Source organism: Arvicola amphibius, chromosome 5 (genome assembly GCF_903992535.2).
Source record: "Arvicola amphibius chromosome 5, mArvAmp1.2, whole genome shotgun sequence".
Lineage (NCBI taxonomy): Eukaryota > Metazoa > Chordata > Mammalia > Rodentia > Cricetidae > Arvicola > Arvicola amphibius.
The window spans coordinates 22,407,229-22,549,846 of record NC_052051.1 but is presented as its reverse complement, the minus strand read 5'-3'; the positions used below and the strand labels follow the sequence as shown (position 1 = coordinate 22,549,846).

Below are 142,618 nucleotides of genomic sequence, written 5' to 3'. Positions count from 1 at the left end.
TTTAAGGGCGAATCTCTGCCGTGTGGAGCGGCGCCTCCTCCAGCCAATGCATCGTTTTCTCTCACGTGTCTTTCAGAACTGGTTAAAATCCTATGGCTATCTGCTTCCCTATGAGTCGCGGGCGTCTGGGCTGCACTCGGGGAAGGCCTTGCAGTCAGCAGTCTCCACTATGCAGCAGTTTTACGGGATCCCAGTCACCGGAGTGTTGGATCAAACAACAATCGAGTAAGATTCCACAGGGCATTGTGCCTTTGAACTCTCTGGACTCTGCGTTCCCATTTGTCCTTCTCGTACCACGCCCATCCTTCCTGCCTATCTGTCTCCATTTGCTGTCTCCTTGGGAGAGAATATACCAAAGGTCACTCTGGAACTCTGGTTCCAGTTCATTCTCCACCCCCACCCCCATCTCTCTGATATTAATTTTATGCTGTGTGGCTGGAGACAAGTTGCTTAACCCTTCTGAGCCTCGGTTTTCTTGTCTGCACAGTGAGGGGTGGGTTACTGAAGGTCTCTCTAGTCTCATCAGGTTCCAATAACAAAGAGCTCTCTCAGTAGTCCTCTGGGCACCCTGAGATTTGTGCACAGGGCTCACTTGATACAGAGAACTGTGGAGCTGTCACAGGCTGGCAGTTCTTGTCCCACTTTCCCATTTTCCAAACACCTGCTGGGTGCCTGCATGTGCCAGGCACAGTGCTTAGCCCCAGCCTCCTACTTAGCTGCTTTGTGAAAAACACAGTCATCTGGCCATGCCTTCCTAGGGCTCAAAAACATACCAACCCCAGGGAGATGCTGAGGAGGCAGTAACATCAATCCAGCCAGGAGAATAGTTCTCACCACTAAGGGACATGGCAAAGAGGATGGGTCACAAAGCCTGCCTCGAAGGAGGGGCCCGAGGGGTGGAGGTGACATGGGGGAAGTGACCTCCCAGCAGTGGAGGTGGCATGGCCAGCTAGGTTAGCCGCAGAGTGGTCAAAGGAGGACTCAAGAGATTGTGGATAAATTCAGGGGAACCGTGGAAACCACATCAGTGAGCGATGAGGGGAAGAGACATGAGCAGCTGAGATGGCAAATGGGAAGACTTTTGAGAAGCTGAAAACAAAGGAAAGAGGAAGAAAAGGGTGGTAGCCCGAAAAGGACATGTTTTTGTTTCTCACTGGAAAAAAGTTGGGCGGGCGGAGTGGCTCACTGGGTACAGGTGCTTGTACCAGCCATTTGTTAGATTCCCAGAATCCATGTAAAGGTGGAAGGAGAGTACCAACTCCACAGAGTTGTTCCCTATGTTCTACATGCATGTGTACACACACACACACACACACACACACACACAAGTAAGAGGCTGGAAGAATGGCTCCGCGTTTAAGAGCACCTACTACTCTTGCATAAGACCCAAGTTCAATTCCTAGTACCCACATGATAGCTCACAACCTCCTGTGACTCCAGTTCCAGGGTCTGGTACCCTCTGACTTCTGCATGCACAAACATACACAAGCACATACATACCCATAAAAATAACGCAAATATTTAAAATAGAAATAAATAGAAATTTTAAAAGATGAGAGCAGTTGACCACATTTTGGTTTGGTTTTGCTTTAAGACAGAATCTCTCTACATATTTCTAGCTGTCCTGGACCTCATGAGGTAAACCAGGAAGCCTTGAACTCACAGATATTCTCCTGCCTCCCAAGTACTGGGATTAAAGATGGGCCCAACAGGTAAAAAGTACTTGCCACACAACCTAACGACCTCAGTTCAATCCCTAGATCCCATATTGAAAGGAGAGAACCATCTCCTAAAAGTTCTCTAATCTTGTGTGTGGACACATTAATAATAATAATAATAATAATAATAATAATAATAAGTAAAATAATTTTAAAAACTAAAAAGAAATCTCCATGAAAGCCACCCGAACTGTTTCAGAAGAGACATTCAGGCCAGAAAGGCCTAGAAAGAGCAGAAGTGAATTTCCAAAGGGGGAGATGGGAGCCCACGTGAGGGTGGAAGCAGATGGCAGGGCTGCCTGAGGACACGGGGGAACTGGCAGGAGGCAGAATGGGAAATGCACACAATTGTGCCTCGAGAATCAGTTCACCCTCAGACAGGTTACTCTGGTATGGAATCAGTCATCTCTGGGGGACTGAGTGCTGGGCTTGGGTACCAGATCCTTGAAGCCATTATTCCAAGCCGCAAATTCTCAAACCCTGGTGGTCTGTTATTCTATCCAAACATTTCCTGGCCCTTCCTCCTCTTACTGTGATATTGTGAAATCTGGAGACAGTACATTCGAAGGCTCCTAGGAGGCTGTGAGCAGAATTCTTGGTCCTTGGCCTTACGGGTGAGTGGCTTATAGATCCTCACCTCCTTCCTAGGCCGGTGTTTTTCTGAGGCATTTGTGCAGGCTTCGTGGCAGTACATCCTGGGCCAGGATCACTGGTGTCTCCACTGAGGCACCACCTGGCCTTGGGTTTTACTGTGCTCCAGAAAGCCCCGGGCCTGCTGGACAGGGTTCAAACCACAGCAAGATGGGAGAGGAGGAGAGAAAGGGGAGGAGCTGAGGGAAGAGGTAGCATTGCCTACCCACAGTTCTGCTCTAACACACACTCCAGCCCAAGACTGGAGTGGGGTAGGAAGAGCTCAGAGGGTTCCACCTTAGCTCTGTGACTTGGGGCAATCGCTGCCTATCACTACCCATTTCCTGCCAGCCGGCTTTCAGGTCTCGCTCTTCCCAGGGTGTGTTAGTAAAAGGAAGTTTGATTCACAATTCTGAGTACTATTTTCGAGTGTTTACCTTGGGAAATGTCACACGCTTATTCCTTCACTCGTTCATCCAGCCACGTAGCTCCTCTAAGTCAGCTTTACACTAAGGGCCGAGAGGAGGAAATAAAAGCCCTGGTCTTCCTTCACTAAACTGCGTCCGTAGTTCACCAAGTCAGAGAAGTAGCAGTCCTGCCTCGCTGACTTCTGTGTTCCAAACAATCCGATTCAAATCCTGACAACCTGAGTTCAATCCCTGGAGCCCATGTCAAGGGAGAAAAGAACAGATTCCATGTGCCATCCTCCGGGCTCCATGTATGCCACTATCTACAGCAGTCCCAAACACATCGTGTACACACAAAAATAGCAAAGAAATAATTAAAACTTTTAAACTGAAAATCCTACAAGCGATCCAGGTGTAGTTGGGTCTGCTTATAATCCTAACACACAGGATATGAAGACGGAAGGGTCATGAATTTGAAGGTAGCCTGGGCTGCCTAGCAAGATTCCACCTCAAATCCAAGCATTCTTAGAGCGTCTGAATATGTGAGAACCACAAATGTTTACATGGATGTGTGCTGTTGCTGTCATGGTGATCCGGTACTGCCGTGAGAGCGGGTCACCCTCTGAGTGAGTGGAACACATCAAGATGAGGAAGACCAAGTTCGTTCCCTCCAGGGGCTTTTCATATGTGGTTAAAACGGTCTGTCTTCTTCTCTCCACTGCCAATGGCAACTGCTTTTAACAGCTGTGAATGAGGTCAGACATTTTCCTTTCCAGCAATGCCAAGCTATAGTTCAGTGGGTCGGTTGTTAGGCCAGTGCAGAACATAAAATACAGGGCAGTCTGGCCCTAGTCAGTTGTGGCTTTTTAAATCTCCTACCTGGACCCTCCTTAAATCCCCAGTGATGTCTCAGGCTTGCTCCCTGGTGTGCCTTTACCTAATAACGAACAAGTGTATCAAGACTTCCTGAGTCCCAAGCACTCGGCTAGCATTGGGACAATGGCAAATGTAACATGATTCCTGTCCTCCCAGACTCTGCTGTTACTAGAAGCAACAAATTAACATCTAAAGCCACAATACAATGTAATAAGTGCTACAGAAAATTACATTCTACAGACATCCTTTATCTGCTCATAGACGTCTCTTCTTTTGAGTCACGGTCTCACTGTATAGACTGGGCTGGCCTGGAATTTTTGATCCTCCTGCCTCCCAAGTCCTGGCTTTACAGGATACCTGGGTATTGAGCCATTTCTTACACACCTGTGGCAAAGGGGCACTGACTATCGTTCATGCTCTTCTGCTGTGGTGTTGAAGAGTTCCGATGCACTCATTTCTTCAGTCGTCGGTTAAGAAATCATTATTAACCCCCCTCCCATGTGAGGCACTGTGCCAACCCTAAGGATACAGGCAACTCTCCTACCCTCATGCCGCTCAGAATCTGGCGAGAAAAGCCCAGAGTAAACCAGAAAGCAGATGTATACATTTCGGGTACTGAGAACCACTAGGGGAAACATTAGGCAAGTGTGCAGGGATCACGTCGCTTTAGATGAGGTCATCGGTGAAGCTCTCTCCCAAGGGCATCGACCGGAATGAAGGGAAGGGACAAACTGCATGAAGACAGAGGGCTACAAGCAAAGCAGACAGCAGATGCAAAGTCTCTAGAGCAGGAATGGTTACCACAGTCAGAGAACAGCAGGCCCCGCTGCGGCTGGACACGTGGGCAGGGGCTAGACCACATGGAGCATCGCAGACTGAGTTGGGGGGGAAGGGGGAGTAGGAGTTTATCGCAGTTATGCTGATGAGGAAACGGGTTCATGTTGAGTTCATCCCCTGCCTGGGGTCCTCGCTTGGTAGAACGAGGACTTACAAATGTCTCCTGCCTCCAGGGTTTTAAATGTTTCTTGAACTCAGGTGTTTCTCCTTGGGAGTGAATGAATTACTGAATCAGTCAGTCTATCAAATTCCTTCTGAGGGCATGCAGAGCGAAGGTTCCAGAATCTAAGCTGAGAATGTGCACTGCCGTTCAGACGGGAGTTGTGGACTGAGCAAATGACTTCGTAGAGTGTTCAGTGACCATGATACACGTGTGTATGTGTGCGCATGTGTCTGTGCCTTCTCTCTGTCCAGGTGGATGAAGAAGCCCCGATGCGGTGTCCCTGATCACCCACACTTGAGCAGGAGGCGGAGAAACAAGCGCTATGCCCTGACGGGACAGAAGTGGAGGCAGAAACACATCACCTACAGGTGATGTGGCCCCCTTGCTTCCTCCCTGGTTTTGCCCCCCATGCTCATTCTGTTTTTCCTGCCCAAGTTTCTGAGGTTCACATGGTAGGTATGTCAGTGGGGAGTGTCAGGACAAGGCCAAGTGTGTGGCCATCAGGACCAGAGGCTGAGAGCCTGTGACCCTGTCTTCCTTGTGGTCTCCACAGGTGACTCTGGCTTCAGGTTTTCTGGTTTGCCTGGTCCTTTGTTGAGACGCCTGCAGTTGTTAGCACTGAACATGGGGTAGGAATTGTTTAGTAGGATTCTGCTGTGTAAAGACCCAAGGCAGAGTTCTCTGTTCATGCTTAAATGCTACCCTGCCTCTGCTGGATTCCCAGCTTCAGCTGGACAGACTTCACCCAAGACGCTAATGCAGAGTCTCTGCTGTTTCTTAAGGAGAGTAAGGGATGAGGACATGGCTCACAATGGTGTCATGCCATGACTGTGAAAGTCAGGGTACAGCAGATTTTCTCTCCAAGCCCCACAGTGGCTGAAACAAGGAAAATGAAACCCAGTACAGCAGGGCCAGACACCAGGGTTCACAGGTGCTTGGGCAAGAACCAGGCTAAGAAAGGCTCCAATGGGCTCTGCTTGGCACCTCTCAAAACTGTGATTACATCTTAGATCAATTCCCAAAGTACAGTATAAGAGCCTAAGATATCCATCTAATAAATTTAATGTGTGATCACAAAGGAAAAAAAAGAGCCTAAGATAGAGGTTACTGGGTTAAAGTAAGGGCTTTCCTTATTGGCAAGATGTAGATATCAGAACAGGATTTTTTTTTTTCAAAAAGAGAAGGAAACTTAAGAGGAATCCAGGTTAGGAGACTCTTGGGTCTTTCAAAGATGAGGAATGGGTCAAGAGGAGGGAGAAATGTTTCTAGCCCAACTCTGACCTTACCTCCCATTCCCCAACCCCTCTAGACTTTGGCTTCCTTCCCAGGGGATGGGTAAGATGATCCATGCCCTGGGTATTCATGGGGCAGAGAACACATAAGTAGTAGTGTTCCACTGTGGAGAACCGTGCACCACAGATACAGTTAGAGCTAAGTCAGGCGCTGGATTAAGTTATGTGTTGACCTACACTAGCTGCTGATAGAGCAGCCTTAGCTAGTACTTTTCCACCTTAAAGCCTCTGTACTATCTGAGTAGGTGTGTGACCTTTACAAATGTATTTGTTTTATGTATTGGGAGAGATAGAGTTAAATTAAAGGAGTCTGCCTATGAATATTTTACTAGACATTGGATGGAATCCCTTATGCAACACAAACCTTGTCAAGAATAAAAACGCTGATGAAAACAAAGCTATTCTGATGGGGGCGCTGATGCACTTCCTATTCAGCCTGTCCTTCAGCCCCCAGGGCGTCTCAGTAGAATTCTAGGGCTCAAAATGTGAAGACCACTGAACCATGCTGGCTCTGACATCCTTTCAGCTCCACTAGTCTCTGATTCTGTATTTCTTTCTAATGATCCTTCTCTCTCTCTCTCTCACCAGCATTCACAACTATACCCCAAAGGTGGGTGAGCTGGACACACGGAAAGCCATTCGGCAGGCTTTCGATGTGTGGCAGAAGGTAACCCCTCTGACTTTTGAAGAGGTGCCATACCATGAGATCAAAAGTGATCGGAAGGAGGCGGACATCATGATCTTCTTTGCTTCTGGTTTCCATGGTGACAGCTCCCCATTTGATGGGGAAGGGGGATTTCTCGCCCATGCCTACTTTCCCGGCCCAGGGATCGGAGGAGACACTCACTTCGATTCAGATGAGCCCTGGACACTAGGAAATGCCAACCATGATGGTAAGAACATGAGAGGCTGGGTGGAGGAGCCAGGGCTGGGCTGTTCAGCTGTCAGAGAAAGATGTAGCAAGGTTGTATTTGGAGATCCCACTGATGACCTGCTTCCCAGAGCTTCTTATCTAAGAACTAAGGACTTGAGAGGGTGAGAACTGTGATCTCTGTTAATATTCAACACCTGCTCCTGATCCCCCAGGACCAGGGCCATAAAAGAGGGTGAAACCACCTAGAAGTCAGTCTAATTGGGCAGAGCCAGGATTGCACCATGAATAAGGAAACGATGTGTCAGAGGCTGAAGAAAGAGGTTAGGGGGCTTTAAAGTAGAACTGGAGATCTGACGGGTTCTGGTCCCAAAGTTGCTCTAAGCTGTGACCTAGCCTCTCTAGCATCCTCAGATAACTTGCCCTGCACCGCTGTGACTCTGCAGATCCCTGCAGAGCGCAGTCAATACAGCAGTGATCACCACTTGTCTTTAAAGAGTTCATCCACACGAACTAAGACACTTGCTTAGCAAATGGGAATGGACACAATGTTGTGCCCACTGAAAATTACTTTATATTATATTCATTTCATTGTATGTGTGTACGTTGTACGTTGTGCTGGTGTACACATGCCATAGCTCTCATGTGAAGGTCAGAGGACAGCTTGGAGAGGTCAGGTTTCTCCTTCTGTTATGTAGGTTTCCAGGAATCAAACTCAGGTGATCATGTCTGGTGGCAGGTACTTCTTTACCTAGCACCATCTCACTGGCCCAATAACCTCTTTCATTTGTGTAGTTATTTGTGGGGTGAGTGTGTACTATGGAGAGTTCAGAGGACAACTTGTGGGAGTCCTTTCACTCCTTTCCAGGTAGAGCCCAAGGCTTGAACCTGGGCCATTGGGCTTGGTAGCAAGTGTCTCTATCCACTGAACCATCGAGGCCGACTGCTATGTCCATTTTTAAGATGAAGAGCTCAGGGCTCGAATGGCATAACTGGTGGGTGGCAGTGCCGGAGCTCAAACCCTAGTTCAACAACACCCTATGAAAGCGCTAAGGGTGTAGCTCAATTGGTAGGGTCTTTGTCTAGCATTCATAAAGCCCCAGGTTCAATCCCCAGCATAAGCAAGGAGTGGTAGGTACATATCTGTAATCCCAGAATACAGGAAGTGGAGACAAATTAAGTAATCTCTAAGGTCTCTGTCAATGCTGGTGTGACATGGTACAAAGTCCCACAAAGACCAAGGGGTACGCGGACATTTAATTAAGGGAGTAGGCAGAATCTGCCCTCTGAAACCCAGTCAGGTGTCTACCATAAGGCAGGCTCTAGTGATGGCTGCAGCACAGGTGCCAAGAAAATGCAACAAGAGTCAGGAGAAAGGAGGGATACAGGATTCAGCCTTTAGATTATAGCAGACAGTAGTTAATGGAGGTTAAGGCTCTGAGGCCCATACCAAGTGCCTCCCACGCATCGTGCCATAAGTAGGTATGACAGATAGGCAAACAGAAGCATAGAGAACCATTAGTGAGTAGTTGAACAAAGCTTTGAATTTGGTATTATAACCCTGGAGCCCACACCCTCAGCTAGCATGCTGAGCTTCCGTGGTTCTCAAACTACAGGCATCATGACAATCACCTAGAAACTTAAGAATGCAGAGTCCAGTTTTGAGAGACATCCTTGAAGTTTCCCTACCCAGCCTGGTCATAAGAACCACCAAGGGTCTTTTTAGAAACATGGATTCCTCAGATGGAGAGATGGCTCAGTGGTTCAGAGCACTGGTTGCTCTTCCAGAGGACCCGGATTCAATTCCAAGCACCCACATGGCAGCTCACAACTGTCTGTAACTCCGGTTCTAGGGGATCTGACACCTACACACCAATGCACATAAAATAAAGTCAAATAAATCATTAAAAAATTCTCAAAAAGAAAGACAGAGAGAGAGTGTGTGTGTGTGTCCTGTCCCTGGAGATCCTGATTCTCTAGTGGTATCAAGCTGGGAAAACACAGGACCTGTTCCTGCCTTGGTGCCACTTGGTACAGGCAGGCTCTTCGCAGTCCCTGCCCTCAGAAGCCATGTCTGGCGTAGAACATGGGCTGCTCCCTTGGGACTCTCCAGACCACCGTGTGAGTGGGGGGCTCGTTCCTCTCATCAGTCCAACACTGGTCCAGGAGATGCTTTGGCCAAGGTGCAGTCAGGGTGATATGAGACTGTTCAGTTTCTTCATCCTCTTCCCTCTTCAGATTTTTGTTCTGTTTCCTACAAAGCTCTGTTTCCTCGGGTTTGGCGTCATCTCTCCGACATCCTGGATAACTTTCCTGCCCTTTTGTGTACCTTTTCGTTATCTTATTCTTGTTTTTGGACTGCTGTCAACAAATGACCATGACAACTGATAAGACGTCAGGGAAACCATCTATCATTTTCAGGCCCTGTTGTGTGCCAGGCACCGTAAGCTGGAAGGGTTTTGGTTTTAATTCTGGTAAACACAACTGAACTTTCAAAGGGCTATTTTCCCATGGAGGTGCTAGGAAGAAACCCTCTACCTCCCTTTCTGCCAGACCCCAGGGTCTCAGCCTCCAGTCCTAAGAACTGGCGTGGGGGCGTGGGGGAAGGGCTGGAGCCCATAAAGGACAGCATTGCAGCTCCCTCCTGACTGACCAGCACATTTTAACAACTCCAGCTCTGATAGGAATCCCAGAGAGCTAATGCCTGCTCTGGACAGGCGTCAGGATGTTGCTCTGTAAAGCCAGAGGTGAGCTGAGAAGTACAGCAATAGATTCCTGGCTGGAGGCACCGGGGTGAGCAGGTGAGCGCCTCCCCAAGACAGGTTTCAGCGAGAGGGAAGGAAGCACAGTTTGTTGAGCACCTGGATAATGGTGGCATTTGATGTCCACAGAGACTCAATGAGGCTCTCCTGGGTACTTTGGTCTGATTATCGACTTTCTTCGTTCACTATGGGACATTTTCAAACTCTCTAAAAGAGGGAGACCAGGAAGGACCCTAGAGCACAGTGCTCTGTTCCGGTGATCAACACCGTTTTCCTCCTATGCCCACTCCTTCCACTTTTATTTCGGGACGGAGGTTTTATTTTGTCTTTATTTTATGTGTATGGGTGTTTTGCCTACATCTGAGTGTACTACAAGCAGAAGAGGGTGTCAGATCTTCTGGAACTAGCGTCACAGATGGTTGTGGACTGCCATGTGGGTGTTGGAAAATGAACCCTGGTCCTCTACAAGAGCAACAAGTGCTCTTAACCACTGAGTTATCACTCCAGCCCCACGGCTGATGTATTTTAAAGAAAGAAAGGCACAGGCATAATCTCATTTTATATATGACTACTTTAGGGTGACACTCTAACAAAGACCGAATTTTAATAAAACCACAAAATCAGTATCAAACTCAACAAAGTTAACAACTGTTTAGAATTTAATGCCCAGAGCACTGGTAAAGTGCTTGCCATGCAAGCATGAAGACCTGAGTTCGATTCCCAGAACCCATGTGGAAAAGCCAGGTGTGGTGTCATACACTTATAATCCCAACACTGGAGAGGCAGAGACAGGGGAATGCCTAGGGCTTGCTGGCTAAGCAGCCTAGCCTGATCAGGAAGCTCCAGGTCCAAGGAGAGACCCTGCCCCAAAACACAAGATACAACAATACTCAGGGTTGACTTCTGGCCTCCACATACCCACGCACGCTTGTAGGCACACATGCAAACATACACACACACATACCCACGCACGCTTGTGGGCACACATACAAACATACACACACACACACACACACTTGTAGGCACACATACAAACATACGCACACACACACACACGTAGACACACATACAGACATACACACACACTCACATACCCACACACACTTGTAGGCACACATACAAACATACACACACACACTTGTAGGCACACATACACACATACACACACATACACATACTCACAATATCTTATCCAGTGATAATGTCCCCAATTACCTCAAAAGTGTCTTTTACAGTTGTTGTCTTGCAATTTAAAAATACCCCCGCCCCCACATTTCCCTGTCTTGTATGGAAGAAACTGTCCTGAGTGTAGGCATTTCACTTGATGTGACTATGACTCAGACTCACCTTTAACCTGTCTCCCTCCTCATGGTTACTGAGTATTATAGAGTAGAGCAGGCCTGACTAGGCTTAGGTTCACTTTTGGGCAGGATCTTTCCTTGGTAGAATTGATGTGTTCTGTTCACTACATCAGGAAATACATATGATTCAAGCTGTACTGTTTAAAAGGAGAGAGAGAGAGAGAGAGAGAGAGAGAGAGAGAGGAGGGAAGGGGGAAGGAAGGAATCAGTGTAGTCTATATCTGAACCCAAACCTCCTGAATCACAATCTTCACTGGCCCAGTGTTGAAAAAATTTCTTATTCACGCCTATAGTTCTAGCACTCGGGGATGAGGCAGGAAGACTGTTACAGTTCTGACGCCAGCCTAGGCTACACAGTAAGTTCCAGAGCACCATGGGATGCAGAGACCCTGTCTGGAGGGTGGAGTGGGGAAGGTGAGACAGGGAAGTTGGCTCAGTGGGCCAAGAGCTTGCTGTGCAAGCATGAGGACCTGAGTTCGATCCCCAGCACCCACATAAAAGCCAGCTGTGGCAATGTGCGTCTGTAACCCCAAGCTAGGGGACAGAATCACGCAGATACTATGGGCTCACTGGCCAGCCTGTCTAACCAAAGCAGCAAGCACCGCGTTTACTGAGAGATACTGTTCCCAAATAAATAAATGGAAGTGTAGAGCAATAGAGAATTCTTGACAGCAATCTCTGGTTTCTACATGCATGCCCCACAGGTAAGCATGCCTGTGCACATGCATACAACATACACACACTGCTCTCCAGAGTGCCACTGATCTGTGCATGTGACTCTCATTCCACTGAAGTGTACAAAGGAGCAAGCTAGCCCACCACACCTCAAAGCCATTTTCATTGAACTTTCTCCAAATGAGTCAGCCAGTGAAGTCAGCTCTTCCAGGAGGGGACCCAGCCCTCGGCGTTCCTTCCTAGAGGAAGGTGCAAGTCAGAGAGCGCCTTCGTGACCACACCCTGCATCACAGGACAGCGCCTTTCCACACTTAGCTCACAACTCATCCCTGGTAGGGGAGGCAGGGATTATAATCTGCAGTTTACAGATGACAGAAGTGAAGCTCTGCTGGGGGAACTGAGAAAGTCACACCGTTGGAAGGCAGCAGGGCCAGATGTGAAAGCAGCAGAGCCAGATGTGAAAGCGAGATGCCATATCTTTAACCGTCCCCACAGGGGTCTGCAGCGGGTGGTCCAGGGACAGTACTTGGCAAACTACAGTCGTTTTGGCATTGTCCGCTCTTGGGTCCTGTCACCTTACTGTGCTAGACTCAGGAACTTTCAGCCATTTTTCTGGGGCTACTGCCCCCAAGAAGCTGAGTCTTGGGGCAGGATACATACCCATGGCTGTAATTAATGAAGGCTGGAAAGTGGCCAGTACCTAAAGCTGCCTGAGATTAAAATGCTGGCAGAGTGGAGAAGGCAGCATTCTAGGCCAGCTGGGAGAGCCAGGCTGGTTTCCTGGGAGATGATCACTGGGGTGAACTTTCATGGAAGGTGGAAGGGACACCGCTGAGGAGAACTGCCTCGGGGTGGGTGCTACTGGAGTCAGGAAGATGGGGATCCCCAACAAAGAGGCAAGGTCTAGCAGAGAAGCCAAGCAGACTGCCATGCTCCGAGGTCCAGAGACCTCCAGAACACACATGCTTGGTGACATCGGTCCTCTCACGGCTCAACATGGCAGTGGCAATGAGTAATGACCCATCTGTGCCAGGACCTGGGGTGGCACTTGGTTTACCTTGACTCATTAGTCCCTGTTCTTAGGAGGAAGGCAGCCATTATTGGCTTTGCCGCAGAGAAAGGGCTCTTCAAATGCCACACCACTAGGACATGGCAGAGTCGCAGAAACCATATTCTAATCACCCTGCTCCCTGCCTTCCTCCCTTGGGGGAGTGAAGACCCCAAGAGCCTCCTCTCCATGAGGCACTAGGTTCTTCTCCACAGCTGACCCTGGCCCCATCCTTCTATGTCCCCTCACAAGCTCAAGGTGGCTGTCCTCCCCACCTTCTCCCCCCGCCCCCAAAGCTTCCCTGGTTCTGTGTAGTAGGATGCTGGCTTCTCAGTTCTTCTCTTCCTTTTGGTTCTGGGAAGAAACTTACATGCCTCTTTCCTTCAAGGGATTTCACCAGTCACAGAATGGGCACAACTAAAGACAATGATTGAGAGAACCATTGGCTCCCTGGCTCCCTGCTGAGGTCCCCATGGATGGTCCTATGAGAGACCTGGTCAGGAGAGAGACCCTGAACAGCGTGTCCAGGTGGAGCAGCAGGCTGGGAGCAGAGCCAGGCCAGGCCAGGCCACAGGGAGCTGAGCTGCCTTCTGCCAGCTCCAGCAGCCACCTTTGTTTGGAATGAAGCTAAAAGATGAGCTCACTGCTTCCCTGCTGCTGGAGGGACCAGGACCTGAGGAAGGAGCTGGGGGCAACCTGGCTTTCTCCTGTCAGCCTGCCTTTCTCAGCAGAAGGCCAGCCCAGGCTTTTGGCCAACCTTGCAGTGATCTTGCCCATCCCCCATTCCTCTCCACTGTTCGAAGGTGGCATCATGGATGACACTGTTGGTGTCAGTGGAGAATCAGTCTGAGTCCTCTTTTCCCAAGCCCTTACTCAAAAGGCCAGAGGGCTCCCATCCTCATCTGCCTCTCCTGGGGCCTTGGTGGGCTGGGGGAGGGCAATTCTGCCAGGGATATTAGATCCAGAGTGGGCAGCAAGGTTCTTGGCTCCTGGTGCCCTCCCTGGACTTCAGAGTAGCAGAGAGGGACTGAGACATGCCTAGAACTAGGAGATAAGAGGCATGCCAGGCCTGCATGGCCTGGAACTGAAACCGAGCGAAGGACGTCAGGATTGAACTCGCATACACCTCTCTAGTTGCTAGTAGAAGAAGCCCTTTATTGAACAGCACCATGGAGGGTTTTTTGTTTTTTTTTTTTTTTTTTTTTGGTTTTTCGAGACAGGGTTTCCCTGTAGTTTCTAGAGCCTGTCCTGGAGCTAGCTCTTGTAGACCAGGCTGGCCTCGAACTCAGAGATCCGCCTGCCTCTGCCTCCCGAGTGCTGGGATTAAAGGCGTGCGCCACCACCGCCCGGCCGGAGGTTTTTTTTAAAAATATATATATTTATTTATTTATTATGTATACAATATTCTGTCTGTGTGTATGCCTGCAGGCCAGAAGAGGGCGCCAGACCTCATTACAGATGGTTGTGAGCCACCATGTGGTTGCTGGGAATTGAACTCAGGACCTTTGGAAGAGCGGGCAATGCTCTTAACCGCTAAGCCATCTCTCCAGCCCCAACCATGGCGGTTTTATACCTAACACAGCCAGGTGGGCCAACAGGTGTTCATACCTAACCCAGTCAGGTGGGTCAACAGGTGAAGACCTCATCGCCTGATCCTCAGTCAAGGCCAGGGCAATGCATGCTCAGGAAGCAGGGTTGGTAAACAACTTTGACACAGCTCTCAAAAGCGCAAATCAAAAGGTCACTAGCGGGGAAGAACAGCTGGAGGTCAGGACTCCAAATGGTCCCTACAGAGGCAGATCTCAGGGGTGAACAAATCTCAGACATATAAGAAGGAATTTATAACTGAGCAGAAAGGAGGCAAATATAATGCCCTGCCCAACTCCTTGGCCAATTTCTTTCCCAATACTATGGTTACTTAATGCCTACAAATTCAGGCCTTGACCTACCTAAGGATTAAGATGGAAACTGAAGGGATCCAGCTTTAAGAGATCTGGTTACTGAAACCCAGCCTTTCTGGCTAGTGGACTTGTTCAGGTCCAGTTCATGTGTTTTATGCCATAGCAACAGAGCAACCATCCCTGGCTATGCCATGCATTTTACACGTTTTTGTTACTCAGTCCTTGCCCAATGAATTAGGTCCAGCTTCTCTGTTCTACAAATGAGGACACTGAGCTTGAAGTGCTTGCCTGAGTTCACAAAGGTTGTAGGTATGGAACTGGAAGTGAAGGTGATCTGTCCCAGCACAGGGTGCTCAAAGCCACCACACATCGCTGCCCCCCAGTTTCATGTTCAGGATCCTCTCTCCCTCTTCCAGCACCAGGCTCCCACCTGTTCTCAACTCTGCACCTTGACTTTGGCTCTAGGACTAGGGCCCTGCTGCCCCACACCGGGCCCTGGGCACATCAGGCCTCTTGAAGATGACTACCCACCAATAACCCAGGAATTTCCTCTTCTTGTCTTGCCATGGCTTTCTTGATTCTGCCAACCAGTGCTCCAGTACCTGCACCCCACCTTCTGAACTGATTCCATTGATCTACTTGCCTAAGGTCTACTTTGCTTCTAGTCCTCTCTCTGGTGGTAACCAGGGTGACTTCACTGTGCCCCATCTCCTCTCCCGCTATCCCTTCCCCCTCACTGCTCCCCCCATGGTCAAGAAACTGATCCAAATTCCTTTGTAGGGCATCACAGAGCCCTGCTTGCCAGCCTGGCTGACCTCATCTCTCCCTGGCCCTCCCTTTGTGCTTTGTTCTAGAGCCAAGTGGAATGAACTGCTTGTCCCTGGACCTGGTTTATAGCACTAACTCTGCCAGGAAGGACACTCCACCCTCTTCCTCCCTAACCCTAATCCATCCTGCAGACCCGTGTCTCACCTGTCAAGACAGCCGCACCCTTACCGTGTCCTCCCTGAGCGTCTTCCTCCAATGCAATTGGGACTTAGCAGCACAGACATGCAGTCCCAGATACTTGGAGGCTGAGGCAGGAGAGTTGCAAGTTCAAGGCCTCAAAATGAAAAGAAAAAGAGGTCTGGGGACATTGCCCAGTGGTTTATGCAAGGCCCAAAGGTTTCTTTAAAAGAAAGTTCTCAATCTTTACACACGTTTATTGTTAAAGCACCCGAGTGCTGAGATACTGTGTAGCCTTTGTAATTTCTGCATGTACCCCTCTGTACCAGGAGGTACATAGGCAAAGATGGTATTTGATTTCTCTATGTCCCCAGTGTCCAAATGAAGGGCAGGGGCAGGGGATATGCTAAGTGTTGGGCATGCTAAGTAACAGACTGACTAATACTAAGTAGGCGCCCTGGGCACCTCCTATGTTCCTCTCTCCAGGCAACGACCTCTTCCTGGTGGCTGTGCATGAACTGGGCCACGCACTGGGACTGGAGCACTCCAATGACCCCAGTGCCATCATGGCACCCTTCTACCAATACATGGAGACGCACAACTTCAAGCTACCCCAGGATGACCTCCAGGGTATCCAGAAGATTTACGGTGTGTGTAGTGGGGAAGAGGGGGGCACTGTTGTTAACGTGAGCATGTTGTGGCAGGTGTGGGGTCAGGAGCTTTGCCATTATCGGCGTGCTGTTGTGTCTCTGTGATGACTTAGATGAAGTCCCCCAGCACACTGGGAAACCTAGGAGAGGGGATTCAGCTGTGACTGGGAAGGGCAAAGCGAGGGGAGGCCTACTAGCTCCCTCTTTTCTACCCTTTTCCACTCATCTCCCTGTCACCTCCCGTCCTCTATGACCTCCTTTTACCAGGTGGGGACCGGGCACACTCTGGGTGCCTCTAACCTAGGAAAGTCACACATCTGCCTGAGTTATGGCGATAAGTATTCTGACCGGAGCTGTGATCTTAGGGGAAATGAGACACTAGCGTGCTGTCCTCAGAAGCTATGAAAGCCTCCCATGTACAAGTCACGGGGGCATGGAGGGTCTAGTCGGGTTAGTTGAAATGGGAGACCAGTTCAGATGAGCAAATGCTGGCCAACATAGCACAGGAGTGGGGGCTTCCTCCGGAGGAGGTACAGTAGCCAGGATCACAGCCAGTGAAGCAGCAGGGGGGCAGGGTGGGTAGCCAGTACTAGAAGTTCCTTCAAAGGTGGAATGGGCAGGATCTGCTGACAGATCAGATGTGGGAAGCTAACACCAAGACTTCTGACTTTGCTATGGGTGTGGTTCAGCTTGTAGGGTGCTCACCTAGCATACATGAAGCCCTACATTTGATTCGCAGACAACATGGACCAGGCATGGTAGCCTTCTAGAGTGTGTCAAGAAGATCAGAAGTTCAAATTCATCCCCTTTGCTACATAAGGTGTTTTAGGCCAGACAGTGGTACATGAGACCCTGTCTCTCGGTCTGTAGCCCACAGGCCAAGGCTGGGATATTATTCACTTGGGGGCCTCAGTGTACAATACATAGTTACTAGTTACAAATAGCTACTGAAATTGAGATGCATAATAGTTAAACTGGTTTCAGTTCCTCGGCTGTTAAGGACTGGTCCCTCGCTTCAGGTCCTCAATAGCCACACGTGCATGTGGCCAGAGGCAACCGTTTGACAGTACGGAACATTTCTGTCACCACAGAATGTCAGAGGACAGCTCTGAGGGTCTTTAAAGCCAGAAACCCGAATGAGCCCTTAGAGCAGTGACTCTCAACTGGGTTGCCCTTGGGAAGCACCTTAGGATTCTTATTTAAAAAAAATACTGACATCCAGCCCTCACCCCAAAGATCTAAGTAAGCCCAGCTGGGAGTTCCCTGAAGATCAGGAGTTGTAGAACTCCCCTAGGTGACCCCCATCAGCTGCCCAAGTTGAGAGACATACAAAAGGAAGAAAAGAGACCCTCGGGAGTACCCCATCTTTGGAGCAAGGTGCACTCTCTAACAAGGTAGTAGAGCAGCCCCAAAGCTAAGAGTTCAGGGCCCTGGAAAAGGGGGAACATGGTTCAAGGCAAATGTTTCCAAAATCTTGCTATCCAATGTGTGGGCCTCAGACCCGTGATGTGGGCTTCACCTGAGACCTTGAAGACATACTGTCTCTGGCTCCACCCCAGGCCTCTGAGCCACAGCCTGCATTGCGGACATGATTCATTCAGTCAACAAAGCTGGGGCTGATAACCGCTGGTTTCCGAACAGAGATCACTGGTGATCTTGGCAAGTGGTTTGGGCGGAGGAGGGAGCCGAAGTGCTATTGAAGTTGCTGAAGACTGAAAGCGGTTAGAGTCGAGCCTGTGTGGAAGAGAGCAGCAAAGGGGGGGGGGGGTGGGATGTTGGCCCTCAGTTAGGACAGGTTTCTTCTTAAAACGGGAAAGACACCAGACTTGGGGATGGGAAAGTAAAGGTCCCTACTGAGTGGTTGCTTCCATCTATTTTCTCAAAGACTGGGGAGTTAAATCAGGGAGAGGGGACAGGAAGTCAGAAGAGACAGACTTGACGTGGAACTGCTTACGGAGTGATGGGGCAGTGGTAGATGACAGCAAGGAAGAGCTGGGCCTTCTCTAAGACGCAGCCCCTCTCTCCAGGACCCCCAGCTGAGCCCCTGGAGCCCACGAGGCCCCTTCCTACACTCCCGGTCCGCAGGATCCACTCACCGTCTGAGAGAAAACATGAGCGGCAGCCCAGGCCCCCTCGGCCACCTCTGGGGGACCGACCATCCACTCCAGGTGCCAAGCCCAACATCTGTGATGGCAACTTCAACACGGTGGCCCTCTTCCGGGGCGAGATGTTTGTGTTTAAGGTACGGCCGGTGGACCAGTGCCACCCAGGATGTCCCATCCCTTCTTCCACAATGGAGATTCCTGCTAGTGGCCAGGACCCAGAGTCTCTTTCTGGTGCTGATAGGTTAATCAGCTTGGTTCTACAGGGTGACAAGGAAAGACTGGTGAGCTGACAGCTTCCAAGGAGCCAACCAATGCTCAAGAAAAGTCTGGAAAAGCCGGTTGGTGGTGGCGCACGCCTTTAATCCCAGCACTTGGGAGAGGCAGAGGCAGGTGGATCTCTGTGAGTTCGAGACCAGCCTGGTCTACAAGAGCTAGCTCCAGGACAGGCTCTAAAAGCTGCAGAGAAACCCTGTCTCGAAAAACTTAAAAAAAAAAAAAAAAAAAGAAAGAAAGAAAGAAAGAAAGAAAGAAAGAAAGAAAGAAAGAAAGAAAGAAAAGTCTGGAGATGGCTTCTGGTCCATGACCTTGACTAAGCCACCTTCTTTCTCCAGACTTCAGCTACCCAACCTGGGTAGCCATTCCTCTGACAGAGGAGGTGTAACGATTAATGGCTAGGAAGATGCAGAACAGGGCCTGGTCAGGGGTGACAGAGTCTACAGCTCCTGCCAGGGCACGAGTAACGGGTACTGGCCAGGCTACCTCATGTTCCCTGTCCTGAACCTGTCACATGAGACAGGGACTGTCTGAGCATAGTGCATGACAGGCTTGGTCCTTGAGGAAACAGACTCTGAGCTAGAATCTGGAGTGAGGGATTCTGGTTAAGGACCCTTAGAGCCAACAGCTGTGGGCAGCAGGAGCAGAAGGCCAGTCAGGACAGAGGAAGAAGCTGAGGAGACACGGACCTGGTGCCACTGTCCCTCATGGAAAGTTCTGGAGCTAGAATGGCCCATCTGAATCATTTCATGTTGAATGCAAAATGAAGCTGAAGCCACTGCAAAAGAACTGAGAACCTAGGGCTGGAGAGGTGGCTCAGTGGTTAAGAGCACTCACTGCTCTTCCAGAGGTCCTGAGTTCAATTCCCAGCAACCACATGGTGGCTCACAGCCATCTGTAATGAGATCTGGTGCCCTCTTCTGGCCTGCAGGGATACATGGAGGCAGAATATTGTATACATAATAAATAAATAAATCTTTAAAAAAAAACTAAGAGCCTAAAGCTGCCTGCTGGTACACTTCCAGCCACTGGGAAAATACCCTTCACCAAACAGGACAATAGGTTTCCATAACACTGGGTGGCAGAGGAAGACTTCCCCATTTCCCTTCTAAGGTCTCCCCCAGGAAGCTTTAAGCACTAAGTAAAAACCAGCCTAGTTCTGCCTGTCACTGAGGCCTTTGGTCTTCTTTAAGACTCTGTGTAGGACCTGTGTTCAGTTCCAGTACCCCACATGGTGGCTCATAACTGCCTCTGACTTCAGTTCCAGAGAATCCAGTGCCCTCTTTCTGATGTCTGCAGGCTCGTGCACACATGTAATGTGCCCTACATACACTCAAGCACACACCCAAATACATAAATGAATTTTGAAAAATATCCTAGGTCTATGCTATCTTCTGTGAGCCATACTCCTACTACAGCACACGTATTTCCTCGAGCCTCCCAGGAAGGTATTCACAGGCAAGTGTGGGTTTTATCCTCCCATTTACCAACCTGGATCCCACAGACCGAGTCCCTGCCCAGCTGCTATCAGCGACCTTCTGCTGCCCTCCCGTGGCCACTCCAGGCCTTGGCAGTTGACTTTCTAGCCTTTCCACACCTCTCCCACACCCATCTGCTGGGTGTCTCCTAGTCCTTGGACAGCAGGAGTTTTAAATGAAGAGTTACATCCTGTCTTCTTTTGAGAGCTGGAAGCAGCATTTGGGAGACTGAGCCTGAGCCCCAGGCTTGGGGTTGGGTTGCTGGGCCTAAGCCCTGGGGCTGAGATCACTGGATTCAGAGGTAAGACCTGTCACCCGCCTTTCTTGTCTTCCTCCCCTCCCCCCACCCAGGATCGCTGGTTCTGGCGCCTGCGTAATAACCGGGTGCAGGAGGGCTACCCCATGCAGATTGAGCAGTTCTGGAAGGGCCTGCCCGCCCGCATAGATGCAGCCTACGAAAGGGCTGATGGAAGATTTGTCTTCTTCAAAGGTAACATAGGGCATTTCTGTGCCCTTTTGGAAGCTTCCTGTTTCCCATCTAAACCAGAAGAGGTGGGGCGGGAAGCATGGGAAGTAGATGCCCTCCACGGGCAGACACTGACTTCTGAAGAGTCAGATCCCCACAGATAGGAAGTGGATCATCTGGGAAAGCCAAGTCAAGAAAGTGCCAGCGTTAATGGGGTAAAAAATTCCACACTCATGAAGTACAGGATAAGGCAAAGAAGACCACCCACCCAGCACTTGAAGGTCATTCTCGCAGGTCTGTAAGCACCCAGAGCAGGCCACACAGGGCAGAGATGAGCAGGAGGGGAAGGGAGGCTAACCTGCCCAGCCTAGGCTAGCCCACTTCTGAGTTGTTTTACAGTGGTAACCTTGACTTCGCCCCACCTAAGCTGGGTGGAAGGCAAGGCAAACACACAGGGAACTGGAGAGCATGGCTGAATGTAGCCGAGTGTTGGAAGACAGTCCAAGGGCTCAGCAGCTCACCCTACAGCCAATGAGGCCCCACCTTGGAGAGCTACAAGGGGCCTAGGAGAGCGATTCCTGAAGAGTTGTGTTTGCCAACCCAGAATTCAGTCTGGCCCAGCTGGCCAAGTCTGGAAACTTGCTACAGGTTTCTGAGTAGCACCTTTGGAGAGGTGGCAGGCAATGAGGCAGGAAGGGTATTTCAGAGGACAACATTGTCCATGAGGCCCAAGCCAGAGAAGAGCCACAGCTAGAGAGCCAGGGAGGGCTGTGAGAAGACTTGGGGCCTTGTGAATAGCTGAGTGCTGAGAGAGGAAGGGAAGAAGCTCGGAGATTAAACCCGCACTTCTTAGGGACACTGGAAGGTAGAAAGGTGATCAAAAGGAGCCTGTCTGGTAGGATGAGGAGCCCTGAAAACCCAATTCTGAGGAGCCAGGGACCATGGCAGAGCACAGGATATGAGGGGGTGGGGCTTAGGTCAAAAGTATATTGAGCTATAGCCTCAGAGTTAGGTTCATGGAGAGTAGACGGGCATATGAAGCTCTGAGAGAGCCCCGAGTGGGTGTGTAAAGAGTGGCTGAGGTCCTGAGTGGGTATGTATTGTTTATTATGAGCCAGCTATGTCAAGGACCAAGGAACCAGGATCGTGGGAAACTAGCAACCTTCCCCATATGGGTCAGGCTTAGAATTGGTAAAGCCTTGTTGTGTTCCAGGTGAGAACGTTTGTGAACAGCTGACCAATGTGTGCAAAAACTATTAACTGTGTCTTCCTCCATCCTGAGACTGCTCGCCCATAGACACCTGCACCGACACTAACTCCTTCCCCGTTCCAAACATAATAAACCCACTGAGGTTCCAGGTTGTTCAGCAGTAGGTTCGCTTCCATTAGAGCACACACACACACACACACACACACACACACACACCCCTGACCCCAGCTGCAGGAAGTAGTCGTGTGTGATGCCACAGGAGTGATCACCAAAAGTGAAAGAGGATGAAGACAAGTGGGTGGCCATGTATGGTGGCTCCACCTGTAGCCCCAGCACTTGGGAGACAAATCACTGGAAGTCCGAGATCAGCCTGATCTACAGAATGAATTCCAGCCTAGCTAGGGATAAAAAACAAGACTCTGTCTTAAAAAGGAATAACAAACCAAGATGAAGGATCAGAGAGCCTGAGCAGCATGGCACACATTGCCCAAAATCTATGATTGACTTCTCACTATACAAATCTGTTGGGCCAGGAGCTAAAAAGACATACATTCTGACTTTATGAATGAAGATGGGCCACAACTCCCGGCTCTGGGTGGCCCCTGAAGGCTGATTCCAGACTCTTCCTGCAGGTGACAAGTACTGGGTGTTCAAAGAGGTGACAGTGGAACCTGGGTACCCCCACAGCTTGGGAGAGTTGGGCAGCTGCCTGCCCCGTGAAGGAATCGACACGGCTCTGCGCTGGGAACCTGTGGGAAAAACCTACTTCTTCAAAGGCGAACGGTACTGGCGCTACAGCGAGGAGCGGCGAGCCACAGACCCTGGCTACCCCAAGCCCATCACCGTGTGGAAGGGCATCCCACAGGCTCCACAAGGGGCCTTCATCAGCAAGGAAGGATGTAAGAGCCAAACTGAGGTGGGAATGGGGAGATAATTTTAGTGCTTCTCAAGGCCCAGATAAAGTCCCTGGGTATCCAAGTTTGAGTAATGTAACTTGATAACACACAACTGGCCCACATGGACATGTTCGCATAGTAAATTAACCTGCAGTGATGGACAGGGGCGGGTCAAGATGCTTTTTTCATGGGGTTTGAAGACTAGGCTGGCAATTGCTTCCATGTGCCATCAGGGAGTGCCTAGTCTGTCTCCCTACCAGATTAGAAGCTTCTCGAAGGAGGTTCAGGCTTTACCAGGTGCAGAGCAAGCACCATGGCTGCCTTGTTGATCTGGCTAAAGCAGTGACTCCTGAACAGGGCTGGCTGGGTTCACAGATCCCCTCCACCACGCGTAAGGTTAGGCCAAGTCATTAAACTTTTCACAATCTGCCATCATGAAATGGGAATGATCCCGGGACTGACCTGTGGGCTGGGAGATAAAAGGGAAATCACAGAGAACACAGCGCAATGCCACCACCTAGTCTGGGCCATGTGGAGGTTGCAGCTGTCCTATGATCTCATTAGTGCTTCCGTTTGTGTAAGAAGACAGGTCATTCGCGGCACGGTGATTACTGAGAGCCAGTTTGTGTGGGAGCCTCAGGCCAGAAGCTGCAAGCCTTGGAGAGTTCTCAGCCCAGTGACAGAAAATAGCATCTCTGACATAAACAAGGCAGAGAGCGCCACTCCTTTGTGGCTTTAAAATGTGCTGCCTTCTGGGGAGCCTCAGAGACAGGTGACATCAAAGACCTTGACCAATGAAAGTCCCGGGGAGCCAGCCAATGGGGAGAGTCTAAGTGAGCTGCTTTGCTGTCTATAGATGGCTGGGTTGCTAAGGCTGTTGCTGGGAGCCTTGAGGGAGCTGCCTAAGGAGTAATTGGAGAGTTGCCTGGCCTGCTGCCTGCCTCCTTTCCTTCCAGCCATCAAAGTTGCGAGAAGTGCCCTAAGAATTTGTATCTATGTTACAAAGTGATGTCAGCTCCCCCCCCCCCAAAAAAAACCCTGTAATTGTGGAGTCATGGTGTCTGTGGCTAACAGACCAAATTTTGCTCCTCAACTCTCATTAGCTTGGGGCGAGAGTTAGACTGAGGGCCCAGAGCTATGGAGATTGCACTGTACAAGCCTTAAACTGGGGGCTTGATCTGCCCCTTATAGTAAGCCTGGGGCACAGTATGACAGAGCTGTTTCCAGACTAAGAATGATCCAGCCTGGGCAGTATAAATGAAAGCCTTTGCCAGCTCTACTCAAAACCCCTTAGTGGTTTCCCAGAACCCTTGAGCCAACAGGTGGGCTGCTCCAGGTCCCGGGGGCCCTCCCTGCTGTGTTAGTTACTGTGCACGGTCACTGCACTCACACAACCCCCTGGGTTCCAGCAGGCCACTCCCTCCACCTACCGTGCCACCTGGAGCTTCTCTCTCGCACCCCAGGTCCACCCTAGTCCAGAACAGGTGCTAGGGAGTGTCTGGGAGCGGTGGTGCTGAGTCCTTCCCTTTCCTGCAGATTACACCTACTTCTACAAAGGCCGGGACTACTGGAAGTTTGACAACCAAAAACTGAGTGTGGAGCCAGGCTACCCACGCAACATCCTGCGTGACTGGATGGGCTGCAAGCAGAAGGAAGTGGAGCGGCGTAAGGAGCGGAGGCTGCCCCAGGATGATGTGGACATCATGGTGACCATCGATGATGTGCCAGGCTCCGTGAATGCCGTGGCTGTGGTCGTCCCCTGCACCCTGTCCCTCTGCCTCCTGGTGCTGCTCTACACTATCTTCCAGTTCAAGAACAAGGCGGGTCCTCAGCCCGTCACCTACTATAAGCGGCCAGTCCAGGAGTGGGTATGAGCAGCCCAGAGCCCTCTCTGTCTACCCAGTCTGGCCAGCCAGGCCCTTCCTCACCAGGGTCTGAGGGGCAGCTCTAGCCACTGCCCACCGGGGCCAGCAGGGCCCTAGGCCAGGTTCGTGTGTAGCTGAAGTGGTGGGTGCATTGGTCTAGGCTGAGTATGGGGCAGGGAATGAGGGTGGCTATGCCCCAGGTTGGGTAGCTGGCACCCAGTTGCCAACCTTCTGGCCTGGGTAGATCACTCTCTACCCAAGGGAATAAGCCAGGCCCTGTCAGGAAGCAAGAATCATGCCAGGAGGTGCCCCTGAGGTCACTATGGTATCTGCAGGGTACCAAAGCTCCAGGCCTGGCTGGGACCCAGCCCTCTGAGGCAAGCCAGCACTAGCTCTCACCCTCCCCTCCTTCCCTGAGATGCCACCAATCCCAGTCCCCTCTGCCAACACCTGCTGGTCAGATGTCCCCTCATCCCTACCCCCACTATCCTCCAAGGCTGCAGCGCCCCTGCTGCCAACACAGTGGGTAAAGCCTGGGTTTCCCCTGCTAGCCAATAGCAGATTCCTCAGGAAACCTGCCCCACTCATCAGGTCTCCTCTGAGACCCAGGATTTAGGGCCACATGCTGCAGGCAAGGCTGTGGCCCAGCTGGGTCTCACAAGGACCCCAGCTGTCATGTCGTGAATATTCAAATGTCCTGTCACTACTGTTTAAAGTCCCATTTTGCAAAGGCTACTTGAGGCTTTAGGTCAATTAGAGGTGACTGTCTCGGTGATGAGGCCAGTGTGGTGGCCCTTTCCCAGGCATTAAGGACCACGGTGCTGCAAAGGCCACTCTCGGATCCTGATACTAGCAGGGGTCCTGTTCAGGAGGCTCAACTAGGGGTGGGAACTGACCCTAGTTCTGGAGGCGGATCCAAGTTCGTGAGCATCTTCTACCCCCCTTCCATTAATGTTGTCCCCAGCCCTGCTCCATCCTGTCTTTGGTGGCATGGGCGCTCAGTCTGACTAGTTAGGAGAAGCAGAGATGGCTCTAGAGCCACCAGTCATAGCCTCAGAGTAAAGGACCAGGACAGCCTTTTAAGTACTCCATCCACACCCCAGTGACCCCGAGGCAACTCAATCTCTCAGCCTGGAGGCAGTGTTTGTGCTCCAGTCTTGACCCTGGCAGCCCAGCTCACTGGGCCCATCTTCCTGCACTGCTCTTAGGAAAAGGGTACTCCTCGCTGGCAGCGGCCCCAAGCTTAGGGGCTTCCCCTCACTCTCTACCCCACCCCACTCTTCTTTTCTTTTCCCTTTTTTCTTATTAACCCGAGGCCCTTCTTCACATCTGATAGGAGCTCCTAGGTTTAGGCTGGACTTGCTCCAGTCTGGCAGCCATGCTTGTCATCAGGCAAGACCAATGGGTGCGGTGATGCTTGCTGGCTCTCTGCCGAAGTCCAAAAGCAGTTAGGGGGCAGCCTTCAGGGTTCTAGAGGGGTGCCAACACTAACCCTGCCCTCTGAGCCTGCATGGGCCTTGCCCTGTGGCCTCTAGGATTTGGGTTAGCTTACCCTATAGCGCAGACAGGGACTCCTGCTGCCCTGGGAGCTATTGAGTAAAGTCTCTCGTCCCAGAAGCATCTGTATGGGTGCACTGTGCCCCATCATCACCATTCTGGTTTTTTTCTCATTTCGGCCAAGGGCAGGCTCCCTGGGGCAGGCGGGGAACGGTTGCGAGATTTAGTGATTCATAGGTTTGTATGGTGTTTTATACTTTGCCAAGCACTTTATTAGCTCACACCTGTCCACTCACACGAAGGCCCTGAGAGGCTGAGGGCAGCGCTCATCTTGCCCTCAAATGAAGCCCAGGGAGGTCTTGTTATCTGCCTCTGCCATAGTGGCTCTGGCTGGGTCTGTGTTCCCATCTGTGGGCCCTTCTAGGATCTGAGATCAATGTCTTTTCTAGTCCTCTCTTCTGGGCCTCCCTCCCCCAACTTCCTGGTCCCTCTCCTCAGGTTGGTGCTCTCACTTCTTGAAAGCTCTAGGCCCCGCATGCTCCCTGTTGGCTCCTGGTACTCCAAGACCAGTTGAGAAAGAACAGGAGATGGAGGCAGGCAGCCCAGGCTGCAGATGAGAAGGATGCAGGGCCGGGCCCAGAGGGCTCAGCCTAGAGGCTTCCAATCTTGGATTCTTCTGCCTGCAGTCATCTGTTTGTCCATCACCCCAGGCCAGAGCAGTCAGAGGGGCAAAGCACCAGGGCCCCCAGAGCTCGGCTTCCCCTCAGCCTGGGTGACATCACAGCATCTCAGTGTCGGTCACATTTTAAACTGATCAGCCTTTGTATGATGTTTTTTAAATCATTTCTAAATAAAACAGAAATACAGCGTCTTTTCCCTGGGGTGTGGGAACAAAGACGAGGGCCTGAGTGTGCCCTTAAATAGCTACTGAGAGAAGGGTACACGGGGGCCTTCTGCAGCCAGCAATCAGACGTCCTCCCTCCAGGTACCTCAGGAGTATGGGAGGGTCACTGTGGCAAGGTTTCTCTGGAGACAGGGCACAGGGGCTGTGGCCTGGGACACGTGCAGCAGCTCAGTTCTAGCGAGGGAAAACCAGAGTTCAACAGCATCAGATCCTGCTAGGAGGCCAGCATCTGGTCCTGGTTCTTCTGCTTCAGGGAGGCTGCCCCAGGACGGAGCGGCAAAGGGGCTTGGGAATGATCTGGCTTAGGGGCTGGTGAGGAAGGAACAAATCTGAGGTTGGGGAGCAGTACCCCGAGGTCGCCCTGTGGGACTTCCAGTCTCTAGGATCTTTCCTGAATCTCTGCCCAGAGGAAGTAAAACAGGAAATCATGAGGGTGAGGAGACACAGCCAGGCCAGACCCAAGAGGGCACGTAGGCCAGGGGTAACCGGGTCAGTACCAGGATGTGCAGGCGATAAGAAAGCGCACATCATCCAGCGGTCCCCACGGGCCGGGCTCGGGCTGAGGCTGCTGCGGACCCTCTGGCGCCGGAGGCTGGGGCTGCGCGGGCTCCGGGCCATCTTGGCCACCACTCAGGAAAGCGCCCATGGTCTGTAACAGAAGTCCATTAGGCACCAGGCCAGAGCAGGTGACACCCCACCCACCACCAACACCCTATCCCACCCTCACCTCAGGGAGCGAAGTGAAAGCGGCTTTGCAGGAAACGCAGCTTTAGCGGCCTGGCCTGGGCGGAGCAGCGTTATGACGTAGTTGAGCCCTAGAAAGGATTTCGCACGCCAGGGGCGGGCTCACTGAGCTCGGGAGAGGCCCGGGACTTGCCAGCCACGCCCAGGACCCCAGGCTCCGCCCCACGAACCGGCTGGAACCAATCAGAGGGGACGGCTGGCACCCAAGGCTACTCCATCTTCCTCAAGGTCGGACAGGGTTAGAATATGCTGAAGCTGTGTCTTGTGGCCTCACAGGGTGCTTTCCCTGGCAGAGAGAAGAGCAGTGACTCTCATTCTGCGGCCAGGAAAGCAGAGGCAGAAGATGGGTTTACATGGGGAATCTCAGAGGGCACACTAAATTTCTCTTGTTCATCTTTACTTAGTTGGGGTCTCACTATGTGTATCTGGTTGTCCTAGAACTTGCTATGTAGCCAGGCAGGCCTCAATTTACATATCCACTTTCCTAGGCACTAAAGGTGTGCCTCCACACTCTCAGGTCTCCCATCTTCTTGAGGGAAAGCACTGCACGACAACCCCACCCAACCTCCCCATGACCCAGGAAGAGCTGGGAAAGCACTGCCAACGGAGGCTGTCCACAAACAGCACACTGAGCACGGTGGGACGCAGTCCTTTAATGGGGTGGGGCACAAGACAGCAGAAGTTTCATCCAGGGGCCAAAAGAACTGAAAGCTGGCATGACAAGGCAGGTTTTTCTGCAACAATAGTCGAGAGATGGCACAGGTGAAGAATTGGGCATCAACCATTCAGCTCTGATGAGCTCTCTGCCATGGCCTGCTGCCAGCACTTGGTTGACTAGCTCAGGCATGGAAAAGGAGCTAAAGTCCAGAGGCAGGAGCCACACAACAGCAGGAAGGGGACTCAGGTGAGGCTGCAGAGAGAAAGCGTGGATCAGTAGCTGTTTACAGGGCACACACTGCCCCACCCCAGACCTCTCTGCTCATTGAAAAGCCACTCAACCCCACCTGTCCCAAGGTTTCAGATTTGACTAATCTTGTACATGAAGGGCTGGCCTAAAACTCTGTTTGAAAAGTAAAATCTATTCTTTCCTCATTAGGTCACCTTTCTCCAATTTATTCGGTTATTGATCATAAACTTGAGCTTCAGAACGTAAGATATAGAAGCAAGGAAGGTCAGTAAGGACAGATGTGCCCAGACCAGCCCTAAGAGGCCAGGCCTCCTTTTCCAGAACTGCTGATACAAAAGTGCACAAACTGGAAAACAGGTCAAGTGAAATCACTCTTACCGGAGGTGTTAATCACTGTCTGAGAGAGAAACTGGAATGCTTAATGTGTATGCAGGCACATATAGAGGTTGATGTCATATGTCTTTCTCAGTGCTTCTCCAATTTATTTTTTCAGAAAGGGTTTCTCGCTGAAACTGGAACCCATCACTTCTGCAAGTGGCCAGTGAGCTCCCAGCACGTGGCAGAGCCCACCTTTTATGTGGGTGCTGGGAATACTGCCTGCACAGCAAGCACTTTACCCCATGCCAAGCTGGCATCTTCACTGAGAAGTCTTATGGGCACCTCTAAACATGTCCAAAAGCTGAAGGAAACTGACTAATGAGGCTTCCCTTCCTTACTAAGACCCTTTCCTTTCTATTGTCTAATAGCATAGGCAAGGACTACCAGGAACACACTGACCAGTGGCTAGCAGTTCTGCTTAACTTTAAAATAGTCTCTATAATTCAATATTTTGCTATAGTTTTTTTGATAGTTACCAATTATTAGGTTATATAATTATAAATTTCTTTGCAGTTATTACTTAAGAAGTTTTTTGGTTTTTTTACTTATTTACTTATAAACTTATTTTTTTACTTATTTATTATGTATTTACTTATTTTTTTTACTTATTTATTACATATACAATGTTGTCTGCACATATCACTGCAGGCCAGGAGACAGCACCAGATCTCATTATGGATGGATGTAGTTGCTGGGAATTGAACTCAGAACCTCTGGAAGAACAGCGTGCTCTTATCCTCTGAGCCATCTCTCTAGCCTCAAAATTTTTGTTTCTTGGTTAAATTATTGGCACTACCTCCTTACAAAATTCCATTGTTCCAAAGGCCAGGGTGTGTTCTGATCATCACATTAATACTGTCTGGCACATAAACGCTGTTGAACAACTTCTCAGGCTGGGGTGTAGCTCGATGGCACAGCACTTGCCTAGAGTGCATAAGTTCTCAATTGTTCACCAGTTCTGACAGCAAAGTTAGTCAGAGTGAGTGCAAAATGTCCTCATCAAAACTTCTCCGAGCAGCTTATTAAGACACGCACACAGCCAGGTGTGGTGGCACACAGATCTACCTCAGCACCTCACCGGCTTGGGTCACGGAGCTCAACTGTATTCTGAGAATCTACACAAACAAGCAACCCAACATCCATTAAAGCTCAAAATCTCAGGCTAACAACCCAAACTTCCTGATACTGGAATGTGAAGCCCTCAGCCTCTGGGAAATGTTCATCCTTCCCACACCCAGCATTTCCCATCTATCTGTATGAGGCTCTCCCTCACGCTTTTCTCCATATTTAAACACCTCATCCCCTGAAGCAGACTAATATCACCCATGAAACTTCTATAATCCCAGAAAATTTCCCACCAGTTCCATATGGGAACAATTAAGGGACCATTTGTTGCTTGTTTAACAGCCAAAAGTTAAATGTAGCAACTCTACTGCCCATATACACTGAACCCTTTAGGGACAGGATACAGAACTACACTACCTGATTACCCCATGCAGCCTTATCCACGGGCATCAGTGCAAACAAATGCAGTATGATATAGGGAAAGTCCTTCCATGGTAAACAAAGGATCTGTTTCTTGCCACTTTGGGGTTTCTAGCCTCAGAGAGGTATCTGTTAGTTGGGTATGGCATGCCTTAAGAAAGGTCCCTGGCAGGCTGAGGAAAAGGAGGCCAAACTACCCAGCATCTGCTCCCGCTGCTCTTCCAGATGAGAGTCAAAGTCCTGCCTCCCAAGTGAGACAGTGAGTAACCAAGGGAGCAACCATGCCCAGCTCAGCTTGGTTGGCTTTTTTTCTTTTTTGTTTTTTTCGGGACAGGGTTTCTCTGTGGCTTTGGAGCCTGTACCCTAGGCTGGCCTCAAACTCAGAGATCCGCCTGCCTCTGCCTCCCAAGTGCTGGGATTAAAGGCATGCGCCACCACTGCCTGGCCTTGGTTGAAGCCTAGACTCTCAACCTCCCTAATGCTGTTACCCTTTAATCCTTTTTTTTTTCTTTTTTTTGGTTTTTCGAGACAGGGTTTCTCTGTAACTTTGGAGCCTATCCTGGAACTAGCTCTTATAGACAGGCTGGCCTCAAACTCTCAGAGATCTGCCTGCCTCTGCCTCCCGAGTGCTCGCATTAAAGGCGTGCGCCACCACTGCCCGGCTAATCCTCATGTTCTAAGGATCCCCAACTATAAAATTATTTTCGTTCCTACTTCAGAACTGTAATCTTGTTGGTGTTATAAATCATAATGTAAATATCTGATATGCAAGATACCCAGTATGCAATCCTGAGAAAGGGCCAATCAATCTCCACAGGGGTTGAAATCCACAGGTTAAGAACCACTGGTCTAAATTCTGATTTCAATATAAAATCCACCTGCAACCTGTTTAAGAGTGCCCTTAGCAATCTGGGGTCTCCTTGGTGATTAAGAGGAGCATTCTCACCTTCCCTAGCTAACAGCTCTTTTCTATCTCAGGGTTTAGACCACTAGCTAGAGACAGTGGACAGACACATAGGCAAATACAAACTGCAGAACATGGTCAGTGATCGAGTAAGATGGATCACAGGAAAGGTCTGCCTAGAGAGCCCCATCTTCAAGGAAGGCTGAGTCTGAGCAGATGCCCAGGGACATTTGGGGGCTCTAAGTCGTATGCATGCTCACATTGGCTCTGGTTCAATGACATAGCTTCCTCCCCTCTCAAAGACAATGTAAACCAGGCCTGGTGGCACACGCTTTTAATCCCAGCATTAAGAAGGCATAGGCAGGCGGATCTCAGAGTTCCAGGACAGTCAGGGTTACACAGAAAAACCCTGTCTCAAGATCTTCTGAGTAAATTGGAAGTATGTGGACCTTGGGGGAGGACTGAAGAGGGGAGGGGAGTGTCAAGGAGGGGAGCAGAGAAAAATGTAGAGCTCAATAAATATCAATAAAAAAAGTACACACACACACACACACACACACAAAAGAAAAACCCTGTCTCGAAAAACAAAACAAAAAAAGGGCAAAGTTACCTGTCAATAAGGGAATCCCGCATGCTGGTGGCAATGGTACTAGGCTTGGCCTCATTTAGCTTGAAGACGCTCTCCACCACTGACAGCTCTGTGCTGGTTGTGTCCAGACCACAGAATGCACACCAATCGTTCACTACCATCCCAGCAGCAATCACCTCACTCCCTCGGTTCACAGTGCCGGCCTGCAGAGGGTGAGCTCAACATAAGTCATGGCTCTTAACTGCAAGGGAGGACTCTTCTCCCAAGCCTGTTCGTGTGTCAAACCAGGAAAGGTAATGACTGACAAAAGGGATTGCCTCTAGTAGACAGGGGTCAGAAAGCAGGAATGCTTACCACAAGGGGAACCTGAAGAAGGGAGGACAGCTCGTCCTGGTCCTCGATTGAAGTTTTAGGGTGCACCAGACCCCCTTGATTACTGAAGACACAGTAGCTCCCTACTAACACCTGGTCAGCAACTGTCTGTCTGAAGACTTCCACCTTGAGCACATCAGCCAGGATTTCTTCTGTCTCCTGCTGACAAAGGTTCTGTGACCAAACATCCAGGGGCTCTCCACACAACCCAGACGTTGCTCCCTGAGTCCCTTTTTACTACACATCTGCACATGGAAGCCTCACTGAGCAAGACCTGGGGATGGCTAAGACTCTAGGCCCAGCCTAGAGCCCCTAAAACCTAAGCAAGCCCTGAAAAACGTGAGTCTTGGCCCCATGTCACCCTTTCAATACATACTTACCCTAGTTCAACTGTCAACCAACTATCATGGCCATGGCCCAAGACTGAATAGGCCAATCCCAACCCTGAAGGATGCCCTACCAGCTTGATACTTACTGACCCACAAAGGTCTTATTTTCCTACAGGAGTAAGAAACTTTGAGTGCTGAGATAACTTAGAAAGTACGCAAATGGGGTCTGGAGAGATGGCTCAGAGGTTAAGAGCACTGACTGCTCTTCCAGAGGTCCTGAGTTCAATTCCCAGCAACCACATGGTGGATCACAGCCATCTGTAATGAGATCTGGTGCCCTCTTCTGGCATACAAGCATACATGGAAGGAATGTTGTATACATAATAAATAAATAAATCTTAAAAAAAAAAAAAGAAAAGAAAGTACGCAAATGGAACCCTCAGTTCCTGCCTTGGGGGATTAATGGCTATCTACTAGCTAGGCTAGTCCTGTAACTTCCAGCCCAAGCTGCCATCTCACCCTGTCCAAGTCTGGGTGGACCAAGGCCACATAGTCATTGCAGGTGGTAACGTTGCCAAGGGCTGAGAGTCGCTCCTCCACCCGCCGTATCTGCACTGAATCTGGAAGGCTGTTGCGGATATGCTGCAGCTCCTGGTCCGTGGTGTTGTTGGGGACCAGGAGCCCATGCCTGTTCCCTGGAGAGAACAAAATTGTAAGGTAGGATATAAAGATAAACCATGAGCATAAGAGATACTCCCTGGGATATCTCCTGTTCTAGCCCGATTAGCTTTCCTAAGAGAGCTCTAAACTCAAATCCTACAGATCCATGCATGAACCATGGATCCCCTGGACAGGCCTCAGATGGCTAAGAATCTATCCCCACACACATCATCCACTTCATCGTTATCAACTGGAGGTTGGGGGGAGTTCAGGACTGGCACGGAAGGCTCTTGCATTACATTTTGCTAACATTACATACCTACCTGAATAGCTAAAATTTCCCAAAGATCATCAAGTGGCAGCAGTAATACACAGAACAACTAAAACTCTGCGCTCTGACTCGAGTGCACAAAGGCTGTCTGTCTTGGCCAATCACTGGTCAATCTACTACCCTAACCTGTCACACACCCTGTGGCCACTTCAATCCACTCGTCTGTGTATGTCCACTAGAAATATGTACATAAGCTCATATCTACATAGACACCAAAGTGAAAATTGTCTAAATACTTGTAATCATTAGAATATTAATACAAAGCATTCAACAGTGTGAAAGAACAAACCACATTACATTATGACAACAGCTATACTTCTGCCTAGCCTTAGGAGCCACAGTTCTGAACTTCTGAAGTTCAAGTTACTTTCATTAAAACAGACCAAAGACCAGGCTAAAATCTCCCATATCCTGTCAGAATTTGTTTCATATCCTAAGGACACAGTTAAAGGCCAGGATTTTTTTATTATTTAAAGATCAGAGCACTGCAGTAAATAAGAAACTATGTATAGTCATCATCCATGCTCAACACCTAAAAAAAATTTTTTTAATGTAAATAAAAGTCTGAATAACCCCAACATGCAGAACCAAAAAAAAAAGGAGGGGGGTGGCCGGTGGTGGTGGAGCACGCCTTTAATTCCAGCACCTGGGAGGCAGAGGCAGGTGGATCTCAGTGAGTTTGTGGCCAGCTTGGTCTACAGTGCAAGCTCCAGGACAGCCGGGACTGTCACACAGAAAAACGCTGTCTCACAAAACCAAAAAAGGGGTGGCAGCAATGTACAAAGAGCCAAGTAAACTGCTTAGGCAGGATGGCACACACATACTAATCCCAAAACTCGGGAAGTGGATGCGGGAGCATCAGGAGGTCATTTTTAGCTATAGGGACAGTGTGGCTGACGCCAACGTGGAAGGAGAAAAAAAGAAAAGAGAAAAAGAACTGAAAGTTGGAGGCTATTCAGCGGTGCTTAGAGGTCAAAGTGTAAAGGCTGCCATTCAATAGATGTATTTAGAGAATGTACGATTTAAATGTAGTTGAACAGGATGACCTGGGACTCTTAGTTTCTTTGTTGAGGCAGAAATTAATGCTTAAAAGCATGAAGCAACTTGTCCATAATCAGAGAAAAAAAAAAAGAAGAGGTGAGCCTCAAATCCTCCTCCACCCTAGTAGTGGAACTTGGTGAGTCACACAGCTCTAAGAGTCAGTTTCCTCAAAAGTCCAAGGAGGGCAATCCCTACTTTCCAGCGTCGCTGTGAAGGAACAGAGATCAAGAATCAAAGTACTTAATACAAGTTTGCTAGGACTACTCTCGGGAAGTCTGTGCTAGCAGGCTTTCGATCTGCAGTTAAACTGAGTCCCACCAACCCCTGACAGGTTCCTGAGTCCAGCGAGCCTGAAAGCCTGGAAATCCCCAGATCACTGGGGTAGGCTCCAGGAGTTAATGATTGGTTCAGGGCTTCAAGGCTCCATTCGTCCCTCGGCGTCTTCCACCTGCCTTACCCACACACATGCGCCCGATGATTCGGCAGCCCGCGATGGATGCATGCACCACAGGAATGGTTTCGGAGAGCTCGCCCTCGAACACACTGTAGAGAGACGGAGTCGCTGGTTCCTGGGGTCCCTCTCGCTCCCGGCATCCCCCTCCCTGCCCGGTGCCCCAGGGCCAGAAGCTCTCACCTGTAGAAGTTCTCTGATCCCCCGATGGCCACCAGGCAGTAAGTGTTGGTGAGCTTGGCGAAACAACCGATCTCACAGTTGTTCTCGAACGACGCTCTGACCGCCATGAAAGAAGCCGGGGGGCTGCGCGACTGCGGGCTCTGGGCCGACAGATCCTCTCAGGAGCCGGGTCAACCCACCTCTCTTCCTCTGACCCGCCCTCTCAGGCCCCTCAGACCTCGGGTCGCACCCACCCACAGGATCCCTCCTGACTCTCCTGCCCCTAATTCTCCCGCCGCGGAGCCCGGAACTGACCCTCGTCGTCCCGCGTCCCACCAACTCACCAAACGACTCCAATCTCCACACGCTACAACTTCTCCCGTAACTAGCTTTCCGTTTCCGCCTCCTCCCAGCCCGACTTCCGGGAGCACGCGTGAGCCAAGCCAAACTTGCGCCTCTCTAGCCCCGCCCTTTGGGAGGACTCTATGGTTGCTAGCGATGCGGTTTGGCCCCGCCCAACCCCGCCTCCGGATCGTTTTCTCGCTTTAGGCCTTTGGTTCCTCGCCCTATGGGGTCTTTTTAGGACTAATTAACCAGACCTGAGGCTGGGCGGATGAGAAGGAACCAGTGTTGTCTGACTGAAGATGGAGTGATGAGGGATGTATTTACCGAATAAGGCCGGAGAAAGGCAGGTTTGGGAAAGGGTATGATCCCAGCCTGGCTATGCGGACAGAAATGCGAATCTGGAGCGGAAGCAAGAGTCAAAAGGCTGAAGATTGAAATTGGGGGCAAGGGTCACCCAGGAGAGTGTCCAGTAGGGAGAAACGAGCCCAGAATAAAGTGGTTGGAGGAGACATGCCCAGAACCGTAGGAAACAGGCTGAAGAAGATACTGGAGAGACGGGGGCGATGTGTGAAGCTGGGTGTTGGGGAGACTGGAGAAGAGGTCTTGGGTGGGCAAAGATGTGAGTTCTGGCTTGCTTCCTCGAAGTGTCCTTACGCACGCACAGTTTAATACACACACGTGCCAGCAGTCACCACCTGCCCTGAGGATAGTGGTGTGGCCCGTTTTCATAGACAGAATAAACTTATCTGTTGTAGAATCTACAAAAGCACTCAGGTGTCTCAGAATGCCACAGCAAGAAAGGAAGAAGAAACCCTTCCCTCAGACCCTCTTTATGCTTGCTTTCTTCTTCAAGGAACCCTGTTAATCTGAAAAGGGCCTGAACATTGCCGCTTCCCCAACTCTATCCTGTAACCCCACAGTTTAGAACACATCAGGTTGCTACTGGGTCTCACCATATTTGCCTTTATTGATTTGCACCATGTCCTCTCTCAGGCAGGCGGTGACTTCAGGAGAGGGTCCATGACCAGCTGCAGCCTGAGCTTCACGAGACACTGAGCAAGGTGGCCTGTTTTTGTGTCCAGTGTCCACCCACATGCTCTGATTATCTTCCATTCACCCCAGACTTGCTCCCTGGGCCCTCTTTCCATCTGGCTTACTCTACCAAGAATTCTAGCTCTCCCCGATCTGCCTCTGTCCCTACCCTATCCTTCATGACCTGCCTCAGAGTCAGCTTCTCTCTGATAGACTTTCCTGATGGCCCCGCCACCTCCGGGCCCCTCTTCCATAGTACACTTTTCATTTACCACAGCTCTGCCTTGTTTTCCGTGCTTTATGCATTTAAGCTGCAGCCCTCTGGATCTGCATGTTAGCAATCGTTCAGCTCTCTGGCATGTTCAGGGCAGGGCTTTACAAGCAGAGTTAGGATGGGGGTCATATGTGTATTTATAGTCTGTGAATCCCAAGGGGTTCTGTAGTGTGTACTGACTGCATGTATTCTCTGTGGCCGTTCATTTAGGCAGACAAGACTAAGTACCTGCAGCTAAAATTCTATGTGAGTTCATCACATGGAGCTATGTGTACTCACCGTATGCATCTATGGGTACCTGGTCACTGTTCTGTGTGTACTGTCTGGGCGTCTTGGGCATCCTTGTAGTGTCTGTATTTTATGTACATAGCGACTCGGGAACTACAGATGCTGTGTGTTGGGTCTGTGCAAACAAAATACATGTTTAAAGCCAGGGGCTTCCAGCCTGGCGGGGTTCCCTAACCTGTTGTTTACTTGGATCTGCCTCCACATTACCCATCTAAACTCTGAACTTATCAAACAAGAAGACCATCTTCTGGACTCTTTGGCCTCTGCGGCAGAAAGGTGAGGAAAGGAGTGTCTTCCTTTGGAAAGTGTCGCACTAAGACACATGCGCTTTGCTGCTGCTGTGGCTCTGCTGCCACCGCTTTCAGAAGCTGGCCTGTGGTGAGCACGGCTCTGCAGCCAAGTGCAAGAGAAAGTACAACCGGAGTGCCGAGGCCAAGCAGTGACACACTACTGGGACTAAGTGGATGAGGCCTCTAAAAGTTGTCTGTCACAGATTCAGACATGGATTCCGTGAAAGAACAAAACCTAAACCCAAGAGGGCAGCTGTTGCAGCATCCAGTTATTCTCGAGGATTTCAATCAGTCAGAAAATAATGTTCTGGCTTCAAAAACTAAAAATAAACAAACACAAACAAAAAAAAACGGGGTGGAAGAGAATAATACTTAATATACTATATGCCAACAAGAGGTCCATCTTGAGGCTATGAAGAATGGGAATAACGGATGTGAAGTGTCAGGCTCCAGGACATACAGAAAACACTCAATAACTGGCTTCTGTTTGTATGTGTGCCTGTGCGTGTGTATATAAGAGTCTTGAGCCCAGGGAGTGTCTGACCTGGACTGCTAGATGCCTCCCCTCCTTATGCAGCATCCCAGCTTTATACTCTCACACTGCAGTCTTGAACCAGAACATGTCAAATCTATGGATGGAGGGAGGGGCTGACCCTGCCAAGACCAGAGTTAGGACTCAAAGCGACTTCGGAGCTGCTTGAATTTGGACTTGTTGTACTTAGTGATGAGGTCCAGTTTGCTGTGGCCCAAGGTCAGCCGTTTCTCGGGTGCAAATAGGTCATTGTTACTGCCATTTTGATGGCCACTTAGTGGAGCTCCTGGGAGGCCTGGCTCAGGCCTCTGTCGGGCACCCTGTAGTTGATGATACTTGGTGATGAGGTCCAATTTGCTGTGGCCCAGAGTCAGTCGCTTCTCATCTGCAGAGCCTACTCCAGCCATGCAAACTGGGTTTGGCTCTGGGGGACCACTGGGTCCAGGCCCCTCGTTCCGGAATGGGCCAAACTTGGTGATGAGGTCCAGCTGACTGTGACCTAGGGTCTGCCGTCGTTCATCTAGACTCTGATTGTCATGCCTGGCTGAAGAATTGGCATCAGGAGGTATTTTAGAAGCCTGGACCTTGGAGTTTTGTGGTAGGAGGTCCAATTGGCCATGGTTGTGGTTTAAGGAGAGCTTCCTATCTTCTAGACCCAGATCACCAGGTCTGAGAGAACCTGACTCCAGGGCACCCTGACCCTGGGACAGGAGATCCAGCTGGCTGTAGCTGTGGCTCAGGGATAATCTCCTATCATCTAGGGCCAGCTCACCATGCTGAAGGGAACCTGAATTGGGGGTGACTCTAGAATTTGGGCCTCCTGCTTTAGGGAAGGGGACAATTCGATCCAGGTGATCATGGCTCTGACTCAGAGATACCTTTTTTTCTTCCACTGTCTCCAGAGCTGGGCCAGGTACCCAGCGACCTCGTGGAAGGATGGGCTCTTGACTTGCTGGGAGCCCATTCTCTGGAAGTCGGGACAGTGCTGGGACCCCCCTCGTGAAGTGGAGGAGGGGGCGGGAACATGGGAGCAGAGGTGACCCCACTGTCAGGGTCAAGGGACTGGCACTACAGTGGTTGAGGGCAGGAGAGGACTGGGACCATGGAGATGCCCCCAGCTTGCTCAGATTGGCCCGGTAGGGTCCAGGAGTTGAGCTGTGGTTAGGATCTGAAAGCTGACGGTACAAGGATGGTGGGCCACCAGCTTCGTGGTGCGCAGGACCTGGGGAAGAGGACCCCATGCCCATATCACTGCAGCCACCGCCGCCGGGTAGAGCGAGATAGGAAGACCGGCCCAGAAGAGGCGAATGCTTGATGCTGCCCAGGCTGTTGCTGGAGGGGGAGGAGCCTGTAGCACTTGGAATTCCAGGTCCAAAGGCCAGCGTCACAGGAGGAGGACGAGGTACCCGGGAAGACAGTGGATCCTCATTGCCGCAGAAGCCTTCCACAGGCTGTGACTCAGCGTACAGACACCGGAACTCCCGATCAAAGTCTTCCACAATGTGGCCCCTCAGCTGCAGCACCATGCTAGTGTGGGCCTGGCTGCAAAGCCAGGTGAAGCTAGAGACAGAGGGACAGAGTCAGGAGTCAAAGCACAGAGTCCCGGGCTCAGCAGGAGAAGTCATTACTAGAATTGGGTCGGGGATGAGGGTCTCCGAAGTCCCTCTATTTCCCACGTGCAGTAATTTCTTTCTATACCAAGGCATTAAGTAGATTGGGCTCCCATCTATCAATCGCCGGCATGGTCCCTCCCACACAGCAGGTGCCTAGTATGTAAGGACGGGTGGAAGAAATTCAAAGCAGGCAGATCTGAGATGCCCTCGCTAGATCGTGGCGCCCCTCTCCCTTTAACCGTCTCACCTGTAACTGCCTGCCACCACCTGCTCACAGTCGATGATGACAAACTTCTCCAGGGCCTGCCCCGTGAATCGGCGCCCCGCCTTGCTGCAGTAGGTGTCCCCGCATGTGCTCCGCACCCGCATATTCTGGACCAAGAGCAAAGGGAGATGGTGGGAAGGTGACCTTCAGGAAGTGGCGCCCAGGCTGGAGAGATGGCTCAGTAGTTCAGAGCACTCTTTCAGAGGACTTGAGTTCTATTCCCAGCCCTCACTGTGAGGTGGCTGGCTGCTCCCTGTGACTCCCGCAGGAGGGCAGTCTGATTCCTGGGGCTTCCAGGAGCACCTTCACATACCCATAATTTAAAATAATAAAAATAAATTGGGAAAAAGAAGAAAGTGGCTCTTAGGCTGTCTGTGACCTAAGGGGTGTCTGGTCCCCCACAGCTAACAGAACCACGTGTCCCACTCCCAGTGCTTCCCCCAGTGTTCACTGATTACCAGCTGGCCCTCCTCCCAACTCCCTCCTCTTCCCACCGTTGAAGCTCTCAGCCCATACTGACCACCAGGTGCCCCCCGTTGAGGTCCATCTTATAGCACATCTCCAGGAAGTACTTCAGGTGCTCCTGAGCCAGAAGGAGGTAGACGGGGACACCACGTCGGCTGGAGGCCTCCATGAGGTCACACAGAAGTTCCATGTCCGTAAATATGTCCATCACCACAGCCACCACCTAAAGGAGGCGGGGCAAGTTCAGTCCCAGGAAAAGTATGGTTGAAAGGACACAGACACGGAATTGGATTTTTTTTCTTGACAGGGTCTCATTCTGTATAACCCAGTAATCCAAGTTGGCCTTGAGCTCACTCCTATCTCAGCCCTGTGATTATTGGGGTTACAGAAGTGTGTCACTATGCCTGCCTTAACCTGGCGTTCTTAGCTTGGGCACAGGGAGAACTGACTATCTTGAAGCTCTGGTTGTTTGAAAGCCTTTGAGGAATTGTTCTATGGACAGTGTCTGGTAGCAGATTCTCAAAGATGTCTGTAGATCAGCTATGTTAGTCTAAAGTTCTGCTCTTTGGAGAATTAGAGAAGGCAGGAGTCAGAAGCAGAGCTCAGCTTCCAGACTGGTTCCCATGTTTGCCGTTGGCACCAGCTCTGCTGTAGTCTAGGGATTGTCTGAGGCTAATAGGGGGGAAGCTGTGATCCAGTGCTAGGACTTCTGTCTTTTACCAAACCTCAGATGCTCTTGAAGCTGCAGAGGTCTGGTATGACAGCTTATATTCACAGCCCTCCTTTCCTTATGCACCTGTGCTAAGTGGGCCCAAGCTTCCTGCTCAGTTGAGGGCTGAGGCGTGTGCTTCTAACATAACTTATTCCCTAAGCCTCCAGCTGCTCCTCCTTCCCATTGAATGTCTCTACTGTGAGAGTCTTCTGTCCTCTGCAGGGCCTGGGAGCAGGAGGGATGGAGCCTACTGCTGCAGCTTGGAGCCAAAAGAAGTGGGTTTGAATCCACATTCCTCCACTTCCTGGAAGTACAGTCCTGGGGTCACCTAGGGAGCCTCAGCTTCCTTGTCTGCTAAATGGAGTGGCTCTTATAGTTACAAAGGATACATGTGAAAATGCTGGCCAGAACACACAACAGAAGCTCAATAACCATGCCCCTCCCCTTTCCTGCTGCCTTCTTAGCAAATGGAGAACACTGGACTATGGGAAAACAAAACACCTCTGGGAATGAGTGACAGCTCAGCCCAGTAGCCCGACTCTTAGCCCAGGGGCAGAAAAGTCTAATTGAGGTGAGCAGGCAAGGCACTGGGGAATTCTCCACTACGCAGCACAGGTCTGGCCAGTGTGTGTGGGGGGGGGGGCGGGGAGCAGGCACTGAAAGATCAAAGGGGGACAGTGATGACAACAGCAATAACCTCACTAATTACCCGGTTCTCCACGCCAATCAAGCTCAGCCCTCCCGTGCCTACGGCACAGGCAAGCTTGCTAACAAGGCTTTGGAGGTGCTGGTGGGCTCCTGGCTCCCTGCAGCAGGAGTCTACCCCTATCTCAAACCCTACCAGGGGTTTTCATATCTATTCCCTCATCTGAGTGGGAGCCAGGGCTCCACCAGTGAAGCTACACTGCTGTGAGGCTAGGGGCTTCCCAGGTGTGGCTGCCCCTTCCTAATGTCCCCAAGCCCAGTGGCTTCCACTCTTCAGTCCTCCTTGGTGCCAAACTAAAAGCTTAGCCCATGCCAAAACCCATGGCCAGTGCCCATGGCCCTGCTTCAGGCCCTGCTGTTGATGCAGCCCAGGGGGTTGCTAGGCAGCTGGGGATGAGCTGAGCTGAGCCATGCTGGGGTTAGAGTCAGAAACCTCCTCCCACCCAGACCTAGACAACCTCTCTAGGCAACTGCCTTCTTGTCCCCCTCTGGCCTCGGTCTCTTCCTTTGGGAGTCAAGGTTATAGCTCAGCTGTTCACCGTGGTTGAGTCCTTAGTCTGGGGGTGAAGGGTGCATAAACTTTCCTGAGGACCTGAGAAATAGTTCAATGGTTAAGAACAAGCACTGACTGCTCCTCCATGGGACCTGGTTTGATTCCCAGCACCCATGGTGGCTCACAACTGTCTGTAGTTCTAGTTCCAGGGGACCTGACACCCTTCTCTGGCCTTCACTGACACCAGGCATGTACATGGTGCACACACATGCAGGCAAACACTCATGAACATAACATGAGAACAAGGCTTAAGCCTGGCAGTGGTGATTCACATCTTTAATCCTAGCACTTGAGAGGCAGAAGCAGGTAGGCTTCTGTGAGTTCAAGGTTCAAGGCCTGGTCTACAAAAAACGAGTTCCAGGACAGCCAGGGCTGTAACCCTGTCTCTCAAATAAATAGATAGACAGATAGATAAATTTTTTTTAAAAAGTTTTTTTTTTTTTTTTGGTAAATCTGATCAAAGCAATAGACTCCCATGAAAGAGAAGGACCCCTTCCAATAATTTCAATGTGCTTGCAGGAGTGAAATTATACTTAATTAATGTTCATGAGTGCCAGCAGAAAATAAAGTACCCACCCATCCTCTGGCAGCTGGGCAATCTTACAGAGGTCAGAGACTCTTCCCCCTGTGATCCACATCTGTATCCACATCTGTGAAACGAGACCCTTACCGTGTGGGCCTGGCTGAAGAGGAATCGCAGCAGGTCCTTGATGCTCTTGCCCTTGTCCCTCTGGAAATGAACCACGGCCTGGGTGGGACTGAAACCTGTGGACTGTGGCACTTCGGGCCAGCCCAGGTCCAGGTCTGGGGGATCTAAGTCAGAAGCCATGGGGAAGTAGGTGCCTGAGGTAACTTCAGAGAGCATGCTGAGGCGGTCCTGCCCTAGGGTCTCTGAGCCCTGGGCCTCGCTGAGCTCGGGAACCCCACGCACATGGCTGATCATATAGTCCACATCCAGGGCACTGAGGAAGGGCAGTTCCCGCTCCTCGGAGATGACCTGAAGGTAGGCAGCTTCACCCCTCTCCAAGAGGGCGTCCGCAGCAAGCCTTGCAGCCTCGCTGTGCTGGAGCACCAGGGGTGAGCTCTCCCTCCACCAAGGCCGCTTCAGCTCCTCCACCCGGCTCCGCAGGGGTCCTGCCATGCCCTGGGTCCCTCCAGGCACTAGGCCGCTGAATGTATGCGTCCGCCTCGTGCCCTACCCACCCGAGGCTCCATGGCTTGCACCTGGGTTGGCTGCTCTAGGATGAAGACACTGCCTCCAGTTCGCCAGCCCTGCATGTGTGGCCGGGCCCCCAAACTGTTGCCACCCTAAGTCTGAACCATGCTCCGCCCTGTTGCCCCTGGCCTTGGGAACCTGTTGGGTCAGCCCCACCTGTCTGTCTGCTGTTGGGACTCGCCTGCTCAGGGAAGTGGCGGTGCCAGGCCCCTAGAGCACGCTGCTGGCTCTGCTCCAAGTACTCCCTACAGGAATATACAGCCACAACCTGCAACAACGCTTACCCTCAGCAACCCGCAGAGATTGGGTCGCGCTTTCTCTCTTCTGTCTCTCTGTCTCTCTGTCTCTCTCTCTCTGTCTCTCTCTCTTTCTGTCTCTGTCTCTGTCTCTCTCTCTCTCTCACACACACACACACTCAGACAGACACACACCATGGTAGATGAATGACTCAGGACACACAAACAAATCTACCACACGGACAACTGACCAGCATGCAGATGTATGCATTTTGACCAAACACATGTAAACGAACCCAACACTAACATAGAGACTGGCCATAGCCCCTAAACATACCACAGTAGGTAGTGTATGCGCCTTAGTCCACAGACATATAAGACCCCAGTGAGGGTGGAACAACATGTAAGAACTCCAGGATCATCAGCACCCATCTGTCTCCCACCTGGGCCTCTGCCATAACCACGGTGCTCATAGCATCCTCAATCCAATTCTGAACCCATCCACCAAGGACTTGGATTAGGAATTCTCACTCGGACCCCCAAGAAGAGCCAGGAACTGTTAAGATATACACCTTGAATATGCCAGAAGTTCTGAGACTCTGGCAGAGTCTGGAGCTTGCCTTTTTTTTCTATTTTATTAATATTATTTTTTAATTGGCACATAGTCAATGTACATGGTATCAGGTTTTGTAAAGACATTTTCATTTAAGTTGGAGTGATTTTTTTTTGTTTTTTTTTTGTTTTGTTTTGTTTTGTTTTTTGTTAAGACAGAGTCTTGGACCTGGAGGGTTGGCTCAGAGGTTAAGAACACTTGTTACTCTTGCAGAAGGTAAGGGTTAACTTCCAGGCACCCATGGTTCGTGACCATCTATCTGTAACTCTCAGTTCCAGGAGATCTAACATCTTCTTATGACCTCTGTGGGAACAAGGCATGCAGATACACTGGCAACACAAACACACACACACACACACACCACAAGACAGAGTCTCATGTGACCCAGGCTAGCCTTGAATTCACTATGTAGCCAAGGATGACCATGGACATCTGGTCCTCCAGCCTCCATCTCCCCAGTGCCGGGATTACAGTGTGCATCACCATCCCCAGTTTACCACAGTGCTGAGGTTCGAATCCAGGGCTTCATTAGACAAACCCTCGACCCCCTGAACCACATCAACTGCCATGCTTGGAACTTGCCTGTTTAGCCAGTGTCTTAACAGCTACGCCTGTGTGCCAAGCGTGGTGAACTAAGGTAGAGAGCTGCATTTCCAGCACACTGAGCTCCAGAGAGGCTCTCAGCCTGGTAGGAGCCATGTTCCCCTCCACTGGGGCTGAGCCTTCCAAGGCTGTCTCAGAGAAAGGGCAGACAGCAAGGTCAGAAGAAAAACGGAGCAGGTATCTGCCCCAACGAGAGTCACGGATCATGTTTCCGGGACTTGTGGGTTGTCCTCAGAGGATAGGGAAGTGGTTTCTCCATCAGTTGGCAACTTCACATGGCGGCAGAACGGGGGTGGGGTAGGGATAGAATGTTTATTGCCCTCCTGTAGAGGGGTGAGATCTGACGAGGGTGTTGGGAACCCCCTAAAGCCTTATTGTATATATCCAGTCCAGTACGGCTGAATTGGGTTCATCTGTTCTGTGGTCAGATCTAGAATACAGGTGCCTGTAAAAGAGAACTCAGGGTGGAGAGGGATGGAAGGAAAGACTGGATAGGAGACGGGGAAGAGAGATAAGGGGAGCAGGGTCTGAGGGAGGCATTGTCTAAGACCTGAAAAGCTCCCGTTTCAGCCTAGGTGTGCAGCAGAAACCAGAGCACAGGGAGGTCCTTTAAGGGTTCTTTCCCTTGGGGGTGATAGGCTACTTACTAGAGTATTAAGAAGCTGGGTAAACAAAATCACTCTGTGGGAGGGTGATGAGCTGCTGCGGGGGCAGCAAGAGTAAGAGAGCCCTCATTAGGACCTTATCTCCAGATTCATTGGAGGGGAGATTTGTTCAGGGCTCCCAGAGGCAGGCAGGTAGTCCCTGAGCTGCTGGGTTCCGTTTATCTCTGGCACATCTTTTCAGTGCTGGATCTTGTTTTCCACTTTTTAAATTTATTTATTATATATTTATTTACTTATTGTGTGCACTTGCATGCATGCACAGGCATGTGCATACACCATAGAGCATGAGTGAAGGCCAGAGGGAGACTTTCAGGAGCTGGTTCTCTCTTTCTACCATGTGGATCCGGGGATTTGAACTCAGGTCATCAGGTTTGACAGCAGGCACCTTCACCTGCTGAGCCATCTCACTGGCCCCTTGATTACTACATTTATTTATTTATTCATGTTTTTCAAGACAGGGTTTATCTCTGTAACTCACTTTGTTGACCAGGCTGGCCTCAAACTCACAGAGATCTGCCTGCCTCTGCCTCCCAAGTGCTGGGATTAAAGGAGTGCACCACCACCACCTGACTTGTTTACTACTTTTAATTGTGGTAAAAATACACGCTGAATTTAGCCTTTCCATCCGCGCTCTTCAGTGGGGTTAAGTATGCCCACCTCTACATCTGTCTCAGGGCTCATTGTCTGGCAAACCCAAGAGTCTACCCACAAACAGCACTGGCATTTCTCCCTCTCCACCAAGCCCCTGGCAGCCACTCTACCCTCCATTTCCATGAACTACCCCGGGGACTTCTTTCAGGGGAATCACGGCACATCTGTCTTGCAAACAGCTTCTGTTCACTTAGCACATCTGTCTTGCTAATAGCTTCTGTTCACTTAGCGCAACATGCTCATTTCATCCCCGTGGCAGCATGCAGGCTGAAGGTCTCGTGTATCATAAGTGAACATCCACTCATTCACTGATGGATAATTCGGTCTGTTTATGCTTTTGGTTTCGAGACAGGTCTCATGTAGCCCAGGCTTGCCTCAAAACTTATTATGTATCTTCCATTCCTGATCCTCCTGCCTCTGCTCCCTAAGGTCTGGTATCACAGGTATGTATCACCATGCCAGACTAGATTCTATTTTTATAAGATAAAAAGGTTATCGAATGCTGGCAACTTCATATTATTTAAATGAATATATACGCATACCCATGCATGCAGGACTGCACCTGTACATGACTGTATGTGTGCACGCTGTAGGTCCATGGGCTTGTGTGTTTGTCTTGAAGGGCATGGTGGTGTACCTAACTTTGCATATCTGTGTAAAGAATAGTTTGGTTACTCAGTGTTTGGCTAAGTGGGGTAGCCCTTGACTCCAATTTTGGACTATGTGGCTTGTTTTTGTCGTTGTGTTGTTATGCTGTTGTTGTTGTGTGTGTGTGTAGCTGCAAAGGGCAGGGCGAGAGGGTGAGGTGAAAGGAAAAGGGTCACAAGAATCCCTGACATTCTAGCAATTATAGGGTGCACATCAAACCTAGGTGCCCAAGGCTGAAAGACAGCTGTTCCTCCCTTTGGCCTGGGTGGGTGAAGGGCAATGGGAGGGTAGACAGGTGGACTCTGGCCTTGGGGCTGGGCCTCAGGTGCTGGGAGCCACTTGACTGACCAAAGCTCAGCCTGTGGCTGCAGTGTGTGTGGCACAGGCCCCTTAATGACTGTCATTAGGAGAATGAAAATATTTTCCTGTCCAGAGGGAGTGTCCGGCGCCTTCCTGGCAATGCTTGGCCTTCCTGGGGGCCACTTAGTCTTGTCTGTCGTCTATCTCAAGCTGAGTGGCGCCTGGGCAGGTGCCTGCCCTGTGGAGGGAGGGACAGAAGTCCGCTGTAGTCTTCCAGCTGCAGGATGTTCCGGTGTTTGCCACACACTATCACTGCGGAGCTTCTGGGTCAGGGGAGACAGGGTTCTGGAGGAGGGGCAGTCAGAGTGCACCCCGTCCTTTAAGCCAAGGCAAAGAAGCCTGAAGAGCTGGCGAGGCAAGGGAGCAATGCGGAAGAGTCCTAGAGAGCTGGCTAGTAAAGATGAAGAGGCTGCTGCCAGGCCTAGTGTGGTGGCGCACACCTTTAATTCCAGCATTTGGGGAGGCAGAGGCAGGTGGATCTCTGTGAGTTCCAGACCAGCCTGATCTACAGAGGGAGTTCTAGGACAGGCTCCGAAGTAACAGAAAAACCCTGTCTCAAAAAAAAAAAAAGAAAGAAAGAAAAAGAAAAAGGTCATATAGCAATAATAATAAGAAATACTAATAACCCAAGCACTTAGGAGGCTAAGTCAAGAAGGCTGAAACTGAGATCTGTTGAACTACATAGTGACGCTTTGTCCCAAAAAGCCTAAATAAATAAATAAAACCAAAACAAACCTGGGTGTGGTGGCGCACACCTGTAGTCCCAGTACTTGGGAGGCAGAGTCAGGCGGATCTCAGCCTGGTTTATATAGCCAGTTCCATGTGAGTTACAAGGCAGCCAGGGCTACATAGTGAGACTATCTCAAAACCAAACAAACATATAAATATGCCTCCAGCCAATACAGAATGGTAAGCACAGCTTTCCTAGCTGGGGGAAGAAGGCCAGGATGTCCTGGAAGGTGGGGTCTGAGGAGCCTAGCAAGAGACTGCTGGGAAAATCCCCAGAGCCACACCACACCCTGGGGTTGGGAAGATATTAGAGCCAAGTCTCAGGATGCTTAGGAAGTCACCCAGTGTGTAAGAGGGGCCCAAAGCAGCCCAGCTAAGTGTGACTGGTTCACTGAGTGCCACATGGGTCTCCAGAAGGTCACCAACTTTTCTATTGTCCCATCCTGAAACCCCCAGGGGTTGAGACCCAGGGCTAGCCTACAAGGGGCTATGGGTGTGCCAATGAGCTGAGTCAGATCCCCTGGTGGTTGGAACAATGGCTCTGCCTCTTAATGGGTGAGGTCACCTTTTGAGTCACAGGTGGTAAATCTAAAATGAGGCCAGGGGCACAGCCTTCACTGGGAAACCTAAGGAGTAAATCTGTGGCAAGGGCCTAACAGAGTGGTCCTGGTCTCTCTGGACCTGAGCTTCTCAGGCTGCGGGAGAGCCGGAGTCGGGTGTAGGTCTGAAGAGAGAATAATAGCAGGGCCCAAAAGATCTCTTTCTAGCCAGTCTCTTGTAGACCCAAAACTGGCCCTGAAGGCCAAGATGGCTGCCAGCATGTCAGTGGTCTGTGACTGGTGGCCCACCAATGCCTCAAAGATCTGGCCTATCACAGGGGGCAAGATCATCCCCTCCTCTGCACACGTGTGTGTGTGTGTGTGTGTGTGTGTGTGTGTGTGTGTGTGTGTGTGTACATGCGAATATTCATGAACCTCCCCAGCCAGCTGGACATTTTGGCTTTTTTTTTTTCCCTGAAAAGTGACTGGGAGATGTTAGGGCCCGTCTTACTTCCCACATCCCCTACCAGTCTCTGCCCCCGTCCAGCAATGGGAGGGCTGTCCTCACTCATGTTTCCGGAAGAGGAAAGGAGGGACTTCCCACTCCACTCTGTTGGAGGAGACGTCTGAGAGGGCCAACCTCTCTTCAGCACCCTCAACACCTCTCCCTCTCCTTCCCAAGAAAGAGGAATCTGCTTGTGTGCTGAGGGCTGGGGAGGAGCTGAGCTCAGCGAGGAGCTGGGCTCGGGAAAGGAGGGAAGGAGGAAAGGAGGGACTTCCCATTCCACTCTGTAAAGGAGGAGAGGCCAATCCCTCTTCAGCACCCTCAACACCTCTCCCTCTCCTTCCCAAGGAAGAGGAATAGGTTTGTGTGCTGAGGGCTGGGGGAGAAGCTGGGCTGGGGAGGAGCTGGGTTTCAGGAGGAGGCTGGGCTGGGTTAGGGGGAGCTGGGGGGGGGGGAAGAAGTGGGACTCCAGGAGGAGACTGGGCTGGGGGTGGGAGCTGGGCTAGGGAGGAGCTGGGCTGGGGAGAAGCTGGAGTCCATCCTTTTGATTCATTCTCACTCTCTTCCTCCTTCTCCTCTCCCCTCCCTCCCCCACCCCCTTCCGCCTCAGGGAAAGTTAGAATGTTCCTTGTATACTTAACTCAGTATAAACTCACAAAGGAATCCGGCCTCTGCAAGGAGGAAGTCCATCTTGTTGCGGAAGGGCAGGACGCCTAGTTCTGTGGGAATGTTGGCGAATCTGATGTTCTCTGAGCAGTCTTATCCCTAACACCAGTTCATCTGTCTGGTGTCTCATGTCTCATCCATTCTGCACTTGAGAGGAGGAAGAAACTATTTACTGAGCCTTTCAGTCCCTCGTTACAAACGCAGTCACCTCTCCCTGCCCACTCCTTCCCTTTTCCCTCGGGCCAGTCTCCCCAACATGGATTTAGTGTTTACTTTCAGCTACTACGGGGTGGGGGGTTCCCAAAGATGGGTAAGAGCTGGTGTCTGCCCTGGAAAAGCTCACAGTTGGGTGAGGAAGATAGACTCATAAATAATTATAAACCGTGGATTAAACCAAGGTATAAACCAGGTGCTTGGGGCTTAGCACCATGATCCATTCTGGAGCTCTAGAGAAAGCAGGCTCTCTGGGGCACCTCTCCTTATCTTCCCCTCCACATTCTGGAAAGGGGCTTTCGTTCTGGATAGATTCTGGGTCCTAGGCTCACCAACAATGGCTCAGGGAGGTCCCCAGAAAGCCTCTGCTGGGTGGTTAGCACAAGGACAGGTGTGACTAGGGAGAACCACGGCTGTGAGTCTGAGGTCTGATCTACCCCTCTCTAAGACCAAATGCTGTAGATGAAGTAGGCAAGGCATGATGGCCATAGTGGGGTGGGAGAGGCTGGTGGTGGGCGGGGACAGGGAAGCAGGAGCAGGAGCCCGACTTCCAAGGGAAGAGTTGAAACCACTCACAGTTGTCCCATCTGTTCCCAGTAGATCCATTAGCTCCCTTCCCAACTACCCGCAATGATGGACACACTCTGGGTTTCCTGGGCTAACAGCCAGCCTCCTCCTCCTTCTCCCAGGTTTCCCTCCAGGAATCCCTCGTCTCCCTTCTGTTCCTGCAATCTTTCGTCTCAAAAAGGGGTTCAAGCCGATGTGATGGTGCATGTAATAAATCCCTGCACTCCGGAGGCAGACACAGGTTGATCTCTGTGAGTTTGAGGCCAGCCTGGTCCACATAGCAAATCCCAAGCCATTCTGGGCTACACAGTGAAACCTTACTGAAAAAGGGGGCTGGAGATGGGCTAAAGAGATGGTTTAATGGTTAAGAGCACTGGCTGCTCTTTCAGAGGGCTCGGATTTGGTGCAGCAACTTCATGGTGGCTCACGACCATCTGTAACACCAGTTCCAAGAGATCCAACACCTCTGGTTTCTTCAGGCCCTTGGCACACACATGGTTCACAGACATACACACAGGCAAAAGGCCATGATTGTGCCTATTCACACCTGTCCTTGGGGACCTCACTGAGCCATTGTTGGCGAGCCTAGCACCCAGAATCTTCCCAGAACTCACCTTGAACTCACACACACACACATAAAAGCAATAAAAAAATTTTTTTTAAAGAAAGGGTTCTTTCCACCTCTACAGGGCCAGGTCTTGTTCTTGAAGGCAGACTTCAGTTTTTGAGAGGGATTAATGACCATAGTCCCTATATTCAAGGGAAATCCTTACTACTCAACTAAGCAGGATTTCTTCTCAGCTCACATCTCCAAAGACTCAAACGATGTTCCCACGTGCTGTCGTGACCTCTTGCAATCTGCAAAGGTCAGTCATGTTCCTAGAATATTCTGAAGCCCCTAAATCTCCCTGGCTTACACTCTGGCCCCTATGCTGCAGCAAGGCCACATGGGAAGTCCTTCCAGAAGCTCTCCTTGTTAAGAAGGGGCAGCTCCACAGGTGCAAAGGAATCCAATTAGGTCAAATCAAACCAAATCAAAATGCCCATCGTTTTATTAAGTATGGCACTCTCAGGTGGCCGAGCGCATGGGTGGGGGAGACAGAACAGCAGGGAGCACATGCAAACCTGGAACCATGTGTTTCTCCTCTAGGAGCCCACTTAAATACCCTGGCATGCTGGGATTTGGAGTCCAGGGAGGCTGGGATTTATGCCAGGAGCTGGGGGCTACGCTCCAGACTTAACACTCCCCACCCCCTCAGTTTCCTCTCTAGACCCCACCTCCTGTGTCCATCCTTGCTCTTCCTACCACCTCTTCTGAGGGCTGCCACCTCCCTGCCCTGGGCACTCTATTCACTTTCATGATTACGTGTCTTCTCCATACTCAAAACAGACTTGGTATCTTCATCCATTTGTTTGTATTGTAGACCAGGCTGGCTTCAGACTCAGAGATCCACCTGCCTCTGCCTCCCACGTGCTGGGATAAAAAGTGTGCATCACCACACCTGGCAGTCCCCACTCATCTTGATGTCCAGTCCTGCCTTCTCCAGAGCATCTCTACTGCCTGTGTCTGCTTCCCACCATCCTGGGACAGACAGGTACCCCAAACTGCATAGAGAGCAATTAGGTAGGGCACAGAAGGCATGTCACTGTCCAGTCTGCTACAGGGTCACCTTGCACAGTGAGTGCTTTCTTCTCAGTGGAACTTTCCCCCTACTGCATGGTGGGGTGGTTGTTCCTGCCACACCTCACTCAAGCGCTGTAATTATCATGTGGATAAAGCTCAACCAAGAGGATGCTTTTCCAGCTTGTCTGTGGCCAGACAGCAGCAGAGCAGCTTCCTAATGGCTATGGCTTTTCTACTTCAGTACAAAGCAGTTCCAGCATCAGGTTCTGATGCGCATTCTCTGAAGTGTCCCTTTGAATTTGCTCTGCCATTCCTAGGACCAGAGCCTTGATGGGTAGATTCCTTTCTTCGCAAGGCTAATGCATCCTGGCCCTGTTCTGCCTGTCTGTCCCTGTCAAGCTGTAATCTTTAAAACAGGAAAAGGGGTAGCTCACTGCTGTCTGTCAAATGGTGCATTATCCAGACCCTCCCTCAGGCACCCCTTCTTCTCTTTCCTGAGAGGCCATGAGTCTGCTCCAGTCTCAGGAATTTCCTGTCCCATGCCTTCACCTGAGCAGACCTTCACCTCCCGGTTACTCATTCTTTCTATCGTAACTGTCCCGACCCCTGCTTTTCTGATTTTGAATCCCTACTCCAGTTGTGCATATGTACATTCAAGCTCAGGAGGCTCAAAATCTTTCTCTTCCTTCCTTCCTTCCTTCCTTCCTTCCTTCCTTCCTTCCTTTCTTTCTTTCTTTCTTTCTTTTTCTTTCTTCTTTCTTTCTTTCTCTTTCTTCCTTCCTTCCTTCCTTCCTTTTTCTTTCTTTCTTGCTTGCTTGCTTGCTTTTTTTCTTTTTTCTGGTGTTTTGAGACAGGGTTTCTCTGTGTGACTTTGGAACTCACTCTGTAGATCAGAACTCACAGAGATCTGCCTGCCTCTGTCTCCTGAGTGCTGGGATTAAAGGCATGTGCCACCACCACCTGGCAAATGCTTTACATTTTAAGTAGGATTTGTGTGTGTGTGTGTGTGTGTGTGTGTGTGTGAATGCCATGTGTGTGCAAGTGTTCCCTCATAGGCCAGAAGATAGCATCAACTTCCCTGGAGCTGGGGTTAGCTTCCCAGTGTAGATGTGAGGAGCTAAACCTGTGTCCTCTGAAAGAGCGGCAAGGGCTCTGAACTGATGTGGCATCTTTCTAGCCGATTCCATGTGTCTGTGTGTGACTTTTGTTTGAGACAGGGTTTCCCTATATAAGATCTAGCTGACCTGGAATTCTCTAAGTAGATGCACCTGCCTCTCTGCCCTTGGAATGCTGCAACCTAAAGACGTGCACCACCCCGCCTGCTGCTCCTACAGTTCTCTATGACTAAAGCGGATGGCTGCCGTCTGTCAAGTGAGCCTGTAGGAAGGGTAAACAGGCCTTTTCAAGCCTCCACCTTCCTCAGCTGTAGCGTGAACTGACACCTCTCAGGGCTGTCGAAATTTAGATGAAACAGCAGGTGGAAAGTGTTAGGAACAACCGTAAGACCAGCCTCTCCGCCGAGGCAAATAATTCCAACCAGACTGGATTAGCCCGAATCAATGCCCATGTTCACTGCAGCGCTCCCAGGTGGCCGAGAAAGCGTGGCGGGAAAGAGAGAGACTGGGTGTAGGGGGGCACTCAAGACCCAAAGACCATGGTCCTGACCTTCCCTGGGGAGGGGTTAGCACTTGGCGGATTTTTCTGGAGGTGGAGACTGGACGAAGGCAACTCCCAGGGGGAGGGGATTTGAAATGGAGCTTTCTGCTCTATTGGTGCTCCATTGGCTCCCCAAGGATGAATGCCAGGGGCTGGGGTGACACTTCCAATCATCCCAGAATCCTTGGATATAGGAGTGTCAGTGGGCTGGGGTCTCACTTTTACAAACAGAAAGAGGTGACAAATGTGTCATAGGGCAGAAATTTGATATCAGTTATTTTGAATTTTTATTATCCACCTCATTGCTCAATGCTTCTCATTTGGACACCCCTAGGAAAAACGCTGTCTCCTGAAGCACTAGTGGACGTTTTCCTGCGATGGGGACAGCACAATCTTGAGGCAGTCTCTTTCCCACCTTTGACCGTGGGGAAGCTCCTGGCCAGACCTGAGGGAGGCAGTGTGGTCCAGGGAGAGGGCTGAGTCCTATGCTGAGGACGATGCCTACCACAGAACTGCCGAGAACACACTTAAAAAACCAAACGCCCACCAACCAGAACCAGGTGGGTGCTGGTGATGAGCCGTCTTGGTTTTTTTTTTTTTTTTTTTTTTTTTTTACTTTTTTGGCAGGAATGGCATGGTCTTGTGATGTGACGAAGGCTGCCTGGCCCCCAATTTGTTATCCTCCTGTCTCAACCTCCCAAATACTCCAAAAGCAGGACTTTACAAAAAAAACAAAAACAAAACAAAAACATGATTTTATACATGTATGTAGTAGGACTTTTTTTAAAACATGAATTCATACACATATGTAGTATATTTTCACCCATTACTCTCACCCCCTTACTTGTGCTGAACCTTCTTTCCAACAAGCCCCCCTCTACTTTCATGACTTTTGTTTGAGAGCCAGTGGGGTTTAATTAGGGTCGCTGGCAAGAGCCTGGGCATGGAGTTATTCCCTGGGGCATGGGCATGGGCAACTCACCAGTGGCTGCAGTGCTGAGGGAAAGCTTTTCTTCCCCTCGGCTGGGCCTGACAAGCCCCTCCTCCACCCAGGCTGGGATGTTCCCCCCCCCCCCCCCCCCCGTCCTGTTTGGCGAGGCCATGTCTAGAAGACAGAGTTCCACAGCGATCCTCCCCGTCCTCCAGCTCTTCTGCCCACTTCCATATTCCCTGACCCCTGACACAGATGTTCCATGACATGCCTGGTGTTTGCAACAACCAGAGAGGCATTGGATCTCCTGGAACTGGAGTTCAGACAGTTGTGAGCTGCTATGTGGGTGCTGGGAATCGAACCCAGGTCTTCCGGAAGAGCAGCCGGTGCTCTTAACCACTGCGGCGTCTTTCTAGCCCTTACATGTTCCATTGAAAACTGATTACCCAGCAGTTAACTTGCTCTGCATTTGACCAGTTACGATCCCCGGCACCAGCCACCAATCCCGGCAAACAGTGGCTCTGTGACCAGGGTTGAGAGCAGTACTACTCTATGGGGTAAACTAAGTATTCTGAGGGCAGTTTGAGAGCATGTCCATTTAGCAAAACAGCACAAGGTTTCACCCTACGGCCCATGACCTCCTCTGTCAGACATGGATTCACTCTTATGGAGTGGATCTCAAATCCAATCAGAAAGCAGTTGGCGGGGGCTGGAGAGATGGCTCAGTGGTTAAGAGCATTGCCTGCTCTTCCAAAGGTCCTGAGTTCAATTCCCAGCAACCACATGGTGGCTCACAACCATCTGTAATGAGGTCTGGTGCCCTCTTCTAGCCTTCAGGCATACATGCAGAAAGAATATTGTATAAATAAATAAATCTTTAAAAAAAAAAAAAAAAAGAAAGCAGTTGGCTACCCTTGGTTACCCGTGAACAGTCATGCCACGATTGCACAAGTGGGCACAGCTTGCCCAGCACTGCAGCTCACAGGGTTCACCTCTGGGTCTGCGGGCATCTTCCATACTATGAAAGCTGACCAGGAGGGAGGACACTTGCAGCTCAGCTAACTTGATTTCTCGGTGTCCTGCACTGGACTTTGTGTCTCTGGCAACAGGGTCTTCCATCTAGTTCTAATGGACAGTGAAGAGTAATAGCAATTGCCTGTACTGTCCTGGGAGCCTTGGCAGATTTCTGTTTGTTTAAATTTTTATGTCTGTACAAGGATGTCAGATCCCCTGTAGTTCAGACAGTTGTGAGCTGCCATGTGGCTGCTGGAACTTGAACTCAGGTCCTCTGGAAGAGAAGACAGTGATTTTAACCACTGGGCTATCTCTCCAGCCCATGAAAGTCATGGGGTTTTATTTTTTCTGGGTAGGACTTCTAGTATATTTACTTCCCATCTTTCCTTTTCATACTCCCATTTTATCTTCTGAACTTTACTTTGCTTCATGGTTTCCTTATTTTTATATTATGTGTGCGCATGCATGTGTGTGCGTGAGGGGTCACCTATGCCATGGAGAGCGGAAGTCAGGAGACAACTTGCAGGACTCAGTTCTCCTCTAACATGTAGGGGCCCGGAAATCAAACTCAGGTCATTGGGGTCAGCAGCAAGCCACCTTTACCCACTGAACTGTCTTGATGGCCTTTTAGTGAGACAGGGTCTCAGCTGTAGCTCAGGCTAGCCTCAAGACAACCAAGCCTCAGCCAGGCTCAGCTTTTTTATAACTGCCTCTTAAAAGTTCTGCCCCTTTCTGGAAGTGGAAGTATACCAAAAGGTGACAAAAATAATTCCCGAAGAGCAGTCTTCCGGGGATCGGAAATAATGCCTTCCTCTTGTTTTGGCTACATGTTTTTCTTCTAATTAGAAAAGTGTTTAAATGGAGCTTCTGGGTTTGGAGCTGCTTGATTATTTCAGCGTCGATGCTAAACTGAGATGGGCTGAGGCTGGCCCAATGGCTCTTTTTGTTGGGCTTGCAGACGGTGAGTGACTAACTGTTCACTCTCCCTCGCTTATTCACCAGGTGCACACAGATGTTGTAAGACAGTGCACAGAAAGTGACCTCCCAACATGACGGCCACTCTGTGTGCTTGCAGCTGACAGTGCAGTATGGGGAAGGGTTACCTCTGCTTTTAGAGGGGTGCTAAGTGAGCAGAGGACACCATTAGGTGCACCCCAGAAAGCCTGTGGGGAGCTGACACTCAGGAAGGTTACGATCTCTTCAGTCAGCACCAGGAGGAATGAGGGCCAGGTAGAGGAAACATGATATGGTCCCTTCAGGTAACTCCAAGTGACTCACTGTGCTCGGGCAGGGATGTGGGTGCGAGTCAACCTAAGAGCCTGTGGCCTATTGAGTACCAGAGTTTTAGCTTGAAGAAGGGAGGGTGGTGTGGCAATTGATGCATACGGTCATGAATAAGGACCCCGGGGATCACAACCCAGCTCCATGCTAAGAGTTGCTGGATCCTAATACCGAATTCTATGGATACAATCTCTACAAGCAAGGGCCATTTTCCGTTGCTGGATTCAGCTAGGGTTTGCATGAACACAGAACCTAAGAAAGGTGGGCAAGGGCACCAGGATGGGCCCTAGCGACCTTCAAAATGGCTGCAAACTCAAGGTTCCCTGACAGGAAAGCAAGCCCAGTAGCTAAACTGGTGCTGTGCGCTGGGCTCTGTGGCTGGGGAGCTGCCCTGGGCAGCAAATGGGTTAACGCTCAAATAACTTTTATATATGAATTAATGTGCAGAGTTAGGAGCCAAAATCTGTCCCATTAATTTTTCCATCCATTCCAGGAGCAGTCAGGTACACACAGGAAAGTTTATTTTGGTGCGTGGCATACTTCACTCCATTAAAAATAAATTAATCAGCAAATTCCTGCCTGGCTCGCCTCTGGTTTATGTAAATAGTGCCCAGATGTAATGAGTTACAAGGTGTTGTTATCTCACACTCACAGAGGACGCTTCACTCCAGAGCCCCGCTTGCAACAAAAGCATCTTAAATAAACCAAGGGAAGGCGGCTTGATTTGTAATGTTTTCACAGAAGTGGCGCACAGCGCACAGTATAGAGTTTCTGTAAGTGACTCATTTTATAGCAATTCAATGAAGCTGGATGGGGGAGGGAGGGGCATGATGGGACCCACCCCCTTTCCTCAATTTCAGAAAACCTTCCAAGAGATGACCCAAGCTCTCAGAGAGGAGAGAACAGGCCCCCTAAGTGTTCAGACCAGGTGCCCCTTCCAGTGCATGCTTTAGAAGCTGTGGAGGGGGTGGAAACCGGGCTTCGGCTGGGGCTTGGGATGGTACCGTTAGGCAAGGAAGAATGCTCTTGCTATCTCGTGTCAAAGGAGGCTGAGAGAGGAAAGTCAGAGCATTCCTTCCCAGTCCACTGTGGGTGACAAAGGGGCTTTTGTCCTCAAGACCTCTCTCTAAATGACTTAGGCTGTGACGAGCCCCTTGGCCCGCAGAGAACGTGCCGGGCCGACTATGCTTCGCCCAGACAGGGACTCCTCTTTGTGAACTGGAGGCAGGAGCGGGAGCAGAGAGCGGCTGGAGCTAATTCTTGAGTGTGGAGCATCCATATCTGGTCTATGTTTCTTTGTTTTGTTTTGTTTTTGAGACAGGGTTTCTCTGTATAGCTCTGGTTGTCCTGGAACTCACCGTTGTAGACCAGACTGGCCTCAAACTCAGAGAATAGCCTGCCTCTGCCTCCTTTAATGCTGGGATTAAAGACATGTGCCACCACGTCCGGCTTTCCCTATGTTTCTAAAAGACCCTGGAACAAAGAAGAACCATGGCAGAAATAAGTTGGTTTTTTTAATGGCTACTTCAACCCCATGGCTCACAGCTGGGGCCCAGTATATGGTTACCCGTCTTGACTTAGCTCTAGAAACTGCTCCTAAGCACAGGGGGACCTGGGTGGGTGGGCCCCATTTCTAACCAACCCTTCCTCAGCCTCCTGGAAAAGCTCTCAGTCACGTGTGTTGCTTAAGGGACTTGGGAAGTGTGCTTAGGGCTTCTCTTGAGGGAGGTAACATGTCAGAAGAGCGAGAGGATTCCCCCCACACACAAGCAGGACTCCCACTGGATCAGACTCCTGGGCTCAGAAGAAGAAACTCAACACAAATGAGCTGAGTATTCAACAGGTGCTGTTCAAAAGTCAGTTCAGGCCACCTTCTTCAGGGTCCCGGGACAAACAGGCACTTCTTCCATGGAGGTTCCTCCAAGCCAGCCAGCTAACTGTCCAGAGGGGCCAGTGTCTCAAAGGCCCTCATCATTGTAAGTAGGAGTATGGGGCTTCAAGATGCTTTGTGGGTTCTTTTCCACCAGAGGGCGCCATTTCACTTCCCCTGTCAGAAGCAGATCCTCACCATTCATGGAGTCCAGGTACTGCATCTGGAAGTAGAGAGAGCAGGACAGAGAAAAGGCGTAAGTGGGGGTGGCAAAGACAGCTTTCCCAAGGGGAGGAGAGGGGAGGGGAGGGAAGGGGAGGGAGCGGTGGTGGCAATCTGACTGTCCAGCTCCCAGCTCCCAGCTCCCAGATTACAGCACTAAGGGGATTTGGAGAAATAATGGCCTAGGGCAGTGGTTCTCAATGTGTTGGTCATGTGACCCCTTGGGGCGAACAACCCTTCTCAAAGGGGTCACATATCAGATATCCTGCATATCAGGTATTTACATTACAATTCATAACAGTAGCAAAATTACAGTTACAAAGTAGCAACGACCCAGCTGCAACAAAATAATTTTGTGAGGTCCCCACAGTGTGAGGAGCCGCACTAAAGGCCGCAGCATCAGGAAGGCTGAGAGCCACTGACCTGGGCATCACTCTGACGATGTTTTAGGAAATTCCTATCACGTATCCCTGCTCCACCCATCCCCTATGAGGGGCACTGAGCCTCTGCTAACCCCTCATTACAAGTTCTTACAGGCCAAGTAGGTAGAACGGATGATTTCCAGAAGTCACCCTGTCTACTCTCTGCCTGTCACTGGTGGTGTTGCACAAAGTGGTCACTTTTGAAACTTTGTCCCCTTGTCCAAGAGCAGCTGGAAATGTGTATCTTAGGAAGCACGGGGGAGAGTGGCGTGCATGCAGAATACTGGCACACCTTTGACACCTTCATCCTTTCGTGGTCCTTGTGCTGCCTGGTGGGTCCAGTCTGTCCTGCCCCACAGGGCAGGCTCCCTTATGGGGAGAGCAAGGAAGACTGGGGCTTCATCTTAGGCCTTGGATCATCTCCTCTTTCAAGAGCACACTGTTCCTGTTTCATTCTGAGACTGCCTCTTGAACTTAGCCCCAGCCTCTGACCCGAGAGCCCAGCTTTCCTGGGTCTGCAGTTCAGCTCCGCCACAGGCCACACCTGGCTCCAGCTCCTCCACTTCTTGCCCAAATGCCACCACTTTGCCTACATCCTGGGTTAACTTTAACTGCAGATGGGTTACCAAATAGTAACCAATTTATTGTGTGGGACCAGAGACAGTTCAAGGCCCAGCTTCCCGGGCTGCCCCGACACACCATGTCAGAACATGCCTTTTCCTGGCTTCCCCAGCACCCTCTTGAATCCAGCTCACACTACGGACTGGCCAACTGCCTCCAGGGCTGCCTGTGTGCTTGTCTGGCTCCTTGCACTCTGCTCAGTCCAGGCCCGACATGGCAGGTGTGCTCAGGCGTGACAGAACTGTGTCCCCATCAGAAGCTCCTTGCTTTCTTAGGGCCCCACCACTGCCCACTTCTAAGGGGGCCAAATGAGGGACACTAGTTATGGCAAACCCTCCTTTTGGGGCCCCTGGAGAGAGGACCTGGCTGTGCCTTGTCATGGTCTCTGGCACGAGCCCACCAGGACAGATGGGAAAGAATGGGTGGGTCTCTAAAAACTGTTTACTTTGCCAATTTCAACTCCTGTCTAAGGGTGAGGCTCTCTAGCCACAGTGCCTTTGCCTGGCTCTGGTGGATCTGAAGAACAGTCAAATGGCAGTGTTGGCCTCTGGGACTCCCTACGCTCTGGCTACCAACAGCCTCAGCACGCCAGCTCTATATCAGGCAACCAGCTAGTCCCATTAGCCTGTCCTCCAGAGCTGGGATCTGGCCTTCCCTGTCCTGCTTGTTGGACGCTAGCAAGGCCATGGAGGTGAACTCAAGGATTACTATGGCATGATGCCCCTTTAGCCCCAGGGGCCAAGTCCATGAAGCAAAGGTGTGACTCACAGACAGCTCAAGCTGGTGAGCTGTCTGCAGCAGCTGTGGCCTCTAGTGGTTAAATGATTCACCCAGCTTGGGTTCTGAGGCCAGTCGTGCAGGGTGAACCACTGGGAGACCCCAGAAAAGCCTCCACGGACTGCCTCAGGATGAGTGAATCCATTCATGCAGAAGGCATGTGTTTCTAATCTATGCAGGATCTAGGGCGGGAGAGCAGGAGTTAATTCTGCCCTGTGCTCAAGCAGTCCTCACAAGGAGCTCCTCCTGGAAGCCTCGGGGTCAGGAATCCTGAAAAGCCAGAGGGGTAGGGACCTGGCATGGGGACCCTGCTTGACAGTGCAGAATGGCCGGTGGGGAGAGCTGGAGAAGCGTCTGTCGGGTGCTGCCTGGAGCCTGGTTCTGCCGGCAGTCAGGAGTACAGGAATCCACACAGGCACAGTGGGTGACACTATGCCTCATGCCACGTTTTCCAGGACTGAGAGCATAGTACTTAGCCCAGCACCTGGCCCCAGCAGGTAATGAAACAGCAAACGAATACCGCGGCTTTCTGAGAGCAGAAGGCTCTTCCTCTCCTCTCCGTCCCCACTCCTGGGATCCTCAGCCTGGTTCACAGCTGGACACAAAGTGTGCTCGGTCCTCATTTGCTGTCGTTTTCTGTTTGTTTTGCTGTCTCGTCCCCCCCCCCACACACACACAGGGTCTCACTATGTAGCCCTGGCTGTCCTGGAACCCTCTCTATATCGACCAGGCTGGCCTCGTACGCACAGGAACCTGTCTGCCTCGGCCCACCAAGTGCCACTATGCCTGGTCAAAGATGTTCATGTTTAAGCTATGCCTGGTGGCTTACAGATAAAGGCAGGAGGATCAGGAATCCAAGGCCAGTCTGGGCTACATGAAACCTTGTCTGAAAGGAAGAGAAAGGAAGGGAGGAAGGAAGGGAGTGATGGAGGAAAGGAGGAAGGAAGGAAGAAAAGAGGGATGGAGGGAAGGAAGAAAGGAAGGAAGGAAGGAAGGAAGGAAGGATGGAGGGATGCTCGTTCTCATTAGTGCTTGCTGCTGATGTGGTTGGACCAGAACCCCTTAAACTAGCTCCTGGTCAGTCGGCCTCTAATGGCCTTCCAAGATGCTAGCACCCTGCACTCAGGAGGACTCAATTGCCATCAGCTGTGAGCAGGGAGAGGCCACTGACCTGTTTCCTCACGTACTCCACCAGCAATTCAAGCTGCCGAGGGTCTTCACATTTCTGGTTGAAGAAGGTTCTCCAAAGGGCAGCAGCCAGTCCACGATCATCCGAAAGGATCCCCTAGAACATAGAACAGGACATGTCTTGCAGAGCCGTGATACAAAAGCTGGGATGTTTGAACAGGAGACCAACTTTTTTTTTTGAAGTGCGAGCGGGGGTTGGTTGGGGGCAGGGTTTTACTGTGTAGCTCTGGCTGGCCTGAAACTTGCTCTGCAGACCAGACTAGAACTCACAAAGTTGTCTCTGCCTCCCAAGTGTTTCTTCTTTGTTTAGAAGTAAATTTTATTTTTCTTTTATGTATATGAGGGTTTGGCTGCATGTGTATCACGTGAGTGCCTGCTACCCATGGAGGCCAGAAGAGGGTGTCAGATCCCCTGGAACTGGAGTTGCAGTGAGCCATCATGTGGGAGCTAGGAATTAAATACGGCTCCTCTGGAAGAATAGTCAGTGCTCTTAATCACCAAGTCATCTCTCCAGCCCCTCAATATTTTTTTTATACAGGAGGAGGACTGGCTAAGGCAATGCAGAGTTGCCACTCACGTCTGCTGGACCCTTCCAGGTATGGCCACTCACCTACACCCACTGTCCCTGGAGTAGGCAATGAATGTCTGCAGGACCCAGCAAGGGTAGTGTGGTAGCCATACTTCTGCTGCTGCTCACAAGGGGCGGGCTGGAGCACTGCAGGTCTGTGTTTGTCTGGGCATGGGCATGGGCATGGGTGCAAACTGCTCATACTTGCTTGGTCCAAGGTCACACACCTGCAAGGTAGCTGGCTCTTTGGGAAAGGGAACTAGGTACCTTGCCTTTGCTGTCACCCATCTGGCAATGACAGGCCCAGACTCTGAGGAAAGGAACAGGCTGTTTAGTAGGTTTGCCATGGGCCATAAGAGCTGCATAGGGCAATGCTTAGAACCTGTCTGTGTGCCCGATATTGCCTCTACTGGCACTGGGAACTCTGTTTGGAAGCCCAGATATTATTATAGAGGCCAATTACAGCCATGTTCTAGCTCAGACCTCTAGGGCAGGGAGGATGAAGGTAACTGAAGGGAAAGGCCTGAGAAATGCTTCTGCCTTTGTGCCAGAGTAGGGCACGGAACTGAAGTGTTGCCTCGGACTCAGAAGGCTGGACCTATCCTGAGCTCTGTCTGTCACAGTCGGGGTCAATGGTTACGGCTAAACCGGAGTCGTAGGGCTTCTTGGAAACTCAGAGGGATGGAAACTGCGTTCTAAAAGGGGTGGGGTGGTGCATGGCTATCGCCCCAGGACTTGCGTGGTAGAGGTGGGAGAAAATACTTGCTCTACCTACAGCATCCTCGAGTTACAAAGATGAGGTAATGTGGCCTGGGGGTGGGGCTCAGTGGTGGAACACTTGCTTAGTGTCTTCAAAGCCCTGGAGTCCTAGCACCACCACACAAAAAGGAAAGGCTTTTTAAAAATAATTACACTTATTGATTCTGCATGCATGTGGGTATGGGCGTGCACACACCACAGAGAGCCTGCGGAGGGCAGAGGCAAGTTTGCAAGGTTTGGTTCTCTCCTTTCACCAGGTGGGCCCTGGGATCCAGCCTGGCCCAGAAGGCTTGGTGGTAACTCTCTCCAGCACAGCCTTTTGATTTTTGTGACAGTCTCATGTACCCAAGGCTGCCCTCAAACTCTCTAGAGAGCCAAGGGAGACCCTGGACTCCTGACCCTCTTCCTACACTTCCCATGTACTAGAATTACAGGCATGTGCCATTGTGCCAGGCTACAAAGCCATTTTAAAAAGTGATATGTATTGGGTAAAATCAACAAAAGCACACTTCAGCTGGAAGCTAACAGAGTTGAGACGACAGTGGGATCTGGGAGCCAGACTATCTAAGTTCAGTGCCAGTTCTGTTGCTTTATGGTAGTGTGGCCTTTGCAAAGCCCTTATCCCCTCTGGAGCCTCAGTTTCTCACTCGTTAGCTGAGCCTGATTAACTCCTATCCCACCGAGTTGAACTAAAGAGACGATGTCCATGGGAGGCTCTCTCCCTAGTAAGGATTACAAAGACACGGGGACACTCTGTCCATGTAATACAGTGCTCTAGCCTCAGGGCCCTGTGGTATATAAGGCTGGCAACCTACGTGCGGGGAGTTAACAGACAGGCAGAAAGCATTCCACCCGCTTGAGGTGCCTTCTGCTAAAGAACTCCCCCAGGTCCACAGCTGAAGACTGTCCTGGTGTGATGGCTGAGCTGGGGAAATCCGCTTCTTCTAGCAGATGGCAATGACTGCCAAGGACAAGCTCGGGCATATCATCCTCCCGCAAGCTATTTGCTAACACAACAGCCCGCCTGTGTGTGAAGCGCCCTGGGCATAGGCGGGACGCTGTTGGCAGAGACCCACTTATGTGATACAGGAAGGTGAGACGGAGTGTCAAGTGGGCTTGGAGAATGAGCAGAGCCCAGAAAGAGAGAAGCAGGGGAGTCACAGCTTGCTACAATCAGGGATCCCTGGAGCTGGGGGGAGATGGCTGGGGCAGAGCAAATCTATACAGAGGGGTCCTGAGCAGTTAGAGGGCAGAGGGAGACTCAGGAGGTGCTAGCCCTTCAAAGAACCTGTTCCAGATTACCAGGTCTCTTTGCCATCTAGCGTCTAATAATTACCTGCACCATAAAGCACAGGTATTATTACCCCCACTTGAAAGATAAGTACTGAGATTCAGGGGTTAGTGAGGTAATTGGTGTTGAAAGAGGAACCTGCCTGCATTGCTGAGGTCAGGGGATGGTGCCTGCCTAGCCATCACCCAGCCCTGGCACAGATCCAGATTGCTGAAAATGGCAGACTCCGACATCAAACCCAGCTGCAGCCTTCTTTCCATCAGGCTGCTAGGAACTCATTGGAAACAAACGGGAGTCTATTCAAGTGTGCAAATCTGAATGGCAAGAAGCAGAAGAAAAGAAAGGTATCAAGCATTAGGGTACAGGGCCAATTTCCCACAGTCTAGTAGGGTGCCCACTGTTTACCTCATGGCATAAAAGAAGGCATTCCTTAGGAAATTAGGGTGTCTGGTCTAGAGTAACAGAGGGAGGTGTGGTACTGCCCTGGAGTGGCGACTATGTGCCCAGCACAATGCTAAGAGCACAGAGTCCTCGCAACTGGGCTCAGTTCTCAGGGGCTTGCAATCCAGAAGGGAGAAGGCAGCACAGAGCAAAATCTTGGGCAATGAACAAATGCTAAATTCCTCGGTGAGACCACAATTCATCACTGCCTTTGCCTCCTCATTCTTCAGTCTTTCCTTCCGAGTAAGTCCTGGCCCAACTGTATCATCCACTGTTAGTCTCCATCAGTGCCCTCTATTGGTGAGCAAACATGCTTCTGCTTAGTCAGTACTGACTTGTGTGCCACCTGCCTCAGTAACTCCACTGGGAAAGAGACTGAACCATGCTTGTTCACCAACATATTCATCTATCACATGTGATAAACATGCCCAAAACACTGTTAAATGGACAGATACACGGTGAAATGAGGAGTGAAAGCCAAAGAGATCTAGAGAGCTAGGAAAGAAGCGTGCGAAAAGTGGCCTATAAGAACAGGGAGGAACATCTGGGCAGTGGTGGCGCACGCCTTTTATCCCAGCACCTGGGAGGCAGAGGCAGGTGGATTTCTTGAGTTCCAGGCCAGCCTGGTCTACAGAGTGAGTTTTAGAACATCCAGGGTTACCAAAGAAACTCTGTTTCAAAAACAAAAAACAAACAAACAAACCAAATAAACAGACAAAACAGAATAGGCAGGATCAGCTTTAATCCCAGGACTCAAGAGATGGAGGCAGGAGGATCTCTGTGAGTTGGAGAAATGGCTCAGTGCACTTGCAGATCTGACTTTGGTTCCCAGCACCTATATGGTGGTAACTCTAGTTCTAAGAGATCTGATGCCCTCTTCTGGCCTCCACTGTATCTAGTGTGCACACAGTGAATACATTACATGCAGGCAAATACACAAACATACATACATAAGTCAGTCTTTCAAAAAAATTTTATTTATTTACTTATTGTATATACAGTGTTCTGCCTGTATGTATGTCTGCAGGCCAGAAGAGAGCGCCAGATCTCACTATACATGGTTGAGAGTCACCATGTGTGTGCTGGGAATTGAACCCGGGTCCTCTGGAAGGGCAGCCAGTGCTCGTAGCCGCTGAGCCATCTCTCTAGGCCCATTAAGTTAGTCTTTAAAGAAGTGGGGAGTAGGAGGAGAGCTGCAGGACATTCCAACCAAGAGAGAAAAATGCATAAACACAGAGTGTCTTTCAAGATAACAAGCTGACTGGCCCCTTCCCGGCTACTGACTTCAACACTCAATGGCCAGTAGACGGAGAGGCCAAAGACCCCCCTCGGAGGACAGGCAATGAGAGACAGATAAGAGAGCATGCAACAACACAACAGCTCACACAAGGCCTGTGATACGGTGAAGCATCTGAGCTCAACAGAGCAGGAAGACAGCGAGGGAAGGATGAGCCAGCCATGTCTGGCTGCAGACCGGTGCTGCCCAACAGAACTTTCCTCGCTGTCTACCACGGTGGCCTCTGGCCCGCGGTTACGGAGCACCAATGGGACCAACACGATGAGGACGTGACAAGTTTATTTAATGAACTCGAGAACAGTGGCAAGCAGCTCATCTTGGGCAGGTCCAGAACATTGTGACTATAGAGTGTTCTAAAAAAACGGCCGCACTGCGCGGCTTGCAGCTTCTCTGAAGTTCCTTGGGTTCCAACCCACAATGGCTGAGTCTTATCACACATTTTACCCCATTTTGTACGTGATTCACGTGCACTTCAAGATCTAAGGAAAGCTGTTCTGGCTGGACTTACTCATCTAAACCACCTCGGAACTCTTCTTGTTGTTGTTGTTGTTTTTATTTAATTTTATATGTGCACCTTGGTGTTTTGTCTGTGTCAGGTCCCCTGGAACTGGAGTTGCCATGTGAATGCTGGGAATTGAACCCGGGTCCTCTGGAAGGGCAGCCAGTGCTCTTAACTGCTGAGCCATCTCTCCAGCCCCTTGGGAACTTTTACATCTATGGCTGTCAACCCATACCAGTTAAGACAGAAACTTTGGGTAATGGGTTCCTGCCACTGAAATTTCTAGAAAGTATCCCAGGTAACTCGCATATTTTCCAAGCTTTCCTGTTCATGTCACCTGGGTGCTTGCTGAAGAACCAGGTGGCTCCTACTGGCTCAAAGCCTTCAGAGGGGTTTAGGGATCAGATTTAAAGTGTCTCCTGGGTACAGAACATGAAGGCTCCAGCAGACAGTGCTAGACCCATGCACATACAGACAGCAACAAGTGAACTCAGGGGGGTGCAAGGAAAAGAGAAGAGAAGAGAAGAGAAGAGAAGAGAAGAGAAGAGAAGAGAAGAGAAGAGAAGAGAAGAGAAGAGAAGAGAAGAGAAGAGGGCAGATGAAGTTGGAAGGGAAAGGTGGTGGGGGAATTGTAGAAGAGGGAATGAGAGGTGGATTTAATCAAAACACATGATATGCGTGCATGAAATTCTCAAACAATGAAGCAGGAGACTTAAAAAATGGGCTGGAAACATAGCTCAGCTGGCAGAGTGCTTGCCTAGAATGCATAAAGCCCTGGGCTCAATCCCTAACATGAACAAACTGATGACAGAACATGCCAGCCGAGATCACAGGCATGTGCCACCATGCCCAGTTTCACTCAGTTCAGAGAATCAAACCCAGGGCTTTGTGAATTCTGGGCAAGGGATCTACCTGCCGAGCTACACGCCAGCCCTACTCCGTACATTTCTTCCCCTCCGCACCGCACGCCAAGCACGGTGTTAGACATCAGAAACAATTGGGCATTGTCACTTCCCAGAAGAAAGCCACACCCAGCCAGGTGACAGCCGGTTAATGCTGGGAAGCGCCGCCGTGAGCAGCCACAGCAGGTGGAATGAGCTCAGCCTGGGGAAGGTCAGGACCCTTTCCTAGGAGGCGGTGCTTGCACAAAGTCGGGAGTTAGCCAGAAAATGAGTTTAAAAGCACATTTACCAAGAAAAAGCCGAGGTATGATGAGTGCTGGGAGTACGTATACAGTGTTCATTACACCGCCTTTTTAGCTTTTCTACGTGCTTGAAATTTCCATAATAAAGCGGGAGGGCTGGGAAATGACACACAATATGGATGAACCTGGAGACACACTTCTAGGTGAAATAAGCCAGCCACAAAAGAGCAGACACTGTAAGATTCTACTCACATGAGTTCCTAGTCAATTCAGAGAAACAGAAAATAAAAAAAGTGGTTGCCAGGGACTGGGAGGAGGAGGAAATGGAGAACTGAAATTCACTGGGCAGACTTTCAGTTTCAGATTGTGACTGTTCAACACGCACAGCTCCGTGCATAAAGCACTCTACAGAAAAGTGTATAGGCGTAACCTGTTGGCATAGAGGCAAGGAATTGCTGTCTGTGCACAGGGGACACCTGGAAGTGGACTAAATGATCTATGACGACTTCTCCTTCGGGGCCAGAGAAGAACTAGGTCTTTATTTGTATTTCAAGCAGATATGTACAGTTTTGTGAACTTTAAAAATAAGTATATGCAGCTAGGTATGATGGCCACGCCTTCAATCCCGGCACTTGGGAGGCAGAGGCAGAGGCCGGTGGATCTCTGAATTTGAGGCCAGTTTTGTCTACAGAGGGAGTTCCAGGACAGCCAGGGCTACACAGAGCAACACTGCCTTGAAAACACAAAAATGGGCATATGGGGGGGGGGCTAGAAAGATGGCTCAGCAGTTTAGAGCATTTGTTGCTCTTGCAGAGGAACTGGATTCAATTCCCAGCTTTCTCATCCATCCTCACAACCATCCTAACTCCAGTTCCAGAGGATCCATTGCCCCATTTTAACCTGCACGGGCACTCATGGGTCATACATACGCAGGGCAAAAAGTTCATACACAAAAACAAGTATAAAGTGCTGCTTTAAAATGAAAAATACAACAGAATACATTTGTCCCAAGATCATGCTGTTTACATATGAGTGTCCTGCATTCCCTGGCAAGAGCTGGGACCATGGCAGTGTCTGATTCACCTTTGGCCCCATCCAGCACTCAGCGGGCACTCAATGCTAATGTGTTAAAGGCTTGACCAAATTATACAATGTTCTCTTTCCCCAAGCACTCAAAGAAGGTGAAGAAATTAATAGTAAGCAAAAATGGCAAGCAGAGAATATGGTCCTCAAAGCTTCCTTCACACAATCCCCTCAAGGCTGGAGACGGCTCAGTGGCTACAAGCACCTGCTGCTCTTACAGAGGTCACAAGTATGGTTCTGAGCACACAAATCACAAATGCCTGTAACTTCAGCTCCAGGGGATCCAGTACCCTCTTCTGGCTTCTGCAGGTACACACACACACACACACACACACACACACACACACGCACGCACGCACGCACGCACATGTACATACTCATGTACATACACATGTGGGGGAGCCTTTGCCAGGACTGGCTGTGGTTGTGTACCACTTTGGTTCTCAGCACCCACACTGTGTGGTTCACAACTTAAAACCCTTTAACTCCAGCTCCAGGGGATTGATGCCCTTTCCTGGCCTCTACAGGCCCTGAAATGCACTTTCACACACATGTGCCAGACACTCACACAGACACATACACATTAAAAAAAAATTCTTTAAACAGGAAGGAAGAGGGGTGGAGGGAAGAAGGCTGGTGCGCCTTTGCTGGGGCGAGGCCACTGGGGCCTAAGGCTCGACAAATGATCTTACCTCATCATATCCCAAGATTGCCGCATAGAAATTGTTTGTCATGAGGGCCATGTTCTTCTTTAGGAGATAGGAATTAACCTACAAAAACAAAGATAAGAAAGTAAGGAAAAGCAGGATGTCCTTAGCTGTCACAGACTGTGAAAGAGAAAGGGACTCCGTTTAAGCGGCCAGTCCATTTCCAAGTCCCGGCTGTCAGGATTTTTCACAATGAAACTGTCACTTCGTTCAGGTTTTGATTCAAAACTACATTCATTTTAATGACTCAACCTTCAACTACATGAGCGCTTTGCGTTAGTGCTGATCAGCACAAAGGATCAGAAACAGTCTGATTACGGGACCACATAGCCCAGCATAGGAAAACAGGCCCACTCCTGTAATGCCTGCTGTGGTGTGTGTAGGTAAGAATGCACGGTCAAGCTCATGGTCATACAAGGTCGTACAGCCTGGACCAAATGACACCATGCCTTGAAAACAACAAAAGGGCCACTGAGATGGTTTGGCAGGCAAAGGTGCTTGCTATTAAGTCTGACAACTTAGAGTTCGATCCCCAGGACCCACAAGACGGAAGGAGAAAAAGTGACACCTACAGGTTGTTCTCTGACCTCCATATGCATACGCACATCAGTAAGTAGATGTAATTTAAATTATTATTATCTTATTAATATGTATATGTATGTAAAATACCTGAGTGAAGTTACCTAAGGGAGGAAGGATTCATTTTGGTTCACAGTTCTGAGAGGACACAGTCCACTGAGCAATGGAAGATGTGGCTGTAGGCAAGTGGTGGGGGACTGAGGCTGCTAGTTCACAGCTTGGTGGGTCAGGAAGCAGAAAGCTTGGAGCAGAGGTGAGGCCCCACTGTACTCCTCAAAGTCTGCCCTCCCCTGCAATCCTCCCCTTCCAGGTAGCCGCCATTTCAAGGGTTCCACAGCCTAACAGGTCCGTCACCTAGAAACTAAGTGTCTAGACACATGAGCCTGTAGGGGGACAGTTTACATTCAAAGCATAACACACAATAAATCAAAGACCTAGTGACTTTTATCCTGGGGTTCATAACTGGTCTCTGGAGGTCAGAAAAGGCAATAGGATTTGGGTTTAGACTCAGAAAACTTGGATTCAAATCCTAACTCTGGTATATATTTTGGATGCGGTCTTGAGCAAGCCAACCTCTCTGAGGCTGTTTTGTCTTCTTAAATGCCCTACACACAAAAACTGTTTTTAAGAGCACAGAACTCCGTCTGCATTCATTCATTAAGTTAACAGCATACCCTGGAAGTCTTGGTAAATGGTAGCTAACTCTGCAAACACACGGAGCTGTGAGTAAGACCTGGCTTGTTTACACAAAACTAAAACCAAAAGCAGTCCCAGCGCCTTACAGTCATGGACAATGTTCAGCAGTGAAGAGAGAATTGTGAGGTTTGAGGCTGGAAAATATGAGATTGCTGGTAGCTGGGAGTGTAAGCCATGACCTTTCCTCCCCACCTCCAAGCCAGGCCACATTAGCCACTGCTCCTTTGTGCTCTCAGGGTTCTGTGTGTATTTCTCCCCCTGGGTATACAGTATGGTTGGAGCTGCTTATATACATGTCTTTCCCACCAGTCTGTGAGCTACTCAAGCTTGGGTCACAAGAAACAGGACTGAATCATTTTGGCACCCAAACACCTGGTCCAGGACAGGGGCTAAGACAGGCATAACAATAATAAATCTGTGCAAGGTCACCACCCAGGGCTGGGGATGTAGCTTAGGGCTGAGTACTTTCCTAGCATGTGTGAGGTCGGGGGTTCAGCACCCCAAACAAACAAACAAAAGCAAGGGCCACTCATAGCATGTCTTCTCCAGTGACACAAATTCTTTTGTTTTTACTAAAGAAGCACCTTCCCTGTTTCTGGAATTCCAGAAATATATACTCTATATTTCTTCTTACTGCTTCATCTAGGGTGCCGTGGTGAGAGACTCAGAACAGGCCAGAGTTAAGAGTTCCTTCTGTCACGTGAGGACAAGAGGTCAGCTAGCCCTCTTAACACACTTGGGTTCTTCCTTACTTAGGGACTAGTTGTTCTTCTAAATGTGCAAGATGACCAGAGCCAAAAAAGCATGCCAGGGGCATCCAACATAAGGCAAGGCACCAGTCCTAGGAAAACATTTACCAAAGCTGCTGGGACGGCAGAGTTAGCTTACATTCCGCATCATGCCAACTAGCGTTGAAGCTGGAAGGGCCTTCGGGGATCACCTGGACCAGTGACCACCAGGAAATGAATAGCCGGAACACGGAAAGAGACAGACCCCAGGCTACATAGCAAGCTACCATCAGAGCGAAGTTCGAGCGGAGCAAACGGTCCCACTTCACCACCTAAAGGGTATCGCCAAAGATCCCCCAAATATTATTCTGCAAAGCATGGTTCTTGTTTTCTAGAGAGGCCCAGATGGGAACAAATGCATCGTCTCATGGGAAGATGACTGGCTGCTGACTGCCTGGGGAGAGCGCAGTACAGCCAGGAGCTCACTGGTGGCAAGCTTCTCCTGCAGCACACGGTCTGTAGGCAGCAGACGAAATGACAGCAACTGAGTCACTAGACTCAGCCCACTAGGCCCTTGATGCTGGAGCTTCCCTCTGCTGAACCCCGATTCTACTCCACCCCCTTCACTTAAGCGTTCATCTGCTGGTGTGCAGGGTCCCTGTCTTCGTTTTCCCAATGCTGGATCACCCTATATGGAGCACGTTGCTCATGAATACACGGATCCCCCCCGCAGAAGATGGTGTTGGCTGTTTGCTCTTTAAAATCTTATCCTTGTCCATAATGCTTTGCTTTTTATGAAAACCCATACATACTGAGCCACCACATGGGAAAGGCTCCTTTATGTCAGTTACTCATAGTTTCCCATTTATTTAAGCTATTAAAATTCATGCAGATATTTTATAAGCCATCAGGATTCGATGACTGCTATTACTGAATGTTTAATAATAAACTAAACAGAAGAAATCAGAGGGTTAAATGATGACCGCAATTCCTGTAATGACTTAATTAAATTTTTATTGAGTACATAAACTATGATGTCACTTCTAGCCAACCATGGCCCTGCTTTCGCAGCATGTCACAGGGTGGGAGCGCTCAATAGGAGGCTAGGCTAAATGAGCAGCAGGTCTCTGCTGAAGTGGGGGAGGGAGCAAGGCTCATGTAACACACTCAATAAATTATCCGTTCATTTTTAAACAAAGTCCATGAGTTATAATATATTTGCCATGCACTTTTTATGACATAATAAAAATGTTACCTTAAGGATTACTTAACACATACTACAAATGTTACAGCAGAGGCAGGCACAAGGGGCAAAGAAAACAAACATGAACAGGCCAGGGACGGGTCCTGGAGTTTATGTCCCGGGGGAACAGCACAGTATATTAAAAGGGGAATGCAAAAAACAGGGGGTGCAAGTGTTCGGGGTTACTAATCAGCAGGTTAATGAATGGGACAGCCGACAGGGAGCACAGGCAAGAAGGGATCTCACAGGCACATGCTTAATTAATGGGAGTATTCTCAGGAAGGGATGTGAGCTTTAGAGATGGCAGTTCATCTGAGGCCAGTTCTCTGCCCCGTCCCCTTCTCAGTGCTGCAGCCCTTAAAGATGTTTATGCTTAACAGAGGACTAGGCCGTGGTGCAGAGACTGAACGAGACCTTGGTTTAGCCTCTTGAGCAATGGAAGGGACTTCAGGATTTTTCCTAGGTTATTTTTCTGACCTCACTCCCTTTGGTCTTCCCACATTTATTTTAGGCCTTGATCGGAGTCAACCTTGCCACTTCTACGGCTGTGTTATGCTCCCTTGTTCTTAGCCACACTAACAGAAGTCCTTTTGCCTTTACTAGTGGAAGGCATGCTGGTCCCTTCTCATCTTTAAAGATCTTGCCTCAAAAATAGTTCTCCCAATCTACAGGTACCATGAATGATTCAAGGTTGGGGACAGGTCACACAATACGCTACTATGAAGTACTAAGTGTGCCAACAGCTTTATGCATATCAGCCCAACTCATCCTTCCTAGCGAACGCTGAGAGGGGACCATTTTATCTCCATTTTTAAAATTCCAGCTTTGCTCATTGAGATATCAATATTTAAAATCTAACCTGATAATGTAGGAAAAGCAAGGTTCATGGTTGGTAATGAGAACCGCAAAACCAGCAGCCTTAATTCCTGAATGGTCACATAGCAGACATTTCCTTAGGGTTGCTAAAAAGGAAATCAAGCAAGAAAAGACGCGAGGTATGGCGGCACATGCTTTGCAATCCCAGTTCCTCGGTGGCTTTGGATTGTAGCTCGTCTGACAAGCTGCAAGCGTGGTCCGAACAGAGGTGTCATCGCTGGCCTGGTAAAGTCTGTGTTAACTGTGTGCACTGCTGGGCAGACCTCAAAAGGAAGTGAGTGGGAAGGCTTCCGTTTAAAATCTGTGTTGAGAGTGGTTGATGGGAAAGGATTTTTACACATTACATTTAGTTTGAGGACATCTTCATGTTTAGGTCTTCTCTGTACCTTATAGTTAGAACTCTGTCCACTCGTGGCTCCTCCAACCTAACTGAGGCTGTTGCATGAAGAATCACACAAACAAAGCAAAGGTTGTTCGCTTCTGGACTTCAGATGTAGGGGTAAAATGGAAACAACTCAAAATTAGTGGAGAAATTGTCATAAGAACAAGACAAGATTTGACAAGGTCAAAGCAGGGTCATAAGTGATGGAAGGAAAAGTTTGAGGGAGCAGAAACCAGAGTCAGGGCAAATCTCTGATTATAGAATAGGAAGCCAGAAATGTGAATGAGGATGGTGCAGGCCTGTAACCCAAGTGACGTTGACACAAGAAGCTGAGGCAGGAGGATCACAAGTTCAAGGGTTGCCTGTGCTACAGAGTGAGTTCAAGACCAGCCTGAGCAACTTTACTGTCTGTCTTCAAATAAAACACAGGCCAGGACAGTAGCTCAGTAGGGCCCTGGGTTCAATATTCAGAACCACAAAAAAGAAAAAAACCAAGCTCACATTTGATGGTTAATCTTCGTGTCATTTGCCTGGATTTATAATCATCTTGTAGTTTCTGGGTGAACTAAGGAGAGAAGACCCTTCTTGAATGTGTGTGCATGTCCTGAATGCACATGTGCATATGTGTGCGCTTGCATGCGTGAGGGATGTATGAGTGTATGCACACGTGCACACGCCATACCCTGGGCTGGGGTCCAGGAACAAAGGAAGGAGAAAGCAAGCCAAGCGCCACACACACCATCTTTTCCTAGTTGCAGGTGCACAGACTAGTCATCTGGCTCCGGATGTCATGCCTTCTTCACTCTTTTTACTAAGTTGCTTTGGTTGGGTATTCTCACAGCAAAAATGAAAGCAGCTAATACACTTCCAAACCCAGAAATATGACAACATAACCGTAATTAGACAAATTTCTAAAAAAGCTACTATTACTGGAGCCAGACAGACGGCTCAGCGAGTAAGAGCACTGGCGGGTCCTTTGGGGGACCTGGGGGACCTGGCTCATAACTGTTAACGCCAATCTCAGGGGATGTGGTGCTCTCTTTTGTACTCCACAGGCACCAAGAACGCACCAATACACATGCCCAAACACATGAAATATTATTAAGATAATTATTATAAACCCTGTCTCGAAAAACTAGAAAAAGAAAAAAGAAAAAAAAAAAAAAAGATAATTATTATAAAAGAAAAAAGTTTTATTTTCAGGTAAAAATATACTTTTAGGGTTTTAGCAATTTTTTTTAGCTTATCATACTTAAGAATGAATTTTATGGAAAAACCAGAGAAATATCAGCGACGAACAGACGCAGTGACAAAAGCTAAAACCGACAGCTGCCTAGGACACTCACTGTAATGTGAGCGACAGAATCACAGACTGTCAGGGATGCTTCCATCACCAAAGGACTCAAAGGACCGAGAGGTCAGTCTATTCTCATCCTACCTGAGGTAATGCTCTCTCTTGCTCTACGTTTCCTTGGGTCAAGGATGAAACACTGCAGATCCTGCAGGCCTGGCCCTCTTCAGGGATAGGCACATGGGCCCAGCTAGTTTATCAAATTCTTGTTTTTAGGAACAAAAATAAAACTCTGCTATAGTTCAGTGACCTGCAAGTTGCATAAGCTCCTGTCACTGAGGTCCCTTGGCTGCATGGAGTCTTTCCTTCCTGGGGTCTGTTGTTAGAACCCCGACTTCACCTTCCAGGGAATTTGCTTAAACGAGCCGAGGCTGGCGCTCAGTTGCTCATAATCTACGAGCATCATTTATCAACTCATCAAAACCAGGTGACTGGGCAGGGTTGGTGGTGGCTCAGGCCTTTAATCCCAGCACTCGGGAGGCAGAGGCAGGTGGGTCTCTGGAAGTCTGAGGCCAGCCTGGTCTACAGAGCGAGTTCCAGGACAGGCTGGAACTCAGAGTTATACACCGAGGAATCCTGTCTCGAAAACCTAAAACAAACCAAACCGAACAAACAAACAAATCAGATGACGGGCGTTTGTTGTCTCCTCCATCGCTGGCTCTTGCTGGAGCCGCACCAGGAGCTCTCTCCAGACACCTGCGGTCACACGAGCTTCTGTGAGAGAAGGACTCTCGTGACTGTCAGCCACTCATGCACACAGAACAGCCTGGAACTCTGGGAGGGCACTATCAGTCTTTCACCTCCACCTGCTCTCCAACAGAGAAGGCCACGAAAATGGCGTGAAGCTTCCCAAGCAGCGCTGGTTCATTCTTCCAGGTTTAGGAGAGAGTTTGTGCCCTGTTCACAAGCACTAGTGGAGAAACGTCTTGGGCAGGCTTTGGGGTTCTGCTGTGAAATACCAAGTCTGGAAACTGAAAACCATTTACCGAGGATCACTATTCACAGTGATCAAGATAGAACCAGTAATAAGCAAGACAACGACCTGAATGAAGTGGAAGCAACAGATAACTCCGTTCCCTTCTAGAAGGATGGCTGGAATTCAAATACAAAGAAAAGAACATAAGTAGGAACCCTCACAAGAGAATGTGAATTGGCGTAACCACTGTGGAGAAGAGTTTGAGAGTTTCTCTAAAGGTTAAATATTGAGCCACAGTGTGACCCAGCAAGTAAATCTACAAAGGAATGCAAACATGGGCTGGACACACTTAAAATACCACGTAAAATACGGCAATGGTGGTGTGGGGGCCGGAGAGCTTCGGAGACGTGCCGTTCACCACATATAGTCACACGTTCAACTTCAGAGTAAAGTCTGTAACAACAACAAAAAACTACAGTGGGGGGCTGACAAGATGGCTCGGAGGGGAAAAGTGCTTGCCACCAAACTGTCATCTGACTCACATGTGCCATGGTGCCATGATGCATGTGGTGTGCGTGTGTGTGTGTGAGCATGTGCGTGTGCATGCAAACAAAATCTCATAGGGGGCAGAAGCAGAAAGGCAAAGTCTTTATTATCTGTAAATAGCCCTGAATGCCACATCAAGACAGGAAGCTGCATGGATACACTTATTTTCTCACAGTATGGACAACAGAGTTGGGCAGATGACCAGAGACAGAAATTACAGAGGCCGCTGTGTACCAGCCCAGGTGAATAAGGACCTCAGTCAATGTAAGTTGAAGCAGGAAGACAAAGGGAGGCCCTGAAGAGAAATGTCGAGCTGGGTGTAGTGGCACATGCCTATAATCTGAGCACTCGAGAGGCAGAGACAGGGGTATCTGAAATTCAAAGTTAGCCTTTGCTACATAATGAGTTCAAGGCTAGCTCAGGCTACATATGATCCTGCCTCAAAGGAGGAGGGTCTGTACAGTACAGGATCAACGGGATCAGGTTATCGATCAATGAGGCAGGAAGGGTGAGGCCATAGCTTGAATGTAATCAGACCTCACTGAAGAAAAGTAAAGGAGGGAAGGGAGATGAAAGGCAACACCCAAACAGAGCCACACACTGGTGACTTTCCAACCCTGGCAGCACTGAGTAGACAGCCAGCCTTGCAGGGTTCTAGCGATCACTGTGCCCTTAATGTCTTCTATGCTGTGGTAATGGAAAATCTTACTTGGATAAGATGTAATGTGAGCAAGATGTGTATTTAGCTTGAGCCCAGCAGGCGTCTCCAGGGGAGTAGGGGTCCAACACAGCTTGAGGAGCCTGAGCTTCCTGCTCAGTCATTTGTTCACTGTCCGTCCGTAGATGTCATTCTTCTGGTCCTCTGTGTCCAATCTGTGGCCACGAGACCTGGTGACTGTCAGCGAGAAGATGCTGACACACGTGGGTTTCCAGAGACATGCACAGACTCCTAATTGTACCCTGGGCTTCATGACTACATTTATGAGTACAGAAAGCTATAGGCACAACCTTGCTTTCTTAATGATTTTCTATTAAACATAGACTGACACAGTACAGTGGAAAACTACAAGACGCTTGCTGCCTATCGCAGTTAGTCACTCCAAATACACAAATGTGGTCCAGCAGGTAAAAACGAGTCAACAATTCAGTCAACTCTTAGCTAAGAAAGCCAAGCTAATGGGCGGTGGGGCCAAAACAGCGTAGAGGACCTAAAGGGTGTGCTGAGGTCACTGGCCTCAGTTCTTGTCCCGCTCAGCAACCCTCAGATCCACGACACTGCACAGCAGTGCTTGCTTAGAGGGGCCACTATCCAGCCCCTTGCTATACTAACAAGGTCCTAGCTACATCATCCAACTGCCCTGCCTTCCTCTTCAGGTAGGGAAGTGGGGATGTCCCCAGTGAACAGAGTTACACAGTTTAACTGGTGACTCCACCTGGGCCCAGACTAGAGTCTACAGACTAAACAGTAAAGCAGACGTTTCCATTGGCCACAGCATGTTTCTCTTTTACCACTGTGTCCTTATTGTTTACCAAAGTTCGGAGTTAACATTTCCAAGTGACCAACCCAGTGGTAATCTGAGAAAGAGGTCATTGCCCAATGGAGAGATGAGGAAACAAAGACTTGTCCAGTTATCGCAGCCCAACTTGTTTGTGAGTGACAAGGTCTCACTGTGTGGGTCCAGAACTGCTGGGCTCAGGTGGTGCTCTTGCCCGAGTCTCTCTTATTTTGACACTATATTCTTTTAAGGGTCATTCAACTGACGGCTTATAGATTCCTATAGCAGCCTGGAGAAGGCTAAACTGGATCAAGTGTACAAATAAGATCACTTCCACCCAGAGTGATAGAGGAACAAGCTTTGGATGTCCTTAAAATGGAGCTGGCACCTGGTCTTGTGAGCTCTGCGAGCAGCTCTCTCTCTCTCTCTCTCTCTCTCTCTCTCCTGTCTCTCTCTCTCTCTCTCTCTCTCTCTCTCCTCTATCTCCTCTCTCTCTCTAAAGAGTATTGTTTTCTTTTAAAAAATTGTATCGCTGTTTAATTTTATTGTATGAATGTTTTGCCTGCATGTATGTCTGTTGGCCATGTGTGTACGTGGCTTCTGAGGGGGTCAGAAGGTCTCAGATCCCCCGAAGCAGGAATTACAGTGAACCACGTGTTGGTGCTGAGAATTGAGCCCAGGTCCTCTGCCAGGGCAGCTAGTGCTCTTAACCTCTGAGCCATCTCTCCAGTTCCTTTTTTTTCTTTTTAGTAAGCAAAATGATCTTTAAAGGGTGTTTCATTCAAAGAAAGAGAACACTTTGAAAAGAATGCTTTGTCTCATAAGGATCTCTGTGGTGGTCTGCATTCAAGACAACAAAAAAATTCCAGCAGCCCATTTCCCTGCTCTGTTGAGTCTGGAAACAAACATCACTGCAGGCCTCAGTTTTCCATCAAAACTATGCCTAACTGCCTTTTCTCATATTACAATAATTCTCATATTAACATGTGGAGAAAATATTTAACAGTAAGTAATGAAATAATGATTTCCCAGCGCTGTGTCAAGAGCCTCACATGTGGCAGATCCTCCTCTCGACTCTCACAACACTACAGTTCAGGGTATCGCTGTCTTCTTTTTCTTAGGTGGGAAACTGAAGCACAGAGATTATGCACCTTGACCACATGGCTAGGGGCAGCATATGAGCAATCCAGTCCGGCTTGTGCCACGCCGCTCTCAACCATGCTGTAATGTGCCTCAGGAAGGGAGTTTCAAAGCCAACCTATTGGCTTACCTGGAGGAGGGTTTGCCTCTCTCACCCGCCCTTACCACCCGCCCACCCTCCCTTCATTCACACCCTGTCTACACTAGGACAGCTTCTCTAGGAAGCTTGCCGCAAAAACAAAACAAAACAGCAGGTGAGCTCGTATCTCTCTTGTTTATCTATTTAGTTTGGAACTGAACCCAGGAGAGAGCAATTTATCTTCCTGGCATTAAACAGCTTGTAAACCCTGTACGGTCACTTTTCCCTGAAAAACTCTTAGCCAACAGTATTCAGGGGTTAGCACATGGTAAGGAGCGAACAAAGGTTTTCCTACAGTTATAAATGAAACCACCTTTCTTTCCTTCCTTCCTTTCTTCCTTCCTTTCTTCTTTCTTCCCTTTTATTTATTTATTTATTTATTTTTATTTATTTTTTTTTGTCTTTTTGAGACAGGGCCTCACACAGCAAGGCTGTTCTGGAAATCAACAGCAGTGGAGAATCCATCTCACAAGTGATGGGGTCACAGGTGTTTGTCACTATGCCCAGATGTATGGGAGAAAGCCACATGAGTTAGTAATGATGTCGGCCAGGAGGGGTAGCAAGGAGAAAGAACACTGACTGCTATGGGGGCAATGTCAGGCGTCTTCCTGGATGCTCTCCACCTCTTCTGTTCTGCTTTGTTTGGTTGGTTTTTAAGATTTATTTATTTTATGTGCATTGGTGTTTTGTTTGCATCTATATCTGTGTGAAGGGATCAGATGTCCTGGAACTGGAGTTACAGACAGTTGTTGTGAGCTCCATATGGGTGCTGGGAATTGAACCCGGGGCCTCTGGAATAGCAGTCAGGGCTCTTAACCACTGCCAGCCCCTGCTTTGCTTTTTTTGAGACAGGGTCTCTCGCTTACTGGCTTGGCAACACTGGCTGGTCAGCAAACCTCGGGGACCTGTCTCTTCCTCCCTGGTGTCAGGATTGTGGACACTTCCCTACATCCACCTTTTTACATGGATGCAGGGATTTAAACTGGGGTCCTTACACTTGTGTGACAAGGGCTTTACTGACTGTACCAGTCCAAGAGAACTCTTCATGGTAGTGTAGGCTTCTGGAACAGAGAGGGATGGAGTCTAGGGAACCAAGGCCTCCACAAGCTCCACAGGCCCCTACAAACTAGATGAGACAGGGCAAGGCCAGCCCTCCTTTCCCCAGAGAGAGGCTTCCTTTGGCAAGCGATTCACTTCGGGACTAAAGCACAGCAGACAACACACAGCTCCAGGCTCTAAAAGAGAAAGCTGTGCACAAAGACAGTGGTTTATTTGAAATCCCAAGAATCTAGCAAAAGGCTGGACTAGCTTGCAAAGGGGAGTGGGGCGCACAGAAAGCCACTGGACACTCAGGAGGAATCATCCTTTATCCCGGCTCCAGCCACTCATAAGTCCGTGGCCTAGAAAAGGAGCGGCAGATAGTTTACACCTTTAATTATTCCAATAGAAATGTGTCTCCCGGGAGCAGCCAGGGGTCAAAAGTCCAGCACCAAAACTGTATATCTTTATTAAGTCATGAGCAAAAAAGCATTACAGCAGACAGTTATTAAAAGAAAAAAAAAAGCCCCAGTGACCAGCCGAGTAGGAGGTGTCAGAAAACTCACTCCAGATAATTTATTCCCTGAGAACCACAAAGGGCTTTCCCAAGAACAGCAAAGGCACCATTAATTTCCCCAGGACCCTCCCTTTCAAAGAGCTCCAAACACCACACATTTCATATTAAATTGTCCTCAAAGGCTCCAAAGAAGGGGTTACTATTTCCCTAAGTACAGATGTTGAAACTAAAGCCTTCATGCCCACCATGCCCTGCCCAGGCCACGCAAAGGGAGTGAGGCTGCTTGTGCCTGATCCAGGCCTCCTGGTGGAGGGTTACAGAGACCAAAAATACCACCTCCATCCCCCACAAAGATGAAAAACGGGCTCTCTCTCCTCCGGAACACCAGAGTCCAGTAGTGCCCAACAGATGCACATATATCCCCGTATGTTTATGTGGAATGCTGGTAAGCTCCCACTCACAGTGCCTAACACGTTCCGAGCACTGGACTACGTACGTTATAATGTTTAGGTGGTCCAGCAATGTGTGACCAATACAAGAAGGAATGGAGGCAAGAAGAGTAAAGAGATTTGCTGAGGGCCCTAAGGCTCCCTGGGGCAGAGACATGATTAGAGAACCCAGATCCACCCAGTGCAAGAGTCCTGGAGTTGCAACGTGACCACTTAGGAAACTAGAAACTGACCTGTGGGCTTTTCAGTATGCACACAGAGAGGGGTGCACTGCACTGGGAGGGGCCTGTTGCCCAGGTCCAGAACACAGATGCATACATTAATAGAGACTTTCCATCGTGGGGACAGCTCCAGTGTCTTTCAAAAGGGAACAGAATACTCTCTGGGCAAAGAAGATCTGAGAAGTCCTGAGCCCTTCTTGTTCTTTTGTGGGCACTGTAATGGACCAAGAAGGACCAAGAAGGTCTTCAAATGGGTGGCCTGCTGTAAAGGCCTCTGCTTGGAGACAGACTCCTGCTGGGGCAGCCCTTTGCTGGCCATCCCTGAAGAAGGGCACAGGGTGGTGACAGTGTTGCAGAACTTGCCTAATATCTGTAAGCTCCACCAAGAAAGAAATGGCAGACTTGGAGGAAAGAGAGCAGCAGGCCTCAGTCCCCAAGCCAGAAAGACTACTGAAAACCATGGCCAGTCATGAGGACTGGCTGAATCCTAATAACAGGGAGACAGATGAAGGAGGGAGTTTTAAAACCATAATCTCAACCTAACAAAACCTTAGGTGGAACCAGCCCGCACTTAGCACCGGCAGCTTCCTCTGCAATCTTAGGATCAGTTCATATGGCCATCAACACACACTATGACTCGTTCGTTCGCTCTATTATTATCACTTACGTTGTACCTACTTCCAGAAGAGGTTCGACTTAACTTAAAAAGCATAGAGAATAGCTAAAAGGACAGAGGTCTTGAAGCAGACAGATCTGGCCTGTGACTCTAGTGGCCACAGGCACATGGTTTCTCGTCTTCCTTGGCTCAGCTCAGCTGTAAGCCACGGATGGATTCAAGGCTACCCAAGCTCGTCTGCAGGATAAGAGACGACAATGACTACAAACTGCCCGGCAGACGGTTTGGCTCCTCCACAGTATACATCTAACTAAAACAAAAGCCAAAGAGGTAAGGAAGAGAGTGTGCAAGAGAAAGGGACCAGTGACCACTCCAATCCACGTATCTAAATAAGGGAAGCTCTGGACTTCCTGGGAGTCACAGCAAAAGCGAAGCGGGATTATTAGACAGTTCTTGTGGTTAATGAAGGAAGCCTGTAACTCATCAGGACAGAGAAAGTGTGGAGGTACTGTACCCTCAAGTAAATGCAAATGTGTGTGCATATTACACACACACACACACACACACACACACACACACACACACACACCTTCTCTCCAGCAGGAAGAGGGTGAATGGCTCCCCAGAGTCCTGCTGCCCCTCTGACACCACACAGCTGTTGCCGCCAGTGAAGTACTGCAATAGTTAAAACATTTTTGTGCCAATATTTTAAGAGTGCAGAAGGTTCCAAATTACATGTAAAATAAACAATGCCAGACTGTGAAAACTCTTGGCTACAACGCTCTCTGATGTTAACAAGAGTTCCTTTATTACTGTAACCTTTCAGAAGAGAATAAAAACCATTTCTCTGCCCTAGTTTTGCCCTCCAGTAAAAGTGGAGGGAGCAGTGAGCATGGAAAGAGCTCCACAGTGACCCCTCCTGAAGGCTGGGGGCTGGGACGGGGGCAACTGAAAACAAAGCCTTCCATATAGATTTCTTTTCCAAAGGGGGGGAAAAAAAGCTTTTTTTGAGGGTGTGTATGCATATGTAGAGGTCAGTGGACAACTTGCAGAGAACTTAGGTTCTTTCCTTCCGCCATGTGGGTCCCAGGGACAGAACTCGGGTTGTTAAGGCTGGTAGCCAGTGCCTTTACCCACTGACCCATTCCACCAACCCTGTCTTCCATATATTTTTCTAACCAGTTGTTAAACATTCAGTTTGGGCTGTGGATCATATTGTACAGTGTCATATCGCTAACTTTTGTATGTGATGACTTACAACACATACAACATTTGTATGAAATTTAGAGGCACAACAGAGCCTTTGGGGAAGCCCAAACCAAGCTAATACTAGGAAGAAAATAAAGATCTAACCAAGACTCCTCACACACTCAGTGACTCTCCTTACTCAGAAACCGAGTCTGAAGTGCTCTCAAAACAAAGAAGAGGCCGGATGTGGTGGTGCACATCTGTAATCCCAGCCCTAGAGAGGCAGAGGTGGCAGATTCCTTTAAGTTTGAGGCCAGTCTGGTCCATGCAGAGTCCAGGTCAGCCAGGCCTACAGAAAGAGACCCTTTCTCAAGACAAACAACAAAACCCAAAACAAGGAAGAGGGTTTGTGTATGGCCAGTACTCAGGACAAAACACAGTAGTATACAGACCCCGAGTCAATGAGTGTAACTATCAGACAAGCAGAGGGATCAAAACAGAGCTGGATAAAGAGAAGCTGCTTTCCCCGCCACAGGAAAAGAATTAAGGACAACAAATGAAGTCAAACACTGATCTCTCAGTCAGTCACTGCAACACTCAGTCACCCAAATGTCATCCTAGCGCGTCTCCTCTGGCATTCTCAGACACGTAACCATTGTAATTTCTCGGTATTAAAATTGTGTTTATGTTTGTCCTCTGCTAGACTAGGAAGTCTTAGTCATCCTTTTATCTCTGTATTAACACAGTAGCTGGAAGCTAGCAGGTCACAATATAATCAATAGATAGGGAAAATTTTGTGTTTGATGAACTGTTTAAAACAACAATAACAACAACAACAAAAAGCAGAACATAAGCTCTGGGCTATAACACGAGGCAAGCTTTGTAGTCCTCTCAAAAGCAGAAGGTTGAGTCTGGAAAAGAATGCAGAGATTACTTAACTCACCTCAGAGACTCGAGGGGACCTGACTTACTCAGGCTTTACCCGGACAGTGACCAGGTTGGCTAGAACGCCTTCCTTCAACCACACCCACACCATCCCTTCATTAGCCTGAAATGGTAGTATACATGTTCATTTGCTGGGAGGATGAGAAACATGATTAAAACAGCATATTCTGAGAACACAATCTCATTATAAGTAAATGGGGTTGCAGCAAGGGTTCAAAGGCCAAGAGGAATGAGTGTGTGTACTGCTCTTGAAGAGGACCCAAGATCAAGTCCCAGCACCCATGTCTAGCAGCTCACAGCCATCTGTGACTACAGTTGCAAGGGCATCTGGCACCCTCTTCTGGCACTGCACTTAAATGTATACACACACACACACACATGCACACACACATAATTCAAACTAAAAAATAATATAAAAACAAACTATGGGCATCATGCTAAGAGTTAGATTCACTTGATATAACAGTATTGGGTTCCCACTAAAGCTAGCAAACAGTTACCACTGGAACAAGTTAATCCCAAGAAAATAGAAACATGTTCAGACAAAAACTCAGCCCAAATGTCCAATGTGAACAACTATCCAAAAACAGAAAAAACAAAGCATGCTACAGCACAAATGGACCTTGAAAACATACTCAATACAAAGAGGCAAACGTCAAAGGCTGCATATTACATTATGTTCTGCCGACAGTGTGCTGAGATCGACAGTGTGCTGACATTTCAGCACACTGTCGGCAGACCGTAATGTAACTCTTAGGTTCTTTCTGAGGTGAGGGGAACATTCTGGAATTAGACAGTGCTGCAGGCATGTAACACTGTGAGTTAAGTAAAACGACTACCTATTCATTGTGCATGTGTGTAGTGAGCATGTGCCACAGCTACATGTGGCTGGCAGAGGTCACAGGCTGACTTGTGGGAGTCAGTTCTCTCCCTCTCCTACACGTGTGCCCAGGGTCAAAGCTCAGATCATCAGGCTCAGTGGCTGAGCCACCTCATCATCCAAAAAACCACATTCAAAATGTTGAATGTTGGAAGACTTATGTATCCATTTTTGTTTAATAAAAATGGAATTCCTCCTTCTAGGAGCTAACAACCTAATGGAAGGAACAGGAGCAGTGATGTGTACAGATGTGTAAGGACCAGTTGCTTCAGTGCGACATGACATGAGTTCTGGAAGTCAGAGGAGGACGCAAATGATAGTGGTCATCGTGATGCCAACCTAAAGCTGTAGCTGTCAACAATGGCCTTATCAGGCGGCACAAGCAGTGATCAGGGCAGAGCCAAGCTGGGGATGGGGAAGCTCCTGCTTGTGACTGGCACTTGGGAAGCTGTGAGACCTTGGAGGTTAAGTATGGTAAGTTTCAGGGTTCACATGCAGACTTGGTTGCTGTGGGACAATGGTCTGTACCGTCACCTGTATTTTAAATAAACGCTGATTGGCCAGTAGCCAGGCAGGAAGTAAAGGTGGGGTGACCAGGCAGGAAGTAGAGGCGGAGCAAGGAGAACAGGAGAATTCTGGGAAGAGGAAAGTGTCAGTCTGCAGTCGTCATCCAGACGCAGAGGAAGTAAGATGAGACTGCCTTGCTGAAAAAGGTACCAAGCCACATGGCTAACACAGACAAGTATTATGGGCTAATATAAGTTATAAGAGTTACTAAGAAGCCTGAGATACTAGGCTAATCAGTTTATAATTAATGTAGACCTCTGTGTGTTTTCTTTGGGATTTAACGACTGCGGGAATCGGGCAGGACAGAAACTTCGGTCAACACTTGGTTGTTACCTAAATGGAGAACAGTCTTCCAGAAGACTCCTGAGACCTCATTCCTGGAACCCGTGGATGTTACTTTACACAGTAAATAAATAAATAAATAAATAAATAAATAAATCTGTAGGCCTGATTAAGACTTTGAAGATGTAGAAATCAGTTGAAATATCTGGAAGGGCCCTAAATGCAACTCCATACATCCTTCCAAGAGAGAGGCTGAGGGAGATTTGAACCAGAGAGAAGATAAGACCAGAGGTAGACTGGAGATGCAATCACAGTCAGGGGATGTTGGCAGTCAGCAAGGCTAGAAGGGGAAGAAATAGATCCTCCCCCAGAACCACCAGAAGGAGCACAGGTCAAGCAACGTTTTGATCTCAGCCCAGAGAAATTGGTGTTTTCTCTTCTAGGTCCTAGTGTCTAGGACTATGAGAGAATAAATTTGTTGTTTCAGGCCACCAAGTTTGTGATAATAGCCGCTACCAGAAACAAACACTTTTTCCCTGGTCTCTAGTTTCCTCGTCTGTAACACGAGGGCGGAGTGCTATCTTGCAGAGAGACAGGTTTAAGAGGGTAAAGCCAGGCAGCTCTCATAAAGTGCCTGGCAAAGAGAAAAGAGCTGAGGGAACGCAGCTGCCACCACTGCACAGGTTCTTAAACATAATGTGGTGTGTGCCCATACCTTACCCCCACCCCAGCAAAAAGAGCTCTAAGAACCGACAAGCAGACAGCCTGGGTTCCCCAGTCAGTTTCTGATTTAGACTCCTCTCTGGCTCTCCTGTTGGTAAAAGACAGGGTCAGATCAGGGGCACTGGTTTTGAAACATTAGGGCTTGCTTTAAAAATAGAAATCTTGTTGGGCCCTGTATTAGCTACTTATTACTGTGATAAAGCAGTGTCCAACTCAACTTAAGGAAGAAATTGGGCTTATGGTTCCAGAGGATGAGAGTCCTCGATGGGGGGGTAGAGGTAGCAAGCAGCAGGCATAATGGCTGGATTAACAAGCTGAGGGCTCACATCCTGAACATCCTGAACCACAAAGAGGACACAGAGGGAGCAAACCTGGAAAGGCAGGTGGCTTTGAAACATCAAATATTGCCCATAGTGACATACTTCCTCCAGCAAGGCCACACCTCCTAAACCTACCCAAACAGTGCCATCAGCCAGGAACCAAGTATTCAAACATCTGAGCAAACAAGGAACAGACTCAGTCACACTACCACAGGCCCTACTCACAGTTTCTCATTCAGCTGATTCTTTAAAAATCCCCAAGTGATGTTGAGGCTTCAGGTATAGGAACATTTAAAAATCTGAGACTCTTTGGGCCAGTTAGTTCAAGATTCCTTTTTGAGTGGATGTCTAAGATTCCCAGGGACTCAGGCAATAACCCACAGCTGCACATGCAGAAACGAACTCCTTCCTCTAAAGAGGGAAGGTCTGGCAGGGCGACTATGAAGGACATGGTGCAGGTTAGTTTTTAACTTTCCAACTGTGTAGAACAAGAAGTCTGAAACATGGCAGGAACAGGAAGACATGGCCCCCTTATCCAGCAGACTGGCCCCATTTTAATTTATCTTAATCCCACCTTTCTGCTTCTCCACCAGACCCCTCCCCGCCATGCCCTCCTCTAGAAACACATCTAGGTGTCTCTTGAATTCATTTATTGGCCTTGCCAGGAGCAGCATAATACTGCCTTTGTTAAGTCTCCTGGCCCAGCCCTCAAACGGTGCTCAGCCTCCCTTTCTGCTCCTCTTAAAAAAACATAACTGAGGAGTCTCTGGAAAAGAACCGTGAGATCAGCTGAGGCAAACTCACAAGATGGAGAGACACTCAACATTAACTGCTGGGAAGGACAGAGTCACGCTGGCACTGGCATCAGCTGCACCTGCTTTCTGTCCCCTTAGTCTCTTAGTTCTGAGCAGGAAATCTCTGCCGTACTGGATTAGAAATTCCACATAAAAAGGGACTTCAGGCTTCAGTCTTTCTAAGAAGCAGGTATTCAAGAAAAGCCCTTGGTCTCTGGTAACAAGACAGACAAGGAGGTGGAATTTGGGGGCTGGTATCAGGGAATACTGGGAAGAGGAACGTCACAACTGTGGTACTCATGCTTCCGTGTTCTCCCTGGATGATCTGCGGCAAACCACTGAACACTGCTGAACCTCAGTTTCCTCACCGTGAAATGGGAAGGAACCAATCCAGATCCAGGGCATTTGAGCAGCAATATACATAGTCTTTGTGGATTGGAAAATCAGGATTACAGTATCTCCCAGGCTCGCACCTGCCAGTCTGAGTCTGAGGCCCAATTTCCTACAAAGTAGATCCAGAGCATAACCAAAGAACTCATGAGGCAGGGTGGGGACAGAATAGTGAACCTCTTGCTGGTGCCACTGGTGGTAGGGAGAAGAGTCACAGGGGAAACAAAACGCAGGTGTGATCAGAGGTGATTGCTAACCAGATGGTACTGGAACGACCTGCGTTCATCCAGGAGGATGAGCACTGATGGCAGCAGGCACATTGCTGCAGAGAGCACCAGGGACACCAGGGTCATTAGCCCGCCTAATGTGGGTTACTTGTATAAATCCACATGGCATACCACAGAATGTTCTAGCTCATAAATTTGTATAGGGGGGGTGCTAGGGAGATGGCTTAGCAGGTTAAGACCACTGGCTGCTTTTGAGGAGGACCTGGGTTCAATTCCCAGCACCCACATGGAGGCTCACAAGCATCCACAACCCCAGGTCCAGGGGATCTGATGGCCTCTTCTGGCCTTCTCAGGAAACAGGCACACACAGGTAAAATATATATAAAATAAAATTTAAAAATCTAATTTTTTTAAAAAAAGATCTGTACAGGGGCCAGGAGATGACTCAGTCAGTAAAGTGCTTGCCATTCAAGCCAAAGGACCTGAGTTTGGATTCCCAGCATCTATATTTAGGTTTAAACATTTTTTTCATTTTGTTAAATCATTTGATAAGCTGCAGATATCAACACATTCTAGGGAATCTAGGAGAAGGAAATAATATAATTATTTTAATTTTTAAAAACTGCAAAGAAAATATTTAAACTTAATATTTTAGAAACATCTAAACAGTTCAATGTTTTATTTTTAAAAAAAAAGACAGCAGTCAGGAGACAGAGGCAGGAGGATCTCTCTGAGTCTGAAGCCAGCCTGATCTATGCAGGGAGTTCCAAGACAGCCACAGCTACAAATGAGACTGTCTCAAAAGAAAAGAAAACAAAAAGAAAAGAACACATTGGCTTATGTACCTACAAAAGGCTCTATACACACCGCCGAGATGTTTAAATTTGTTCCATGTGACGAGAGCACACAGAGCTTTCCAGCACGAAGGGGACACGATCAGATGCAGGGCTTAGGACGAAGGCCTCTGGCAATCATGTGGTAGGAAGGCTGCCTGGAATGGGAATAGCCAAGAATTCCTTCAGAAGCGACTGCAATAAAGCAGGGATGATGTCTGAAGCGAAGCAGTAGATCAGCGAGACAGAGACGGAGATATGTGAAGCATGTAACCGACAAGCCAACTAGACGCAGAGAATGAGGCAGAGATCGAGGATGACTAAGAATTCACCTTAGGAGGCTCAACTGATGGTGTGACATCAGATGCGAGGCAGGAAGGATGGTTTCATGAGCTATTTGTCCTCTGACTTATTTGGAAGGGGCACTGGCAGCTCCTGAAAGGTGAGCTGGAAAATGACTCCGGCTGGCTATATCCATCACAAGCACGTCCGCCATGCGCTCACCTCTAGCCATGTTATGACGATGGAGCAGGGGATATCAAATGAAACCAAGCAAAAGACACAAGGACCAGAGGGGGAGCCTGTTCCCCTGAAAGGAGAGCTAAGGGAGGAGCATTTAGCGTGAGGAGCATTAGAGGAGGGGGGCTTTGTGGAGTGCGAGCACCCTGAGGCTGCCGAGCACCTCCCTCTATGTGTGTGTTGGGGGATGCGTGTGTCTATCGTGGCCTCCATGTAGGAGACAGTTCTCTCCTTCTACCTTCTGGGTCACGGGGTTAGAACTCAAATTGTCTGGCTTGGCACCAAGTGCCCTTGCTTGCTGAGCCATCTTCTCACTGGTCCCCAGCAAGGGCTTTGAAAAAAATGGGATAAAGTCACTGTTCCTTATATAAATTCTGAGGTAGGGGCATCCAGATAAATACATGTAATTAAAAGAAAGGGGAAAGAAAGAACCTATTTGGGTGCACTGAGAACAGCAAAGGGATCAGATTCATTTTTTCCCAGTTGGTGAAGAGCCTGTTTGCTGAATGTCTGAATGGTACAGAGTTCCCTTGCTTGCTTGCTTGCTTTCTTCCCTTTCTTTTTCAGTTTTTGGTTTTTTGAGACAAGGTTTCTCTGTGTAGCCTTGGCTATCCTGAAACTCACTCTGTAGACCAGGCTGTTCTCCAACTCAGAGATCTGCCCACCTCTGCCTCCAGAGTGCTGGGATTAAAGGTGTGCCGCCACCACCACCCAGCTTAGACTCGGCTGCTGATGCTTTAGAAATACTAAGAGCCCAGGAACTCTCAATCTGTAAATGAATGGAAATCCAGCATGAGAGATAAACAACCAAGAGCACGGGACGCCTCGCGCAGCAAATCATTTCAAATACAGAAATTCCGATTTACAATCCTCTTTCGAGGACCCTGGTAAAATAAAGAGGGACGGTCCAGGCAGAGTCTGGTGGTACAAAGCTCCCCCAGAGGCTGAGGCAGGAGGACCAAAGTTCAAGGTCTGTCTGGGCTATGGAAGAAGTGTAAGGCCAATCTGGGCAACATAGCAAGCCCTGTTATAAAAACAAAAAGCAAAAAGAAAAGCTGGGGACCTAGATAGACTCATTTAGCATGCTTGCGGTACTAGATCGGATCCCTAGCACTGAGGTGTGGGGATTGAACCAGAGAGCCACTTTGAAGGCAGTGACAGCCATCAGACTAGCGTTCTGGGTGCAGGAGCCAAGCAGGTGGGCCACTGTCTGGACAGCTCCTTGGGTGCCCCCTGTTAACTCATGTGGACAGAGAATTGCCCCTCCAGGGGACACCCTCTGTGGATTCAGCTCAAATTCTTGAGCCAACCCCCAATAAAAAACTACTTTGCCTTCTAAGAATTTAACTTTGGGGCTGGAGAGATGGCTCGGCAGTTAAGAGTGCCCTTGCTCTTCCAAAGGACCTGAGTTCAGTTTCCAGCACCCTATCAGGTGGCTCACAACCACCCAGAACTGCAGCTTCAGAGGATCTGACACTCTCTTCTGGTCTCTGTGGACACACCTGGCACACCAACCCCCACTCACACACACACTCTTAAAATCTAAAATTTTCTCTTAATATCTCCCCTAATATCTGAGTACCCAACTCCAATAGTTCAGGCCATTTGAAAACCTTCAAGGGAGTTACTGATATCGAAGAATAAACACATATTCTGATTTTCATGGTCTCCAGCCCAAAGCATTCCTTACTCACACTTATGTCGTTCATATCTATGGTTTAAAAAATTATCTTTAACACAGCTCCTTCAAAACCTTTGACACCGGGTTTTAATCCTGACCCGGAGATGCAAGCACAGCAGAGCAAAACAGGAGTTCAAGATACTTTTTCTTTTCTTCTTTTTTAAGCACTAGGGATTACACTTAACTCCACATGGGTGCTAAGCAAACATCCTACCACTGAGTGTCCTACCTGTCTATCCCTAGCCCTCTCTGGAGATCTTTATGGGGAGGGAGAAGATAGGGGAGGAGAGTTTCAGAAAATCTAAAAGTCTTGCTAATATCCAAATCCCACATAAAATGCCCTATTATAAGCTAGGGCTTAAAAAAAACCAATCAATTCCATTAGAAAATAGAAAAGCACAGAAAATACAAACATAAAAATTGACAGTAGGAGTCGGGTAAGACGGCTCAGCGGTAAGAGCACTTGCTGCCAAGCCTGATGACCTGATCAGTTCCCAGGACCTACATACACAGTAGGAGCTGAGTCCTGCAAGTTGTCCTCTGCTCTGCACACACATACTGTGGTGTGGTGTGTGCACACCTGTACACATATGCTTCGGCACTCATGCAAATAAATGTAATTTAAAAAAAAAACAACAGTAATCATTTTTTTCTCCCCAAAACTAACACAGCAGACAAACATCCTCAGACCACAAAGGGTATCTTCGCACCCCATTTGCCCCAATACCTATCCCAGGCCTCCAGAACTGTCTGCTTTCTTTCTTCAGATAGTTACCAGCCAGCCAACAGGTAATTATAAGCACTCTGGAGACTACAAAAAGGGATACATGTGGTCCTGAACCTCTGGGATTCATCTAGAAGACAGTCAACATGCATGGACAACTATGACATAAGAGAGAAAGAATAAAAGCCCAAAGAAGGCTCCGTAAATTATTAAGGTACTTGCAGCAAGGGAGAACTGAACTGATCCCATTCCTGTAAAGGCGCAGGAGATGGAGTACGTGGACAATCTAAGTGTCCACACCGAATGGAGAGAAGACACAAGACAGGAACTGCAAGAATGGAATGTGAGTCTCACTGAGTGATCAGTAAATGCCAGGCATGTGTGCTAGAAGCTTCGCGCACTTAAGGTTCAAAAATACCGCAGGAAGTGAGTGGCGCAGTTGACAGAGAGGACTTTGCAATGCAGGACGCTGGGACTGATAAGCAAAGCAGAAGTTGACCGCAGAGACCAGTTTGTGCCAGGGCTCTCTACCAGCTCTCCCCTCTGTACCACCTCGTCGAGCAGCCCTGACACCGAAAGCAGAGGACCCGGTAGCGACAGGAAGTTCCTTCCTACTTTGGAATACCACTGGCAAGAAGACATCTATGGAAGCCTTACTGGGACGTCCTGAGTGTAGGAGCCACTGATGAGAATAATTCCTTAACTACAGCCTATCCCCGCCTCTTCCCACCTGGGCCTGGAAAGCGTAAACCTGCTCATTGTAAGCCATAAGGAGGGCATGGCTGGCAGAGCAGAACTGACAGGAAGTCATTTCACCAGCCTAAGGTTACCATTAACACTCTGAGCCACTGCCTTGAGCTAATTCTTGTTTGTTTTTGAAGTTTGGTTGAAATGTCACAAATGGAAAATTTCAGTAAAGCACCCAGTTAGCCCCAAGACTGGACACACCTGGTGCAGACCCGGCAAAAGAAACTACTTCATTAGTAGGAGAGGCAGGAGTGAAATTTACATCTGAAATCTGCCTGCAGCAGGAGAAAGTACTGAGGCCAAAGGGCTGTCTGTTTTTACAGCTGTGTCAAGTCCTGGTTCTCACTCCTCCCAACACTCAGGAGCGCGGCGAGGGCCCAAGGAGAAATGGTCTCCAGCTCCTCAGCTGCAGCTCGACCCACAAAGGTTTTTAAGAACCAGTTAATGAAATAAAACAAGACCAGATGAGGTGGTATAATGAACTTTATTTCCACAGCTAATTTATATGTTTAAATCCCAAATATTGAAATATTGGTGCTTTTTTTTTTCCTTTTAAAAAGTCAGAACACTAAATTATCGATGTGATTTTTGTAACCTCAAATTTAATAGTTGCTTTTTGTCCTGGCTGCACCAATGACACACGAGTCTGTGCCATGTGCCACCACAGCTGGGCTTCTGAGAAGCCGATGAAAGGCAAAATTTCCCCTTGTATGAGACCAGAACTTGAATACCAAATGAGCTCTTGATTGGAATTCTAGTTTCAAAGGAATTCTTGATTAAAATTTCTGACTCGTCATCAGTTTGCAAGAGACACTTTGGCTCTCGATCTTTGCCACACCCATCCACTCAAAGTAATGGCTTCTAAGAATTCTTTGGCATGAGAAAAACCACCACAACATTGACTGGCTTTTATTTTTTTCTGTGACTTTCCTTACAGAAGTATACCTGGAACGCCAAATAACACAGAAAGATTTGCAAATTACCACCTTCAAATTTGGATATTTTTCAAAGCTGAAATGAAACTCGGCAGCTATGTAGTCAGCACCTTGGACCTGCTTCTGTGTCCACTGGAGCACGGGAAGTCAAGACTGGTCCATTGCGGAAGAACCAGGCCAGGCTCTCTATCCCTGCCGCCTACTGCCTTACTCAAGCCACGTGTCCAGTGCTGCAGGCTGTATGCTAAAACTGAGAGCCCCCATATCTGCACACTCTCAAAACATATAGGGTCAATACACAACTGCCTTTCCTATAGGAAAGGTGCCTATTTATACCATCAAGTTAAAAAGGGGGTGTCAAATAAATAAAAAGCAACAACAGTAATTACCCAATTCTTCTAAATTTCTATTTTTAAAACACCATCTTTCATTTATAGTTTTGTAACTAAGCCAGAGCTTGGGCATTTCTCTACGTGAAGGCAATTTAGGATATTATTATTATTCCCCTATATTAGGGGAATCACTGACACTGACAGCCCTATTAACACAGGCATAACCTGGAAGTTGGTGGAAGAGTGGACACCCTGAACTGGATGTGATGGTGGATACCTGGAATCCCAGAACTTGGGATATGGAAGCAAAAGGATGACCAGAGATCCACTGGCTATACAGTGAGGTCAATGTCAGTCTGGGTTACGTGAGATCCTGTGGGAAAGAGACAGGCGAGAAAAACTTCTCGGAACCGAGGACACGGCTCAGCTGGTGGAGTGCTTGCCTAACACACTGGGTTCATTCCCAGCACAATGAAAAACGGGATGATGGTGCACACCTACAATCTCAGCATCTGGGAGGAGGAGGCAAGAGGATCAGAAGTTTAAGGTCATCATGGGTTACATGGTGAGTTCAAGGCCAGCCTGGGATGCTCTAGGAAAGAGAGACAGAGAGAAAGGAAAGAAGAAAAGGAGAGAGGGAGGTAAGGAAGGAGGGAAAGCAGAGTCCCTGTCCCTGTCAGAAACTCACTGAATCACAAGTGTACTCTTTCAAGGTCACCAGATCAACTGTAGGTACATGACACCACCTTAGGGGACGGCACACCATCTACAACAATCCAAATGCACAAACAGAGAAGAAAAAAATTAAAAGACTTCTGTAGGACTGTACCAGAAAGGAATGAATCAAGTACTATTTATCTAATAAGTTACCTTAAAACAGGGTATACTAGCATCATGTAGCACACCTTTAATCCCAGTACTTGAGAAGCAGCACAGGTAAATGTCTACGAGTAAGAGGCTAGCCTGGTCTACATAGTAGGTTCTAGGCCAGTTAGAGATATCTAAGGAGAACTTTTCTCAAACAAATAAACAAACAAACAGAATATAGCAGAAGCTCAAGTTTACTTTATGCTCCCATTCAACTCATCCTTCTTATTCATTTGATGCCACCAAAAATAGAGTAAAACAGTTTCCTGCTCTTGTAAAGCTTATGATGGAGGAGGAGGGAGATTACACACAAAGCACACCGAGCAGGCGCAAAGTGCCAGCTGCTGTTATGTATGGACGAGAAAAATCAGTGGGAGCGGGTGTAATTAAAAAATTCCTGTGGTCCAGAAGTCAGCGATTTCTGGATTATTAGGCTATTTAGGACAGGACAGCTGTGGCTCACATGGCTCTAGTGGCCCCACTGCCAGCAGAGATCAGTCAACAAGAGATAAGCCAAACAGGTTCATTTAATGGAAGAGCCACTAAGGCTAAGGCAACACCTGGCAGTCTGCGCAGGTTTGGCTAGCCAGAGGGTATTATTGGCCATCACTAAGAGGGTAGGTTGAGATGCCAACTCCAGCCTAAGTCCAATGTGTGCTGCCACAGAACTGAGTAGTAAACACTTGAGAACGTAGAAAATCCAGCTGAATGAGTCGCTTAGTCTGCTGACTGCCCTCTCGACTGCAAAGAAAGCCAGCAGGCACGACGGTGGGAGAAAGGAAACAAGATCCAAGGAGGACAGCCACAAAAACAGCTCAGCAAGGCACCCGAGGGATGGCTCAGTGGTTAAGAGCACCACTTGTTCTTGAAGAGTACCTGGGTTTAGTTCCCAGCACCCACACAGTGGCTCACAACTGTATAATTAAAGGCATTAGGGATCCGGCACTCTCTTCTGACTACCTTGGGCTCCTGCATCTATGTAGCAGACATACATTCACTCAGGAATATACACACATGAGAGCGAGTGAGCGAGAGAGAGAGAGAGAGAGAGAGAGAGAGAGAGAGAGAGAGAGAGCGCATGACTTCAAGACAGGGATGATAAAATGTACAACTGATGTTTCATTTTCTCAGAACGAGCAGAAATGCCAATGTCATGCTGTCCCAACAGGGTGTCATGTAAATGTCCATAGAGATACCTAAAGGCAAACCCATGTTTATGGTGCGTCCTACACAACAGTTCCTTCAAAGACATAAGAAAACCCTCAATACACCCGTGCAGCAGGGAAAGACTTCCGAAACAGTGCTGGCCAAAGAGAGTTGCATGAGAGTACATAAACAATGAGATAGTGTATAATAAAACACACACACATGCCTAAAACCAAGTACCACATATTTTCTAAAGCTAGCAGTCATTTTACACACACACACACACACACACACACACACGCGCGCGCGCACAAACGCACGCACGCACGCGCGCGCACGTACACACACACATGCACACACAAATGTTAAGTTCTATACTCTCCTCTCTCAGGCTAATTACTGAATTTACTAAGGTATTTATTTTCAATGGGTATTTTCCCACAATCTTCTAGGGTGCCAGTGACCAGAGTTTTCTTTAGTTCCTAGGACTACAGGCCCCATACCAGATCTTCCCATAAGGACTAACTTAGAGAGTCAGGTATGGTGGTGCAAGCCTATAATCCTAGCATTTAGGAAGTGGAGGCAGGAGGATCAGGAGTTCAAAGCCACCCTTCACTATACAGCAAATCCATGGCCAGCATACAGGAGTCCAGGTCTCAAAAAAAATCAAAACCAATCAAGCGATCAACCAAAGAACTTAAAAAGGGAACTAACTCAACACTGAAATAATGTCAAAGGCAGCGTCCTTAAACTAGACTGACATCTGGTTCCCCATTCCACCCTCCCTATCACCATATCCTATCGTCTTCTGTATACAAGACATCCTCATACCAACAAACCACAATAATGTGCACAGACCCATAAAGTATCCATGGTATGTCAGGCTCCCAAGAGGCAAAAAAAGAGACCAAAGCTCAACTGCCTCGTTGACATTAGGCAACACTGCACAGAGATCTCAAAGCAGAGCCATCCTGAAGAGAGCACTCAGACTCAGCGCAGACATTCTTTCACCACGGCTGTCCAGCACTGGCCTCTGCAGCCGAGCTTACCCCCATCACTCTGCCTCGCTGCTCCACATCTTCCCACATAAAGTGAACTATGATCCGGCACATGTATTTTCCAGTTCGGCCTTCCTGCTTCATTCGGACCAGACACATCCTGAGTGGAAGCAAAAGAGAGTCACTGGAGGAGTGCATTTCCTTCGCACAACTCATAGAAGAGGGATTTTAGTACCGCACACTGAATCAGAATTCAAGAGTGACCTTGTGGTCTCTAACACAGCTGTAACACAGCACCATATTTATATAAAGTCCATCTGAAGTGCGCAGTTGAAAAAAACTTGCTCTGGGCAGTGGTGGCACACACCTTTAATCCCAGGACTCAGGGAGCAGAGGCAGATGGATCTCTGTGAGTTCCAGGACAGACCGGTCTACATAGCTAGTTCTAGGACAGATGGGCCTACACAGAGGAACTCTGTCTCAAAAACAAAAACAAATAATAAAAAAAAAAACCTTGCATATTAGCATTGGATCCTTCCTGGATATTACATAAGATAACGTAAGCACTATGAACCATGAAGACAGAGTACCTCGAAAGCCAAAGCCTGAATTCGCCATTCAATTGGGGATTATTGTTCACCACTGTAGAATTTTTTCAACATGGGCAAAGAATTTTCCTGTCGGTATAGTAGCCACTAGCTACTTGTAGCTACTTTAAATATGGCTACTCCAAGGATTTCTAAGCTACAGTAAGGAAAAGAATCATATTCAAATATTGCTGTCACATTGAAATATTTTTCATATACATTTAAATAAAGACTATTACTGATTAATTTCAGAAGTTGGGAGATGGCTCGGTAGGTAAGAGCACTTGCTCTACAAACATAAAGAATGGGATTAGAATCCCAGCACCCACATAAAAAGAAACATGTGGTTGGGCATGCCTGTAACTGTCACACTAGGGGCTGGACACAGGTGGGCATGGCTGTGGCTGTAACATTGGGGATTGGAGACAGGTGGGCACGCCTGTAACTGTAACATTAAGAGTTAGAGACAAGTGAGGATGCCTGTAACTTTAACACTGGGGGCCGGAGACAGGTGGGCATGGACGTAACTGGGGGCTGGAGACAGGTGGCTCCTGAGAGTTCCCTGGTCAGCCAGTTTAGCCCAAACAGTGAGCTTCAGATACAGAACAATAGAAGCATAACACCTTCATCTGAACTCCCACATGGTACATGTACCACCTGCACCCCCTACCACCCTCCCACATACATACATACCCCACATATTAAAAATTAACATTCTTTTCAAAAACACTTTCACTTCTTTTTACTTTAAAAATGTAACTAGAAATGTAGAAAATTTTCAGTTCCATTTGCAGCTTGCCTTTTACTTTTCTTGATTAATATTTGTTTGGTATACAGATCACTGAGAATATTACGATTACATTTTTATAATTATCAAATTGTTCTCCCACTAGATGTAAATTCCATTGAAGGAAAAGATCAAGTTTGTTTCTGTTTATTTGTTTTTGTTACTGTTGTTGTTTTGAGACAGGGTCTCAGTATGTAGCTCTGACTCTCCCGAACTCACTCTGTAGACCAGGCAGGCCTCCAACTTAAAAGATCCACCTGTCTCTGCCTCCTGAGTGCTAGGACTAAAGGTGAACACCACCACAACCAGCAACAACTACGCCATTTTTACTAAGTTAAAAATATTTTATTTAGGAGCTAGGAGAGATGGCTCAGTGGTTAAGAGCACATACTACTCTTCCAGAGGACCCAAGTTTGGTTCCCAGCACCCACATCACAACAACTTATAATTCAAGCTGAGGCTTCTGGCTTTCTCATATACCAACACTCAAATGTACAAACCCACACACGAATACACATGCATACACATAACTAAAAAATATTTTAAAATATTATATTTAATTATACAAAAGAATATAAACAAAGTTACTAACTGATTGTTCTAAGTGGTTCCTAATGCTATTCTTTTACTTATTTATTTTGGTGTTCTGGATAGGGTTTCTCTGTCTAACAACCCTGGCTGTCCTGAAACTAGCTCTCGTAGACCAGGCTGGCCTCAAACCCACAGAGATCTGCCTGCCTCTGACTCCCAAGTGCTGGGATTAAAGGCATGTGCCACCACTGCCCAGCTCTAATGTTACTCTTATGACCATACTAATTTCTAACGTTTTGAACTAGGTATTAAGTGACTGCGACAGACTGGTCACCTGAAAGACTGTCTCTGCTATAATTTCAGAATATCTTAGCTAAATTGACAATTCTATCGCCGTACAAAAGCTGCCCATTAAAATCAACTAAAAGGGGGCAGGAGAGAGAGATGGCTCAGCCATTAGGTGTATGTGTGTAGGGATCTGAGTGATTATGTATGCTGACATAGGAATGGCCATATCTTGAGGATGCCCAAAGCCTCAGACCCACCCATGACACAATTGGCAAAGCCATTATCCATATAAGTCAGGCTCAAGAGAAATGGCAAAGCTTTTCTTGGGAGCCGAAGCATAGATGATTATTGGTGTTCCACAAAGACTAGCAACTGCAACTTCCTCCTCCCCAAACACCCTGAGACTGTTCAACCATAGAGACCTCCTACTGAGACTAACTAAGCCCTCCCCAGTGCTGTACCTAATAAACACACTGAGGTTCCAGGTTGTGGTAAGAGCAATCGCATTAGAGAACCCCCCCATCCCAGCTTCATTGTCCATGTGTCTGTCTGTTCTTCATTCACTTACTGTCCTAGTACCATGCATATAATGCTATTGCAGAGAATCCGAGTTTAGTTCCTAGCACCAACGTTGAGTGGCTCACAGTGGCCTGTAACTGTAGCTCCAAGGGATCTCATACCCTCTTCTGGCCTCCTTAGACGCGCGCGCGCGCGCGCGCACACACACACACACACACACACACACACACACACACACACACACACACACAAATATCTTTAGAAAGAAAACTAGCCAGGAGTAGTGGCATCTGTCTTAAGTCCCAGCAGAGGATCTCTGCAAGTTCAAGGCCAGCCTAGTCTACATCAAGAAACTGTCTTAAGAAAAGAAAAGAGAAGAAAAGAAAAGAGGGAGGAAAAAAGGGAGGGAGGAAGGGACGGAGAGAGGGAGGGAGGGAGGGAGGGAGGGAGGGAGGGAGGGAGGGAGGGAGAGAGGGAGGGAGGGAAGAGACAGGAAAGCCAGTGAAGAGGTTTCTGATTAGAGCAGACTATGAGGATACACATATGCACATCTAGTACACAGGAGGTAGAGGCAAGGGGATTGCAAATACAAGGCCAGCTCAAGCCACAGAGCAGGACCCTGTCTCACTACGCTCCTCTGTAAAAGAAAAATCTACAAGCAACAATGGAATGATTCCGTCTGACTTGCCTCAACATCTCCGTGAATGACTAAACTGGAAAAAGAAAACATACTTATCAAATGGGCAGATGACAAGCTGGGCAAGAGAACAAATATGCTACATGACCCAACCATGAACCGAAAATACCTCCACAAGTCTGTCTCAATGGGCTGCACCTTACAAGAATCGGAATAGGAAAAAATAAAATACAAAAAAGATCACATGAGTCCAGCAGATAAAACGCCAGAGGTCCAGAATATATGAATCACACCTACCAACATAAAAAGCCTTTAAAAATGAAGGCAACAGAACATGCTCAATGCAGGTCAAGAGAATAATGACGCTGACCCCAAATGAATGTGCTTTTAGATGCAACTGAAATACGTCTCAGTGTGCAAGGCGAGCCTCTAAATCTGCTTGGAATAGCAGCATCTACTGATTCTAACTTTGAGCATCATTCCTGAAGAGACAAGGTTCCAGTCATATTAAAGAGTAAGTTCTGTTTCACTGCACAGTAGTGAGGCTATAGCTGACAATAATGTCATATATTTGAGAATGGCTAGAAGAAGGAATTTTAAATATTCTGACTCAACAGAAGTAATATGAGATGATGGGTAAATTAACGACCCTGGTTTGATTATAACACAATGTATGTATATGTCAAAATATTGTATAATCTATAATATGTAATAACAATGGGCCAATTAAAAATAAAATTAAAATTAAGAAGATGAGGAAGAGAAAAAAGATGAGCAAGGAGGCTGGCAAAGTGGATCATCAGTAAAGGTACTTGCCACAGAATCCTGAGGGCCTGCCCAGCAGAGAAGTACCTAAAGATTTAAGTCATTGAAAAGACAACTTCAAAATGTAGAAAACTGGCTTGTTCACATAAGGAGAATAAATGTTTGGTGAACATGAAGCTCATTTTAATATTATCTATAGGCAGTTGTGAGCAGCCCAAGTTGAGTGCTGGGAACCAAATTCAGGTCCTTTGTAAAAGTTGTACCTCCCTTAACCACCGAGCATCTCCAGACTCTGAGCAATATCTCTCTTAACCACCGAGCATCTCCAGACCCCAAGCAGTATCTCCCTTAACCACTGAGAATCTCTGGATCCCGAGCAGTACCTCCCTTAACCACTGAGCATCTCCAGACCCCAAGCATGCAGCTTTCTGACCAAAGGTTCATCGCTGATCTCAACAAGATTTGTTGATATTTTATTCTAATTTTAGTCTCTGAACCCAAAATAAGACTTTGAGACAATAATGAAAAAGACTGGACTACAGTATACAATAGAGAGCATATTTCAAAGTAGAAATGCACTGAGGAACATTCAACAGCACCTTCTTTATAAGACTTTTCTAAAAGTTAATCAAATTGTTCTTGCCAGCCTCTCACCTGAAAAGACGCAATGTGTTTTGATGCTTAAGTGTCATAGGAGGCCAATTCATCAACAGCAATAGTGAGGTAATGGAATTCTTCATTTATTTGAAAATTCTGTAGTCTGTTAATACACCTGCCCTCTGGGGTTTAAAAGGCACAGATTTTTTCAGACCATAAACTTTCTAACTATATCAACATGAAGGGAGGCATCTGGGGTTTCACAGCACGGCCTGTTCTACAGCCATTATAAGATAATGGTCAGCTCAGTGGTCATCTGGGCTAAAAAGGAATACGACATGAAGTACTCTCAAGCTGATGGACAGTTTACCCAATGAACAGAAACTGAGCTGCTCCTGTATGTAGATGATGGTTGAATGGCTAGGTATTACAGTGATGGCAGACATGAGTCTGGCTTTCAAGCCATGTGTCTCCTAGGAGAAGCAAAACAAGGCACATATAAACAAACAAACAAACAAACAAAAAAAGGACTGGCAAGATGGCTCAGTGGGCAAGGGCACTTGCTGCCAAGCCTGACTCCCTTGAACCCACATGGTAGAAGGGGAGAATCAACTCCCAAGAGCTATCCTCTGAACTACATACACACCATGGCACACATGCATGGATGTGTACATACACATACAGAATAGATAAAAACATGTAAAACAAAAGAAGGAGTATCTCAAGAAAAATACATGTTGGAGATTGAAGGATTACTTTGGGATGTATGGGATCTGAGAAAGTTTGATGGGAAAGGAAACATTATATCTGAGGCTTGGAAGGATGGGTTGAAATGAGAAAGAAAAAAAGGCAAAAGGGCTTTCCAGAAGACGGAACGTGAAGAGCAAAGGCAGGGCCGTGGAAGAAGTCAGCGCATGTTAAAAGAACAATGACTACCTAAAGTTGTGATGAGGTCGGGTATAAGAAGCAGGAAAGTGAAGCCAGAGGAATCCTGAGTGGCTTTGAAATGTCATGCTCAGTAAGTCTGAGCCATTCTGGGTGCAGCAGCCAATGACGAGCCACTGGGAAGAAAAGATGTAACGCGATCACCATGTTGGCACTCAGAGCAGGTGAGTCATTGAGAAGCTAGCTCTTCCTCCAGTCTTAGTCCGCAACTACACATCGACAGCACCCAGGCTGGAGAGCGAGAAAGTGGAGGAGGTCTTTCTTCTGTGCAACCAAGGTCACTGTCTGGAAATACCAGACTGCCCTGCCTTTTGAGAGAAATATAAACAGTGGCGTTTGTTAGACACCGCTATCTAACTTTGGTGTTCCGAAAAGTTTAGGAAATAACTTAGTTCAAAAAAACTCCTAAAATACTGCATCAAATTAGTTCAGTGGATATGTGGCCGATGCAAATCATTTTACGATATAAAGTTCAACAGCAAATATCTACTTAGAAAACCAAGAGTCAGTTTTCCTCTCAACAAATGTACCAAAGGCTCCTGTGGTGTCAGGAAAATGGAAGATTTGGACCCACAGGGTCCTCCCGCCACCACACTAACTAAAAGTTAGTCAAAAGAAAAACTTAGTTCATCCTGAGTTCATGAACCAAACTCTACAAGAAGAAAAGTAAGTCCCACTGTGAAGAACTTTTGTACTTACTCTCTTAAAAGAGAAAAAAAGCACTGAGCTGAATGAAGGCCATGCCCACATGGTAAAGCAGGCAGCTGCCTGGGATGTCCAAAGAGCAGCTAAATCAAGGCCAGCTACTTCACAACAGGGTGCTACCCTGAAGCTCACCATATTCAATTCTGCTTCTTCCCCTGCTTAACTGGTTTGAAGCAGGAATGAAAAGGAAGACCCTTCCCACCCCTTCGCAAGCAGTCTTCTCCCGGCAGTAGTCCACAGCAGCTGATCCTCCGAGTCCATGGAATCTGTACACACAATGCCAGGGCCTGAGCCTTCCTTTCTGCAGATGGCAGCAGCTTTTCCTTTCTTCACATGGTGACGTCTACACACACTATTCTGACACTGAGGATCCCTGGAAACTCACTGGCCCTCTAGCCTGGCCTGCGCAGCACAATGCCTGGAAGACTCCATCTTAAACGAGATGAAAGGGGAAGGCCAACACCCAGGGCTGACCTCCACCCAGACACAGTGATGTGCGCACACACACAAAGATCCCAAAGATCTGACGTAACATCTGCTCTAGGTGGAATTCAGCTTAAAAATGACTAAGAAAGAAAAAAAGAGAAAATGCCATAATTAACAGTAGATTCTACTACATACTAAGCCCCCTGGCTAAGTGCTGTAGGTGCATTTCTTTCTTGTTTTCAGAGCACATATATATATATATGAGAGACAGACAGAGAGAGAGGAAACCCTCAAACTACCTCATACCGGGCATGGTAGCTTACGCCTGTAATCCTGGCACTCAAAGAGACTGAGGAGGACCTCCATTAGCTCAAGTTCAGAGCCAGCCTGAACTATAGTGATAATTTTGTTTGTAATCTAACAAATAAAGCTTGCCTGAAGATCAGAGTATAGAGCTAAGCCACTAGTTAGCCATAGAGGCCAGGAAGTGGTGGCATTCTGGAGGCAGAGGCAGAGGGTTCTCTATGAGTTCAAGGCCACCCTGGGCTACACTAGATTCTAGTCTAAAAGAGAAACAGAGCCAGGCAACAGTGGCTCACACTTTTAATCCCAGCACCAGGGAGGTGGAGATAGGAGTGAGATGGCTGGGCAGAGAGAGGAATATAAGGTGGGAGGAGCCAAGTGCTCAGTTGCAGTCTGAGGATGCAGTCTGAGGATTTGTAGAGACAGATTACCCCTTCAGTCTGAGGATTCCGTAGAGGTAAAACATCTCTCTAGTTGCTGGCTATTCTGCTTCTTTGATCTCTCAGCTTTTAACCCTTAATATCTGTTTCGGGTTTTTATTATTAAGAAGAATTAGAATTCGTGCTACACTGAACCACATATCAAGTCACAGATCAGCCTGGCAGAAGTGTGAGACTTTAACACACACACACACACACACACACACACACACACACACACACACACACACACACGGAGGGCAAGGATCCTCCTGTCTCAGCCTCTGCAACTCTGTCTCGATTCTACTGCTGAAAAGCTCACAGCTGCGTCTGGGGTTGGAGAGATGCCACAGCAGTTAAAAGCCCTTGTTCTCCAGAGGACCTGGGTTCAATTCCTAGCACCCACACAGTAACTCAGAACCATCTGTAACTCCATCCAGTTCCAGGGGATCAGATGTCCTCTTTTGACCTCCAGGGGTTCCAGGCATGCACATGGTACACAGACATATAGCCAAAACATGCATACACTTAAAATAAGAATAATTTTTAGCTGGGTGGTGGTGGCACAGTTCTTTAACCCCAGCACTCAGGAGACAGAGGCAGGCAGATCTCTGTGAGTTCAAGGCCAACCAGCCAGCCTGATCTACAAAGCAAGTTCTAGGACAGCCAGGGCTACACAGATGAACCCTATCTCGGTGGTGGGGGAGGGGGTTAAACAATCTTTCAGGAAAAAAACAAACAAAAACAAAAAAGAAAACCCATATCTAGAGCAATAATCCACCCAAAGTTACAAACCTACTGTCAACACTGAGACCTGAATCTAGAGTTACAATAAGGCAGGTTCAGTTGCCTCCTTCACTGACCAGAACAAGCCCTCCATAATATACTGACCCAATTTTCCCTTTAATCCTCACAGGGCATACTTTAAGTTTTAAAACTAGCATCACATTAGAAAAAGCATATTGGTGGCTGGAGAGATGGCTCAGTAGTTAAGAGCACTGGCTGCTTTTACAGAGGAACAGAGTTCGATTCTCAGCGCCCACAGGGTGGCTCACAATCACATATAATTCCAGTTCCAGGGAATGCCCTCTTTTTACCTCCGAGGGCACCAAGTACACATATATACATGAACACAGGCAATGCATTCATACACATAAAATAAAGTAAATCTTTAAAAATTGTTTTAAAGAAAAAGCATATTGGGGGAGGGGAGAGATGGCTCAGTGGTTAAAAGCGTGGTCTTCAGTCTGCTCTTTCAGAGGACAAGGGGCTGACCTAGATATGAGGTTTTTGAAACTGCCTACTGGGTTACCACAAAGCTACATTTGGGTCCTTTTCTGCAGGCATGTTATGCAGATAAGGAGTGACCAGGTCATTCCCACACCCCTCAGTCTAAGTAGCAATCCTCTCACGCATTTACACAGTACGGCTGAGGATGAGATTTACTGTGTGTGTGTGCGTGCACAGGGCTTGGCATTAAGAGTGCATACCAATCTTGCAGAGGACCTCAGTTACAGAAGTTCAAAAAAATTTACAATGAAATAACAAACGATGAGATTTATAACTTGAATCTAATTTAAACATTATAAAATGATGGGGGCAGGGAGAGAGGTTGAGACTAGAGATGGCTCAGCAGGTTAGCACCATGTACAGACAGACACACACATGTCTTGGTTTGGTTTTTGTTGTTGTTGTTGTTGTTGTTTACACAGACAAGGTTTCTCTCTGTAGCCCTGGCTGTCCTGGAAATTGCTCTGAAGGCCAGGCTAGCTTCAAACTCAAAGATCCACCTACTTCTGCCTCCAGAGTGCTGGGATTAAAGGTGTACACCATCCCCGCCCAGCTTGGGTACTGTCTTAGTTAGTGTTTCTATATCTGTGAAGAGACACCACGACCACAGTAACTCTTATAAAGGAAAACATTTAATTGAGGTGGAAGCTTAGAGTTCCAGTGGTTTAGTCCATTATCACCACGGCAGTGTGCAGGCAAACATGGTGCTGGAGGAGTCTACATCTTGACAGGCAAGAAACAGGAAGTGGTCTCAGACACTGGGTGTGGCTTGAGCATATATGAGACCTCAAAGCCACCTCCACAGTGATACACTTCTCCAACAAGGCCACACCTCCTCCAAAAAAGACACACCTCCTAATAGTGCCATTCCCTTTGGGAGTCATTTTCTTTCAAACCACCACAGTTATTATAATATTATTAAGACAAAGAGTAATAAAGCAGGACATCCAACACTCTCTGCACACAAAAGCACATGCAGACAGACACAAACACATGCAAAAATGCAAATTATATAATGTACATATCTATGTATCAAAATATTACACAGCACTCCATTAATATGTATAATTTTTATGTTTTATGTATCCATACATTTTCAAAATTTTAAAATGTGAGCAGGGCAGTGGTGGTTCATGCCTTTAATCCCAGCACTCGGGAGGCAGAGGCAGGTGGATCTCTGAGTTCGAGGCCAGCTGGGTCTACAAGAGCTAGTTCCAGGACAGACTCTAGAAACTACAGGGAAACCCTGTCTCGAAAAACCAAAAAAAAAAAAGAGCTAGTTCCAGGACAGGATCCAAAGCTACAGAGAAACCCTGTCTCAAAAAAAAAAAAAATAGGAAGAAAAAGCAAAGGGACACAGAACTGCCTTTAGAGGAAGAAAATGCTTATGGTGAAAATAATGGCTTAATTAGGTATGGAGGTAAAAACAAGAGTCTGTCCAGCAGTAAGAATGATAAATACCTGAGACTCCACAGAAGAGTAGCAGACAACAGAAGTAAAAGCATCTTTACTGCTGGCTGCATCTTTTTATGTATTTATGTATTTATTTATTTATTTATTATGTATACAATAATCTGTCTGTGTGTGTGCCTGCAGGCCAGAAGAGGGCGCCAGACCTCATTACAGATGGTTGTGAGCCACCATGTGGTTGCTGGGAATTGAACTCAGGACCTTTGGAAGAGCAGGCAATGCTCTTAACCTTTGAGCCATCTCTCCAGCCCTGCTGGCTGCATCTTATAGCACATGAACAGCGCACTAAGAAACTTGAAAGCCAAGGTGGGAATCCAGTAGTAAAATGGATTCAGTGGCAGAAACCTTCAACTTCTGTTTAAAATTAGCTCAAATAGAACAGAAGTATCAGATATTTACTGATACTGTAAAGACAACATTTATTTAATGTTTGCATCCAATATAAGCATGCACACTGGGTTACAAAGTAAAACTCCTTTGTTTCTGTTAGGTCAGGGTCAAGGGTTTGAGCTCAGCAACTAATGTCTACTGAACAGGTTAAACAAATGCAGGACACATTAAGAGAAGCTCTCAGGTTTCTGGTACAGGTACCTGAATGGACTCCTAATGGATGGCTGGGATAAGGAAAATTAGGAGGGCTGCTTTACCAAGCCCGTGTTGGGATGCTGGGTATCGCCAACATCTTTTTCAGCAGCTACACTCAATACTGACCTTGTTAAACAAAGACAACAGACACATGGTCAGTGCCACTGCAAGCCCACAGAACAGACAACTAACAAAGGTCTTCTAGAAACAGAGCATACAGAAGTATAACATCATCAGTAAACGCACAGGACTGTTCAGTATCCTGTTCCTGTCCCAACTACCAATAAGGATCCATTACCTACGGGACCCAGGCAACGTCTCGGGAGTAGCATCAGGCCACTTTCATGTCCTAGGAGTGTGTCTGGCTTTGTTTTGTCTTTCTTTGTGACTCCCTCCTCTTTCACAGTTCTTATTACAAGAACTGTTTCAATTCGTATTTCTCCAATGGCTTGGCTTACTGTGCTCTCTGAATTTGAGATTGGCTGTCCCTCAATTTATACTCTTGGATCTTCAGGCAGAGAGACCAGGACTAGAAGAGCCTTACTTTTCTATAGACTTGGGGTGGATCCATCCCTCTCCCAGCTGTTCTACCCCTTAGGAGAGGGGGTTCCCGATTCTGGGAAGATCACAGCACAACTGGGCCCAAAACTACTTCTTTTGTTTGTTTGCTTTTTGTTTTTATTTTTTAGACAAGGTTTCTGTGTTGCCCTGGCTGCCTGAAACTCACTCTGTAGATCAAGCTGGCCTTGAACTCACAGAGATCTGCCTGCCTTTGCTTCCCAAACACTGGAATTAAAGGCGCTTGATGAGGATGCCGCTGCTGACACCACCTGGCCAACTACTTTTCTGGTGACCTTCGGACTACATTCCTCTACAAACCTGCCCCAAACGCTTCAGCCATTGGCTGTCCTCCAGGACTTGGATCTCTGTAGGTGGTCTTTCCCTCCGGCCACCCTTCAATGTAAAGTGCCGGCAGTCATCTTACTTTCCCTTCAGGATGTCCCTCAAACGTTACCTGCCCTACGCCATCCTCACTTCTACCTTTGTGCTTCCACAGCATCCCTTCGGGCTCTGAGACAAACGTTTCATTCTTCATCATCTATTACAGACAACAGCACTCAAAAGTCCGTTTCCTCCACGGTGTCTTGAATGTGTGGACCATATCACAGCCTTCTCTCCAGCAGCCCATGGTCCCGAACACACAGTCGGTCCTTGGCAAGGATTTACTCGTTCAATAAAAAGGCGGCTGAGACATTCTACCAAACCCTACATGGATCATGGCAATTAAGAGCACAGAAGAGGCCAGGAAGTGGTGGCCCATGTCTTTAATCTCCCCAGCACTCAGGAGGCAGAGGCAGGTTGATCTCTGTGAGTTTGAGGCCAGCATGGCCTACATCTATAAAGCGAATTCCAAGATAGCCAAAGCTATACAGAGAGACCCTGTCTCAAAACACTTAAAAAAAAAAAAAAAAAAAGAGCAAGGAAGAGGCTGGGGAAAGACAAAGACTAGATGGTCCCCCTCTTCTACTTAGTTGGTGGTGGTACACCCCACTCCTCACTTAGCTGCTGGTGGGAAACCCCATTCCTCTGAAAACTTAACTTCAGCAAGAAAGGTCGGGTAGATGTTTGGAAAGTTTAAAGAAATACAAATAATTTCAAGGCTCTCCCCACTATTAGTCAAGTACTGACCTTGGGATGTGGTCACAGGGATTAGATATTTCATGTTGCCGTCCACTCTCTCTACCACTCTGATGCCTCCAGCTCTATGGGCAATAACGAGTCTTTCATACAGGCTCTGAATATTACCTTTGAGCTCCTCTGGGAACAGCTTCGCTGTCTCTCAACCCTCCCACCTTCCCAATGAACAATTCTCCCATACAGTCCTCAGCTCTTAAAAAAGTAGTTTGCACCCTCTCTGCACCCCCACCACGACAGCAGAGGCAGACAGTGTGCCTTCTTAGCTGCCTGACAAGGAGCCATGGTATGTATCTCAGAGAACAGGGAAAGGGGTAACACTTGCAGCACCCTCTTCAGTCCTATAGGTGTCGTTTACACTGTCCCAGAACTTAGCAGCCTCGTTTGTAACTGCCCATTTATGAGTCCCATCTCCCTCACTAAAACGAGGCTTCTTGAGAACTAGCCCTAGTTCCCAGCAAAGGCCCAGGACACAGTGTGCCATCTATAAACTACTGGTTTAGAGGGTTTAAAAAAAAATCCATAAAATAAACTGCCCCTTCAGGCTCCTTAGCCAAGCAAGCGCAGTGACGATGTGAATTTGGAAGAAGAAACGCTTCAGAGGTGATCATAACTAAAACATCTTTATGTAATAGCCAGGTGATGCAAAGCTCAGCTAAAGACAGTCTCAAACAAGGGCCCTTTGACAGACAGCCATTCCCCACGTAGTGAACCCACTTCTCTGGAGTTTACTTTCTACAGATACGGTAGCTCGCCCACCCCCACTTTGGTGACCCCCATATCCCCCTTTGACCTTTAATGCTGTGTAACAGTAGATGAAAAATGGATTTTTTAGGCTACTTTACACTGAAGAAAAAATATACTGTTTAAGGTGTTAAATATTTCCACATGCAACAAATGTGGCTTGACTCTAACCTGTGCACACGCTTAGAGGCACAGGCATAAATGTCAGTGGTGTAATTTGTTATAGGTTTCTGATGACCAGAGATGGAAATGACCACGGAGTCTCACAATTCAAACCACTTTTACGTAAATGTGAACTTTCCTAAAACAGCCAAGGGAGAAAACTTTCCACCCTACCTCAGAGAGTCTCTTAGAGATACTGATAGTGTATTATTCCTGGGGTTAGGTGTTCTTTGAAAAAAAAAATATTACAAATATTAGTTTCTTTTTGGGTTTATGTTTTGACCTTTAATAAAAATATCCTTCAAGGCACCAGTTATAAAAATGAAAGGAGCATGTTTTCATGCTTGAACAAGTGCGACGTCATAGAATCAGACCTGAAGACATCTGTGCCTTACAAGGCACACACGTGCACACACACACACACACAAGCATTTGGTGACCTCACTTAAAATGGCTCACTTACCAGACGTGGAGCAGGGTTATAAGAAACCATGAGTTGAATGTATCAGGCATCTGACACCCTGGAAAATGACAATAAAGTAAATACGTGAAGGTGTAGAAGAGGCACGCCGTGTTAGCCCCTGCTGGGAATCTGATCAACTAAAAGGAAAGGCGATACAGTATTTCTGATTATGCTTTGCAGAAAAGATCAGCAAAAGCACAACGGAAGACCATGGGCTAGAGCACTGAACGTAGCCAGACAACCTTCAATTCCAGCCTGGCTACCACCTTGTGGCCTTGGGCAAACAGCGTCTTCCCTCTGAGTCTCAAATCTCTCTCTCTCATTTTACAGAATGTGGCAGAGATGATTTCTTATGGCTCTAAGCTAGTTTCCCTTTCTAGGCTTGAAGTATAAAGAGCTAAGTGAATACAGCTCCCCTGCTCCCTCAGCATCAACTGAGCCCAACTGAAAAGGTTAAGCCTTTCTGGTCTCCCTTTCCAATTTTTGTTTGTCTGTTGGATTTTGTTTTGTTTTGTTTTTTGAGACAGGGTTTCTCTGTGTAGCCCTGACTGTCTCTGGAACTCACTCTGTAGACCAGGTTGGCCTCAAACTCACAGAGATCCAGCTGCCTCTTTCTCCCAAGTGCTGGGATTAAAGGCGTGCGCCACCACCGCCCGGTTATTTTCCAATTTTTTTTTTTAATTTTATTTATTTATTATGTATACAATATTCTGAGTGTATGTCTGCAGGCCAGAAGAGGGCACCAGACCTCATTACAGATGGCTGTGAGCCACCATGTGGTTGCTGGGAATTGAACTCAGGACCTTTAGAAGAGCAGGCAATGTTCTTAACCTCTGAGCCATCTCTCCAGCCCTATTTTCCAATTTTTTAAAAGACAAGCCATGTGGTATGGCCATGAATGTGCCAAATGATTTACTCATAACCAGGAGGGATAAAAGTAGAACTCTTAGGAGCTAGGGCTGAATCAGGAAGTGAACTGCACCCACAGAAAGGCCAGTCCTTGGCTACAGGGACAACACTCACTGAACAGGACCTCTTAATTTCAGATCCTGAACATCAGATCTCAGCTCAGACATCCATGCCTCTCCGTTCTCAGATTTCTACGAAATCCTTCAGTTGGCTGAGGAATCCCCACTATGTGTACCCTCCTTATTACATGACAAAGAGAAAAGTTTGACAAGGAGTAGGAAGGATAAAGGGAAGGAAATTAGTGGGGAACATAAGCCCTTATGGTAGGACCAATCTTTTGGAGCAATGACTCAAAAAAAGAATTAAGGCATGGTAGAACCTGCCTAGAATTCCAACACACATCCCGTGATCTTGTGAGGCAGCAGGATTGCAAAATCCAAGCTAGCCAGGGCTATATATAATCTGCATGCAAAACAAAAAACTCAAAAGTATCCCCTGCCAATCAACATTCAGTGAGGTAATGGTTAACAATGAGGATCACTAGGAATGAAAACCCATGGCAGGACCCCAGGAGACTACAACCCACACTAATAAGGGAGCCCTAGCTGGGCTCCTAACATCCCAGATATAACAAGTGCTTCACAGCCATTAGCTCAATGCATCTGCCCAACAACCCTAGTAGGTTGGTATTCATATATCCCTGAGAGTGTCATCAAGACAATTGCTCAAGGCTCCAGAACCACAACACCAAGAACGAGACTAAATTCAGACTTCCTTGATTCTCTGTGCAGCGTGAGGACTGCTATTACAGTACCTCTCTAATGCTAAGATGTGGACACTTCGTGAGAAAAGGCTGTGCTCCACACCCGGCCTACCGCTAATCATCTTAATACAGTATTCCTCCCAACCCTTACTTTCCCTGGGAAAGAAGCGCTAGCACCTACTTTAGGGGTAACGAGGAAGAGTCAAAAAGGTCAAGTAACCATGGGCAAGCCACCACGTTAAACCAGTGGCAAGGCTGGGGTCTGAATCCAGGTCTGTCACAAAAGGACACCAAAAAACTCGGGTGAGCTTACTGGGTGGTGCCTAGCAGCTGTCAAGTGGACTTCCTCTCTGAGCCCAGCAGGAGGGAGCTGGAGGCCAGCCTCACCTGCCATCCAGCTATTAAGACCAATGCCATCTGAGAGAGAGCCAGCCGTTCCCCGCCTAGAACAAGAATAGCCCCGAGAAACTCTCAAGCCCAGATCTCAAGTTGGGTCTTTTTTTGAATGTTACAACAAAACATTTAAAAAAAAAAAAAAAAAAAAAAGTTTTCTTGGAAGTCTGTCTTTCAATCTGGAGAATGAAATCTGGCTGCTTCGACAGGACAGGCTGCCCAACTGCTGCCTCTACATCAAAGCTTCCCAGCAGCCTCCAGGAGCCTGTCCAGTTTCCTCAGAGGTGGAACCAGTTCTTGGGCTGGAAAGCACAGACAAACAGGTCAGCAGCTGGCCCTGGGTCACAGTTTTCCCTTCTGGGGGTCAGCTCAGGGCTGATGAGAAAAGAGCTGGCACATGAGCCAGTCCCTGTGCCTACGGAGGTCAGAACAGAAACCCACAGAGTAAACCTCAAAAATATCAAACCAGCGACTGAATGTTGACTATGAGCAACACAAAAATACAATTCTTAGCTCAACGAAATGTGTTTACAAACTGCAGGGCTAAACCCTGGGGCACTCCGTCACAATCATACTCTTGCTCCCAATACACACGTAGCATATTCTTTTCTGAGGCTAGACTCTTGACACCAGGTTCAGTAAAACCAAATAATTCCATTACTGTCATTGGAGAGTCATACTATCATATTTTAATATGAGGTCAGACTACTTAATTTAATTAATTTAGTTTAATTTAAGCAGATCTAGGTAAAGCTTCTGAATTTCTCAGAGGCCCAGTCTCCTTCTGTCTATATGTCAGTGGGCAGAACAAGAACCTTAGAGTTTCTGTGATGATAAACAAGAGATCAACGGCCTATAAAATGCTTAGTAAAGCCAGGTATGGTGGAACAAGACTTTAATCTCAGCACCAGCCCTTGGGAGACAAAAGAAGGTAGATGTCTGTGAGTTAGAAGCCATCCGACTCTACATAGCGAGTTCTAGGCCAACCAGAGCTATGGTGATAGTGCGATCCTCTGGGGGGAAAAAGCTTAACAAAATGATTACCATTCAAAATAGCAACTCAATATTCATTATTGTTGTTTCCACCGAATCAAATAAGAGGGTCCAAATTATCTTTGAAAAGCGTCATCAGTTAAAACTGTGTCACCAAGTAGAATGAAACCTCAACTACAGACTCCGAATTTCTTCCTTAAGGAGCCCCTCCTCTCCAAAGTAATCAGTGTCTTAGAGGGAAAAACAGTCACAGATGAGAATGCAGCCATGTTCATTATGACAGGCAAGGGCATTACCAGAGCATGCTAGAAACAGCAGCTGCGAAAGTGTCTGGCCACACAGAAGAACCGAGAGTTCTAGATCTCAGCCTTAAACACGCTGGCTCTGATGTGACTCGGGCCTATACCTGGCAGCTTCCAAGAAGGACTGTCCAAGAAGCTGAAGGCCCAGCATGCTGTGACCCAACAACTCGCTCACACACTGTCGTTGAGAAGCGTCATCAGCCTCCTTTTGCTGGGGAAACATGGCACCAGATGTGCACGCTTTCTGTCCTCAGGACTCTCACAATCAAGACCTATTGCAAAGATCTAAATGGCACGGCCACTTTAAGGTCTCATCTTAGGAAGCAATACATAAATTCCCTCATTTTACTCCAATCCCCACTAACCTCCTTAGAATACAAACCACAAGAAAGTCAGCCTCATTATTGTATAGATTTTTTTTTTAATCTTTTGCCTCCAGATGGTACTTTCCAACCTGCTCTTTCTTCACTAGCCACTTTGGTTTAATTCTAAAATGTAAACCTAGCAAAAAAAAAAAAAAAAAAGATAAAGAGCCACAGCAGAACAAATAAAAAAACATAGGTTGGTTTGTTTGTGACAGAGTTTCACAACATACGCCTGGCTAGCCTACTCAGTATATAGAACAAGTTTACCTTAAGTTTACCGCAATCCTCATGCCCCTGTCTTCTGAGTACTGGAATTACAGGCATGTGCCACCATGCCAGCTTAGCTATCGGTCTTTGTGGTGTTTTTTGTTTTGAAAGATGATTTTTCTATGCAGTCTTGGCTGGCCTGGAGCTCGCTACGTAGAACAGACTGGCCTGAACTCAGAGATCTGCCTGTCTCTGCCTCCCAAGTGCTAACACGCGCGGCCTATGCCACAGGTTTTAATAGGCAAATGCCTGACTAAGTCTTAGAAAATCTAAAGGGAGAGTGTGATCACTAGAAAACTCACTGCCCTTTTTCCTGAAGGACAAAGTCAGGAAAAACTCACCAAGATATATCCCACTGTGTGTATAGACATCATTGTCCAATACTAACACAACGTCTCACAAAGGCAATTCTCATCAAAATAAAGCAAAATCCGAGTTATAAAGCTGCATTACAGTTCCCAGTCTGTGGTTACATTCCCTCGCATGAAGCATGCTACAGTGGGAAAACCCCAGAGGTGTAAGCCAGACAACACAGGTGCCAGGCTTGGCCAGGCAACCTCGGGCAAGTCACTGAGACGCTCTAAGCCTCAACTGTTCCTAAACACAAAACAAAAATAAACAATAATACAAGCACTTACTATCCCACAAGATCGTGAAATTCCTAAAGGGGACAAAATGAAAGACAACAAATGTGGGTTATCAATATGTAATTATAACTTTCTGAAGCTTTTCTTAAATTGGTAATCTGCAAGCTATGCTTAAAATATATTCATATTAACTATCTATGTAATAATAGTCTTTTTTGTTTTGTTTTTTGAGACAGGTTTCTCAATGTAGCCCTGGCTGTCCTGGAACTTGCTATGTAGGCCAAGGTGGCCTCGAACTCACAGATTCCCCTGTTTCTACCTCTCAAGTACTGGAATTAAAAGCATGTGCCACCACTGCCCAGCATAATAACAGTCTTTAACTTGAATGTACAGTATTAATAAAACTCAAGAACTTTCAGCAGGGTGTTGAGGAATATTATTTTTAGATGTGTTACATTTGTTTATGCTGTGAAACATTTGTTTAATGATGCAAAGATGTGTAGCATTCTTTTATGTTACATTTGTTTAACTCTGTGATTCTTTGCCTGTCTAAAATACCTAATGGTCTAATAAAGAGCTGAATGGACAATAGCAAGGCAGGAGAAAGGATAGGCAAGGCTGGCAGACAGAGAGAATAAACAGAATGAGAAATCTGGCAAGAAAAAAAAAAAAGAAGCAAGATAGAACAAGGAGAGAAGGACATCAGAGGCCAGCCCCCAGTCCACAGGCCCCCAGCCCCCCCAGTCCTGCCCCCAGCCCCCCAGACCTGCTCCCAATCCCCAGCCCCCCAGCCCTACCTCCAGTCCCCCAGCCCCCCAGCCAGTCACCAAGTAAGAGTAAAGATATACAGCAGTAAGGAAAGGAAAAAGCCCAGAGGCAAAAAGGAGTCGAGATAATTTAAGTTAAGAAAAGCTGGCAAGAAAGAAGTCAAGCTAAGGCCTGGCATTTATAACTAAGAATAAGCCTCCGTGTGCAATTTATTTGGGAGCTGGGTGGCGGCCCCCACAAAAGAGCCAAAAGAGTAAGGAGCAAAAAAAAAACAACAACGTTCTGGCTTTCCAAATGGGATTACAGTGAAAGAAAATCCAACAACAGTAGGGGCCTAGAGAGATGGCTCAGTGGTTAAAAGCATTTACTGCTCTTACAGAGGACTCACGTTCCCAGCACCCACTTCTAAATAATCACTCAGAGGCTTAATATTAACTATAAACTCCTTGGCCTATAGGTCAGGGCTATTATAACTACATCTTACATTTAAATTAACCCATTTCTATTAACCTATGCATCACCACATGATCATGGCTTTTACCGGTCTGATGGCATCTTGCTTCTTTCTTTCTCCCTGTATTCAGTTTGGCTTTCCCATCTAGCTATATTCTACCTTGCTATAGGCCAGAGAGTTATTATCAACTAATGAAAACAACATATATTCACAGGGTACAGAAGGGTTATCCCACAGCACAGAGGAGACTATCAAGTGTCTTCCCCTATGGCTCTCTACCTTATTCCTTTGGCAGGGAGAGTTCACCATTCTGATTGAGCAGCAAGCTCCCAGGATCTACAGGTTGTCATCTCCCCCCCCCCCCCCCCCCCCCCCCCCCCCCCGTGCTGAGCTTACAGGCTTCCCTGGCTACTGCATCCTTGCATGGCCCAAGGGACTTGACCTGAATGGTGGTAGTGAAATAATGAAGAAAAGGCAGACACATGGGCACAGGCAAAAATGCTGGGTTCAGATGGACTGGGGTCTTAGAGAGATCACAACACCCAGAAGTCCAGCTTGCTTATTACAGAGATTTAGCAGAGACAGGTTACAGCATACAGCTGAACAAGGAAGTGGAGTTTAAGGCAAGAGTGGCTAATCATGGCGGGAATAGTCTCTGGATCGGAGCAGTCATTAAGAAAAATATGGCGGACAGTTTCTACACACGATGTCAACACTTACGCTTGGACCCCCGAGGGAAGCTCTGCCACTCCCCTGAGCCTCATCCTATGAGGCTTTGTCATCTTCCCATCAGTCTGAGACTATGAGGTCCTTAACATGGCCATGCCCACGTCAACAACACACATTCCCTGAGGACTTCACTCACTCGGGGTTTCCTCCACTCCTAACAAGGGGCCATGCACAGTTTTTCCCACGGCTGCCGATTCACACTCAGGCCCTTATGCTTGCACTGTAGAGGATCTTACTCCCCGAGCTATCTCCCTAGCCTCGAGGACAGCACTTCTATGAGAAGACATGACGGCGGGCTGGAGAAGACCTTACCATTAGTTTCATGTGTAAGATCCCCAGAACTGTAAACACAGACAACAAGATAAGGTGGACAAGTTAATTTAGTGTGTTTGCTTTTCAGACTTTTTGTTTTTGTTTTACATGCATGGGTGTTTTACCTACATGTATGTCTATGTATCACACGCGTGTTATGCACACAAAGGCCAGAATTGGAGTTACAAACGATCGGGAGCCACCATGTGAGTGCTGCGAATCAAACTTGGGTCCTCTGGAAGAACAGCCAGAGCTCTGAATTTCTGAGCATCTCTCCAGCTCCAGATATCGTTCCTTGTTTGCATGTTTGCCTGTTTTGGGAGGTTGTTTTTTAATGTTACTTTCTAAATTAAAATTATACGAAAAAATCAAGTAAACTAATAAAATAAGGACAGGGTGAAATGTACATGGATTTAAGAAAAAAACTCAATATTTTCTTTATCATTTGAAGAAAGTATTTTTTTATTTTGGACTAATTTCTTGTATGATAAGGAATAGTTTTGGACTGGCAAGATGGCTCAGGAGATAAGATGTTTGCCACCAACCTGACAATCTGAATATGATCCCAGAACCCACATGGCAGAAAAAAATAGTTTTCATAAGTTGACCTCTAACTTCTACATGGGCCCCATGGTATATATGCTTATACATATGTGCAAACACATACACACACACATACATGACAGCAATAAATGTTTTTTAATAAATACTAAAAGAATTCCTTGTGTACAAAGAAGCAGAGAAACTGTCTTTTCTGATGAACAAGGAAATAGAAAGTAAAAAAATAAATTAGAATTATAACTCAGCATAGCATTTTAAGTCCCTACTATTAATTTGCTGAAATAGTGAATTATACACTTATATTTGAGTTTTAAGTGACCAAAATAGTTATTAAGAAATCAAAACTGCATAATAAACGCTCTTTGTTAGCTTCACTGAGTCCAGATATTTGTTGCAAGAGAAAAGCATCAGTTGTATGAACTTATTAGGCGCCAGGCTCTGTAAGGGGACGGCTGTTGCTCTAAGTCCCAGAGTGCAGGCTCCCTTCTACAGTCTGTGGACTTATTTTTTCCAATAACCTTACAAATACTTATTTTAGCTAACCATGCTAATAATTGTAATTTACAGTAAAATCCTTCTGGAATGCAATTTATCAATGGGCTGTAGTAATAAAACTGTATAAACCTTTGAGACCAACAGCCCTCTAAGAAAAAAAAAGAATCGGGCTGGAGAGATGGCTCAGTGGTTAAGAGCACTGCCTGCTCTTCCAAAGGTCCTGAGTTCAATTCCCAGTAACCACATGGTGGCTCACAACCGTCTTTAATAAGGTCTGGTGCCCTCTTCTGGCCTGCAGACATACATACAGACAGAATATTGCATACATAATAAATAAATAAATAAATAAATAAATAAATAAATAAAAAAAAAGAATCACTGTTGTGGAATATTTGTCCACTGTGTGAAGATGTGTTGCTATGACTAGTGTAATAAAAAGCTAATCGACCAATAGCTAGGCAGGTGGTCTAGGTGGGCCTTCTGGGCAGAGAGATGAAGAGGAGATAATCGAGATGCTGAACGAATCAGACACACAGAATGGGAGAGAGGTAAAACTCACGTGGCAGAACCTAGATTAATTAAAAATATAAGTTAATTTAAGTTATAAGAGCTAGTGAGACAAGCCTAAGTTTTCATAATTAATAAGTAAACTGGCAACCCGAAGGAAAGTCAGACTACAAATCGTAAAATTTATTTCAAGATTAACTAAAACAATCAAAAACTAGAAACAAAAATAGAAATGATTGACAAAAAGTCCATGTCAAAATGCTAAGAGAGGGCACAGTGACACAAGCCTGTAAACCCTGCCCTTGAGAGACAGACAGAGGATCAAGAATGCAAGGTCACCCTTAGGTGCACAGCCCCGAGAGAATATCTTAAGGGCTGGGAGGTGCAAGCATGATCCTATATAAAAATACGGGGCTCAGTGGCCTGTGCTTGTGATCCCAGCAATGGGGAGGCAGAGACAGGAGGCTCGCTGGGGCTCACCAGTCATGAAGTGTGGCCTAACTGGTGAGCTCCAAGCCAATAAAGGGCCCTGTCTCAAAGGAGGTAGACAGTGTTTCAGGGGATAACTGTACGGTAGACCTCTGCGCTATACACACATGGATAAACATGTACAACATACCCACACAAAACAAATGTTTAAAAAAACTTAAAACACACAGGCACAGAAACGAACAGAAACCTGAGCATCACTTACTCAGAAAGAACTCTTCAAAGTCCGTCTTCTCCACACAGCTCGTGTACATACGCAGGGCTGCAATCTTAATCTTCTAGACAAAGAGAACAAAGCCAAACTCAAGACAGGACCAAGAGGATGCGCTAGCATCATTACAGATGGAGGGCATGCAGATCTCATGGTTCTTGAGCTAGCAGGAGGGGTACAAACCCATCTGCGGGCTGGGTACTTTATTTTGCTTTTGGGACAAGACCTCAAGCAGCCCATGTTGACTGGGAACTGGCTCTGTAGTTCAGCTCACCATCTCTACCTTTAAAAATAAATAAATAAAACTTAAAAAATTTTAAGGCCCTGAAATCCTTTAATTTTTGCTGAGGGGCTCTACTAATTAGTCTATGATTGGAGGGGAGGGGAGCAAGTATTTTCTGCAGACTCACAGAATCTAACAAATATGAAATACTTTCCATTATGCCTCAAAGTATTAAAATGAAGTACTCAGCATACAGTATTACGGAATTTCTTCGGGGGCTGGAAACGTGGCTCAGTGGTTAAGAGCACTCACTACTCTGCTCCTGCACAGGACCAGCACCCACACTGAGGGTCACAGTCCTCAGTAATTCCCGTCCAGGAGATTCAATGTCCTCTTCTGGCCCCCAGAGGCAACGGGCATTCATGTGGTACATATACATACATATACACAAGCAAAACGTTCATATACATAAAAATAAATCAAGCTTTTAAAAGAAAAATTTTAATTCCCTTGGATCTTAATGACTGGAGCTTTTACTTAAGCTCTGTGCTAATGTATTGTATTTTATGTATGTAAACTACGTCTTGAGATCATATCTAAAAACCACTTTTTTTGTTTTTTTTTTCCAAGACAGCATTTCTCTGTGGCTTTGGAGCCTGTCCTGGAACTAGCTCTTGTAGACCAGGCTAGCCTCGAACTCAGAGATCCGCCTGCCTCTGCCTCCCGAGTGCTGGGATTAAAGGCGTGCGCCACCACCGCCCGGCTACATGATAAATTTATCTCCAAAATAAATAACAAATAGAGCCCATCAAGAGTTAAGATACAAAACAGCACAATCAAAGAGATTTATACAGAAATGCAAAGTTAAACCCAACACTGCCAAGCAGAAGAGAGGAGAGAGGAGCTGCCTGTCAAAATGCATCAAGAACTATGATTCAGCCAAGCCTGTCAGCATACACCATTATTCCCAGCAGAGGCAGGTGGATCTCTATGAGTTCAAGGTCACCCTGGTCTACTCAGTTCCAGGACAGCCTAGGGTACATACATAAACCCTGTCTCAAAAAAACAAAAAAAAAAGAGAGAGAAAGAAAAAAAAAAAAAAAACAAGTTCAATTTTACTAATTTTAACTAAAATTCCTAGTTACTTAATTCTTGCCTCTCCCACCATGCTTGTAGTTCCCTTCTGGGTCTTCTGTATAAACTCCTCTCGGGTCACAACTAATCACTCTGCCCTAGGAAAGGCAGCCCTGTCTCCAGGCCCAGGGCTCCAAACACAACCACGAAAAAGCATTCATTACAAATAATGACTGCTTGACCAGATTGGCCAGCATCATCAACAATGCTCACACTGTGGCAATCAGAAACATCTTGGGTGAGCCACTTTCCTGGGCAAATCTCTGAAGCCAGTCCCGGAGGACTATTGTGCAGGGACTGGAAATAACAGCTGGAAAGACGCTCTTTGAGAACTGTGCGCTAACGTGAGTGAGGGAAGGAGGCAGACTGAATTTCCACTCACTCAATACAAGCTGTTCTGGTCCCTGGACGGCTTCATGTTTATTTCACTCTCGCTTTGGGAGTCCTTGCCATGATACTTGGCTATGACAGGAACACCTAGGCCTGCTCTCCCACCTGCTGGGACATGTGTACCCTCCTGCAAGATGAAGAGTGCATGGAGGGAGAGGACTGCGCTGAGGGCTGTGTGAGCTGCACAGGGGGTGGATGCAGTGAACAGAGGGACAGGACTGCGCTGAGGGCTGTTGAGCTGCACAGGGACACAGTGAACGGAGGGACAGGACTGCGCTGAGGGCTATGTGAGCTGCACAGGGGGTGGACGCAGTGAACGGAGGGACAGGACTGCGCTGAGGTCTGTGTGAGCTGCACAGGGGGTGGACGCAGTGAATGGAGGGACAGGACTGTGCTGAGGGCTGTTGAGCTGCACAGGGACACAGTGAACGGAGGGACAGGACTGCGCTGAGGGCTGTGTGAGCTGCACAAGAATTTTTTTTTGTCCCTTGAACCTCCTTCCTGTTCTGTGCTGGAATTCTCTTTATGACATTCTTGATTCATGTTCAACAAACTGAGCCCCTATTCAAACAAAAGCAACCTTGTAAGGCTGCCTGTAAGACTTTCATTATCCACCACTCTGAGGACCGCAGGTAACACGTCTTCATCCATTTATCGTTGATTTGTCCCTCAGTACTGCGAGACTCACAATGCCTTCTCTTTTCTATACTAAACATTCTATTTCTTTCAACTATTCTTCTTCTATTTTTTTTTTTTTTTTGGGTGGTGGTGGGGGTCTGTGTTCCCCGAGCTAGTCTAAAACTATCTATGTAGACCAGGCTGGCCTCAAACTCACAGAGGTCTGCCTGTCTCTGCCCCACAAATGCTAGAATTAAAGACCTATGCCACCAGTCATGGTTTTCTTCAAGCGCTCTTTAGTTCTTACCTGATTCTGCTATGTAAGCATAATAGGGAAAGGCTATTTCAGAGCTGGCCATGCTGGTGCACATCTATAATTACTTTCAACACTTGAGAATCAGAGGCAGGCAGATCTTTGTGTTCAGCCTGGTCTACATAGCAAGTTCCAGGCCAGCCAGGGCTACACAGAAAGACCCTGCTTCAAACAAAACAAAACAAAGAAAAAAATGTTATTTCGGAATGCTCAGATAAGTAAAGAAAAGCTACATTTAACATCTTAAATATATGCTAGGGACACTGTTCTATGATTGACTAGCGTGAGAAAGACCCCAAGCTAGATCCTAGCAGCAATAAAACCTAAATACGATTCTGTAGGAATCTCCATATGAAAACATTCAAGAAAAATACAGAAAAGGCAGGTCATAAGCATCAGCAGACAAGTAAACATTTTGCTCTCTTACCCATCCATGTGAAAGCACAAACAAGGGTTTTGCTGGTGTAAGCCAGCGCAAATGTCTGGCACAGGCTTCTGAGTTAACAGTGCTAAAAAGGGCTTACCTATAAGCCTTCTAAAATGGAAGGTCCTAACTACACTTTCCCACCAAAATCATACCAGAATATCATACTGGTATGTGATATTTTCATGTGACAGATTTTAAAATAAAGGCTATAAAAACTGCCACATCATAAAAGAGTTTTTTAATGCAAGCATTTAGTTAAGGTAACAAAGAGAACCAAGAAAAATCAGAGGTTAAACTCAGCTCTAAAAGTAAGAATTCTCCCACCGGTCTTATAATCCTTCAAATGGTGGCCAATTTGCCCTCTGGAATCATTTAAAAACAGAAGAAAAACATAAGACTAGACAAAGCATATGGAAGCGACCAAGCGGAACCCGATTACTAAGATGAACAACAGCTACTTCTCCTCTGTTCTTCCCTGCTTCCATTCACTCTTTTTCCTTTGGGGGTGAGCGGACAGGCGGAGCAGCGCGTGAGCGGACAGGCGGAGCAGCACACGCCTTTATTCCCAGCCCTTGGGGAGGCAGAGGGAGGTGGATCTCTGAGTTTGAGGCCATTCTTGTCTAGAACTCACAGAGATCCATTTAGATTAAAGGCATGTCACCACTCCTGACTTAATTTCTACTTTCAAACAACACATATTTTTTTTATTTTACAAATGTCATAATCACAACTTTGTTTTAAATAGAGGGGATGGCCAACAAATGGCTCAGAGAATAAAGGCACTTGCCACCAAGCTTTATGATCTATGCCCAGGACCCACACGGAAGGAGAGGACTGTCTTATGACCTCCGTAATTCTCCAGGGCACACAGGCAGCTGTATATATACACACATGCTCGTGCGTACATGAACACGTGCACGTACAAATAAGTGTAATTTTAAAAATTATAAATGGGCCAGAGGTGGTAGCACGCCTCTTTAATTCCAGCACTTGGGAGGCAGAGGCAGGCAGGTCTCTGAGTTTGAGAACAGCCTGGTTTAAAGAGCTAGTTCCAAGACAGCCAGGACTACAAAGAGAAATGCTGCCAGGAAAAAAATAAAACAAAATAATAAAAAATATATGGAGGAAAATCTAGGCAGGATAGTTTACACCTATAATCCCAACAACTGGGGAACAGAGGCAGAGGACTGCTACGAGTCCTTGGACAGCCTGGGCTACAGGATGATGTCATGTCTCAAAAGAAAAAAAAACACTAAAATTTAATAGGGAGAAAAGGTCTGGTTAGTAATCAAATATATCAACAAGTCATCAATTGTTAAGAATTTTACACACATAAAAGAAAACTTTAACCAAAATAACTATTTCCTTGAAGATTTAGGAGAGACTACAGGGTCACTTAGCATTTGTAGCCCCTTCATATCCTGGAAAGCCCTTATCAACAAAGTGTGCAATCATGGGGATGTCTCAGAATTTGTGTACAAAAGCTTGCAGACAGAAACCTGTGTTTGCTGTTATGAAAATTGCTGAAAAAAATGAACTAATTTTAGAAAGCAAAAGTAGCCAGGCAGTGTTGTACTCCTGCAATTCCAACATGTTGTGGGGCAGAGGCATGGGGATCTCTGTGAGCTCGAAGCCAGCCTGGCCCACCAGAGTGAGTTCCAGGACAGCCAGGGCTACACAGAGAAACCCTGTCTTGGAATGCGCCCCATTGGATTCCCCTTTAAACTCATCTAGATGATGTTCCCGTGCCATAAAGCAAGGGCCTGAAAACTTCCGCCTCATTGCCCTGACAACAACTGCAGACACTTCCAAGGAATTGGGCTGAAGGAGTACTTTGGTCTTACCTATACATTAATGTGACTAAGGGTAGAGGCATGGATGCATTCTGGAAGAAATTCTCAAAAGAGCGTATTAAGTTCTCAAAGCAGAAGCTTTAAAATAAATCTGTGAGCCACAGGAAGGACACAGACCCAAAGGAACATAAAAGTCTTTACCCATTTACTGTATTTCAAAGGTCCAGTGAATCCCATGGCTTCTATTATCTTCGTGAAGGGACCAACCTTCTCCTCAACAGGCTTCGGGAAATCTTGGGTAGTAGGAAGCTACTTAACCAAAGAGAAAAAAATCAAAATTAGTTACAAGAAATTTTTCTGAACAGAATGCTGTTATTTATTCGTTCTAAGGACATTTTTATGGCTTACATTTCTTTTTACTTTGATTTTTTTCTGTCTGATTTCTTTTTAATGATTTTGGGGACTTTGCTTGCTTTGAGTGTCCTGTTCTGTTTTAGTACAGTGCTAGAGATCAAACCCAGGGATTCACACAAGCTAGGCAAGTGCTCCCTCACTGAGCCAGACTCAGAGGCCTCACCTAGGTACCTAGGTATCTAACAGACATCTTCCAAATTATAAAGCAGGACACACCCATCTCAGTACCTGTGGTCCCGTGACTAGGAAAGGTTGGGCTAGAGGCACTGGAGTAAAGGAGACATGAGAAAGAGTGTGATGGCTCAGAGGCTCCCCTGGCTGCTCTTCCAGAGGACGTGGGTCAATCTCCAGCACCCTCACTGAAGCTAACAACTGTCTGTAACTCTAGCTCTAAAGGATCTGATGCCTTCTGTCCTCTGAGTGCACCAGGCTCACACATGGTACAAAGACATACAGGCAGGTAAAATAGAAGGGAACGGGCAAGGGGTGGGGGAAGGGAATGAGGGGAGGGGACAAGGAAAGAAAGAAGAGAAGGAGGGGAGAAAGGAGAGAGAGAGAGGAAGGAGAGGGAAAATATTCCAGGACTGCATGGTTTATGACTGTCTTAAACTTGTACAAGGTCCATAAAAATTGTTTTTCTCTAAAACAATTTTTAATTTCTAGACAAGAGCCTACAGTGGAAGAAGCAGGATACGAGCTCACAAGCTAGGCTTCACAGTCAATTAGCTTGTCACTTACCGCCCTCTGTAAACTTGGGAAAATCCCTTCAAACCCCCGAACCTCACCTTCCACAGTCACGGAAGCCAGGCTATGGCAGAGCACACACTCACTCTACACTCCATAAGCCAGGCTACAGGAGAGCACACACTCACTCCACACTCACGTAAGCCAGGCTACAGGAGAGCACACACTCACTCTACATTCACATAAACCAGGTTACAGCAGAGGACACACTCACCTTACTTGTGATGTGGTATTTCCGACTCTGTTGTGTGCCCATCCCAACAGTTTGTTGTGGTTCTACCCAGATTCGAGACGGGCTCATCTGTGGCCTCTGGAGGAACAGACATATGTAGTGACATTGAGCATTACTTATCAAAGCCCAACGGGAGCTGCTCTGGCCGGTTTGACCCAACCTTGCCTGCCCAGCTACTGGTGAAGGATCACCGAGAGGACCCAAGACAGCAGTCAGAGTAGTATCCGGTACACGGCAGGTGCTCACCAAATATCTATTAAATACATGAAGCTGGATGCAATGGCTCACACATGCAGTCTCCTGAAGGCTGAGGCAGGAGAACTGCTATGAGTTCAGTACTAGTCCAGAACATAGCGAGAGATAGTCCCAAACAAATAAAACCCCCAAATTCATTAATTCTTGAAGAAATAAAAGGATTCAGCCCTAGAAATATCACCTGAATCTGAGTCAACTCAGAGATATAAAAATATAATAGGAGAGAGAACTGCAGTAAGTTTCCATGTAAATTCTGACAACACTTGATGTGTGGAGGAGGGAGCATCAATTTAAAGTTTAAAACTTGCTACTGCTGGCAGGCAACACTCTATGAGTTTGAGGCTAGCCTGGTCTACAGAATGAATTCCAGGATAGCCTGGGCTACATCAAGAGACTCTGTCTCAAAAAAAAAAAAAAAACTTGGGGCAGCCAGGCCATGGTGGCACACACCTTTAATCCCAGCACAGGGGAGGCAGAACCAGATGGATCTCTGCCAATTTGAGGCCAACCTGGTCTACACTGTGAGTTCCAGGACAGCCAGGGCTACAGAGAGAAACCCTGTCTCAAAAAAAGCCAAAAAAAAAAAAAAAAAAAACAAAAACAAAAACAAAAACGACAACAGCAAAAAACTTGGGGTTGGAGGTGCATCTCACAAACAGGTACTTAATAAATAAACGAATCACAGTCACCACCAGGTCACACTGCCTTTAACAACAGTGTGGCACTACAACAGCCAGTTATGACCAGGGCTACGCTAAATGCAATCCAAATTCCCTCCTTAATCCACCTACAACTATTTGGCTAGTATTGCTATAATCAAGAATATAGTCTGGGAAATAAACTTCTCAGGAGAAGCTATACATAAGCACTACAAGAATGAAGACAGAAATATCCAGTAAGGGACAGTAAATTAAGGTATAATAGCTTACAAAATCAAATAATTAAGGATTGAACCCAGAGCCTTGTAATTGTAAGGCAACCATTTTGCCTCTGAATTAAATTTTCAAAATCTGATTTTTTTTTTGAAGACTTGGGGTCTTGCAATGTTGTCCAGCCTGTGCTATGGCACCCCACTGATATTTTGCTTTACTTCTTTTAAATTATTTTTAGGGTGAGTCTCATGCAAACCATACTAGCCTCTAATTCACCATGTAGCTGAGGCTGGCCTCTTCCTGCCTCTGCTTCCCAAGTGCTGAGATTACGGTATTTTGCTGTTATTGAGACAGGGTCTCACTACGTACTCTGGTTGTCCTGGCCTTGAACTAAGTGAAACCTGCCTGCCTCTCCATCCTGGGATTAGAGACACAGGCCACCACACCTGGTTTAAGCAGAAAGCACAGGGTTCCCATACACATTTCCTCCTTTTCCACACACAGCCTCTGCCACGTCAGCATCCTACACACACAGAGAGCAGTAATTTATTAGAATGACCCTATCCACCCCAAGTCCATAGTTTATACCAGCAATTAACACGAAAAACACAATATTTTAAAAAATTTCAATTTTAAAAACACAGGTAAAATTACAGAACATGAATGATGTGGGTAAATCTAGGACATAACAAACAGAAATGAAGGGTTATTTGGTTAAACTGGAATTGTGGGTAGCAGATTAGGGATGTAACTCAACAGTAGAACGCTTTGCCTAACATGGGCAAGACCTTGGGTCTGATCTCCTATACCAGAAAAGAGGGTGAGCAAGGAAGGAAAGGAAGAATGAATTATGGATAAGTTTGGGAATTCAGTGTACAAATTCCCAGTAATTTTTTAATTGTTTTTAAATTAACTAAAAGGGAGGGGGTAGGAGCTGGGCATGGAGGCACATGACTTTAACTTCATCCCAGCACCGAGGAGACAAAGGCAGGTGGATCTCTGAGTTTGAGGCCAATCTGGTCTACAGAGTGAGTTCTTCCCAGGACAGTCTCAGGACAGAGAATTAGTCCTTCAATTCTGTTTTATTCCAAAAAGAGGAGGGATAGATGGGATTAACAATGATTTTACTGTTTCATCTTAATAAAGGAAAAATAGTTCCTCATTGTGGAATGGTGCTGTCCGTATTTCTTTCCAAACAAGGACATTAAACGATTAGTCAGAACTCCTCTGCAGTCCCGGGACACTTATGCTTTGATTCTCAAGTACCAAGCAGGCTTTGTAAAATACAGACTAAACACAGGACACCTCCCATGACATCACATACATCAGTGTAATGGCCCATCTAGAACACAAAGCACTTAAACTGCCTCCAAGAATGCCGCGTAGCCTGAGCGAGTGTGCTGGGCTTCTCTGCTGGTGCTAGCTCAGACACCTTTCTCTGTGCCCAGAGCTCCACAGTTGTCATAGATTCCCTCTACCGTACTTCACTCAACTGCGAAGTACCAGGGTAACACCCAGCCTTCCCACTCCTCTGCTCATCCATAAACACACAAGTACTTTGCAGGCCACCCTCCTTGCCTTTGCTTCTTTCAAAAGGGCCTTTGAACACCTTGATTTTTCATCTTTTCAAACTGAAGAGACAGCAACAAACAAAACTGCCCAAAATAGCTCAAGTATTACTTTGTCAAAGAGACCTCTCTCTCTTCTTTAGGTTTTTGTTTTCTTGGCTAGTTTCCTTTTGTTTTGTTTTGAGGCAGGGTCTCATGCGGTCTAGGCTTCCCCGGCACCACTCTGTAACTGAGGAAAATCTTGGTTTGTCCAGCTTCCACCTCCCGGGAGCTGAAAGGACAGTGCCCAACTTCCTAAGGTGCTGGGATCCAATGCAGGACTTGGTACATGATGGACAAGCACCAACTGAGCTACACCCCTAACTACCTTATCAAAAAACCCTCCTTCACATCCCATCATTCTCTCCAAACAGCAGCCAAGTCACCTCCTCCACGGTACTCATTATGTGCACAATTAAATATTCACATAAGTATTTGCTTATTTTCCATCACCACAGTCAAAAAGACACAAGATGGTAAGAACTACACCTCTCATCAGCGGATGGCACGTGGGAGACACGGAAATAGTTGTTGACAAAACAAATCCTCCGTTTGCACGATGTTTTAATTACCCACCCCCATCATCTTTGACCACATAGATACCACAGACACGCACTTCATTTATCCGAGCTCCATTAAATGCTCAAGATAAACCAGCCTTCATACAAGTTTTGGGATAGAAGTCAGTCTGTGTCCTCTGGGAGCTCACAGTCTTACAAAGAAAAGAAAACCAAAAGGAATTTAACATAAAAAACCAGAACCAAGAACCACAATGAAAATGTCACTCACCAAAAGCAAAACACCCCAGTGCCATGAAGGATGGAGGGCACCCAGAACACTGACACATGGCTCATGTGAGGACAAAGAACAAACGCCACTGGGAAATGTATTTGGGCATATCTAGTTAAGATTAATGCCCAGCAAGCAAGGCTCAGGAATTCTACATCCTTGCCTCAACAGAAGTGTAGGCATGCGCTCACAGGTGCAGTGTCAGGTAAGGCCCCCAGGAGACACACCCCAAACCAGCAGAAGAGCTCATGAATCAAGGCATGGCCATATAACAAAATAGTGTGCACTCAAGCCCCAGACAAAAAAAAGTAAATAGTATATGAGAACTAGTCAACCATCACTACAAAGAACAGATTTATTAAATCTCTCAAACAAGGCTGAATGACAGCCGACGAGCACAAGAGACAGCCTAACAGGTGTTTGAAGGGCAAAAGAATCTACAGGACACGAGATAAAGCTTTGTTAACCCTGGTGTGGGTGGTGGCAAAAGGGAATCATAGAGACTTTTGCAATCTTTTTGTTTTGTTTTGCTTCTGTTTCTCTGTGTGACAGTTCTAGCTGTCCTAGAACTGGCTTTGTAGACCAGGCAGGCCTTGAACTCAAAGAGATCCTCCTGCCTTTGCCTCCTGAGTACTGGGATTAAAGGCGTGTGCACCACCACTATACAGCAAGACTTCTGCAAACTTGGTAATGTGCTTTGTTCTACTGTAAGACAGTCTCACGTAGCCCAGGCTGGCCTCGGGTGCACTATGTAGCTAAAGATAACCTTCTGATCCTCCTGCTTCCACTTCCCAAGTGCTAGGACTACTGGCATGTGACACCACACCTGGTTTATGTGCCACTGTGAACTGCGCACAGAGGTCATGAATGTTAGTCACTCTACCAGCTGACTTATGTCCTCAGCTCCTGTTCTACCCTTGACCTGGGTGCTGGGTATAGTTAGGCTGTAATAATTCACTGAGCTGTATACTCGTGATTTGTGCCTATTCTTCCATTTCTCTCTCTCTCTCTCTCTCTCTGTTTTTTAAGACAGGGTTTCACTGTAGTTTTTTTTAGACCAGGCTGGCCTCAAACTCACAGAAATCCCCCTGCCTCTGCCTCCCAAAACTCAGCCAAGGTGGGAGCAGGCAAAGCAGCAGCAGTTCAAGGTCATCCTCACCTAGGTGGTAACTTAAGACCAGGCTGGGACACAGGAGTCAACAAATAATATGTAAGTAAATAGTTAAAACAACCACCACCCAAAGGTCTTGAAAGTGAAGAGGCTGCCATGATGGGGAGGAGGGGTGGGACGGAGACAGCCTCAAACAGTTCTTGAATGCTGAGGGCAAAACTGTAAGCTCCACCAGGGCACAGCCCACTTACACTCCTTTTATTCTCTGCCCCAGCGCTCAACACCATTCTGGGCATGGAATCAGTACTCAATAAAAACTAGGTAGAGTTTTTATTCTTCAACTTTGTTCAAAGAGAAGGACAACCTGGAGGAGGTCCAAAAAAAGAACCACAGACTGATCAAAGGGAGGAATAAAAGGTCCTGGAGGAAAGGTTAAAATGAACTGAAGTTGTTTGGCTTGGAGAGAAGGCAACTGGAGAACTAAGGAGTAACTTAGAACAACACTGGGGCTGGAAGCCATTGCAGAGGTCTCCCAGGCCAAGGTCTGCACTTTACAGATGAGGAGACTAAAATCGAGGGAGAGGTTGCGACTTGGAGAACGTAGGATAGAGAATTTTTTTTTATTTTTGCTTTATAGTGAGGATTAAATTTACTCAAGCAGTATGAGTTTATATGGTAATAAAAACAGCAGCTACAGACTGGGTGTGGTGTCACACGCCTCTAATCCCGGCACTGCAGAGGCAGAGGCAGGTGGAGCTCTGAGTTGAAGGTTAGCCTGGCCTATAAAGTAAGATCCCGTTTCAATAAATAAATCCTCAGTCACTAAATGTAAGACAGAAAGAGGAAATCAACACAGGCAATACCACTGTCATGATTATCAGTCAAGAACCATCAAGAGGATCATATCTAACAGTCCAGTTTGGACACATATCCAAAAGTCGGGTCTCAGAGAGATCTTTGCACACCAGTGTCTCCATCACGTTACTCACAACAAACAAGAGATGGAAGCAATCCAAACATCCAATGAATCACGTGAATAAAAAAGTACGGGATATTATGCAATGGAACATTAGGCCAGCCCTCACAAGAAGAAATCTTGTCACATGCTACAATATGAATGGACAAAGAAGATCTTAAGCTAAGTGAAGTGAGATGATTGCACTTATATTCGATAATTAGGAAAAGGTCTGCTGGGTGTGGTGGTGCACTCCCCTGATCCCGGTACTGGGAGGCAAGAGGAGCTTGGTCAAGGCCAGCCTGGTCTACAGAGCTAGATCTGGGACAGCCAGGACTATACAGAGGAGGGGAAAATACTAAGAAAATTGGAGCCTATAATGCCAAAAAAAGAAATAATTTACAATTTATTTATTTACAATTTCAATAATAAAAATAAAAATAAAGACTATCTAAACATGAATAGCCTCTGTTCCAGTAAATGAAAAGGCGTCAGATATAATTCTATGTATATTTTATATTTGTTAAGGTACTATTTCTTTTTTTTTTTTTTTTCCAGTGCTAAAGGCTGAACCCAGTCTCACATACATGCAAAGAACTGAGCTATACCTCAGCCCTGGCAGGGCACTTACGGGAAAAAATTAATATGCACACATTTCCATAAAGACTGGACGGGAACCAGCAGAGATGAAAACACTGACATTTTCAGAATTGAAGTCACAGGTGATTTTTATTTTCTTTATCACTAAAGTATTATATAATTAAGCAGGGTGGTGGTGATGCACACCTTTAATCCTAGCACTTGGGAAGAAGAGGCAGGCGGATCTCTGTGAGTTCAAGGGCAGCCTGGTCTAGAGTGAGGTCCAGTACAGTCAGGGCTACACAGAAACCCTATCTCAAACACCAAACTAAAAAAAATTGTATGACTTAAAAAGAATTAAGAAACTAAAATCCTTTAAAGAGCCTCCAACATGGTCGACTAAATCCATGTAAAACCTGAGAAAGCTTAAAAAGGAATTCTAGACACACACACACACAAAAAAAAAAAAAAATAAGCATTTTCTCGGGTGGGCTCTGTTTGCGAGAAACAAGCAGAGGCACGATTCTTTTAAGAGAAAGTTTTCTGACTCAGCGGTAGTTTTGAAACTGTGCAGTTTCAAAACAGTGGCTTCCTGGTTCCTCAGAACAAATGGCTCTGACTCTTTTGGAAGGTTCAAAAACAGAACACTTGAATGGGGTTTGTAGGCCCAGGTGATTGTATGCCCGCTTGGGGTTAGGAAGAAAGTAGCTGAGACCATGCCTGAGGCTCAGTGCTTCCCACCTGGGCAGGCAACGGGATCAGGTCTGCTAGGAGTGCACAGGCAGGAGAGCATGGCGGATTCTCACCACCGTACACAGAGATACTTCCAGGCCATGCATTACACTACATGGCAGATTTAGCTTTTACTCAGATAAAAAGGGTTTATATGCTGCACACTGCTTCCCAGAGTTGAGATGGTGAGGATGGCTCCCACTTGGCAGTCTCAGACTTCCGCCATGTTGGACTGGGCGGAGCAAATAGGCAGGGCCATGTTTGCCCTAGCAATGCCCTCATTTAGGTTTTTAAGAAGCACTTAGCATTTTAAGAAGCTGTCCTGGTCAGAAAAGTATTACAGATATGCAATAAGGACAGATTCAGACATAAAAGACCTCTAAATGAGACACAGTGTATTTCTTTTAAAAAGTACATAGGCTTGGGAGAGAGAAAAAAAGAGTATAAAGAGCTATAAAAAGAAGTACATATTTTTTAAAAAAATAAAAGTCTTTAAAGAGACAGTACAGAAGCCATAGATTAAAGGAATAAAGATAATAGAATAAATATTAAAAAGTAATAGACTAAAAACAAGCCACATAAAGATGGAATATACATAGAGTCTGGCTTATGTATATTATCATGTTTTCTTTGAATTATTTGGCTGTGAAGGAACTAAGTACAAAGAGACACTTCATTGTGTGGGCTGCTAAAGATAAACAAACATAAAGGTATCTTGACTTCAAAATTTGGGTCTAAGGATTTGTTGCTTTGGAAAAGAGGTTCTGCTTTTGTTTCCACAGAATATGAGAACCTGTGGATTAATTCTAGACTAATGTGGTTTGATAGACCAAGACACCCCCCCCACAAAGGTTGCTGTGAACACCTACCAAAAATACTTCACCCAACAAAAGCAGGAAGCAGTTTGGAGAGAACTACACCCAAATTCCCAAATACTGTTTATAAATGTTGGTTTATATTTAAAGGGAGATATGCTATAGAGATTTACATTGGTATAGATCTTGGTTTATTGATACAAATTTAAGGTCATTTTTGTTATATGTACATTTCTGCTCTTGATTAAGGTATTGTGTTTGTACAGCTCATTTAAAAATTATGTACAATTTTTAAATTATACATGTGCAATTAAATATAAATACATTAAAATTAAATTACATATAAATTAAAATGTAATGTATAATTAAGAAATATAAGTTAAGTGGAGACAGAGTTGACTCTCTTTTTGTGGTGGTTGCCAGTTTGCTGAAAATGAACTCTGCTTGAAGGTATACTGCACTCCTTGATTAACATATTCTGATGCTCACCAAACTAGAGAAATACACTGAAGTGACTGTGACTCTGAACTAGACCAGGCATTTGAGAAAACATTAGAAGATCAAGGAGAATATGAATATTCAACTAGAGTTCGAAAGGTAAAGAAATGCATTCATTTATAGTTGAGGATCCTGAAATCTGTAAGTTTTGAAGAGGAGTACTGAGTCCTTGCTGCTGCTGGTGCTGCTGCTGCTGCTGGAGGCAGGAAAGCTGGCTGTAAGGTGACGATAATGGGCAGGCAGGTGGAAAGTCATTCTTTACAACTGCAGTTCTAAAACAACTCGTGTAGTCATCCATGGAATTGCTACTAGATGTCTCAAAGACAGACTTAGGATCAATCTGTATAGGAACTGACATCAGAGGTGACTGCTTTGAAACTGATAAGGCAAGTTGCTCAACAGTGGAACACTTCTCTTTTAGTAAAATATTAACTAATTAATTAATTAATTAATAAAAAGAAATATAAGTTAATAGATAATCATCTATAATAGTCAACTTTCTAGTCATGATAGTTAGGTTTTCTAGATATATAGAGATATATTTGTTTAGATAGGTATTCTTCAAATCTTTCAGAGACCTTCAGAATGTGGCATTTAAAATGTTTTAATAACTTAGGACTTTTTATGACATGAGACACATCTGCTCCTGGCAGCACCAATTACTTGCACCAATTACTTCAAAAGGATGATGGGCATCGAAGAGACTACTTATAGAGTTTGTTAGCCATTTGAGCAAGAAACTGTTCTTGCCTGGACTGCTTGATGTCATGCTGTATGAACTGGACAAGCAGGACCCACAGAGACATGACTACTGAACTTGCCTAAAGGTGAGACAATTCTTCAGGGTTCCTGCCACACAAAAAAGTCTCTCAGACATTCTGCAGGACACAGAAGAAAGCAACTGATGGACTTTGACATTAGAAGGCAGAACAGATCTTCAAATTTCCTGCTTCATGCAAAAGTCTGCTAGTTACTATAGCTCTCTATACACTGAAGATGGATGCCCCAATGGTACAGAAGAAGTTTGGGTGACTGTCCAAGCAGCACGATGTCTCTGTCAATTCTAGAGTTTTAGAAGTTGCTGACAAGCACTTCCTGTTTACTTAGTTAATATTATATTCTTCTGGAATCTTTGATGGAGTTTAAAAATAGATATAGTTTTCTTTAGTTATGATAAAAGATAAAGTAGATATAAATATTGCAACTGTAATTCTTGCTTGATACCTGTTTTGTTATATGTAATTTTACTATGTTAAAGTGAAAACCTTCTTTTTTATTTAAACAGAAGAGAGGAAATGATGTGGGAAGTCCTTCTGTATATGTGTTGCTTTAACTGATTTTGGGGCTGAGCAGCCGGGAACTAATTGGTGGTCTCATACAACAGTCCAGAGTTTAAGACATCACAGCAAACCATCTGGTCAAAGGTAAACTAAGCCCTTAAATAATCGTGCCTTGGACTTTAAGTTCATAAAGAAAAAGAAATATGAGGGCTGGAGAGATGGCTCAGTAGTTAAGAGCACTGACTACTCTTCTAGAGGTCCTGGGTTTAATTCCCAGCAATCACATGGTGACTCACAACCATCTGTCATTAGATCTGATATCCTCTTCTGGTGTGCAGGCACACATATAAATAAATAAATTCTAAAAAACAAAGAAAGAAAGAAAAAGAGAAAAAAAAAGAAATAAAAGGAAATGTTTTGTCACCCAAAAAAAGTAGCATGAAATAACTCTACAATGAATAACTGGAAAAGGTCCCTAACAGTAAAAAAAAACCCATCAGGCTGTGACATGGTATCCCAAGCTAAGTTCCTCTGCTGGGGTATTTAGAAGCAACGCCTGTCTTGAACCGACACCATAGAGACCCAGAGGGGTCTCACGGGCTTTTCCATCAGTGTGGTTTGTACATAAATAAGGTTTCATACCAAACAAAAGAACAAACTTTACCTGGGAAGTGCTGGAGAGAGTCCTGTCCCACTGTCTTGGGGTAGGAGATACTGATACCAAGTGGCTGCATATTGGAACCCACTGGGAGATGCTAGTCTGGTTCCTCTGGAAAAGAAAAACGTTATCAGGAATCGTGGAATACACCTTTAATTACCCCATTTGGGAGGTAGAGGTGGAGAATCTTCTAAGGCCAGTCAGAGTGACATAGGAAATTGGGGGAGAAGAAATACATATTCAGCCTTCAAGTTTGGGTCCTAGCAAGAGCTCCTAGACCTCCTGGGATTCAGATATGAGTGTCTTGTCCTTCCCAACAAGTACTTTCGAACTTTATGCCAATGACTTGACTCTAGGACAGGACTGGTTGGGTGAAGGAACCAATCTCTTAAAGCTTAGAATTGCCAGAGTGCCATTGAGTAAGCTAAGTGTATTGTTACTATCCTATTCATACAAAAAAAAAAGTATGTGTATCAACAACTCCCCAATGTCACCAAGTTAATAAATGGCAGCTTTAGTATTAATACTGGAACCCAGGTAGCTACCTCCAGAACCCATGCACATTTTTTTAAAGATTTATTTACTTATTATGTATACAACATTCTGCCTCCATGTATACCCACGTGCCAGAATAGGGCACTGGAACTCATTACAGATGGTTGTGAGCAACCATGTGGTTGCTGGGAATTGAACTCACAACCTCTGGAAGAGCAGCCAGTGCTCTTAACCACTGAGCCATCTCTCCAGCCCCAACCCAGGCAAATTTAAGAAACCAAAAGAGAACAGTTTACCTTGAAGTCCTTCTAATTCTAATCTGGAGGTAGAACCATTAGTAAAGTTTCAAACCAATTAAAACAGCATATTGGGGGTGAGGGGGTGGCGGGGTGGCACTAAAGAGACATTCAGTGGTTCAGAGCACTGGGTGTTAAACACTTCTAGGGGTCAATTCTCAGCACCCACATGGTGGCTCAGAACAGCCTGTAACTCCAGTTCCAGGAGAGCTAATGTCCTCTTCTGGCCTCTGTTGGCACTTGTACTCCCCCATGTACTTACACATGAATATAAAAAAAAAAGATCTTAAAAAATATATATCATATTTGAGCTGGCACTATGACTTGCTGCCATGCCTCCGGAGTGGGGTGCCCTAGCCCCCTTGGTGGAAGCAGAGCCAACCCCTTTGAGTACTCTTCGGACCTCTCGACCATGGTGGGCCTGCTCACAAACATGAAATTAAGCAAGTAAGCAAATAAATATAAGGTCTAGAGTCATCCTTTAAAAAAATTAAAATTAGCCGGGCAATGGTGGCGCACATCTTTAATCCCAGCACTCGGGAGGCAAAGGCAGGGGGATCTCTGTGAGTTCGAGGCCAGCCTGGTCTACAAGAGCTAGTTCCAGGACAGGCTCCAGAGCGACAAAAAAACCCTGTCTCGAAGAAAAAATAACAAAACAAAAAAATAAATAAATAAAATTTTTAAAAAAGGCAGGCACTGATGGTACATGTCTTTAATCCCAGCACTCAGGTAGCAGAGGCAGGCGGATCTCTGTGAGTTCAAGCCTGGTCTACAGAGTGAGTTCCAGGACAGCTAGAGCTATACAGAGAAATCCTGTTTTGAAAAACAATAAAGAATGTATAAACTACAAACAGAACTTCCAAAAACTATTCCTTCAGAATAAAATGAAAGGATGCTAGATGGGCTGACAAGCTGGTTTAATAGTTAGAAGCACTTGTTTTTGCAGAGAAACGTATGGTTGTGAGCCAGTTCCCAACACCCACATGGCAGCTCATGGCTGGCTGTAATTCTGGTCCCAGACTTCCCCTCCTAGCATCATATAAACCAGACATAGTGGAGAGTACCTATAATCCCAGCACTGGAGAGGTGAAGGAGGATCTGAGTTCTAGGTTATACCCAAGTTCAAGTTTAGCCTGAGGCACTTAAGACACTGTCTCAAAAGAGAAGAAATCATCACCATAGAAACATAGTTTTTATTACTTAATTCTTGACCAAATCTAACAAAATCACTAATTTTAATAATCTGGGGCCAGTGAGATGGCTCACTGGGAAAGGGCAACCAGATGGCCTGAATTTTAGCCCCAGGACACACAAGGTAGGAGACAACACCCACAGTTGTCATTTGACCTCCACATCCAGTGCAGCATGTATGCCCGGGCGTGTGCACAGTCACACACATAAATAAATCAGACCTCTGAGGTCAAGGTTAACCTAGTTTAAAGGGCAAGTTGTAGCCAAACCTACACAGAGAAACTCTGTCTCGAAAAACCAAAAAAGGAACACAAAAAGGAAGGAAGGAAGGAAGGAAGGAAGGAAGGAAGGAAGGAAGGAAGGAAGGAAGGAAGGAAGGAAGGAAGGGGAAAGAGAAAGAGAAAGAGAAAAAGAGGAGGAAAAAAAAAAGAAAATCTGAGGCACCAGGCAGTGGTGGCACACAAATATAATCCTAGTACTCAGGAGGCAGAGGCAGGAGGATCGCTAAGATCAAGGCCAGCCTGGTCTACAGAACAAGTTCCAAGACAGTCAAAGCTAGACACACACACACACACACACACACACACACACGACTCAAAAAAAGAAAGAAAGAAAATCTGAGGCTCAGAGAAGTCAGATGCTTACTCAAGATTCCACCTATAGCAGGTAGTGGAACCAAAACTCCCCTTGCTACTTTCCAGATCCTGAAGAGGTTCACGTGTGAGGATCTGTGAAGGCCTTTCCAATGGCAGCGCCCAACCCAAATCCCCAGCCCAACCCTGTGAGCAATAAACACCTGCTACTACTGATTTCCACTTTGAACTAGCCCAAGGAGAATTATCATAGTGGCATCAAGCTCTATTACAATGTATAAGAAAACCTAAAGAGATTTTCATTTGTTTTGTTTTTCGAGACAGGATTTCTCTGTGTAACAGTCCTGGCTGTCCTGAAACTTACTTTCTGGCCTGCACCTGCCTCTGCCTCTGCCTCTGCCTCTGCCTCTGCCTCTGCCTCTGCCTCTGCCTCCCAAGTGCTGGGAATAAAGGTGGGCAACACCACCGCCTGGCTCTAAAGAGGTCTTCTTTATCTAACCTTGCATTTTTGTTCCAAGAAAGATAAGTAGGAAATAAAGAAATAGGCCCAACTAATAGAGGGCAATTGAGAGGTGGTTTTTGTGTTTGCTATTAACAAAGAAGAAATGAGCCTGTGATAATTCCTATGCTCAGGAACAAGAAATTTAAGAGAATTGGGCACAAATCTCCAAGGTGTACATTTCAGGTCTCCAGCCCAATAAATTTTGTTTTCTATTTCCCCAAATTATCTGTCTCCGAAACTAATGTAGGGCTCAATAGTAAATTCCTTATCTAGCATGCGTGAGACCTTGGGTTTAACCCTCAGCACACACACACAATTTCTAATAGACCAATTGCCATTTCCTCAGCCATCCTCAGATCTTAATTCAGCTTCTGTCTTACTTAGCATCTGGAATTACTTCAGCAAATGAATCCTTCTAGGCAACAAGAAGACACCTCAAACAAAATTTCCTGAGCAGCAACTTTGCACTTAGCTAGGGCAGCAAGGAACGTAAGTAGTGAATGTAGTTATTCACATATAAATTAAAAACACATAAACAATTCAAAAGATAGCCAAAGGCAGGAATGGTGTCTGCTACATCAAACAGTGCCCTTGACCAAGTTTTGCAAATACCTGACGAAAATTACAAACTGGCCCATGCCTTGGTGACTAGGAACTCCGTTGTCATGTTCTTGACCCTTACTGGAGGTCAGGATTGACTTTCTCAAGAGGATTTAAGGCCAAATCTCAGGAGGGACGTGAGCTGCCCATAAAGATTAGAAGGAGTCTAGAAATCTTTCTTTTTCTTCATTCATTCATTCAACCAGTGTTAGGTTGCACCAAATATTACCTGTACTAGACAGTTAAAGTTCCAGGGCCGTTTCTCCTGAAGCTTTTGCTCTGATAACTATGCATTCCACTGAACTATAAGAGAATTCATTTAAAGTCTCTGAAACAAACCTAAAAAAAAAAAAAAAAAAAAAAGCCCGTCTGCGCTCTATGCGCCACCATCCAGTTCATGAACCGGGCAAGGGGCTGGGGATTGAAACACACAAAGGCTCACAGAGACAGAGACACAGGTCATCCTTGATGCCAAAATCCTTGAAACAGGAATGCCCCCCTTTATTGTGTCCAGGGGCAGTTTAGATAGGGACAGCCACGCCCCAGCCAAAGCACCAGAAACCATTCCCCTGACATCAGGAACTCTTGAGGGTCTCGTGCTCAGAGCAACTGTAGGCACTCAGATCAGGGGAAAACAAGTTGTTTACAAGAAATTCAGGATCTGGGGGTTCGCAGCTCCCAACAGACTATAAGGAGACACATGTCATTTTTCACGTGGACCTGGAACCCCCAGTATCTTATATTCAAGGTCACATTATGACAGACGTGGACTAGACGCCCCCAGTCCCTCGCGACTCCAGTAAGTGCCCCCCCCCCCCGCGCTCTTCTCCCAGAGAGTGATCCTCATCGCATAAAGATCCGAGGTCACTACCTTCTAAAAAAAAAAAAAAAAAAAAAAAAGCGGAGAAGCCAAGGCCAAATGAGGGAAAGAAGGGTGGGAATCTGTGGAAAGGCGGCCACGCCACCGAGCTGTGGCACAGGCCCCCCCACTTCTCCCCTGCTCTCCCGCCCCGCCCTCTCCAATCCCAACCTGGAGACGCGCGAGCGTCTATAGAAAAGTATTCCTGCACTCACAAGGACTCGCACCAGCAACGCCATGTTCCCCCGCGATCATTTCCGGGTGAAGGGTGGGCTTCCGGAATCCCGGTTGTCACCACCCCCTCAGGACGCTGCCCTCTTGCTAAAGGTAGTCGGGCTCCCTCAGCGCAAGCGTAGATGTCGCACTGCGCACCCGCGATTCTCCCGCCGTGGATCTGAATGGGGTTCCAGGGCGCGCGTCTCCTCGCGGGTCTTCTGTCCGGGCTGTGCGTCACAAGGGTTCACGTTCTTTCCCCACACCGCCTCCTGGACCCCGGCCTCACATCCCACTCACCCTTCGGTAACCCTTGACAGCCCTTCCTTCCCTGACTCCACCCTCAGGAGAAGATTGGGCTGCAGGGGACAGGACCTCGGGTGTCCCAGTAGTTTTAAAAAAGCCCAGAAGTCTGAGAACCTAAGAGCACAGTCCTGGAAAGCCTGGAAAGGAGGTTGTCACTTGCCAGACCTGACGCCTGGCGGAAGAGGGACGTGTGGCTTGTAGTTGGCT

The 142,618-nt window shown here is 47.3% G+C and overlaps 5 protein-coding genes across 5 annotated transcripts in view; 1 reads left to right on the top strand and 4 right to left on the bottom strand.

Moving 5' to 3' along the window:
- Mmp24 (matrix metallopeptidase 24) overlaps positions 1-24,438 on the top strand; it is a 41,821-nt gene extending 17,383 nt beyond the window's left edge. Inside the window, exons 2-9 of the mRNA XM_038331296.1 lie at positions 77-225; positions 4,883-4,999; positions 6,512-6,816; positions 15,973-16,134; positions 18,164-18,378; positions 20,344-20,482; positions 22,301-22,567; positions 24,101-24,438. Of these exons, the coding sequence (XP_038187224.1) occupies positions 77-225; positions 4,883-4,999; positions 6,512-6,816; positions 15,973-16,134; positions 18,164-18,378; positions 20,344-20,482; positions 22,301-22,567; positions 24,101-24,438 (1,692 nt within the window). The remainder of the gene's footprint in view (positions 1-76; positions 226-4,882; positions 5,000-6,511; positions 6,817-15,972; positions 16,135-18,163; positions 18,379-20,343; positions 20,483-22,300; positions 22,568-24,100) is intronic.
- A 1,733-nt stretch (positions 24,439-26,171) lies between these two features.
- Positions 26,172-27,999, bottom strand: Mmp24os (MMP24 opposite strand). Its single transcript, XM_038331124.1, has 2 exons — positions 27,558-27,999; positions 26,172-27,479 (listed from the first exon to the last, which is right to left on the bottom strand). The coding sequence occupies exon 2, from the start codon at positions 27,474-27,476 to the stop codon at positions 27,321-27,323; it is 156 nt and encodes a 51-aa protein (XP_038187052.1). The 5' UTR covers positions 27,477-27,479; positions 27,558-27,999; the 3' UTR covers positions 26,172-27,320.
- Positions 28,000-28,207: 208 nt separating this feature from the next.
- Eif6 (eukaryotic translation initiation factor 6) lies at positions 28,208-35,674 on the bottom strand. Its single transcript, XM_038330147.1, has 7 exons — positions 35,528-35,674; positions 35,205-35,344; positions 35,028-35,113; positions 33,058-33,233; positions 32,192-32,368; positions 31,859-32,040; positions 28,208-28,484 (listed from the first exon to the last, which is right to left on the bottom strand). The coding sequence occupies exons 2-7, from the start codon at positions 35,309-35,311 to the stop codon at positions 28,475-28,477; spliced, it is 738 nt and encodes a 245-aa protein (XP_038186075.1). The 5' UTR covers positions 35,312-35,344; positions 35,528-35,674; the 3' UTR covers positions 28,208-28,474.
- A 2,407-nt stretch (positions 35,675-38,081) lies between these two features.
- Fam83c (family with sequence similarity 83 member C) lies at positions 38,082-43,398 on the bottom strand. The gene is made up of 4 exons (XM_038329362.1): positions 42,928-43,398; positions 40,343-40,510; positions 39,805-39,929; positions 38,082-39,504 (listed from the first exon to the last, which is right to left on the bottom strand). The coding sequence occupies exons 1-4, from the start codon at positions 43,396-43,398 to the stop codon at positions 38,082-38,084; spliced, it is 2,187 nt and encodes a 728-aa protein (XP_038185290.1).
- A 14,075-nt stretch (positions 43,399-57,473) lies between these two features.
- LOC119814596 (ubiquinol-cytochrome-c reductase complex assembly factor 1) lies at positions 57,474-142,239 on the bottom strand. The gene is made up of 10 exons (XM_038330478.1): positions 142,108-142,239; positions 137,363-137,467; positions 127,188-127,283; positions 126,017-126,124; positions 120,912-120,984; positions 111,813-111,870; positions 97,946-98,054; positions 69,849-69,926; positions 62,058-62,171; positions 57,474-59,067 (listed from the first exon to the last, which is right to left on the bottom strand). The coding sequence occupies exons 1-10, from the start codon at positions 142,129-142,131 to the stop codon at positions 58,933-58,935; spliced, it is 900 nt and encodes a 299-aa protein (XP_038186406.1). The 5' UTR covers positions 142,132-142,239; the 3' UTR covers positions 57,474-58,932.
- Between the last annotated feature and the right edge of the window lie 379 nt (positions 142,240-142,618).

Coding starts and splice junctions, on each gene's coding strand:
- Mmp24os (XM_038331124.1), bottom strand. CDS start 27,476: ATGGGCGCTTTCCTGAGTGGTGGCCAAGATGGCCCGGAGCCCGCGCAG.
- LOC119814596 (XM_038330478.1), bottom strand. CDS start 142,131: ATGGCGTTGCTGGTGCGAGTCCTT. Junction 137,468..142,107: donor CGTTGCTGGTGCGAGTCCTT/GTGAGTGCAGGA, acceptor TTTCTTTTCCAG/AGGAACCAGACTAGCATCTC. Junction 98,055..111,812: donor ATAACCCTGCTCCACGTCTG/GTAAGTGAGCCA, acceptor GCTTCCACTCAG/GATGTGTCTGGTCCGAATGA.
- Eif6 (XM_038330147.1), bottom strand. CDS start 35,311: ATGGCGGTCAGAGCGTCGTTCGAGAACAACTGTGAGATCGGTTGTTTC. Junction 35,114..35,204: donor GGATCAGAGAACTTCTACAG/GTGAGAGCTTCT, acceptor GTCTCTCTACAG/TGTGTTCGAGGGCGAGCTCT. Junction 32,041..32,191: donor TTCTTCAGGTTCCCCTTGTG/GTAAGCATTCCT, acceptor CACCCTCTGCAG/GCCGGCACTGTGAACCGAGG.
- Fam83c (XM_038329362.1), bottom strand. CDS start 43,398: ATGGCAGGACCCCTGCGGAGCCGGGTGGAGGAGCTGAAGCGGCCTTGG. Junction 39,930..40,342: donor TCAACGGGGGGCACCTGGTG/GTCAGTATGGGC, acceptor CTCTTGGTCCAG/AATATGCGGGTGCGGAGCAC. Junction 39,505..39,804: donor GTGGTGGCAGGCAGTTACAG/GTGAGACGGTTA, acceptor CTCTGTCTCTAG/CTTCACCTGGCTTTGCAGCC.